Source organism: Peromyscus eremicus, chromosome 15 (assembly GCF_949786415.1).
Source record: "Peromyscus eremicus chromosome 15, PerEre_H2_v1, whole genome shotgun sequence".
NCBI classification, from domain to species: domain Eukaryota; kingdom Metazoa; phylum Chordata; class Mammalia; order Rodentia; family Cricetidae; genus Peromyscus; species Peromyscus eremicus.
This window is the reverse complement of record NC_081431.1, coordinates 10,602,206-10,746,384: the sequence shown is the minus strand read 5'-3', so window position 1 is coordinate 10,746,384 and position 144,179 is coordinate 10,602,206. Positions and strand designations below refer to the sequence as shown.

At 44.0% G+C, this 144,179-nt stretch overlaps 2 protein-coding genes and 2 long non-coding RNA genes across 7 annotated transcripts; 2 read left to right on the top strand and 2 right to left on the bottom strand.

Moving 5' to 3' along the window:
• Nucleotides 1-6,171: 6,171 nt before the first annotated feature.
• Nucleotides 6,172-15,806, bottom strand: C15H1orf115 (chromosome 15 C1orf115 homolog). The gene is made up of 2 exons (XM_059280337.1): nucleotides 15,468-15,806; nucleotides 6,172-7,170 (listed from the first exon to the last, which is right to left on the bottom strand). Exons 1-2 carry the CDS (start codon nucleotides 15,771-15,773, stop codon nucleotides 7,051-7,053), a joined length of 426 nt encoding a protein of 141 aa, XP_059136320.1. The 5' UTR covers nucleotides 15,774-15,806; the 3' UTR covers nucleotides 6,172-7,050.
• A 13,833-nt stretch (nucleotides 15,807-29,639) lies between these two features.
• On the bottom strand, nucleotides 29,640-142,269 carry Mark1 (microtubule affinity regulating kinase 1). 4 transcript variants are annotated; one of them, XM_059281002.1, is made up of 18 exons: nucleotides 142,142-142,269; nucleotides 89,986-90,189; nucleotides 88,595-88,648; nucleotides 73,809-73,857; nucleotides 71,704-71,769; nucleotides 67,204-67,274; nucleotides 61,999-62,055; nucleotides 58,426-58,662; nucleotides 58,222-58,341; nucleotides 52,942-53,041; nucleotides 51,764-51,876; nucleotides 49,428-49,581; nucleotides 48,938-49,131; nucleotides 43,640-43,740; nucleotides 42,018-42,182; nucleotides 38,889-39,155; nucleotides 33,728-33,772; nucleotides 29,640-31,692 (listed from the first exon to the last, which is right to left on the bottom strand). In XM_059281002.1, exons 1-18 carry the CDS (start codon nucleotides 142,190-142,192, stop codon nucleotides 31,338-31,340), a joined length of 2,403 nt encoding a protein of 800 aa, XP_059136985.1. In that variant the 5' UTR covers nucleotides 142,193-142,269; the 3' UTR covers nucleotides 29,640-31,337. The 4 variants fall into 4 exon arrangements, with proteins under 4 accessions (XP_059136985.1, XP_059136986.1, XP_059136987.1 ...); XM_059281003.1 differs by having other exon boundaries at nucleotides 38,889-39,152; XM_059281004.1 differs by having other exon boundaries at nucleotides 58,465-58,662.
• Nucleotides 57,349-67,867, top strand: LOC131925621 (uncharacterized). Its single transcript, XR_009383308.1, has 3 exons — nucleotides 57,349-57,563; nucleotides 63,817-63,985; nucleotides 67,683-67,867. It is a non-coding gene; the product is annotated as an uncharacterized LOC131925621 (long non-coding RNA).
• LOC131925622 (uncharacterized) lies at nucleotides 75,635-77,599 on the top strand. The gene is made up of 2 exons (XR_009383309.1): nucleotides 75,635-76,130; nucleotides 77,351-77,599. It is a non-coding gene; the product is annotated as an uncharacterized LOC131925622 (long non-coding RNA).
• Nucleotides 142,270-144,179: the final 1,910 nt, after the last annotated feature.

Below are 144,179 nucleotides of genomic sequence, written 5' to 3'. Positions count from 1 at the left end.
TGACCAACACACACACACACACACACACACACACACACACACACACACACACACACACAGTCCACCTACTGCTGCTCCAGCCTGCATGCTCTCAAGCAGAGTCAGTCGGCTCTCTCATCCAGATCACGACCCTGCATCAGGCAGGCAGTTTGTCTCACTCCGTTCTCTTTCCTCCCCCAGCTCAGCTGCACCTGAGCTCACAGCCCCATTCCTCCTCTCCCACAGGAAGGGGCTAGTGGAGAGAGAACGTGGCTTGGGGCTACTGAAGGAAAATACAGTGCAGTGACTGTATGCCGTATCCTATATGCTGGGTTGTTTTTGTACATGTGTTTGTGCCTCTGTGTGTGTGTGTGTGTGTGTGTGTGTGTGCGTGTGCGTGTGCGTGTGCGTGTGCGTGTGCGTGTGCGTGTGCGTGTGTGTGTGTGTGTGTGTGTGTGTATGTGTGTGTGTGTGTGTTATGTGGAGGCAGGTGCGGATGTTAGAGGAGGCTATCCCATGTCCTTGTTCTACCCTGCTCCATCTTATTCATTTGAGACAGGGTCTTTCCCTGAGGCTGGAGCTGGGCTGGTAGCCAACATGCTGTAACAATCCTCCTGTCTCAGCCCGCCACAGTGCTGGGTTTCAGGCTCTTGTGCAGCAATGCCCAGCCTTTCAAATAGGTGCAGGATCTGAACTCAGGGCCTCCTGCTTACACAGCAAACTCTTACCCACTGAGCCTCCTCGCCAGCTCCCGGAGTTGTCGGTTTGGTTTGGCTTGCAGCAGTGAGGAAGGGACCCAGGGTCCTGAGCAGGCAAGACAATTCTCCTACTGTTGAGCTCTCCCTCCAGTGCCAGCACCAGATTCTTAATACCCTTCATGTTTATCTCTCCCAATAAACCTTGCAAGTAGACGCTGTTTACTCTTTGCAAATAAGACAAAACAAACCTTGAAAGTCGAGGAAGTTGAAGAGTGTACAGGGTCACTGGCCTAGAAGACTGGAAGCCAAGTTGTCTGATACCAGCACCGTCCAGTCACACAGGTGGCTTCCTGCAGTCCTGGGGGCTTTGATTTGTGGCCCCTGGGATGCACAAAAGGAGCAAAATGACCAGTCACAGAGCTTCAGTGAAGCCAATTGAACTCCACGGACTTGGGGGTCACACATCTCTTCTCTGGCCTAGATGCGTATCTTGCTCTATGCCTTGGTTGTGGCGAATCAGCAAATAAACACATGCAGGCTCCCAGACAACAGTGTGAGAGACTGGTTAGCATGTCGAGTCTCTCCGAGAGCCATCCTAACGGCTTGAATAACAGTAATGTGACCAGGGATTTGTGGTGGGTGTGGCTGCCTCTGAAGCTCCCCTCCAGCTGGGTGTGCCGACTCACACCTGCAATCTCAGCTCCAGGAAGAGAAGGCAAGGGCATCGCCACAAGTTCGAGGCCCACGTGGCCTCCACAGTGAGTTCTAGACCAGCCTGGGCTGCAGTGTGAGACCCCATCTCAGAAAAAGAAACGAACACTACAAAGAAACCTCTCTTCCACCAGGTCTCTGGAGGCATCTGGAGCCTCAGAAGAAATGGAGACAAGAGGCTGCCGCCCCTGGGTCCTGGCTTCAGCCTCGGCAGGTGTTTGTATATTTGTCGTCCTAAAAGGGACAGCTCCGAGTGCAGAAGTGTTCAGAGCGGGGACTCTGGGGAAAGATGGATCATGGGGGCGGACACATTGGTGGGTCTAACCACAATGGATACAGTTGATGGGATCACTGGGGATGCTGGAGAGCAGTGTGGAGGGTCCTGGGAGGGTGTAACTTGACCCTGCCCTGTGTCTTCTCTCAGCTCTTTGGCTACCTTTGAGTAAGTGGCTTTTTTCTGCCATGGCCTTCCATGTTTCTGTCTTGCCACAGACATAAAACTCCCAGAGACCCGGACTGAGAACTCTGAAGCCAGGAGTCAAAACCAATTTTTACTCCTGTACCTTGTTTTCTTGGATATTTTGCTACAACAACAACAACGAACAAAAACTGAGCAAGACACCTGGATGCAGCATCGGGGCTGCCTTCCATTACGTCTCTGAGTTTCTTGTTTTCATCTACAAACCCCATATGTGGTTATTGAGGGTGAAACTGAGAGCCAAGTGAATGATTAAACACCCACATAGTCACAGCATCTCATTCCTGAACTTGGGGTTGTACAGAAAGCTTACCTCTCTCCTCTGATCCCTATACCCAGATCTGTGACCAGTACAGCAGATGGTAGACAGGGCTCCGTGAACGGCTTGCAGACCCAGTTAAATGAACATACTGGAAGCCACATTCAAGCCTGATTTTGTCTAAAAGAATAAGAATTATGGAGAAAGTTACTAATTAACTGATATGTCACTTTCACCTCACCTAAGCAGTTAAAGATAAATTTATAAACATGTTTCTTTAATAGATAAGTTTCTGCTTAAAATAAATAGTTAGTAAATGAGGTAATCTTACCACTGGTTTCTTTTTTTCATTTTTTAAATTAAGTTTGACAATTTCATACATGAACGTAGTGGTTTCTTTCTTCTTTTTCAGGCAGGGTCTCTCTGCATGGCCCTGGTTCTCCCTATATAGTCCAGGCTGGCCTCGAACTTACAGAGATCCGCTTGCCTCTGTCTTCCAAGTGCTGGGATGAAAGCCATGCTTCACCAAGCCAGGCTCATAAAGCTCCCTGATTTCTATCGCCCTGGCCTCTATTAATTTCCCTCCCACCCGGTTACCTCCCCACATCCTCTGACCACATTTTGCCTTTGCAACAACTCTGAATGTCTCTTGGAGCAAGCCAAAACCAAAAATAAGTTGTTTATCTCAATTAGGGGTAAAGAGAGTAAGTCCCAGGTGGACACTATTTACCCTGCTTTGAAGAGCCAGTGAAAGAAGTGATTCAATTTCCGCCCAGTCCATTGGCTCTGCTGTTTAATTAATAATCCACTTCTCTCTTTATTTACTTATATACTCATTGCAGTCCTGGGGACAGAACCTGAGGCCTTGCACACACTAGGCAAGCATTCCACCACTGATCAACACCCCAGTCCTGGCTCAGACTTCTGTCTGCTTTCAACAAGATGCATCTATTCTGAGCCTTGTCACCAGGGATAGAAGAGGAAATCACCTGAGAGAGAAAAACCTTTTGAAAAAGCCAAGTCAGTCCTCAAGGTGCTGGAGATGAAGGTCGGAGCTAGAAGCCCCCAGGGGCACAGGTTTGGCACAGGTGCTCCCAACAGGCCTTTGTTCCCTTGCCCTGCACCCTGCTCTCTGCCCAGCTGGTGTTCCTGCCAGGTTTTGGCACTGGGCCCCGTGGGAGATCTTAAGATCTGCTTTCCCTTTGGCTGTGATGAGCAGGAGTGATTTGGCTCAAAACAACTTCACCTCCAAATTTAAAAACAAAACCCAGTATTTTACTTCCCCACATGTTTCTAAAAATGATCAGAGGAGCTCGTGACTTTTTTCTTTCTCATTAGGCTTTTGGGCAAAGCATGGAGCCCCTGAAATACAGTCTTCGCAGAGATACCGAGGGTGTCCTGCCTACCCCCGTGCCTTGGATCTGACCTGTATCTACACTTTCTCACAAACTAAGTTTACCAGGAAGCTCCAGACACTGTGAGCCTTCTTCATTTCTGTTCTGCAGAGGCAGAACCAGGAATGATAATCAGAATACCAGCTCTGAACTAGGACTGAATAATGCAGTAGTTCTCAACTTGTGGGTCATGACCCCTCCGGGGGAATCAAATGGCCCTTTCACAGGGGTCACCTAAAACCATTGGAAAACACACATATTTACATTATGATTCGTAACAGTAGTGGAATTATGGCTATGAAGTAGCAACAAAATAATTTTATGGTTGGGGGTCACCACAACATGAGGACCTGTGTTAAAGGGTCACAACATTAGGAAGGTTGAAAACCACTGCTCTATTAAAACATCGTTCCATGGCCAGTGATCCCTGAAAGCCACCAAGGTCTGAATTCAAGTCCTGCTTCTTGGTCACAGATGTCATTTGGTACATCTCTGACCAGACACAGGTGCTGGGCAGAGAAACAGCTGGGGGTGGGGGTGGGGATGGGATGGCATTCCAAGGTGGTAGAAGACCCACACCATCACCTCACCTGTTCAGTGCTGAGATAATGTGTGCTGCCGTGTCCAACTCCAATGGTAGGTAGCATTTCCACTCTCCTGCGTGAGTTGAGAGTCATGATCTACCCCCACCCAACCCCCCACCCCCGCCTGCCCGCTGGAGATGGAACCTAGGGGTCCCATGGTAAGAAAGAACTTTGCTATAGGTCTATGTCATTCCCAACAGTAGGGACTTATTACCACGAACCTGCCTCACCGGGTAATCTGATGGCTGCCCAGGACCACTTGCCTACTGGCCTATTATTTGCTTAACTTCTACCATTGCTTCTGTGCGAATTCAGTGAGCAGGCATTCATGCCAACATGCCAGCATGGACTGACACTCAGGGCCTGCTCTGCTGGCCCAGCCTCCCTCCCTGGAGCCCCATTAGCAGAGGCATTTCCCAACCAAGGCAGAGATCAGAAGCATCTTGCTTGTGGAGAATGCAGCCTCCTGGCTCCACACTTCAGTCAAAGGTTCTGGAAAATTTTCATTTGTAACAGATGGTGGGGCTGTGGCTTCCCCACCCTAGAGCCTGTCCTGAGGGATTCCAGAAAATGAAGCTTTTATCACCGTGGGTGTGTGGGGTCCCAGGCACCGTCACCCACCATCCCACATTCCCAGGTCCTGCTGGGCCCCAGCCACCTTCCTTGAGAGAGAGATAGCCCGTGACACATAGGAAAACCAAGATGAGCTGGGACTTTTATTTACACAAGGCAAGAGAGGGATACAGAAAAAAAAAAGGTTGGAAGCCAGTAATGGGAAAGTCAAGCTCTTCAATTCAGTTGCAGTAGGGTGTGGGCCCTGCTGCTGAACACAGAATACAGAGAAAAGCAACAGAGCGGTCTGCAACATGAACCAAGAGTCCCACACAGGGGATGTGATCACACAGTCTGCTCCAGGGGCTGAAGTCACCTTCCAGCGAGCCTGGCTGAGTCCCAGGACAGCCCCTGCAAGCTTTTGACTTTGGACATTTCTGAGTTAATTCTTAGCCAGATTTGGAGGCACAGGGCCAGATGTGCTTGGCTTTGCTGATTTTGGGAGGTGGAGAGGAAGAGATTCCCGGGGAAGGAAGCGCCCTTGACTGTTCATCCATTCCTGGGTCACAGGTCTTCCTAACTAGCAGGATGTCATGGGCTCCCTGGGGCTCGGTGGTGGGAGGAGGTGGCAAGGGAGGCATCATCCCATCACATTTGTGAACCTGCATATAACCAGCTTGTGCTACTAGGGATAAAGCAAAACCACTTATTTCCCAGCTCCAGGGACTAGGGAACTTCAACAGGGAGTTTTTCCAGAGGGGAGGCTGGGTCTAAGTGAGCAACTGCTACTGTCTCCTCTACCTGCCCCTCTTCTGTCCATCTGTCTGTCTCCCTCCGCCCCTATCAGTGCCTGATGAGTGGGCCCAACGGGTGAGGTATGAGCATCTTGGCTTTCTTTGTGTGCTCCAGGAAGGCTTCCAGGCCAACAAGCTGATACTGATCCTGCAGAGTGGTCCCAAGAACCGCTCTGGATCTTGAATACTCTAGAAGCAAAGTTGGGATCCTGGCCTGCTGTGGGGTGGGCCAAGGGTCATGGTGAGAGGAACCTCCGTGAATGACTAAAAACAGTTGTGAAACACACCAGTACAGTTTCCCAAACATCCTAGCCTTTAAAGGGCTTCTTCCCTCCTTCTCTGAGCACTCAATGGTAGTCTACGAACCATCCTTGGGGAGTGTCAAGCCTGGGACTCGTGCCTAATCTTTGAATCCAAGTGAGATGCTGGCCTAAGAAGTGTTAACTCAACCACCATGGTGGCTATGGTCCCCCAGCTTCCTCTGGCCTTACATGCAAGGAGAGATCCCCATCACAAGCATGCATCCCCGGGTCCCCAGCTGTCATTGCTTCTCCAACGTTGTTCTTGGTTCCTTTTCTTCTTCTCTTACTTGCTGGTTGCTCCTCTAAATATACAAATACACCTGTCAATTCTCTCTCTCTCTCTCTCTCTCTCTCTCTCTCTCTCTCTCTTCCTATTTCTCTCTCTCTCTCCCCCCCTCCTTTCTCTCTCTCTCTCCCTCTCCCCCCTCCTTTCTCTCTCTCTCCCTCCCCACCCTGTCCCTTTCTCTTTCTCCTCAATCAAATGGGGGAGTTAGGCACCAGTCAGCAGTGGACCGGTACGGACAACCACCACATCTGCAGGAGTTCTGCCTGCTCCAGACACAATCACTGGACCAGGTTCAGACTCTAAGCGCCTGCAGCAGCCTCCAAGCTTGCATCTGAACTTGCCCTCACTCCCTCATTGCTGGCTGCATAGTTATGAAATACTTAGGAAAATGACACACTCTAATCTGCTTTCAACAGTCCGCACACAGCTGTGAACACGGGTTTCAAAGCATCGTGGTCTTCAAAGACGGTTTCCTTCCTTCTTTCTTCCCAAACCTGTAATTAAACTCCCGATGACAGCTCAGTAAACCAAACTGAGGAGGTTGAGAGAGAGAGAGAGACGTCAGAAACAAACAGCTCGCTCCCTGTTCTCAAGGAGAGGATCAAGGAAGGCCAAGGCTAGTGCCCATCAGCCCCCTCGACCTTTCCAGAACCTAGCAACTATCCCATTAGAGCTCTGCATCCTCCTCACTCAAAACTCACCGACTGCCCTCATGGCTCAGACCCCAGACCTGCCATGAGTCTGCCTGGCTGTGCCCCAGGAAGCCTAGCCTAACCCTAACCCCAACTTGACCTTGGCCTAATTCTCTGCAGGGCTGACCCCTGAATCCACGCACGTCTAAGAGAATCCAGTGGCTCAGCGGATGCCTGCCTAACACTCAACCAGTTCAACAACGGAGCACGAAGCAGGGTTCCTCCTCAGAGTTCCCGTGAGTCCAAGTCTGAAGTGCTGGTGGATTCACACCGTCCCTTGGGGCAGAAGCATTCTGGTGATGCCTGCCCCTGCAGCTCTGGTTAGCGCACGAAGGACACCACGCTGGTGGCCACTCCAAATGGGGCGGAGTAGGCCGCAGCAAATCCCTGCAGGCCAATGACGATGTACCGGCATCCTTTGCTGATGGCCTTCCCGAAATTCTGTTTTTAAGGAAGAGAAAAGCAAAGGTTAGGTGAGGCAACCTGTTGATTCTTCCACGAGTCACCGAGACATGCACAGAGGAGAATCGTTCGCTTTCATGTATCCAGGGCAATCTATGGAGGCCCCGTGTCTTCACATCTGTAGTGCCCTGGGTCCCCATCCCTGCTCACAACAGACATTCTCCTTGCAAAGTGCATGCAAGCACAGCACATTTCCAGATAACTCGCAAGCCTTCTTAGAAACAGCATGGAGGGCGGCCAGCTCTAGAACTAAAACGCCTTTGTTGTTTTAAGCTGAGACTCACCCCACTTCCCCAGTTGAAAGTGTCAGCGCCATCATAGGCGGGGTCAAGTTTTCCTTCAGGCAGCTTGTTAGACAGCTCAGCTGGTCCTTCCTATGCACCTAGTGCCTACTCTGGTCTGACCCGTGTGTAACCCGGAAGTTTTCACCACTCTCCAAGGCCTTTTATGTTTCCAGAACAGTCTTATATTTGTTGAGGGTAAGGACGAGGCAATGTTTTTTGGATGCTGCCTTCCTCCTCCTCCTCCTCCTCCTCCTCCTCCTCCTCCTCCTCCTCCTCCTCCTCCTCCTCCTCCTCCTCCATGAGGGTGGGTGCTGGAACAGGGGACATCCAATGCCAGGGACTCAGATGGAATTACATCAAAACTTTGAGACCACTAACGGCTAACATCTACTGCATTGTGCTCCGGTATTCCTCTTCCCACCTCCACATTCTCTTGTCATTCTTGACATCCACGTAACCGACCCGAACCTTCTCTGCACCTCTTGGCTTTCAGCCCTGAGATTTTTTTTCGGACTACAAAATACACCTCCCGGTTCCACTGAAGATCCCCGATCCCAATCACAAGGCTCACCGCGACAGCCAGTGCTGACCGGTGAAGCCACCCCACCTGCCCAGATACGGCCCAACCTTTTCCTCTCCCGACCCCAGCCATCTCTACACACTAGCGGAGCTCATGTCCTCATTGTTTAGGGAACCTGTTTGTCTTCCCCTATTGGCCCTAAGCCCAGTGCTCTGGCTCCTGGCTTTTCCCACCTGCCAGTGTAACCCCGGGGAACTGGCCCGTTTTCTCACGTCTTCCCCACACTGTTCTTGGTTCTTTCCCATCATTCCTTGGTTTCTCTTCTCCAGTAGCATTCTTATCTTCCTGTCAGCCCATTCCTTAGCTTATACGATGCAAAGTCACGTTGGCATCTCCTGCCCCGTGTCTCTGCGCTCCAAGTGAAAAAGCCTTCAGACACGGACTCCATACCTCTTCCTTGTCATACTGGCTGCTGCCCGCAACTGTTCAGGGACTGCCTGGTCAAGGATGCCAACAACCTCCATGCTGTGTGGTCCATGGAGGGTTCTGTTTTTCCCTCCCTGAGCTTTATGATCACCTGACCCCATCTCCTCCTGGTTCTCTCCTGCTCCACAGGACACTCCTTCTAAACACTCTCCGGTGATTCTATCTTCTTGCAGAGTTTGAACCACTGAGGTTCCTCAGTGCTGGGTCCTCCTCTGTGCTCTGCTTAGAATCCCTGGACTTTGAATGCTTCTTAAATGCTGGTAACTCCAGCTCAGATTCATGCATTCAACTCTCTGCTTGGGGCGTCCACCTCCTGATATCCCATAATTCCTCTGGCATTGTCTCTTGTAGCACGAAGCAAGTTGGCTTAACAGGTGACTGGTATGTCCTCGATGGATTTCGCTTAAGGGATCAGCAAGAAGAAATCACAGGGAAGTTACATGCCCTTGAGACCACGCAGCTGGTAAGAGGCAGAGCTGAATCCTCCCCCAAAGAAATCTCACTGCAGAGCCAAAAGCCTTCACCCCATGTTACACCTCTCTCTAATGAAGGCGGTCTATAAGTGTCCTTGTGCTCACGGCCAGGAGTTGCAATCCCATCCTTTCCTTAACATTGCTTGGCCTCAGTTTCCTTGTCTGTGTAATGGGAATATGTACTGGCCCTTTTTTTGTGTGGTAAAGAGGACTGAGGAGTTTATTCAAGGGGAGCACAGGGAGCAGTGGCCAGCACGTGCTGCAGGGAGGGTCAGTGCCCACAGTGTCAGCTTCTGAAAGAACAGTGACTTCTTTCTGTTACAGAGTAGCTTAGGTCTGTGGCGCAATATATCAGTCTGAGGTGTTTGCTATTTCTCAGCAAAGTTCTCTCTCTCTCTCTCTCTCTCTCTCTCTCTCTCTCTCTCTCTCTCTGTCTCTCTCTCTCTCATTTTGTGAAAGGATCTCACTCAGTAGCTGAGCCGGCATGGAACATACCATGTAACCCAGGCTGGCCTTCAACTCATGTTGATCCTCCTGTCTCAGCTCTCTCAGTACTGGGATTATAGGTATGAGCCACAATGCCTCGATAGGAAATTTTCTAAAGAGCATATGGAGTTACCTATGAGTACTGCCTTGAGTTGTCCATGGTGTGGATGTAAGAGTCCCTACACTGCAGTATGGACCCATTCAGATACTCCCAGCCTGTAGAGAAAGCTGAAGTCTTTCTCTCAATCCCTTATTAGGTCATGACAAGCTTTGGGATAAACTGGTACATTTATGTCTCAAGACACCGCCTTATCCATTTCTCAAAGAGACGTGTGTGTGTGTGTGTGTGTGTGTGTGTGTGTGTGTGTGAGAGAGAGAGAGAGAGAGAGAGAGAGAGAGAGAGAGAGAGAGAGAGAGAGAGAGAATTCTATAAATGTGTTGAAAAGAGTCCATGGGAGAATTTTACATGTTTGAAACAACAAATACCACGTACCCCTGGAGCAATTGTAACCATCAACACTGGTCCTTTATGAACAATGACACCAGAATCAAATTGCTTACCTGAGACCTGACGCTAGTGGTATTTGTACATTCTCTTTCCCATAGCTGGTTACAAAAAAAAAAAAAAAAGAAAAAGAAAAAAGAAAAAAAACACAAAACAAAAACAAACAAACAAAACCAACTACTTATCACTTCATCTTTACAATTTTGGGGAAATCTTTACAATTTTTGGGAAAAGTCATCTGTGCTAGCTCATTAACTGGAACACTGTCAAAACAGCTTTGAGAAGCACAAAGCAGAGACACCAAAGAAGCTATTGACTTCCACATCAGTGCTATTCGAAGGAAAGGACTTGGAGTAAAATAAATCTCTCACAGGGATGCTGAAGATGGGAAAGTGAGGGAGAAGAGGGTGCCAGGCTAGCCCTCAGGTTCACACCTTACTTCTCAGAACTCGTGACTCTATTACCTGAAATGGCAAGAGGGACTTTGCCAGTATGAGTCAGCTAAGACGTCTCCAGATGGGAGGTTCCCCGGGGCCTCCAGCACACCAGGCAAAGAGTGGCTCTCCTCCATTTGAGTATCCTAATGCAGAGGGTCGTACAAGGCCAGGCAGAAGATGGAGGGGAGGGGGCAAGAAGGAAGATGGGGGCAGAGTATATTACTGGCCTTGAAAGGGAGGAAGATGGCCTCTGGAAGCTGCAAAGAGCCAGGAAGGAGCAGCCCTGATGATTTTAGCTCTGAGTTCCAGAGCTGTAGAGAACATCGCAGCCAACCCCCAGTGGGGGCTAGGTACTCCATGTCCCTCTGATTTAGAAGAGGAAATCACCTCTCCACAGACGTCACTGTCTGATCCCAAAGGTCAAGTCCTCTGTTGAGCTGCCCACAGGCCTGGCGCCAACCTGAGGTGGGTGATCAGCTACAGAACCCGAAAGAAGAGAACCCACTCCTGACAGGGTAGCAGCATACAGCTCCAGTCAGGCACCCTGGCATCTAGAACTTCCACATGGATTCATTTATTGACTCTCGATATGCCCTGGTATGTGTGTTGGTAGGGTGGTGTGTGTGTGTGTGTGTGTGTGTGTGTGTGTGTGTGAGATCCATACTCAGTGTCTTCCTAAATTGCTCTCCACCTTGTTTATTTATTTAGAGACAAGCTCTCCCACCGAACCTGAGTTCACAGATTCGTCTACACTGGCTCGTCTCCTGTCTTCACCTTCCCAGAGCTGGGTTTATAAGTATGTGCCCCCGTGCCAAGCTTTTCACTCGGTTCTCATGCTTTCTTGGCATGCACCCTCCCCCCAACCCAGCCCTCATATTATCCAATGGTATAGAGGAAGAAGCAGGCAGTGACAGGAAGCCAAGCCCAAGGTCATACAGCCACTGGATAGCCATGCAGCTCTCACATCTGGTAGACTGGCTCCTGACCCCTACTTTAAATATGAGAACATGTCTTCTTCTACTCTCCCCTTCTTTTTGTAGTGTGGCCAAAGCTAGGTCTTGGTACACGCTAAGCAAGTGGTCTACCAGTGAGCTCTATCACCAAGTCTCACTTTTTTTTTTAGACAGGGTCCCACTCACTATGTAGCCCAGGTTGGCCCTGAACTCCTGATCCTCCTACCTCAGTTTCCAGAATGCTGGGCTTACAAGCCTGGGACACCATACCTGCCTTACCCCACACTTTCTATTTTACCCTTCAACCCTCTCCTAGCTTCCTGATTAACATAACTGAATTCTCTTTCTTACTGCACTCCTCTCCACGCCTCTCAAGGGTGCCTGCAAGGGCAGCCGCCTATTATTTTCAGCTAAGTCTGAGTGAGGCATGTTCCATCCTTCCCGCCCACAGATCTGCAGAGGAAGGGGCCAGGCCAGGCTCCCTCCCAGCTCTTCAGCTGTCTGGCTCTGCAGCTTCATTCTCTTCCACGCCAGCTTCCTAGGGTTGCTGAGGGAACTGAGGCATGGAACATACAGAAAGAAGGTAGCAGATAGCCAGCCTCCTGGCGGAACACCGCCGACTCAGGTCCCTTCCTTTTTCCAGCGCCCAGCAGATAGCATTTTAACAGTAATATGTGCACCAGAGGAATGCAATTATTTCTTTTAAATCAGCTGGGAACATTGATCTCTACAAGAGGCCCAGGCACAAAGGCTTCCAGAAGGCTGGACCAGCACAGTGTGAGGGTTGGCTCCTGGGTAGGACCATGATGCTGGTGGGGGTGGGTGGGGCAGCGGGGGAGTGAGCCTGCTCTTTCATGTTGTACAAAAGCCAACAACTTTCCTTAAATAGAAGCAGGAAGGGGCTTGGGTGAAGGATCTGAGGAGTTAACAGGAATGAGAACTCAAAGAAAACACAGTCCGTAATAACCAATGATTGGAGCTATTCATTTCTAACAGAAAGCCTCCCCTGGCAACTGAGGCAAGTACAGATCCACCCCACCCCCATCTTCTGCAGGACCGTGGCTGTTCTTATGGCTTTGCAGAAAGCGGGGGGTGGGGGGGGTGGGGGGGTGTCTTTTTCCTTCTTGTGGGAGCCTGGAACACTCTCAGCTAGTCTGAGGAGGGGGAAGCCAGGATGACTCTTGTGACCCCTCACGTGGGGCTGAAATCTCATCTGGGCTTCTTGGGACTACTGAGCTAGTGTGTAACGTTCCAGAGCTTTCCCACATCTCTCTTCTCTCCATTTTGGTCAAAAACTCCCTTTTCATGTCAAAATATCTCTCTCTCTCTCTCTCTCTCTCTCTCTCTCTCTCTCTCTCTCTCTCTCTCTCACACACACACACACACACACACACACACACACACACACACACACACAGAGCCGGAGAGCTGGCTCAGCAGTTAAGTGCACTGGCTACTCTTCTAGAGGACCTGGGTTCAGTTTCCAGCTCCCACATGGCGGCTCACAACCGTCTGTGACTCCAGTTCCAGGGGAATCAATGTCCTCTTCTGGCCTCTGTGGGCATGAGGCAAGTGGCACAGACATACATGTAGGGAAAAACCCTCCCATCCTTATAAAATAAAAGATTGTATAAAGTGAAAAAGTTAGTGGCATAATGCGGAACTACCAGTTCTGTCCACTTCCAAAACATTCTCATCCCAGAAGGGAACACACATAAAGTGGGTATCTCTATGCCTCTGTCCAGTCCCTAAACCCACCATCGCCATTCTGTTTGGATTTACCTATCTGGATGTTTCCTATAAAGGGAATCATGGCTTTTTCCACTTAACATCATGTTGCGCCACATGGCAGCTAATATTAGTTCTTCTTATGGTTATTAAATAATAATCCATAGTGTGTCTAGCCCACATGTTGTTCATCTACTCACATATATTTGGATTTTTTTTCACTTTTTGTCCGTTGGTAAATGAGACTTCTGTGAACAAGTGTGTAAAATTATTTGCTTCACAAACATTTATGAAGGCAAAACACCCATACACATGAAAAATTAAAGTAAAAAAATATTTGCTTGAGTAGCTCTTTTCTTTTTTTTTTCTTTTTTTTTTTTGTTTTTTGTTTTTTGTTTTTCGAGACAGGGTTTCTCTGTGTAGCTTTGCGCCTTTCCTGGAACTCGCTCTGTAGACCAGGCTGGCCTCGAACTCACAGAGATCCACCTGGCTCTGCCTCCCGAGTGCTGGGATTAAAGGCGTGCACCACCACCGCCCGGCGAGTAGCTCTTTTCAATCCTTATTTTTTAAAAAGCTAGAATGTCATGTAGCCCAGGAACTCTCTAAGGTAACCAACAATTACTTTGGACTATTTTTCCAAAAATTTTTAATTACATGTATTTAGTATATGTAGTGTGCATCCACACATGTGCACGTGTGCCACAGTGTGTACGTGGTCAGGTGACAGCTGTGGGAGTCAGTTTTCCAAGGTTCTGGGGATTGAGCTTGGATTGTTAGGTTTGGCAGTGAGCACCCTTACCCACAAAGCCAGATCCTGATCTCCTTGCCTGTGCTTCCCGAGTACTGGGATTATAGATATGGCCCACCACGCCGAGTTAAAATAGCACCAGGGATCCAGCCAGGTCTTCGTGAATGCCAGGCCAGCACTCAACCACCTGAGCTACATACACCCCCAGCCCAGCCTTCGATTCTTCCATCATAGCTCCTGGAGTGGAACCCTGGGATCATAGAGGAGCTCTGTGTTCAGCTTGCTGAGGTTCTTCCAAGTTGCCTTCCACAGCAGTTACACCATTTGACACATCCCAACACCCGTGTACAAGGCTCAAAATTTCTCCACATCCTCACAAACATTATTATTTTATGTTTGGACTTTTTTTTTTTTTTTTTTTTTTTTTTTTTTTTTTTTTTTTAGAAGAGCTATCCTAATTAGTGTGGTCTGGTACCTCAGTGTTAGCCGTGGTGATAGGCTTTATTGATAGGATCTTGTCGTATCTGGGCTCAGGCTGGCCTTGAGCTTTCAATCAATCATCTGGTCCCGCCCTCCAGAGTACCTGGGATACAGGTGTGGGATTCCTTGTCTTGTCTTCATGAGGTGAACCCTTATCTTTTCTTCTGCCAGGCGTCCTTGTCAGGGCGATTTGAAAGCGTCCCTGATTTTACTAGCCTCACTGAGATGAGTCATCGCTAGGTTCTCTGCTATGCGGTGAGGGAGCCCGCAACCCAGCTCTGCCACATCTCCCTGGTGGGCCTTGGACTCTCCCCACCCGCTGTTAGTGTATGCACAATGCCTGGCACAGAATGGCTACCCCCAAAACCTCTCCAAATGCTAGCGTCCAACTGAGGAATTCACTTTCAGACCATTGCCTGCTTGTGACCGAGCACTGCCATATCTTTCAGGAGAATGATAAAACTCCTGACAAGGGACTGAATGCCTCAGGTATGATAAAGGTCACCCACTGCAGGCCACTGAGTAAAACCAGGAGAGGCCAGAGGACTTTGGCCGGAGCACAATCAATGAGTTTTGTGATTTCCCCTACCCCCCACCTCCACCTCCACACACAAACACCCTCCTGTAGCCTCGTCCAGGCCAAGAGAGCAATTCTACTTTCAGGCAAGGGCACCTAGGAACCAGAACCATAGACCCTGGAAATGAAACTCATTCCGTTCCTCGTTCATCCCTCCTCTCGCTCTCCTACCCCCTCCCACCAAAGCAAAAGGCAGACAGAACATCTCAAGTTCAAAGTGCAGAGATCACTGCTGGAGAGAGGGAGATTCCACAGGTGCTAGGCGTGTACTGGCTGAGTCAGGACGCCCCGCGGATAACTTCGGCGTCTACGACAGAATCGCCTAAGGTTCTCAGATGGCCGGGTGGCCAGGGGGGCGGGGGGGATGCACCTGGGCTGCAACTTCCCAATCGGGTCACGATCTCCAAGTCACTTAACCGCACCACGGCTTCAACATTCCCTTCCCACCAGCGACAACCGGGCGAGAGTCCTGCCCGCCTAAGCCTGCGCGCTCAGCGCCACCCTCCAAGTGACTGTCCTGGCGGCGACTCGGGCACAACTCCACCCAGCGCAACTCCCAGTTCTGTCAGGATCAGGGCGGCCGGGCCCTGGGGACCTACCTTGCCGTACTTCTTCAGTTTTCGCCGGTACCTCTTCTTGGGCTTGTCACCTGGCGCGGGCTCCTCCAGGGGCTCGTAGCGCTCGGGCAGCGCCGCGAGGTGCACTCTGCGCGCGCCTGGGGTCCCCGCGCGCCGTCCGCTCTCCTCGCGCGCACCGTCCTGGCTCGCCGGGTCCTCGTCCTCACCCTCCAGGTGCTCCACGATGGCATCGGTCTCCTCGTCAACGGCGCCGCGCGATCGCCCCAGGGGCCCTCGGCGCGCGAAGGTGCTGGCCGCTTTGCTTCGGAGCCGGGCGCCCACCGTCATGATGCTGCGGAGCTGCGGAGAAGGTCCCGGGCTAAGAGGCCAACCTTTGCTCGGTGCCCCGCCCCGCTCCTGCCCCGGCGGACCGCCCCGGCTGGGTGCTCGAGGGGGACCTGAGGTCGTAGCGCACCCTCGCGGTGGGGCCCAGGATTGCGGCCGCTGAGACCCGAGCGCGCTTAGCCAGACGCGTGGGCTACATGATGCTGTGTTTCAAACATATATAAGAAATGCAGTTTTTTAAAAATATTAAAATACTGAGTTTATTTCACACATACATCTTTGTCTCTCCACCATTTTCATGTCTGACCACCAGTATTACTATGTCTTATCACAACATTCCACACATACAGCTAAATAAAGGGTGGAGCTCCACCGTTGAAAACTGAACAGCGTTTAGACAGCGCATTCTTGGCGATGGAATCTGGACATCTGTCAAACACAGCAGGGGAGTTCTCACTCTCCATGATAGGAAGGAAAGCTAGATATCAGCTGTTGCAGGAATAAAGCAAGACTTGTTTTCCAACTCAAACCTTCTCACATCAAATTGCTTCCTTAACATTTTAGAGACATGACAATGTTTTGTTTTGCTTTTTTTTCCCAAGAAGGTTTCTCTGTATAATAGCCATGGCTGTCCTGGAATTTGCTTTGTAGATCAGTCTGGCCTCGGACTCAGAAATTTGCCTGTCTCTGCCTCCTGAGTACTGGGATTAAAGGCATGGGCCATCATGACCGCCTGGGGCAAGTTTTTTTGGGGAAGAAAAAAAATATATCTATATATCTCCAGGTGTGGTGGCACATGCCTTTAATCCCAGTACTGGGGAAGAAGAGGCAGGTGGATCCACACAGGGAAAGCTTCTCCTGGAAAGCTAGGGGTACGTAGTGAAATGCTGTCATATGTGTGTGTGTGTGTGTGTGTGTGTGTGTGTGTGTGTGTATGCAGCTAATAAAACTCATCCATATTTGTCTAGGAATCTTCCAAAAGCACGAGGCCACGTATTCACAGAGTTTGTCACAGTGACACACTGAGAAAGAGAAGCAACCTCGCAGGGACAGGAGAGCTGATTTCTGGAGCGCACATATGACGTCATGCAGTGCAATCCTAAGCACACATATGACGTCATGCAGTGTAATCCTAAGCGCACATATGACGTCATGCAGTGCAATCCTAAAAGCCAGGATCTACATACCGGCATCACCAGAGCCGTGGCTCTCCACCTGCCTGGAATGCCTTGCTTGCTTGTTCATGGGGGTTTGTTTTTGTTGTTGTTAGTTTTTGACACAGGGTCTTACTGTCTCTGGTGTGACTCCATGGTGCTGTTGCTTTTCTGGATCCCTGAGGCTGGAGCAGTAAGCTGCCCCTGGAGCTACTGGCTGGAAGGACACACACCATCTTAACTGCTTTCTGGGAATCCACCCAACACCCCTAGCAGCTATAGCCCTGATGATGCCCACATGATTTGCTAGAACTGCTATAACAAGACATCACAGTTGTGGTAACTTAAACACCAGAAATGTATAACCAATAGTTTAGGAAGCCAGAAAAGGAGAAATTTGGGTCCCCTCTTTGGATTCTTAGTCTCATTAATAAAATAATTTTGCCAGGTGTAGTAGCATACACCAAGACTCTGTAGTCAGAGGCAGGCAGATCTCTGTGAGTTTAAGGCCAGCCAGGGCTACAAAGTGAGACCATGTCCAGAAGAGGAGGAGGAGGAGGAGGAGTTTTGGCCGTTGTCAGGTGGAGAGAGGTAAAGAAGAGAGAAATCCATGCCTGTTTGAGTTAACCCATGGCCAGTCAGCAGGTAGCCACATAGCAGAAGGAAAAGCATCCAAAAGTCCAAAGTACCAGAGAAAACATTTAGCCTCTGGCCAATGTCTGAAAGAAAGACACAGAAAGAAGAAAAGTAAAAGAACTCTGAAAGGCAGGGAGACTTCACAGAGTCACTCGGGCAGCTCACCAAGACTTTATAGTAGGTGAGGTTTCTGGGGAAGAAAGTACATGATCTGACTACGGGGTAATTATTCCTCCCAGCTCTTTAGTCAGGCAGCCATCTTGAGGGATTATCCCCTGGCCAGATGATTGACAGGTGCAGTTGGATTAACTCTTACATTGTGGGTTGCTTGGAAGGTTAGATCTCCATCCAAGGTCAGAGTTTTGAAAAAAAAAGTTCCATTCTTTTGATCAGGAGGAAACAGCTTTCCCGTAATGTGGCTCACAGGGCCTCGGTCAAGGCTACTGCAACATTCCCCACTTTGAGGAGATAACACTAACATCATTTGGGAGATGGGCTGAAATTGAGAAATAGATACCAACTTCTGGCCACCGTGAAAACCCATTTCCAAAGCTGTTTACCAGAAGGGGTTAGTGCCTGACCTGGAGTTTCATCCCACCCTCCCTCCGCCTTCAGGCAGGGCTGATGTTTAGGAGATAAGAAACCAGAGCTCCTCTGACTTTCCTGGCCGGAAACCCACAGGCATTCCTGGAATCACTGCCCTCAGAGCCCTCGCCAGCCTCTGTCAGAGTCAGCAGTTTGGGCTCCCTCAAGCCTCTTGCCCTTGGCTGGCAGATGCCTGGTTTCTTCCCGTGTTCACATGTGGCCCGTCCCTAGTGTCTCTTCCTCTTCTAGGGACACTCACCCTGTTTCTTCAGGGCCCTGACCTTGTCTTGTCGTCTACTCTTGACTACATCTTTTCAGTTTCTGCCTCTGAACATAATTGTATTCTTGTTTCTGAGGGTTCTGGCTTTTGGATATGAATCTGGAGGGGGACACAGTTGAGTTCATGACAACCTTGGGCCTGCACTGGCAAATCCTGGACACATCTGCCCTGTCTTGATAGCCTTGATACTGGAGACCAGAGACCACTAACATTCCTGCGCAGAAGAGACGTACCAGCTAGCAGAGGCTAGCCTGTTCTGCTTTCTACCTTTTAGGAGGAGCTCCAGGTTTGTTTAAACTAACTTGCTCCGGGGGCCTGGTACATGCTGTTCATCCTTTTTAGCCTCTCACATTAGACAGGCAACAAGGTAGCTTAGAGTAATTCACATTGTCCACTACCCTAGGAATATCTCTCTACTGCTTATATGGAAACTATCCTCCCAAAAAGCTAGGACATTGCACAGCTAAGATTCATGAAATGATTTTATGCCTGAACAAAAGAGAATATCTGAGACCTCAGAGGCTTAAGAATAACTGCCTATTTGAAACAATTTACATAGAAACAAATTTTCTATTTGTAGACATATAAAAACTTTATGTTTTAATATTTGTTTTATAATAAAAGTGTAGATTTAGAAGAAGAAATATAATCAATACAGACTTGAAGTTACATTAATATTGTTTATTAGTTCATTTTTATAGGATAGACTCAAGAAGAAACACATCTATGGAGCTGATAAAAGGAAGTTATAAACCATGTAAGGCACAGGTAATGGATTTGATTTTGCAAAGACTGGCACTAAAAGCATTTTCCCATGCTTGCTGTGTGTACACATGCACACACGCACACACACACACACACACACACACACAGAGTCAATTATGAATCTTAGCTAAGCTTCAATTGTTCTTACATTTATGTGTGTGTATGTGCGCACGTGCATGCACTTGTGCGTGCCCATGAACACTCACATGGGGGTCCGAGGACCAGTCAGTTCTCTCCTGTCATTGTGCGGGTTCTAGGAATCCAATCCAGGCCATCGGGCTTGATGGTAGGTGCCTTTACTCAGCTGCTGTCTCTCCAGACTCATTTTGTTTTTCGTTTTTTGAAAGCAGGTTTCAGTCTTCTCTGGCCTGGAACTCATGGAGATCCTCCTTTCTCTGCCTCCCCAGTGCTGTGATTAAAGGCGTGCGCCGCCACTTCTGGTCCATTAAAATAATTGTGTGTGTGTGTGTGTGTGTGTGTGTGTGTGTGTGTGTGTGTGTGTAGTTGGGGGAGGGGATAATGACTGGAATCTCAGGGCTCCGTGTTAGTTATTCTCTTGACCGACTGCCTTTCCAGAGTGTAGTCTGTCCTGCTGGTGCACACTGTAACTAAAGCTTGGCTGCCTTCTCCTCATCCGGAAGAAGCACTAGGTTCTAGTGAGGCCTGCTCTACACACCTTACCCCCTGGTCAGCAGGCGTGGGAACTTCCCAGGCTCCTTTGCAAGGCCCCTTCATAGCTGGAGTCTTCTCTCAAGCCTTCCTCGCTGCCGTCACCCCGACACCATAGTAGACTTGAGTTTTACATGGATGCGGATTTACTTCTGCATTGCTCCTAAATTGATAAGCCCTCAATCCAAACATTCCACACCAGAAACAGACTCTAGAGCAGTGGTTCTCAACCTTCCTAATGCTGAGACCTTTTGATATATAGTTCATGTTGTGGTGACCCACAGCTATAAAATTACTTTTGTTACTACTTCATAACTGAAATTTTGCTACTGTTATTGAACAAATGTAGTGTAAACATAGTGTAAATGGAAATATCTGATAGGCAGGGTGGTCTTAGGCAACCCCTGTGAAAAGGTCATTTGACTTCCAAAGGGGTCACGACCCACAGGTTGAGAACCACTACTCTTGAGTCTCTGGGGGATAAAGTTGTAAAGCATAGTATCCAACACTCAAAATAACTCCGTAGCAACTGAACCAGTTACTTTTTTCTTCTTTACTGTAACCAAATACCTGACAAACAGCTTAAAGAAGGAAGGATGTTGGACAGATGGTACAGTGGTTAAGAGCACTGCCTGCTTGTCCGGAGGACCTGGGTTCAGTTCCCAGCACTCACATGGCAGCTTACCTATGTCTGTAACTCCAGTTGCATGGGATCCGGCTCCCTCTCCTGGCCTCTGAGGGACCAGCTGTGCATGCAGTGTGCATATATACATTCAGGCAAAAAACTCATGCACAAGAAGAAAGGGTTTGTTTTGGCAGTTCAAGGGCAGACAGGCACACAGCAGAGAAGGCAGGGAGGCAGGAGTGTGAGGCGGCTGCTCATATTGCGTCTGCAGTCAGGAAACAGGGGGAGTTGAATGCTGGTGCTCGGCTCACTTTCTCCTTTTCATTCAGTCTGGGGCCCCAGGCCATGGAATGGTACTGGCCACATTTTGGGTGGGTGAGTGGGTCTTCCTACCTCAAATAATCAAACCTAGAGACTCCCTCAGAGATGGTCCCTGACGTTTGTCTCCTAAGAAGTTAAAAAATATAACTTTCTTACTTTGTAATCTGATAATAATAATAATAATAATAATAATAATAATAATAATAATGTGTATGCATGATGGGAATGTGTGCATGCCACAGTACATGTTTGGAGGTCAGAGGACAAAAAATAAAGTTGATGATTTTGGAAGAATTACACTCAGGGCTGACCTCTGGCTTCCACATACGTGTGTTCACACACCTGCACACATGTGTACCCACCTACATGTGATCACACACACACACACACACACACACACACACACACAAATAATAAAAAGAAAGTATAAGTATAGAAGATAAGTTTTTTGGATGTCTTTTTAAAATACCCAGGTTTTTCTGTCCTCCTAGACTCACAGAATACAAAAAAAAATGTAGAATTCTAAGTTTCAAAGAATTTATGAAAATATTAAATTTGAATTTAAGGGATCCGTGGAATGGATTAAAGTGCTTTGATGTCCAAATGGGAAGATGTTTAAACCACAAGAGTGAATTTAGAAGAAAGGATGGACTTCAGCCTCAAAGTTAGGATGAGGAGAAATATTTTCTTTGGAGGAAGTGTGGGCTCCAAGACCAAGTGGCTTTTCGAGGCCTAGGGTGTTAGTTGAGAAGGCAGATTCATGGGGTTTCAGCTGCTGTGGGTGGCAGGACTCAGGCTGCATCCCAGGCAAGGCCTTCTTTGACCTCCCAGGAAGAACAGGAAATGAGGATGTCAGTTGTGTTCACAGACCGTAAGAAGTGGGTGCTGGAGAGATGGTTCCATCAGTGAAGGCACTGAGAAAGCCCGATGACCGGAGTCCAGTCCTCAAAACTTGAGGCCTCAAACTCACAGAGATCCACCTGCCTCTGCCTCTCGAGTGCTGGGATTAAAGGTGTGCACCACTGCCCAGCTGACATATCGTCTTCTGATAACCCTTGATGAACTGTTTATTCTGTCTGCTCTGGAGTGAAGAATGGTTGGTTTTTCCTGAGGAAGGACAGATCCGTGGTTCCCCTTCTAAAGTGCTCTGGATGTTCCTGGCATGTCCCCAGAGGGCCTGAGAGGACAATGCCTCTCAGCAGTGTACCAGGGCTCTTGAGTTCAAGGACTAGCTGTAGTCCAGAGTTAGGGGAAAGGGACTTCTGTTTCTGATGTTCTGATCTACTGACTCCAGACCCCACGTCTGGAAAGACTGGGAGGACTAGGTGTTCTGTGCAATGTGTACTATGACCTGGAGGTTCCAGGTGAGTCCCACAAAATGGCACAGCCGGCAGGTGAGCGGGAATAGTTGCCCTGAAGTGAGATGTGCCAAGGTGCCAGTTCTCTCCAGGTAGAGAATCCTGCCCAGAGAAGCAATCTCTTGGTCTCTATAAAAGCACAGTTCAGATAAAGCACACACACACACACACACACACACACACACACACACACACACGTGTCTGAGAAACTGCTTGGGTGGGATAACATGGGAGAGGCTAGCACAGAGGGGCCCAGGTTTAGCTTGTGTGTGTGGTCACCCGGGCCAGCCCAGTCTCCTGCCCACGGTCTTGCTCTTACCACACGCCAGGAGGTTGACAGCAGAGGACCTCCCACCCCAGGAGGCTGACAGCAGAGGACCTCCCACCCCAGGAGGCTGACAGCACAGGACCTCCCACCCCAGGAGGTTGGCAGTAGAGGACCTCCCACCCCAGGAGGTTGGCAGCACAGGTCCTCCCACCCCAGGAGGTTGGCAGCAGAGGATCTCTCTTGTCCTTAGGTTTGGCTGGGATGTTTATTTTCAAGGTCCTGCTTGCCGCTCCTAGAAAGCAGTCTTGTCTCCCTGTTTTCACATATTATGGCTGCCACAATAATAGTGGGTGAGGATAAAAGAGTGCATTTTATAGCCGGGCAGTGGTAGCACACGCCTTCAATCTCAGCACTCAGGAGGCAAAGGCAGGTGGATCTCTGTAGATGTAACCAACCGTCTTATTAAATAAGAAACACAGAGCCAATACAGAGATGAAAGCCAAGAGGTCAGAGTAATAGCTAAGAGCTAAAAACCTTACCCTTCACTGTCACTGTACCTCTCCGAAAGAGAGCTACTTCCTGTGTCTGTCTTTTTTTTTAAATAGAGTTTCTGTTCTGCCTTCTCATTGGTTGTAAACCCAACCACACGACCTCCTAGTCACTGCCTGTCTATACAAACCTTCAGGTCTTCTATGGTTGGTATTGAGATTAAAGGCATGTGTCTCCAATGCTGGCTGTATCCTTGAACACACAGAGATCTACCTAGTTCTGCCTACCAAGTGCTGGGATTAAAGGCATGCACCACCACAGCTCAGCTTTCTGCTATGGCTTTCTAATAGCTCTGACCCCCGGGCAACTTCATTTATTAATATACAAGTCACATTTCAGTACAAATAAAATATCACTATAGATCTCTGTGGGTTCAAGGCCAGCCTGGTCTACAGGGTGAGTTTCAGGACAGCCAGAACTGCTATACAGAGAAATCCTGCCTCAAAAAACAAAACAACAAAACCCTATCTTGAAAAACAAAAACAAAACAAACAAAAAAAAAATCAGGTTAAATTTTTAGAAATTGTGTGTATGATTGCTTTGTCTGCATGTATGTATGTTGTTTGTTTTTTACTCTTTTTTTATCTCTTGGCTCTTTGGGGGCTCCACCATCCAGCTCCCAAATAAGTCATACATGGAGGTTTATTTATTTTTTTTTTGAGACAGGGTTTCTCAGTGTAGTTTTGGTTGGTGCCTATTCTGGATCTCACTCTGTAGACCAGGCTGGCCTTGAACTCACAAAGATCTATCTGCCTGACTCTGCTTCCTGAGTCTGGGATTAAAGGTATTCACCACCAGCGCCAGGTGGAAGTTCATTCTTAATTATAAATGTCCGGCCTTAGCTTGACTTGTTTCTAGCCAGCTTTTCTTAACTTATCCTATCTATCTTTTGCCTCTGGACTTTTTCCTTTCTCTATTTCTGTATACCTCTTGTCTCCTCCTTACTCTGGCTGGCTGGGTGGCTGGGTAGCTGGCCCCTGAAGTCCTCCTCTCCTTGTTCTCTTGCTCCTTCTTTTCTCCTCTCCCAGATTTCTCCTTCTATTCTCTCTGCCTGCCAGCCCTGCCTATCCTTTCTCCTGCCTTGCTATAGGTTGTTCAATTCTTTATTAGTCCATCAGATGTTTTAGACAGGCAAAGTAACACAGCTTCACAGAGGTAAACAAATGCAAAATAAACAAAAGTAGCATACATTAAAATAATAGTCTCCAACATATGTACATGTGCTGTATGTGTACCTGGTGCCCTGGGAGGGCAGAAGAGGATGTCAGACACCTTGGAATTGGAATTACAGGTGATTGTGAGCTGCCACGTGGGTGCTGGTAAGAGAACCTGGGTCCCCTACAAGAACAGCCAGTGCTCTTAACCACTGAGCCATCTCTCCAGCCCCCAACTTCTTTCTTCCATTCTCTTCCTCTCTGTTTTGGGAGGTGGTGGTGGCAGGGTCTCATTATGCTGCCCTAACTGGCCTCAAATTTACAGAAATTCAACTGCCTCTGCCTCTCAAGTGCTCCGGTTAAGGCTGTGCATCCTCATGCCCATGCCCATGCCAATATTTTTATTTAGTGAAAGACTATCATTTAATAGAGAGAAGGATCGCAAGATTGTGCAGAAAAGGTGGGGGAAAGGGGGGCGGTGCCCTCTTTAGGCAGAACAGACACTGTTGACACAGACGACACAGGAGTGCCACCCAAGAATCTCTGGTGGTGTCTTCCTGAGTTTGTCAGGCATTTCTCCCAAATCAGCAAAATCTAAAGCAGGACAGGAGACAGTAGGATGTAAAGTTACACAGAAGTGTGGGTGCAGGTTCCAGGACAACGTGTGGGGGGTTAGTTCTCCCACCACGTGGTTCCCTGGGATTGAACTAAAGTCGTCAGCCTTGGCAGTAAGCACTTTTATCGGCTGAGCCATCTTGCTGGCCCCATTTTCATGTTATAAATGATTGTTTACGGGGTAAAGGTAGCCCCTGTGTTGTTTTCTGCCGTGCCATAGCCTAGGACTCTTAGTTTAGGGTTGCTGGAGGCCAACTCAGCATCCTTATGCACCCAGCTGCTTTCAGTATCACCCAAGCAAGCACATCTATAGGTGCATACTTCATATTTCAGAGTCTGGTTGCTTTGCATAATTTGTAAAACTTCCCAACTTCTTCTAGCCATAGATAAGACAAATCCTGGGGCTCTGAAAAGACCCCACAGAGAGCTGCCCTTTGGAGCTCTAATTCAGTCTCTCCACTGAAGGCCCTTCTCCCATTCTCTGTAGGCAGAGAAATCTCCTTTCTCCCTGCAGCTGGGGGTCTTGGACATTCTGGGGAGGCCTTCCACTGTGAGGGTTCTCTCTGGAAGCACTCCAGACTGCATCCGGTACTTTCCCCATGCCATTCTACTGCCACCTCATGGCCATGCCTTTGTTCTGATCAGTCCCCAACCTTCAGACTCAGTACTGACACACACAGCCTTCCACAGAAAAATGTGCATGGTGAGATGCTGGCCTTTTATGTTTTTTTTTTTAATCACCATTTATTTATATATTTGTTTGTCTGTGTGGAGCATGCATGTGGAGGTCAGAGGACAACCTGTAGGAGTCAGTTCTCTCCTACCATGTGGGATCTGGAGAGAGGACTCTGGCCATCAAGTCTGGCAAGTGCCCTTACTCATCACGCCCTCTCGCCAGCCCTGAGATGCTTCGGCTTTGTTTTCACATTTGATGTGGAGAGGCTTTCCTTCATTCTGCAGGGCAGAACTGTCCTCCATTCTGCATACACACTGCCTTTTCTGCATCTATTTATGCTGAGGGATGCTTAGGTTGGTTGGCTATTGTGAATAATACTTCAACAAATGCAGAATGCAGGTTTCATTTTAACATATTGATTTCCTGTCACTGGGACACACTCTTGAGTAGTGGGATCACTTGATTGATGGCAGTTCTTCTAACGTCTAAAGACCATTCACACTGTTTTCCACAATAGCTGCATTACTTTACAGACCACACTAACAGCGTGCAAGAGTTCTCTTTCCCTACATCCTTGCCCATTCTCACTATCTTTTGTCTTTTTGGCAATGCTCAGTTATGATCTTCTTGCTTTCATTTCCCTGGTACTGGGATGACAGGCATGCTCCACTATTCCTGGCTCAATATGGTGGTTTTTAAAGTACATTTCTGACTGGTGATTTTGAGCATTTTTTCCATATACTCATTGGCCATTTGGCTATCTTTTGAGAAATATTTGCTTAGGTCCCTCACATATTGGTAAGCTGAGTTTTCTTGCTATCAAGTTGTCTAAATTCTTGTAAATTTTGGATACTTACTCTATCGGATAAGTAATTTACAAACGTTTTCTCCCATGCTGTAAGCCACCTCTTGATTCTGTTCACTGCTGCTTATCGGCCTATGAGCTTCTTATATTAATACAATACTTGGGAGCATTATTTTTAAAACATTCCATTCTACCCCTTGCTGGCTCACTAGCTGTAAGTGCTGTGTTTAGTGGTTGTGTTCAAGTGTACACTATACCTCTGTTTATGTAATCCATCGTCAAGGGACAGCAAGCCACACATGCAGTGGAAGCACTCTTCGAAGACCCTCTAGGCTTGTGTACTGTGTCACCACTACACTTTGCTTTCACGTGTCATAGGTTGCGATGGCTGGCTGATCTTGGTTGTCAGCTTGACGCAGCTGGGAAGAGGGAACCTCAACTGAGGAATTGCTTCCATCAGGCTAGCCTATGGCCATGTCTACCAGGCATTCTTTCCCGTTGTTAATTGACGTAGGAGGGGCCAGACAACTGTGGGTGGTGCCATCCCTCGGCTGAAGGTTTGGGTTGTGTAAGAAAGGTAACAGAACATTGGAAGCAAGCCAGCAGGGCAGTGTTCCTCTGTGGTTTCCCCTTTAGTTCCTGCCTCGGTTTCTCTTCGATGGTGGACTGTAACTTGTAAGCCAAATAAACCTGTTCCCTCCCCAGGCTGCTTTTGGTTAATGTTTTGTCATAGCAACAGAGTGAACTAGAGCAGTGGTCTTTATTCAGCAGTTACCGGCTTTACTCCAGACATAGCACTATTTTTTTTTTCCTCTCGATTCCTCTGGGTAGATGCAGAGTCCCCATCTTGTACCTGTTCCCTTTGCTCCGAGATTTCCTTGCACATTGCTTGTGGCTCTGTAACTGTCACAACCACTGTCTTCAGCTTTTCTGTGTCAATCATCTTTGCTTCATCTTTGTTTTGGAAGCTATTTTATCTAGATATAAAATCCTTGCCGGGCGGTGGTGGCGCACGCCTTTAATCCCAGCACTCGGGAGGCAGAGCCAGGCGGATCTCTGTGAGTTCGAGGCCAGCCTGGACTACCAAGTGAGTCCCAGGAAAGGCGCAAAGCTACACAGAGAAACCCTGCCTCGAAAAACCAAAAAAAAAAAAAAAAAAAAAATCCTTGTTTGATGCTGGGTGGTGGTGGCGTACGCCTTTAATCCCAGCACTCGGGAGGCAGAGGTAGGAGGATCTCTGTGAGTCTGAGGCCAGCCTGGTCAAAAAAGCAAGTTTCAGGACAGCCAGAGCTATTACACAGAGAAACCCTGTCTTGAAAAACCAAAAGAGAATCCTTGTTTGACAGTTTTATTTTTTCCCCAGTATTTCTTACAAGAAAACTGGTCATTAATTTTCCTTCTATTTCTATAACATCTTTTCCCTCCTATGGCTGGTTTTATTTTAAATACTGTTTAGAAGTAACTTGTGGGGAAAAAAAAAGTAACTTGTGGCATGAAAATTAATGTAGTTTTCTTTGGTATCTGTTAACCATTTGGGGTCCGTTAGCTTATAATTTTAAGCAAATTTTTGAAAACCTCTGGCCATTCTGTCTTCAAATGGCTTTTACTTCCTGCCTTCTTTCCCAAGGGGCTCCTCCTGGGTTAGACTGAGTGGCCCTATAGCTCCTGAGGCACTATACATCGTCTATTTAAGTTAGTTTTTTTAATTCAGATTATTTGGAATAGTTTCTACTGCCATCTTCAACTCCACTGACTTCCCTGGTGTCTCATCGACCAAGTCCTTCCGGCATGTTCTTCTTCCCCAGAAATGATAAACCACAGGACACTCGCAGGCGCGTGCAGCATCCTGCATTAGTCATCTCCTCACCTCGCACTCTTTCCTCTTGTGGAACACAGAACTGTTTTAATGCCCTCATCTAATAATCTGACCAGTGCCGACGTTCTGAGTCAGTACCGATCCATTTCCCCCTACTTTTGCTATGAACTGTTTCTGTGCACGGAAGCAATGCAACATTAAGTCCAGGGCTAAGGGGACAAACCCTTCCACGGCTGCTCATACCAACGTCTGCAAAAAGAGTTTGCATTTATGCCAACATCGTACACACCCCTCTCACAGCAGCATCTTGCTACATTTGTTGCAATGTCTGTGGCATATGCCCTCTTCATCCCCCAGAAAAGACTTCCTGGTTCCATCCTCTAACCCTTTCTATATGTCCTAACTATATATTTCTATTATAGATATTTTACTGCTGTTTCTCTAGAACCCAGAACCTGATGCACATTCACACTCAATATATTTGCTGAATCAATGATGAAGCCCAAGTTGAGGTTGCCAGTACATTCTGTATTTAATTTCGTTTGTGTGCTGGGACAGACCATCCCATGTGGTGCCTGACACTTGCAGCAATCCCCTCCCTGTTTCCTCACAGCTCTGCCTAGCTTCACTCTCTCTCACAGGCTCCTTCCCATTCTGACTTTCCTTGCTAGTATTCCTCGGAACTCACTCTTCCCTGCATTTCCAGGTCAGATCATTTACTCTTTTTGGGGAGGGTGGGGGTCCTTTCAATGATACCCCTTACGCCTTTTTGACTCTGTACATGTTTCTGTTAGCTCCCCAAATGGACTGCAGTGTGGAGAGGTGGAGTCGTCCATACAGTCACTTTATACATCTTAAGAGGGATCATTCTCTCCACTGGTATTACTAAAAACAAGGCAGAGAGCATCATGTTAACTTCAACAGGCCAAGCACATCATTTACTCACAGGAAGCTGGGTGTGGAAGGTCCCTTTCAGTGACAATCACCCATAACAACAACACCCATGACAATCTTTGTGCTTAAAATCAAATTTGACCCCACAGAATATTACTGGGTCATGGTTCTGAAGTAGATTTCATCTTTATCTTGCTTTTTTTTATTTTTTGCTATTAAAAAAAATGTCCTATTTTCTAAGAAACAATACAAGGGATATCCTATTAAATAGTACTTTCACAGAACCAAGGAAATCCTGCTATCATATAGCCAGATGTTTATTTATGCAAACATATTAAAATTACTCTGAGTCTTCAAAATAATGTTATCATGAACACATAAAACAGATAATAAAACGAATGTCAAAATTTCATTTTTAGTTCATAAGAAAAATACAGAAATAAAATTCCCTTCCATAAAACACAGGGGTTGGCTGGAGTGAGAAAATGTAAGCACCCTAGCCTCTGCCTGGGAAGATGCCTGGGGCCTCTGTTCTAAAAAGCATTTCAGCAACCAGAATTCCTGTAAAAAAATGAAGGTTTCTTGCCAAAATGAGATCTTGAGGACCCACATAGCCTCACCTATTGCTTGCCGAGTGAACTAGCACAGAAAAGAACACACTCAGAGGTTCCTCCAAGCAGAAAACAGGTGATTCACAAGTCGACAAAGAGCAAAAGACAAATGCTTTATTATGAGATCTGTTCAAGTAAGAGTTCAGTGTGCACCAGTGAGTGAATGAGGGTCTGCATTGAATGTTGTGAATGAACACCGGGTTAAAAAGGGGCCACACGCTTTTGTTTTGTTGCCCCCTACCCTTCCCTAAGGCAAAAAACACATCAGTTAGAACAGAATGTTAAGAAGAAAGCTACATCAATCACAGTACAGTACAGAAGATAAAACCACCTTTGTCTGGAAGCCATTGTGGAACAGCCCATCACCTACACTGGCAGCAGCCAGGTAGTTTCCAAGGACAGCACTGATCACAGCAATAATTTTCTCTCAACTGGTAAGCTTTGGGAGCATTTTCTATTCCTCAGGAGTATGCAGATGGGGCCATATGCTGATATTACAGTGAATCACAACATTAAATAAAACCGCACAGTCAACCTCCAAGGCTTTTCAGTACAAAGTTAGCGTTAAGAAGGTACCATTACTAGTGGCTTTACGTTGCATACGTCACTAATTATCAAAGAAGAGAAGGCAAATGACCAGTCACAAAGCTGCACATTACAGGCATAATGTTGTGGAAGAAACATAATTTGAGCAAAAAATCAAAAACAAACGGGTTCTGAGGGAGCCAAGTGAACCACCAGGCAAGCATAAATCTGTAATGAATGGGTGTGGAGAGCACGTCTTGCTCGTGGGTCACTACAGTGGTACGAGTGGATGGAGCTGGGGAGGACACTGGGGCAGATGCTCCCAATGCCTGTCAGTTCCTGAGGCGGCATCACATCTTAGCCAACGCAGTCATCAACATCATACAGATGAGCTTGTGCTATGAGACATCCCGACACTCTTGCATTCCCAGATACCCTGCGTGTTCCGAAGGCAGCAAACCTAAGTGCTGGTTTATTTCTCAACAGCCATGTGAACTATGGATTCTTTCACTCTCTGCTGCTAATTAGCAGGTCAGAAAACAAAGGGCAAAATAAACTCATTTCTTACCTTGGTACTTCTGAGTTAGCTCAAGGCAAAGCTATGGTTTCTTTTCACTTGGTTTAGAAAAGTCTAGGTGCTGACACTGTAAACACTTTGTGTCCCCCAACTACACCTTGTCTGGACACAGGCTGACAGCAAGAAAAGCAGGAGAAACTGAGTGACACCAACCACTGTCAACTTCTGGTTTAAATTAAATATGATTTCAAAATAATTTTATAAAGTTCATGCTACAATTTTAAAGACTATTTCTGTGCGCTTTTAATCCTGGACACAATATTCAAAATAGCATGATGGAGGTAAGAATTAAAAAAAAAAAAACCAAAATGTAAATAACAAGGAAAACCATTTTCAAATTTCAAATTTCAAAGCATTAACCATACATTTCTGTGTGGAGATCTAGACAAGTATACAGGTTTTAAAGCAATCATATTTTATTATACAACTCTATGAACAGAAAATGAACAGAAATACACAATATACTTACCTGTACATGTGAACCTACTTTTTAAGCTACAGATTCTTATTATAGCTCATACTGACTTTAGTTTTACAGTTCATAACTATGTATAACCTTATTGCATTAAGGACAAATTCTACATGGGAGATTCACAGGTGGACCACAGTAGGCATCACCAGTACATTCAAAACCTGTAGCTCAGATGTGGGTGCATCTTCCCTGTTCCTGGAGCTCACACATCATTACAGCTTAAGCTCATTTGCTATTTTGGATGCAATGTTCTTAAAGGCAATAGATGTCCCAGATATTCGCTTGAAGCGGACCCCATTCAGTGAGAGCCGAGGTAACTTGCAGACTTCCATCTCCCACTGCACAAGGCTGTCCTGCCTAGCATCTCCGTGGACACAGAAGAGCAAGAACCTTTCTTTCTGTTCGTAGTCACAGTTGTTGGCATCTAACACTTTTCTGATCTCTCTCATCATGTCATTGGGGTCCATCGAGCTAGTGGTCTTCATGCTCCATGTGAACCGCAAAGAACGCGGCTTGGAGTCCTTGCCCTCTTCCTTGTCTCTTTCTTTTGGCTCCCCTGATGTACTTCTAGAAGAAGAGGGAAAAGGGAAACACTTAAAACCAAAGTTCTATTCAGCAAAGAAATTACAACCATAAAATGTGAGTGATAACTCCATGCCTAACTGAACTATGGGACCAGAGATGCATGCTACGATGCTGCGTATAAACAGGCCCAGAGGCACATGGGCTTCGGCATTGAGCATCTTCAGTCTAAAGCTGCAAACTGTCTTAAGTGCATTTGTTCCTGGGAAGGAATTTCTAGCTGAAAGTGAAAACTTATTGTTTTTTCTATATTCTTCATTTTCTGCACATACACATACCACAAACACACAGACATGCTTTCCTCCACATGCATGCGTGGGTGCGTGCATGCGTGTGCACACACCCACACACACCCTTACAAAGACACACACAGACACACATAGGATTCTCCTGATAGAACACAGTATTAGAATATAAATACTTCCCCCTCTTCTGTCCTCTTTGTGTAGGAGCAATGTAACGACTACAGAGGGAAGGAGGATTCAATCTGACAGTCGGGAGGTGGACCGCAATTATGGCAGGACATCTCAGCAGCACCCTTGCTCTGCTCTTTCCCATTTCTCTACAGGCATATGCAAACTGGCTTAGAAGGCAGCCCGTGGCCTCTACCCCTTGTCTATCACTTCCCTCTCTGCTCTCTCCAATGGGACACGCTGGCTTCCATGCTGTCCCTGACCACAGGCCTGTGCGCTCTCTCCAAGCCCTGCACAGGCAAAGCTGACCCACCTGGCTACAGGATAACTTCCTTTCCTTTTCCCAGTCTTTGCTTGTTTTCTCCACCAGAGTCCATAATGGCCCGGACTCCTGCCCTGACATGGGTCCTTCTTATTCTAACTCTTCCATACTCAAGCCGTTCGAATCCACGAACGGATCACTTCTTAGTCTTCTTGTTCCTCACCCGGCCTCTCCTGTATCTTAAACTCCAGGCAGGCCATCTGCCTGCTTCACTTCTGATACAGCCTAGGCTCCCAGAACTATGCTGGACACAAGAGATGGTTGACACACTGGATCTTTTTAAATTTTTTTTTTTTGTTTTTTTGAGACAGGGTTTCTCTATGCAGTTTTGGTGCCTATCCTAGATCTCACTCTGTAGACCAGGCTGGCCTCAAACTCTCAGAAATCTGCCTGGCTCTGCCTCCCGAGTGCTGGGATTAAAGGCATGTGCCACCATGCCCAACCTGACACACTGAATTTTGCTGTGTAGGTATTGCACAAATAACAGAATCAGAAAACCATCTCAAGTAACCATAGGAGGGTGAACTTAATGGATTTCCATGATTCAGAGTTCCTTGTATTAAATATATTAAATGGTTGTCCAAATACAGATATGTTGCAATTTTTGCCTATAAACATTTCTCACTCATTTGTGAAATTATATCTTTGAAGGACATTTGTCTCTTCTATAAATCCATACATATACATTTATATATATGTAAGATATAAAATATAAAAAGGAACATAACAAGGTAGTTCCTTTCATTCCAAGATACCTGAACCTCCAAAGTGCTAAAAACTGCAATCTTAAGAAAATAGAGAGTAAGTTACAGAAATACAGGCCAAAGACCATTAAACAGACAGAAAGTATTTACTTCATTGTCTTTTCTATTTTTCTCTGGGGAAAACCCAGAAAGCATGTCAGTGTAGGGTTTTAGAACGTGGTCCAAGACTGGACACTCACCTCAATATATTACTATCATCAAAACTTCTGCATATTTAATGACCTCAGTGCTCTGCACCCTTCCATGGAGGCTCATCTCAGTGACCACATCACAGAGAGAGAAAAGTGCATTTTCACCTAGAAATCCCTCTGCTCTGACTCACTCATCTAACAGAACAAGACACCCAAGTATGCAACTCAAAGTCTGCTGAACTGGAAGCTGATGAACTTGAACTCCATTACGTGCTAGGTGAAATTAGGAAAACCTACTACACTTGGAACGGAAAGAGTCAAAGTGCAGACGCTATCTATCAAGCATCACCGGGGTCACAGGTGTGAATGCACCCAGCTGCTGTAGCTCACCTGGCTGTGTCGGTTCTGCCACTGGCTTCGCCTTCACTTGGATCCCTCAAAAACAAAGAGAAGGTTGAGATTGAACAATTTGCAAAGCAAAAGGAGATCAAGAAAACCCACAGTTAAAATGACACTGAAGTAAGCTTCCTCATTAACGCTGTGTGTGAATCCTCCTTCACACTTTTACCGTAACAAGCGTGACTGCCATTTCTTGAGCGTCTATGAGACATGGTTGACAGAAAGTATCAGGTGAAAAGTTAGCTGTTTTTTAAACACAATCTTCCAATTCCAAGCTACAATTATAATTTAATAATTTATCTTTTGGCTTAGTTTAGTATAATCTAAGGATAAGTAAGGTTTAATGACTTATAAATTAAGCTTGATATAATTACATTCATGTCTAGAAGTTGTGGCTCAGTTGAGCAAATGTGCTAACCTTGCAGTTGAACATTAAGCTTGGGGGCTGAGCAGCTAAGGCTATGGCTAGGGAACAGGGGCTAAGAAGACAGAGCAGTGGGTTAAGTCCTTGCTGTACCAGCATGAGGACCTGACTCACCCACTGGGGGCATCCCGAGGGCCTGTGGCTGGCCTGGCCCAAAGGTCCAGCCTCAGGTTTAGAAAGAGAACTTGTCTCAAGAAATAAGGTAGAGAGTGACAAGAGACACAATACCATCTTCTGGGACACACACACACGCTCACTCACTCACACACTCACAGGTCGGGGTGGGGAGAGAGATTGATTGAATGATTGATTGATCAAGAAAGTGAGCCTGGGCTTGAAAAGATGGCTCAGTGGTTAAGAGCACTGCCTGTTCTTCCAGAGGACATGTGTTCAATTCTTGAAAACTGTAGTCCCATGGGATCTGATGCCCCCTTCTGGTATGTATACATACAGACGAAACACCCATATACATAAACAAATCTTTAAAAAAAAGAAAAAAAGTGAGCCCAACATGGTTTTCTAAAAGTAAATACTAATTCTTAAATAGACAACGAATTTATTTGAGAAGTTATACTAAGAATCCACACACAATAAATCAGCAGTCTATCCACACAGATGAGTCTAAAACACAGACTGAATTATTAAAAAGAACAATAATCTCACCTAGATATCCATCTGTAAAATAAAACCAGAAAAAATGCTAATTGTCTTTGCATTGAAGGTGATTAATATTTTTAAGATCTTCCAAAATTCTAACTATTGATATTTCAAAGGTAATTGAAACTGAGTCAAGTTACAACCTGATAAGCAAATCTAAGAGGTAGTTTATGATAGAACAAAAACTTTGAGAAGCTACAAAAAGCACCATGTGGAACACTTAAGATTTAAAAAAATGTTTTAGCCTTTCCACATTTATATTTTTATGTAAAATGTGCACCTAGTGGTTAAAGTCAGCAGCGCCCTCCTCCCCTTCCCCCTCAGTGCAGAGCCACTGCACAGCAAGCTCAATCTGAGCACTACACATTACAAGTCTCCCAAGCCTGCAGGGCTAACTATAAGGCCCTTTCCATAGATACACTGTGCAAAAAACATTTTTTTTTTGGAACTGAAAAGGATAATAAAATGTATTTGCATTCTCAAATATTTTTTTTTAATTTCTGTTTTTATAATAATTGCTATTTTTACCAGGCAGGATATTAAATACTCAATGCCACCTGTAAAAATTACTTGATTATAACAAACTGAAGTAAACACATTTCTGAGCCAGTTCACTCCATGCTCCGATCCACTGCATAGACGGGCAGTGCTCTCTCTACCTTAGCAGCAAGCCTAGTCACACTGTTGATCCCCTCTGCGAAGACAAAACACCGGTGCCCGGAAGGGACAAGTCTCCTTGGACTTTTCTGTCCTATTCACGGAGAGTACACTGCCAGCAGGCTCTCAGCATCCAGAATGGATCCCCCTTACTCCCCACTTCCTTCCCTCTATGGAGCTGAAGTAACTCCAGCCACAGGTTGGTCCCGCTTTCCTGGGAGGGGCAATTGTGTCAAACAGCCCAAAGAGTTGGCTCTGAGTGACCTTGGTGGGAGGCAGGCAGGGACACAGAAGCACAGCTAGCAGCAACAGCTGGAGCAGCTTAGCAAGGCTCTGTGATACAAAAGCAAAGACTGTATGCACAGCAGTTCACACTTAAAGGAGCACAAAGGCCATTCCTTTTCACTGAGGAGACACCAAGCCTGGTGGAGAAGCAGCAGCAAACAAGGCGGGATTGCATGGGGGACGCACAGAAGTGCAAACACTAGAGGTGTGCGGAGATACCCGAGGGGGGAAGAACAGGAGAAGGTCAGCCGGGAGGAGTAGGCACACTACAGAAGTGTGTGCGCCCCACACTCTCAGCAAGATGAAAGCTAATTAGCCCCTCCCTGTTTCTTGGTATTCTTTGCAGTCTGTAGATCAAACTGAAGGCTTTGTGCATGCTAGGCAAGCTCCCCCTTAGCCCTAAGGAGTGACTCATCAGGCTTACACTGCATACATACTGTATGTACGTGTGAGGAGGAAGGGGACCCGCAGGAGGTGACAAATTGACTTTGAGGAGTGGCAGCAGACAGAAGTGGCCACTCTGAGTGGACTGAGACGCACCATTTGCAAGAGGCAACTGGAGGGCAGTGCTACCACTTCTACAAAGTAAGAATGAGGAGAGTGGGGGTCAGAGGCTGAAACTGAGGATGTGGAGATGGAGCTTTGGGCAACAGGATGCATGGGGATGAAGCTCTGGGAGATCTGGGATCAAGATGGAGGCTGTTAACCTGAGAGGCCATCTACTGCCACCTCTCGAGGTGGACGGAAAACTGGCAGAGGCAGTCCAGAGTCTGTGCACTCTGATGTTTGGAGGTCATGGGAAAGCCAAGGAGCCTGGGAAGGGGCAGCTGGTTTGTGAGGCAGGAAAAACCAGCCAAGAGAGGAAAGTGGCTCAACTTTGAAAGACACTACAAGAGCCGGGCGGTGGTGGCGCACGCCTTTAATCCCAGCACTCGGGAGGCAGAGGCAGGTGGATCTCTGTGAGTTCAAGGCCAGCCTGGTCTACAGAGCGAGTTCCAGGACAGGCACCAAAACTACACAGAGAAACCCTGTCTCGAAAAACAAAAAACCAAAAAAACAAACAAACAAAAAAAAGAAAAGAAAAGAAAGAAAGACACTACAAGAACCAGGGCCCACAGTCACCTCACGGCTCTATTTACACCAGTGACTAACAGTCTCACTAGCACCCTGCAAACAGCTGCCAACACACCCTGACTCCGTTACAGACTGCGGGTGGACTTTAGGCCTTTCTCTCACAAGGTGTCACTCTGCATACCTGTCCAAACAGCCCAAGGTCACTGATGGTCTGCTGAGACACTTGCATTTGAGGATTTAAGGTTTGAAACTCAACTGTGGGGTCCTACACAGAGGCTCACAGGCTGGAGGGAGGAGGATGCTGCTCTTCTCTACCCATGCTTTCTGTTTGCTTGTGGCGGGTGCTATTTTGTAATAGCAATCCACCTTCCTTCTGAGTGCTGGGCTTAAAGACATGAACCACCATGCCCAGCTTCTCCAAGAAATACTAGGAACATTAATTAGAGACACTGCAGGTATCACAGTTTCTTCTTCATTTATGATTTAAGGTTTAACTCATGAGAATACATGATATGGACCCTTAGACAATCATGCCTTTCCATAAACTCATCCTAATATTTCCCTTGTTAGCTCCATAGCCCTTGCCTAGCAGTGTTTTGTATGTAGCAGGGTTCCCATTACATGTAGTGATATAATTTACTATTTACACCAGTCTGCATTTGTTTGGCAACCCATGTAATCAATGTGCATTGTGCACTGTATAAGCATGACTACTTTGTACCAAGCACAGTTGTACTATTTCCCTGGATTATAAGTCTATCAAACACATATTCATCTAGTGTGGATAACAGCACTTGCTGCCAAGCCTGATGCTCTGAGCTCCATCCACCCCAGACACCACACGGTGGCAGGGGAGAACTATGGTGATATTTTATTTGTACTGAAATGTGATTTTAATTTATGTTAATAAATAAAGTTGCCCGGGGGTCAGAGCTATTAGAGCCATAGCAAAAGCTGGGCGTTGGTGGTACACGCCTTTAATCCCAGGACTTGGTAGGCAGAGCTAGGTAGATCTCTGTGTGTAAAAGGATACAGCCAGCATTGGAGACACACGCCTTTACTCTCAATACCAACCATAGAAGACCTGGAGGTCTGTACAGACAGGCAGTGACGAGGCAGTCATGTGGTTGGGTTTACAACCAATGAGAAGGCAGAACAGAAAGTCTATATAAAGACAAACAGACAGGAAGTAGGTCTCTTTCAGAAAGGTCTCTTGGCTGAAGAGGCTAGCTGCAGCAGGCGGGTAAGGCTCTGAGCTCTGATCTCTTGGCTCTCTTCTTTGCATTGGTTCTGTGTTTCTTATTTAATAAAACGGTTGGTTACATCTACAGAGAACTGACTCTTGCAAGTGTCCTTTCATTCCTTCCTCTCCATATGCTATGGTACGTGCTCCCCTGCCCATCTCAATAAATAGTGTAAAAAATTAAGCTAATTATTTTTGAATGATACATGAGCTTATATTTAATTTTTTTTCCTAAATAAAAACATTTTAAATCTTAGGCAATTTTTTAAAACTTTTTTTTTTTTTTTTTAAACAGGGTCTCTCTCCATAGCCCTGGCTGTTCTGAAACTTGCTATATAGATCTGACTGTCCTTGAACTCACAGAGCTCTGCCTGCTTCTACTTCCCAAGTGCTGGGATTATAGGTGTGTGTGCACCATGCCTAGCAAAACGATTTTCAGGTTAAGTTTTTGCTCTATTCTACAAAAGCTTTACATTCTTTTTGTGAAGAGCCTTGTGTGTCCCAGGCTGAGCTCTGATGCATTCTCTAGCCAAGGGTGATCTTGAACTTCTTGCTGCACTTCCTGAGTGATGGATTACGAAGTGCCAGGCACTGACCGTGGCTTCGTGGGGGTTCAGCAATACTCCATCAACTGAGCCCCATCTCCAGCCCTCAAGTTCTCATTTTGCCCATTTGTAATTGCTCTCTTAAGGAAAGAGACTATTTGTTCCTGGTGTTTCACACTCAGTTCCTGTAAAAGGGCAGCTTCAGTGAGAAGCCATGACTCTAGAGAAAAGAAGCAGAGAAAACCACCACAGCCCGAGGGTACTGACCTGCGCACGAACTTGGAAGTGATTTTGCTTATTATACCAGTTGACGTCCCCCTCCTGGCGTGTGCCAAGGCGCCGGTCTCATGGGACGGGGAGGCAGGAGGCCCATTGTAAGCGGCGGTGGCGCTGCGGCGCTCTCGGAGCTGCTCCCCATGGAAAGTGCTTCGGCTGGAGCTCCCTCGGGGAAACCGGGTCCTGTCTGGAGTGGAGGCGGCAGCACTAATACTGTGAGCAGACGGAGAAGCAGCAGGCGCCCTCTGAGCTGCACTGCTGGGAGAGAGGAAGACAGTTTTCAGAATGATGACAGGAGCAGCTTTCACTCAGGCTGAAAACTGGGGAGGGAAGAAGTGGGGCTACTTCTGTTGCTCCCATGATTTTGTTCACATTAGAAATGAGGTGCATGGGATAATAAATTTACTGTCTCATTATACAAGGACGGGAGGTCAGTTTAAAAATATACACTTCTTGTAAAATTTGGTGATTAAACATTAAAAAATTACTGACATGAAGACAAATATGTCAGAATCCAGAATGCCCAACCTGGGTGCTGCCTATGTGTTTTTACTATGTAATCTGTATTATCTGAGATTCCAAATGCTTCAAAACCCCCAAATTTTTTGAGCATTGATATGACACTACACATAAAAATTCCACGTGTGATCTCATGTGAAGTGCACTGAAAACACTATGAAATATCTTTAGGCTGTGCATGTAAGGTACGCCAAAAACCTAAGTGAGTTCCATGTCTAAATCCATGTCCTATCCCAACTCTCCCATTATACACATGCAAATATTGCAGAGCTGGAAATGTCCAAAATTCAAAAGGCTCCTGGGCCTAGGAATTTTAATAAGGGGTACCCAATCTGAATACTACTAATGTACATTGCTCAGCAACATACAGAATGAACTTTATTGTTTGTCAAAAAGCCTTTTTATAACACCACCCCATGTTTCTACTTTAGACCCCAGGGAATTCAATGCTACATGGTGCTGTCAACATGACTGACGAATGCAATTACTGAAGTGAGAACATGTTCAGATGTTCTGAGCTTCAGAAATCCTACAAGACGTAAAACTCAAAAATGTGAATTGAATTATACCCAAGCAGTTGCCTGACTGATAACACAGCTGCTAGGACCCAAGGCCACAGTGCTTAGCCGGGTTCGTTTTTATGTGTCTTTTCTTTGGGGGGCAGGTTTCCAGATAGAGTTTCTCTGTGTAACAGCCCCGGCTGTCCTGGACCTTGCTTTATAGATGAGGCTGGCCTCAAACTCACAAAGATCCACCTACTTCTCCTGAGTGCTGGGATTAAAGGTGTGCGCCATCATATCTGGCTTTTTGTGCCGTCTTATTTTACTCCCCCTCCCCCATGTAACCCTGGCTGTCCTGCAACTCACTCTGCAGACCAGGCTGGCCTCGAACCCACAGAGATCCACCTGCCTTTGCCTCCCAAGTACTGGGATTAAAGGTGTATGCACCACTGCCTGATCTTTTATTTTTAAATTTATTTTTATTTTATGTGCATTGGTGTTTTGCCTGCATATATGTCTGTGTGAGGGTGTTGGATCCCCTGGAACTGGAGCTATAGACAGTTGGGAGCTGCCATGTGGGTGCTAGGAACTGAACCCAGGTCCTCTGGAAGAGCAGCAAGTACTCTTAACCGCTGAGCCATCTCTCCAGCCTCCTGATCATTTTTTTAAAGCTTCATTTATTTGTGTGCATGTTCACATGTGTGCTCCTGCCACAGTGCATGTGTGGAGGTCAGAAGACAACTCCCAGCTGGTTCTCCTTTCACCACGTGGATTCCAGGGATAGACCCGAGGTCACTGGGCTTGGCAGTAGGCACCTCTACCACCCATTGATCTGCCCACTAGCACTCAGTTTACCTGACTGACACACCAGCAGTAATGCTTTGTGGATGGATTAAAACTACACTCCTGTAAGAACTTTCTTCTCAGCTGGGCAGTGGTGGCACACGCCTTCAATCCCAGCACTCGGGAGGCAGAGGCAGGCGGATCTCTGTGAGTTCGAGGCCAGCCTGGGCTACAGAGTGAGTTCCAGGAAAGGCGCAAAGCTACACAGAGAAACCCTGTCTGGAAAAACAAAAACAAAGAACATTCTTCTTGAAAATGATTTCAAGTAGTTTTAGATGACCGCTGAAGCACACAACAGGTGTGAACTCCAATCAACACTTGGCTGAAGCACACAACAGGTGTGAACCCCAATCAACACTTTGCTGAAGCACACAACAGGTGTGAACCCCAATCAACACTTTGCTGAAGCACACAACAGGTGTGAACCCCAATCAACACTTCGCTGAAGCACACAACAAGTGTGAACCCCAATCAACACTTTGCTGAAGCACACAACAAGTGTGAACCCCAATCAACACTTTGCTGAAGTGCACAACAGGTGTGAACCCCAATCAACACTTCACTGAAGCACACAAGTGTGAACCCCAATCCACACTTGGCTGAAGCACACAAGTGTGAACCCCAATCAACACTTGGCTGAAGCACACAACAGGTGTGAACCCCAATCCACACTTTGCTGAAGCACACGAGTGAACCCCAATCCACACTTGGCTGAAGCACACAACAGGTGTGAACCCCAATCAACACTTGGCTGAAGCACACAACAGGTGTGAACCCCAATCCACACTTTGCTGAAGCACATGAGTGAACCCCAATCCACACTTGGCTGAAGCACACAACAGGTGTGAACCCCAATCAACACTTGGCTGAAGCACACACAGGTGTGAACCCCAATCAACACTTGGCTGAAGCACACAACAAGTGTGAACCCCAATCAACACTTTGCTGAAGCACACAACAGGTGTGAACCCCAATCAACACTTTGCTGAAGCACACAACAGGTGTGAACCCCAATCAACACTTGGCTGAAGCACACAACAGGTGTGAACCCCAATCAACACTTTGCTGAAGCACACAACAGGTGTGAACCCCAATCAACACTTTGCTGAAGCACACAACAGGTGTGAACCCCAATCCACACTTTGCTGAAGCACACAACAGGTGTGTACCACAATCAGCACTTTCCTGTTGCTGTGTCTTTTCCGAGCACTCTTGAGGAGACAGTGACTGCAGAGAACGCAGAGTAAGCAGGACTCACCCAGGCCGGTAGGCTTCAGAGCCATCTTTAATGGTTGGCAGTGTGACTTTAATAGGGTGGCCAGAGGTTGACATAGACTTCTGGTGGCGGGGCCGTGCTGAGGGGCCAGCAGAAGCTGCTGTGGAACCTGCAGAGGACATGCTGCTGGCAGACATCTCTGTAAGGCTTGACACACAAGGAAAAGTCCAGTTACTAAAACCCAAGGAAGAGATTTCCTAAATCTCAATCGACACTTTCATGACCGAAACACTTGAAAGAAACGAACACATATTCTTACTCCCCATTTTAGGTGTGTCCACTGAAAAGCTCTTAGACTTTTGTTCGGTGTCTGGGAAGGCAGGGCTTATTTATGGATGTGTGACAGCTACAGAGAGATGATTACTGCGGAGACATTTTTCACTTATTCTAAGATTAGTTTTGTGTGATGTGTTGCTGTGATCTTCCTGCATCATTTAAGCACTGAGAACTTACAGCTATATGAAAACCGCCATTTCTACAGACAGCACCTTTTAGCTTACATCAGTTCATGCTATGAAGAACAGGCTAGCCACTATGGGTATAAGGAGCCACAGATTAGCTTTGGTATAGGAGACACAGTAAATAATTGGAAATCAACTTCTAACCACTAAGCCTAAAGAATGTCACCCCTCAGGAGGCCACAGTTTCCTTGTGTGCCTACAACTGAAAGGAACTGATGTGAGGGTGGCCTGTCCCCTGCTAAATGGGTGGAGCTGAGAACAGAACTTTACACAGCAGGTGTGCTGGGGGATGGCCTTTCTGTAGGCTGTGAATATGTGTTGCTACCACTGCTTAATAAACAAGCTGCTTTGGCCTATGGCAAGGCAGCTTAGAGGCAGGTGGGAGATCCAAGCAGAGATACAGGGAGGAGAAAGGCAGGGTCGGAGGAGATGTGGAGAGTCACCTGGGGAAGCTAGATGTAATACAACACAGGAAAATCCACAAGACATGTGTCGATACACAGACTAGTAGAAATGGGTTAATTTAAGATGTAAGGGCTAGCTAGTAAGAAGTCTGAGCCCTAGATCAAACAGTCTGTAATTAATATTATGCCTCTGAGTAATTATTTTATAAGCAGCTATGGGACTGCTGGTAGGAGAGACTTGTCCAGACCGTGGGCCCAGGCAAGACCGAGAAACTGACTGCTATACATGTGCCTCATCCTCTTTGAGCTACAATGAGTAGTTTTTCCAACTACAATAAAACCCAGTAAGGAATCTGTGGTTCTTCATTCAGTTGAGGTGGGCACACTTCTCTAGAGGATGGGAAGGAAGCCTTATTATTAGGGTATACTATGAGTTGGTTGAAGTGTAAGAGACAAACAGATGATGGAGGCAGGGTACATGTGGAGAGAAAGACTCGGTCTCCTCAGATTGGGATTGTACATGCTACTTTGGAACTGAGGAATATTTACTTCCATATTTTGTTCAGAAACTTGGAAGTTATTCCCTAAACACCCTTCCACTCTTTCATCCTGGTACCAAGGGAAAAACCCCAGTGAGATGGCTATTGTAGTCTTACGGCTCTGAATTTCCTTTCCTGTGACCCCCACCCTACAGACATCTCAGCAAAGCTAGTCTGCAGCAGTGACAGAGACCCTTCACCTGCTGTCTCTTCCATTCTGCAGTGCTGTGTACCGGTCCGTGGTCCTTTCACACACGTACGTATTCCTCCTCGCCATGCTTCCTCCAGAATATACATTGTTCTTTATGAAGAAGAATAAAAAAAAATTATATTAGTGTGAAATCAAATAAGTATTTAAAACTGTTAATTATTAGAAAAACTTCACAGCATAATTTTAATTTATTAGAATCTCACATAAGCAAGATCCACTTTTTACACTTTCTCATATTTAGATTTTAGAAATAAAAAGTGAAGCGAAAGAAAACCAAAACAACAAAAAACAAAAACGCCACCAAACCACACCGACTACTGTCTTAGTTTACAGTTCCACAGGAGCAACCATCTAGCACGGGGAAGCAATAGGAAAGCGGGATTCACTCCTCAGCGAGTGGCTGGTTGAGCAGGGCAGAGAAGCGAGCAGGTCAGTATGAACAGGGCAGTGAAGACTGGGGCATGCCCTCCAGAAGCCTGTGGTCTTCTGCACCTACTGGGGAATTTCACCTCTGCTCCAGGTCAGTGCATGCCTGCTGAGGGCTCATGGAGGGCAGAGCAGTGCAATCTAAGACACTGCCCATAACCCTCTGTTTGAGTTAGGAGTCAGGCCACATGTAAACAAGAGAAAGAGTAGCAAAGAAGGGATAGACAGACAGACAGGCTATTCTCCTGACCACTCAGAAGACCCTTGACTGTCACCTATTCCATCAGGCCTGTCAAACACTATCTGTTACCAGTAATAGAATGGACAGGGGTGGTTTCTGTCTTTTGTGTTTTCATTTTGTTGCTGTTTGCAGTGCTGGGACTCCAACCCCAGGCCTTGCCCATGCTAAGCCAACACTTTACCACGGGGCTGCACCCCAAGCCCAGGAGGAGTGACCTCAAAAGAGATAAAACACACTGTTTCATCCTTGCTCCAGTGAAAATATCGTCCTACCTAATCTAGTTTTTACAATTCTTTAAAATACACAGTTAATCTAACATTTGTTTAGTATGAGCATTAGAAAGTTAATAGGTATTTCCTCAAATTCAGATGCAGAAGGGGAAAAAAATCATACAAGCAAATTTGTACAAGTGCAGTTTTTAAAATCTTTCAGTATGCTGGAGAGATATCTCAGCAGTCCCCTGCCAGAGGACCTGAGCCTGATTCCTAGCATCCATCTCAGGAGCTCTCACAACTTCCTGTAACTCCAGCTCCTGGGAATCCAATGACCTATTCTGGCCTCTGAGGGCATCTGCATACCTGCAGCAACCACTCTCTCTCACACACACACACATGAATAAAGATAATAAATCTTAAAAAAAAGGAACAACAGAATTGTAGAAGGATTCATACTATTCAAAAAGAAAGGTTGAATAAATCATGACACGTGTCAATTGATACTGATTAAAACCATGCAGCTTTTACAAAAATCTGCATGCTCCCATCTAGAAGGACCCTGCACCAGTGTGAAAACAAAATACAATTGCTGTAGGATATTTGCACACGGTGAATATGTATTGCTGTGACTGGTGTAATAAAGAGATGAATAGTCAACAGCTAGGCAAGAAGAGGTCAGGCAGGACTTCTGAGGACAGAGAGGACTCTGGGAAGAAGAAAGGAGGAGTTGCCAGCCAGACACGGAGGAAGCAGGATGGGCAGTACCAAGAAAGGTAATGCTGCGCGGCAGAGTGTAGATTAATATAAGGGTTAATTTAAGTTATAAGAGCTGGTTGAGAACAAGCCTAAGCTAAAGGCCAAGCTTTCATAATTAATAATAAATTTCCATGTCGTTACTTGTGAACTGGTGGCCAACAAAAAAGCTCGCTACATACAGTATTGACCTAACTACCATGGAAAGAAAGAAACAGCTGTTACGTTCATATGGATGAGCCTCCACAGGAGACTCCACCGGGGACACAGGACACAGCTATGGGCACTGCTGAGACGTGGACTAGCCTCCACAGGAGACTCCAGTGGGGACACAGGACTTGCACAGTCTGTAGCAATGGGATTAAAATGCAGCAGCGAATAAGGACAGACATGGAAGGGACAAAGCTGGGCTGGCCATGCAAAGAAGGTCCAATCCGAGTAGACGACAGACTAATGTGGAGAGAGGTAGAAGACACGGGAATAGTTTGTTTTTACACGGGGTGCTGACCTTTGAAACAGTCTTCCAGCTCACAGGGAAATACTGAAAAAAGTGAAGTCTTTATCCTTTCAAGCAGATCAGGTAGAGGAGGGAAGCAGCTATACCAGCATTCTTTACTTTTATGTGTAAGAGTGTTTTGCCTGCACGTGTGTGAGTGTATCACATGGAGGCCAGGGGAGGGTGTTGGATCACCAGGAGTTGGGTTACCGATGGTTGTGAGCTACCACATGGGTGTGGGAACCAAGCCTGGTCTTCTGCAAGAGCAAATGATCTTGATCACTGAGCCATCCCTCCAGACTTAATATACCACCCATTCTTACAGTGGCATGTACATCCACTTCTTAGACTAGGAAGTGCTAAGATAATTATATATTAAAAAAAGCATGGTCTCAATAACCATACAGAACACTGGCATCAGACAACTTAACCCACTTGTGATGAAGGTGTGCTGGCTTTGCTTTTGGTACATCATTGCATATTTTCTATTTAAAGTACCCCCCCCCACACACACACACGCACACCCCATACACTAGATAAAGGGTTTGTCTCTTTCTGTTGATTTAAGTTATGATTCTATTTCACTCTTATACTGTTCATCCTTCTTTATATTCCTGAATTCACGTCTGCTCACCAACATCAATTTCTTCACCTTATTCAGATCATCTGCCTAGCAAGGCATGTGTTGATGATCTACTCTGCCCTGTCCTTACTCCTGTGTTGATGATCTAGTCTGCCCTGTCCTTACTCCTGTGTTGATGATCTACTCTGCCCTGTTTACTCCTGTGCTGATGATCTACTCTGTCCTGTCCTTACTCCTGTGTTGATGATCTACTCTGTCCTGTTTACTCCTGTGTTGATGATCTACTCTGCCCTGTCCTTACTCCTGTGTTGATGATCTACTCTGTCCTGTTTACTCCTGTGTTGATGATCTACTCTGCCCTGTCCTTACTCCTGTGTTGATGATCTACTCTGTCCTGTTTACTCCTGTGTTGATGATCTAGTCTGTCCTGTCCTTACTCCTGTGTTGATGATCTACTCTGCCCTGTCCTTACTCCTGTGTTGATGATCTAGTCTGTCCTGTCCTTACTCCTGTGTTGATGATCTACTCTGTCCTGTTTACTCCTGTGTTGATGATCTACTCTGCCCTGTCCTTACTCCTGTGCTGATGATCTAGTCTGTCCTGTCCTTACTCCTGTGTTGATGATCTACTCTGTCCTGTCCTTACTCCTGTGTTGATGATCTACTCTGTCCTGTCCTTACTCCTGTGTTGATGATCTACTCTGTCCTGTTTACTCCTGTGTTGATGATCTACTCTGTCCTGTTTACTCCTGTGTTGATGATCTACTCTGCCCTGTCCTTACTCCTGTGTTGATGATCTAGTCTGTCCTGTCCTTACTCTTGTGTTGATGATCTACTCTGCCCTGTCCTTACTCCTGTGTTGATGATCTACTCTGCCCTGTCCTTACTCCTGAGTTGATGATCTACTCTGTCCTGTCCTTACTCCTGTGTTGATGATCTACTCTGTCCTGTTTACTCCTGTGTTGATGATCTACTCTGTCCTGTTTACTCCTGTGTTGATGATCTACTCTGCCCTGTCCTTACTCCTGTGTTGATGATCTAGTCTGTCCTGTCCTTACTCCTGTGTTGATGATCTACTCTGCCCTGTCCTTACTCCTGTGTTGATGATCTACTCTGCCCTGTCCTTACTCCTGTGCTGATGATCTACTCTGTCCTGTCCTTACTCCTGTGTTGATGATCTACTCTGCCCTGTCCTTACTCCTGTGTTGATGATCTACTCTGCCCTGTCCTTACTTCTCAGATATTGCTCAGATTTTCAGTGTGTGTGTTCGTATGTGTGCACATGTGTGCATGTGTGTCTGTGCAAGTACATGTGGAAGTCAGAGGACAATTTTCTCTCTTCCCACTCTGGGGTCCTGGATGAAGTTCAGGCTTGTTAGACATGGTGACAAGCGCCCTTACCCACTGAGCCATCTAACTGGCCCTTACTAAGTGATTTGATTACTTTTGACCCTCTTAATATTTTACAGCAACATGTTATGTTCTGTCTCTTTCTGTAAGAATACTTTCTTAAGTAGCACAGTGTTTTAAACAGTCACTATACAGTCAAATAGCTGACACATTTTATGCCTAAGAATATTGTATTTTATATCTGAGTAACAGTTTGGCCAGATAGAAAATTCTAGGCCTAAAATGCTTCTCTCCTACCCTTCTGGAAGTTTACAAACACCACTGCACCTTCAGGCATCTGCACTACTGATGGACAGTCTGAAGACAACCTAACTTTGTTCCTTTTCTGGACAGGCTGAAGTTAACCTAACTTGGTTCCTTTTCTGGTCATCAGCTCTCACACTGAAATCTCTAAACATTTCTCACCTTGCTTTCTGTGTATCTACACAGTCTGCTTTAACACGTCCAGGAGCACAGTTTCTTCTGGCATCTGTCTGTCATTCTGGGTCTTCTCTTTTTCATTTTTGTCATTCCTTCAAACCCCTACCCCCCCACTGACTAAAACACTACTATCTAGACCTCACCCACCCTATTCTCGCCAACCGTCTCTGTTTTCTTTCTATCTCTGTTCTTTCCTGCTGTCTTCCAGGACAGTACTCTGGTCTTTCTTCTAGCACCCAAAGTAATTTCTAGAGTGTGGCATTTTAAGAGACTTTGTGGGAGGTAAGTTGACAAATTATTAGTGAGTCTGCCCTCAGAGAGCAGTTCCCCTGTAAATGTAAGATTAAATGCACCAATGTAACACCAAAGAAACACCACAAAAGCAGGTCAAACAGCAGGGGTCTAACGTCCACTCTGAAGTGAGGCTATGGATTCAAGAATTTCAGCTGCTTCCAGGGCCTCTTGCCTATGATCCCAACACTGAAGAGGCTGAGGTGGGAGGACTACTGTTGCCGTGAGTTCCAGGTCAGCCTGGGCTAACAAGTGAGACATGTTGAAACCATGATAATGACAATAACAACGAATTCTCTGCACCGCTTGCTTCAACTATATTTGTGAGAAGCTTGGGTCCTTTTCCATGGTCTTTAAATGATGACTCATTTTGAAACATTTAAAAAGACAAAGATTTTACAAAATCCTCGTGACACATAAGAGCAAAGTTTCGATACAGGAGCTCTGACTCACACTTGGGCCAGCCGAAGACTTTTTCCTGTCGGGACCCACCAGGGGGCTGGCTGTCACTTCGCTCTTGGAGCCCACCATCGCGCTGCCGAGTCTCCGGGCCGTGTCTCTGTCCCACTCCTCCTTCTGTTCGCTTTCCACACTGTTGGCCTGGGGCCTCTTGGTGTAGGATACAGCAGGGGGAATGGAGGGACCCGCTGCAATGGGGAAGACCACAGGGTTAGCTGCAAACAACTGACCGGCTTCCCACAAACAAAGGCCTCTCCGTTAAAGTATCTGCGTTTGCGTGCTTCACACTCTTAACGAAGAGGAAACTGACTACACAATCAGTTCAGGTCTCCACAGAAGAGATCCTACTGATCATCTGATGATGCACGGCTGCTGGAAGTGTGTGTTGGGCAACACACACACACACACACACACACACACACACACACACACACACTCTGGGGCAGAGCTAGCCTGTCTCTCATTCTTAGATTTGCTCCCCCACCATGGTCACTGAAGCGACGCTGCTTCTGGTTGGCTGAGATGCTCCGCTGGACCTTCAAGTGGGCAGGGGACTGAAGAGTGCTGTTGTTCAGGTCACTGCTGGGCCGGGATCGCTGACACAAGTTTCCACTGGACAGTGACTCACCACCTTCAAACTGTGAGAAGAGAGATCGTCCGGATTTTAAAACGGTAAAGTGTTTGTATAAATAGACTGATTTGAAGCTATGTAAGGATCAATCAAAACTAAAAAACAGACTTCAAACTGGCAAGAAGGAGGGAGGGAGCTGGGTATGAGAATGCTCGCACTAGTACTTGTAATCTACTGTTGTGCACAACTCCTCACGTTAGTCAAAACAGCAGGTGACAGTCACAAAGCACTGCATGGTAACTACAGAGCAGACACAATCCTTAGGTGTTTTACTCATTACTTTGTTTAATCATTGCTACAAACCTGTGATGCATTAACCCGTACTTTCCATGGAAAAACCAAGGTCAAGGACATCATTGGAATTCAAACATGATACCATCTAAAATCGTACACACACACACACACACACACACACACACACACACACACACTCTCTCTGATGAGGAGATGACTTCCCTCAGCACTGACCACGCTGAGCTGGGGTGAAACACAACCTCTTTCTGCACTTTGAAAGCCGTGTTGATAAGGTTCTGTGTCAACCCCTGGCACTGCAGTGGGAAGTCAGGACGCTCCTGTCAAGCTGTAGCAATGCTGCTGATTACAGCAGCAGAGCTGTGGAGCAGTGACCCTTCCGCAACTACTCTAAACCTTCTCAATGGCCTTCAGAGCGAAGCATTAGTGTCCATATTTCACAGATTAAGAAACTGAGGCACAGACAATGAGGTGCAGAGTTGGTGGCTCTGGTGGAGGACAGTGGACCTGACTCTTTCCCTTCACAGTAGCTTCAATAGTTTACTTCCAATTCAATTCACATTTGATTTAATATATGCCTGGACTTTGTACTTGAATTAATAAGAAAATTCAAGTGCCTGGAGGTCATTTGAAATCCAAATAGGACCAGTCAGAAGAGGCTAGAAATAACTATTTGGGTCATTCCCACCTAGCTCTCTTGATACTGTGCACAGCCCCTGCTGCGGGCGCCCTTTGGAGACCCGTCTCCTCCCAACAGTTATTCTTCCTCCTCAGTTGGCTCACTGAGAGGTCAGATGAGTTAATACTTGTGACAGTTCCTAGCATGTACATGCTTTATAATCCTCTGATAACAACTCCCATACTGTAATCAAACCCTTGCTCCAAATCCAGATCTTTGCACCCCATCTTTACTATGAGTGCCACCCGACAAGACTCTCCTCCCGCTGCCCTGCACTGAGCAAGCTTCTCAGTGCACCCACCTTCCCGACAAGCAAGCCACCTTACACAGCAGGCACCTGTGGGAAATCAGGGCTCCTCCCACCTTCCCACGGTCACCAAGTGCCATTAGCTTTATGTGCTACATGCCCCATGGAGCACCGTGGTGGACTTCACCTAGCTTACGGGTGCCAGCTCTCCCACACTCCCCGAGTATCTGCAGCATGCCCCACAGTGAACTATGCTGCTGGCTGCTTAGCTCTACGCTGAGGCTCCTGGACTGCAGAACTTCCTGGCTTTACCCTCATGGTGTCAGCAAAATTTCTGACAGAGGCAGGCTCAATAAACTTCAGTTGGAATGCATGATTTTGCTCACAGTTGTATTTAATTATGAATAATTATAGCCTTTTTAACAGAATGCCTCCCATAGATGTCTAGTTTTCAACTTTCAATGCTCTGGCCTCTGTTCCTATTTCACTTTATCCCTCTACAGCTGCTTTTCCAAAGGATCATTTACTTATGTGGCCCACCACTCACATACAGTTATTGCCTGCTTCTGTCTCCTTGCCATGGACCTCTGCTGGCCATCAAAGAGTCACTTGACACAAGGCCAGCACCACAAAGCACCTTCTTCTGGGGTCTTAGGTATCTATGTGGTTGCAGACACACATGCTTCTCTTTGCTTTAGTCCCTGTCACTTCTGTACACTCATAATCACACTGCCTTGGGCTACACAGTGTGCACCATGTAACTAACTCTGGGGACACATGCTCAAAATCAAGGCTGTGGACAGAGCTGCTGGGGCCCAGCAGGGCAGTGGGCCTGTTCGTTCTAATGAGGTCAGTCTAGAGTATAGCACCCTGATTTGTGATCTCTAATTAGACTGTCAGGATCTTTGTGCTAGTTTTGGTTCCACAGAGAAGGAATACATTTGCTAACATATCTTTATCCATTTACCTCAAGAATTCATTTATATTAATTTAAAAAGACAGAACACTTACTTCAGGTGGTTTTCTTCCTAGAAGAATATAAGTAGCCATAACTTCATCGTATTTCTGACTTACTAAGGCATCATTGATTTCATCTCGTGCAAAACCCATGGTGACCATAATGTCTAGGAAAAAAAAAACCACAAAATTTTCTGAAAGTATATCTATTTAGTAAATAATTAGCAAAACATATAGATCTGCCAATAATGTTAGGAAAAACTAGTCCTTCAAACATTCAAAGTGAGCTTTAACTACAAAATCTTTTGGATTATAAACTTACAGATAATATATATTCAGATACTACACATTTATAATTTTTAAGATTTATTTTAATTGTTTTTGCCTACATGTATCTATGTGCACTACATGCCTTCCTGGTATAAATGGATGGCAGAAAAGGGTATCAGTTTACCTGGGACTGGAGTTACAGATGGTTGTAAGCCACAGTCTGGGTGCAGGGAATTAAACCTGGCTCTTCTACAGGAGCCAGTGCTCTTAACTGGTGAGCCATCTCTCAGCCCCATTTCTCACTTTCTGTCTGTGCAGAATGATTTATAATATGGACTTAATATGTTCACCCAGTTCTCACTTCCTGGGGCATTTCTGAGCTGACTTCCTTTGTCCAGGTCTGCATTGTCTGAGCCCCACAGACCCCACTCTCCTGTCTCTCTGCTGTCTCTCAGCTCATTCTCAGCTATTCACGAAGAGGAGACCAGTTCAATTCAAGACCTCTGCTTCCTTTCTCATCTGCAGCTCAGAGTTCCCCTATTAAGGCCTGACTTACACAATGTTTCCATCAAGTTCTGAAGGAGGACTGGGGTCAGGGAGGGTGGAGAGCAGAAAGGGAGAGGCAATGTGCCCACAGCTTAGACGTCAGTGTCCTGGACTGTGCTACACTTCAGTCTGCTCAGCGCTAAGTTAGAGTGGGCATTCTTCCAGTCAGGGAGTGCAGAAAGAAAAAAATATGTTTGTCTAATTTATTTTAATTCTTGTTATGGTTGCCAATAATTGAACAGGACCAGAGATACACATGAAAACTAACCAAGGAACTTGAATATTTTAGTGTTTGTCATTAGGTGATAATGAAGTACTCTAAAATAAAAAGTCCCATATGAACACTCCCGTGCCAGGCCACCAGAGCCTCCCTTGTACTCTGCTGGCAGTGCTGTTTACAGTGCTGAAATACTTACCTATTCTTTTTGCATCATTGAGATCGAGCTCAGGCTCAGAATATGGTTTTAGTTCTTCTTCTTCATGACCAACATTCATCCATCGGTCTTTCATTATTTGCTAGGAAATAAATTCTAAGTCATGTCTAGTGAATTATAACATTCAACCCACTCCTCAATGTGAAATTCATCGGTTCACTCAACAAGAGTCATGTGACACTTTCAGATAAAGTTACTCTATGTACTTTAATTAATAGTCCACCAGAAGGTGTGGATCTCTAGGACACCCAGAATCTTATCACAACTAGACTGGCCAGTACTCACCAAAGGCAATGCACAAACAACCCTCCTTTCATATTCCTTTAAAAGGAATATTTTCAAACTGCCAAGTTTTAACATGAGAACCTGATTTTAACTTTTGCTTCATATTTTTATATATAAGATTAATAAAAAGATTTATTTTTCTGGTCTTTTATCAAATTCATGCATCTATTTTAAAATCCCATTCCGCAGAAAGAGGATATCTTGGGGATGGAAATCTAGGTTAGTCAGTTCAGTTAACTCCAAGAATATGGAAAGGGAAGGTGATAAAAATTAAAGTCCAGAATCAGAAATTAAGTAATAATCAAGGTTAAAACAGGTACTGGTGTGAATTATCAGGATGAAATACCCTGATGCTGTGAACATCAGCCCTGGGCTGTTAAAGACAACCCAGTGGGGACTAACCATAAGTGGGAGGAAACATCTACAGCTGGGGAGGGTGGGCACCCAGAATATGTGAAGAAGACCTACAAACTGTAAGCAGCAAGCCACACCCGAACTTCTACTGCTGGCGGAAAAGCTACGCTTACGCAGAGGAAAGTTTTGAAAATAGCTATTTTAGAAAAGTTCACAGACCTCTACCCACAACACACGGCCAATGTTGAAGCTTATTAACTATAACTGGTACAAAGGGCTGGAGAGACGGCTCAGTGGTTAAGAGCCCTAGCTGCTCTTCCAGAGGCATTGGTTTGATTCCCAATATCTACAGGTGACTAACAACCATCTGTCACTCCAGTCCCAGGAGATCCAATGCTGCTCCCTGTGGCACCAGGCATGCACATGATGCATAGACACCCATGCAGGCAAAACGTCCACACATATAAAAATAAACAACATTTTAAAAAAACTAGAAAAAATAAAAATGAATGTGTGGCCATGTTAGCCACCACTGGGGCTCCCGTGAGGGCAGATGGGCATGCACAGCAGGACTCAGCCAGTCTCACGTCCCTCCCAACCTCCGCTGTCCACGGCCATGGCCCTGGGCTACTCCATAGCCGTGGGCCTCAACAAGGGCCACACAGTGACAAGAGTGGGAGGAGCCGAGCAACTCACTGGTGGCCACGAGGAAGGCCTGGCCAAGAGGACTAATGTCCTCCCCCATAAATGTTGACGCTGCATCATCATCATCATCATCATCATCATCATCATCATCCTAACAATAACAATGATCATGTAAGACCATTCTTGAAGTCACTGCTACTTCAAGGTTTTTGTTTGTTTGTTTGTTTGTTTTAAGGTTTGCTGTAAGAAATCCTTCCTCTAAAAAACGTGTAAGACACATTAGTGCAACAGTGGTGCAAGGGTTATGGGAGTCACCAACCACCTTCTGACTGGATTTAAGCCTCATTCCTTGAGAGGACACTCAAACCCGACACTTCTAAAGTGGCCAAGAACCTGAGACTAGGTAAGTCATGGGCCTAGGGAAAAACCTACTACTATTATTCTGCTAAAGAAATATAGCAATAAAATGACTCCTAAAGGTATACTGCTATAGGTCAGTACACCACTCAGCCCTCACCAGAAAAGCTTCTTCTTGCAGTAGATAGCAATTACCACAACTGGACAGTGTGCAGAGTGAGAGACTTTGGAACACTCAGTCCTAAAAGGGGTGTCTTTACCAAACCCCTCCCCTCAAGGCTCAGGGATTTTTGCAGAAGAGGAGGTGGAAAGATTGTAAGAGCCAGAGGTGGTGGATGACTCCAAGGACACAACAGGGTTGATACACATGAACTCACAAAGACCGTGACAGCATGCACAAGACCTGCACAGGTTCAAACCCAACCAAGTCCAGCATGGAGAAGGCAAGTAGACATGAAGTACACACCTAACCAGGGAGCTATTTGCAGTTGATAGCTGCTGGGAAAGGGAAAACTAGTTTTCTCCAGTGGAGTATCACTGGGCTCATCAAACACACTCCAGGGCAGGCCCCATGCCCAGGACTAGTTGGCCAACATAAAATGGACTCTGTGTTTTTTGTGTGCTGTTTGTTTTGTTTTGGTCTTGCTGTTTTTGTTTTGACTTTTTTATTTCTTATGTTTTTTTGAGAGACAAGGAACACCAAGTTAGGTGGGTGGGGAGGTGGAAGGAGTTCCAGGTAGAAAAGAATATGACCAAAATATAGTGTATGAGAAGAAGTTTAAATAAAAAAATCCTAAAAAAATGGTATCCAATTTCTCTGGGTCATTATTTCAGGGAACTGTGATCAGCCTGTGTGTAGTCTAGTGTGCAGTATTATATTTCTAACATGAACTCACAGTTCTGTGGCAGAAAAAGTTTTGAGACAGATCATGCTTAAGTATATCAACTAGAACTTCTGAAAATGAAGCATTTTAAAAAGCATAATCATCAGGCTGTAGAAAAGGCTTAGCAGTTAGGAGCACTACCTGCTCTTCTAGAGGACCCAGGTTCAAGTCCCAGTGCCCACGTGGCAGCCCACAACTCTCTGTAACTCTAGTTCCAAGGGATCCATGGCACCAGGCATGTACATGGTACACATATATATGAATGTAGGCAAAATACCCATACACATAAAATCAAATAAATAATAAATAAACCTTAAAAGAGTCTAAGCATCATCATTAGCAACAGAAAATATTAAATTATACAAGATAATGGGACTCATTGTGCTAAGATCAAATTTTTGGAAGATAATTTGGCTCTTCAATCAACTCTATGCAGTCTTGTGTTTTAATACTCCAGGTCTCACTGGAGTGTGTACTATGGCCCTGTGTGTGCAGGCAAAGGCTCCACCACTGGGCTGCAGCTCAGCTGCTGAGATTAGCCTTGATCTTCAACTATTCCCATTCCTGGGCTTATAATCCTATACCATGAGGTCTGGATAATTTTCAGCCTCTTCATGTTAAGGATGAAAGAGTAAAACATTTGGATAACTATTCTGGCCAAAATTTAAATGAGTAAATTAGTCGTCTTTGAGCGAAGCACACTTATTTTTATGAGCAGCCCACAGAGGTTTGTAAGCACTGTCTCCCCAGGTGACTTTCTATGTTCTTTCTCCTCTGCCTTTATGTGGCCTGCTGCCTCAGCTCTGGGGAGCTGGTACTCACACGTAGGTGAGAGAAGTTCCTGAGTAAAAGTGGATCCCAGTGATACCTCTAGCCTCCGCCAGCACTGGCACTCATGTACACATCCACACACATATACATGACTTAAGTAAATCTTAAAAAAACAAAAGTGGACTCCAGAGCTGGAACAGCAGAGGCTGATGTTCTCTGAAGTTCCAGACCCTCAGAACCGACAAGTCAATGGTTTTCCATTCTGAGGAATCACACACTTTCTATGAATGGGTGTAAGTGAGCTGAGAAAAACAGTAATACACAAATTCACTACAGACATCAGCATTAACATGTCTTTTCACCCCCAAAGGAAAGACACAAAAACCGGAGCTAAGAGCTAACCACACTTACACAAACAAGCAGTAAAATTACCAACTGATCACTCCTCAAAGCCCTTAGTCCCCCACGTCCTCAACTTCCACTGAAACATACTGTGTCTTTCAGAAAGTTTGTGTGGAAAGAGAATGAGGGAGGGAGCCCACACTGAGCTGAGCACTGTGAGCAGGGCTGGCCTCCCAGGGCTGCACCTCACACTGCACCTCAAGGTGTGCGCATGCTCCAGAAAGCCCCTAGAGAAACATGTACTGCACAGGAGCTTCACGAGTTCCCCGTCCTTCCAACGCAGGTAGGAAGACTTTAAAAGTCTAAAGTGAGGAGTGGGTACCAAGTCTCTGAAATTTTCTTAGTAGAGACCAAAATATTCCTAAAGACAGATGTGAAGGCGCTAAAGGGATGGCTGGGAGATTAAAAGCATTTTCCCAGATTGGGTTCCCAGACCCACATGGCAGCTCACAATCACCTGTAACTCTAGTTCCAGGGGATTTACCACCCTCTTCTGGCCTCTCAGGGCATTACATGTATGTAATTCACATATATGGAAACACGCAGATACATAATCAATCAATCAATCTTTAAAAACTAAAGAAGGCCAGGTGGGAAAAATGTTTAAGATTATCAGTTATCCTAATTATGGCATAAGAAAGATTGGTCACCTTGGTTACTAGAATCTCTGCTCGTTCTCTAACACAGTTAGGACATGCAAAACAGTATGAACGGAATGTGTGTGGGCAACAGCAGTGTGCTGAATGAAAAGTGCCTGTCCCAGTATACTCTGCTCATATGTCTGTAAATTTTCTGTACTGATGAGAAGTTTCTGTTACAGATTTTGACTTCACATGATTTCAGATGACGTGAAGAATTAACTGGATTAGAATTTCACAATCATTTTCAACAACCTTCAAATATCTGGTCAGTCTTAACTAACATAAAGGTTTTTGTTTTGGATCAGGTAGTTTCTGACACAGGATAGGTTTATCCCCTTCAAAAGTCAACTTTGGTGGAGGCGCAAAGGTGGTTAATCCCAACACTCAGAAGGCAGAGGCAGGCAGATCGCTGAGTTGGGGGCCAGCCTGGTCTACAGAGTGAGTCCACAGCCAGGACTATATACAGAGAAACCCTGTCTTGGGGCGGGGGTGGGGTGGGGTGTCAACTTTGTCTTCATTGTGTCAGGTTTTTTTTTTGTTTTTTTTTTTTTTTTTGGTTTTTCGAGACAGGGTTTCTCTGTGTAGCTTTGCGCCTTTCCTGGAACTCACTTGGTAGCCCAGGCTGGCCTTGAACTCACAGAGATCCGCCTGCCTCTGCCTCCCAAGTGCTGGGATTAAAGGCATGCGCCGCCACCACCATCCGGCCCATTGTGTCAGTTTTAATAAGTCACCAAAGAACCAAGAAGAAACATGCCTTTGGAGAGACCTACTATGTTTTGTGACTAAAGAACGGTCACTTCCTGATGCTGAAAAAGGAAGTTACACACTGGGAACTGTGCTCTGCAACAACCTGGGGAACCACCGGCACCTGCGGAATCCAGGCTGTGTGCTGAGCATGCACCCGGAACACACAGCACACTCACCTCTAAGCTGCCCCTCTTTATGGGATTGAGTACTAACAGTTTCTTCAGGAGATTCTCACAGTCCGTGGACATGTAGAAGGGAATGCGGTATTTCCCCCGGAGGACTCGCTCCCGCAGTTCCTTTGACAAAGAAGGAAAGTATTTGTAAGTAGCAGTTGACATTACAGCTCTTGGATAAGGGCTTCAGCACCAAATGGCAGGTACCTTTAGATTCTGGCCATCAAAAGGCAGGGAGCCACTGACCAGCGTGTAGAGAATGACGCCCAGACTCCACACATCCACTTCCGGCCCATCGTACTTCTTGCCTTGGAAAAGCTCCGGGGCAGCGTAAGGCGGGCTTCCACAGAATGTGTCCAGTTTGTTCCCCACTGTGAATTCATTGCTAAAACCAAAGTCAGCAATTTTAATATTCATATCAGCATCAAGGAGAAGGTTTTCAGCCTAAGAAGAAAATAATAAAAAGGACAATGTAAAAAGCATACATGAAATAAAAATGTCTGCTGTACTTCTTTCAGATTCTAAGCTTGCTAGTGCATGCCTCTCATTTAAAAACGTAACATCAAATTCTGTAGTGCATAGCTATCCAAATGACATCTGTGGAAGACTGAATTTTAACACTTGAAAAGGAAAGCTCATAGGAACTATTTAAGAAAGGTTATTTTAAACACATTTCCTCCACAGTTTATTTTAAATGTTTTTAACTTAATGGGAAGAGGCGTCTTGGAACTGTACCTTAACAGAACCTATTCTAAAGATTACACATGGAAATCACCACTTTGCCTTCAACTGAAGCCAAGACTAGCCAGATGAGGACCATCGTAACAGGTAGTTGATGGCAGGCTCCAGGGCATGTCTAAATGACGGCCTGCCAGGGCTCTGTGGTCTCTTTACTCAGTCCTCTGACTTGTCTTACAGAACACTCCCCAACAAAGCACTGTTCAGTGAAAGGGAACAAGCGGACACTTTGGCTACGGCAGGGTTCCTTTTCAGCAGTGGTTGCTGTTCTAAGAGTAGACTCCTGTCTAGTCACGCTCTATAGGAAACAAGGACTCTGCTCCCATGTTTGAGAGGCTTTTCCTAAAATTCTAAAACAATCACCCAAAGATAAACATGGAAATGTCTTCTATAAATGCAAGCAATTTAATGAAGACTTGCTTCTTGGTGCATGCTTCATTTCAAATTCCATTTTCAATTGATGAACAGACTCATGAAGTTATGGGCTGGTTTGTAGATTGCTTGGTCAGAGTGCAAACAGGAGTAGAATTTGACCAAGATGAAAATGAGAGACCCTTGTGCTTCACTGGAGGGCCCATCACATGTCTCTTCCTTCTCCAGGTCCTCCCTCCATTTTTCCCCCTTTAGGGTTCTAGCTTACCTCAGATGGTGTGAAAAGTATGACTACAATAGTGGCTAGTATAACTGTCAACTTGATAGTCTAGAGTCACACCTGTGAGGACACTGGCCAGGGCCATGCACATGCCTATAATCTCAGCCTGGGGAAACTGAGGCAGGAGATTGCAAGTTCCAGGTCAGCCTGGGCTAGCTACATGGTGGGACCCTGTTTCAAAACCCCTCACCCTCCCCTCAAGAAAACAAAACAAAAACCAACCAACTAGTCAACAAATAAAAGTGGACACAGAAACTATGAAAATGAATGAATCTGGGAGAGTTACATTAAATCAACATTTATGGACAGAGCAACAACAACAGAAAAAAGTCTAAGTCTCCTTGGTCATCTGTAGTAAGGTAGACTTTCCCACTTCCTCCACAACAGTCTAAATGGGAACCTAAGTAACCACACTGCCTTCGAAGACACCAGCATACAGTGCTGAGGTCTCAGTCCAGGGATATATGGGAACCTTCTCTCCACTGGACTGGACTGAACACATATTGCTGAACAAACAAAGAAATAGGGTAAGCACCCACTCTTTTTCTTTGTAGAAATGTTTTTCCCCTAAAACTCCCGAGAAAGGAATAGATACAGAAATATTTGGAGCAGTAAACAGGTCAGAAGAATGGAACCAAACACAATTAGATTGCTGACCACCATGTAAAGCAATAATATATTTACACAGAATCCAGGTTTGATGCCAGGAATGGATAAAGGCAAAGGGAAATGTTAAAAAGAAAAACAGAAGTAAGATGTGGGAGAATGAAGGAGCGGAGGAGAAAGAGGAGGAGGAGAAGGAGGAGGAAGAGAAGGAGAAGGAAGAGGAGGGAGAAGAGGAGGAGAAGGAGGAGGGAGATGAGAAGAAGGAGGAGGGAGAGGAGGAAAAGGAGGAGGAGGGAGATGAGAAGAAGGAGGAGGAGAAGGAGGAGGGAGAGAAGCAGGAGGAGAAGGAGGAGGGGGGGGAGGAGGATGAGAAGGAGGAGGAAGGGGGGAGAAGGAGGAGGGAGGGGGGAAGAAGAAGAGAAGGAGGGAGGGAGGGGGAGGAGGAGGAGGAAGGGGGAGGAGGAGGAGGGAGGGGGAGGAGGAGGAGGAAGGGGGAGGAGGAGAAGGGGAGGGAGGGGGGAGGGGGGAGGAGGAGAAGGGGAGGGAGGGGGGGAGGAGGAGGAGGAGAAGGAGGAGGAGGAGGAGGAGACAGAGACAGAAACACAACTGAAGCCTATGCTTTTGAGGCTTGTTAGACTGTAACCATTTCTACCACACACTTTATTCCAGAGTAGACTAGTTTATCTGCATCTCAAACATTTACTTCTATTGCTGTGATAAACACCACGAAAGGAAAGGGTTTATTTGGCTTCCATGTCCCCAGTCACAGTCCACTGAGGGAAGTCAGGGTGGGAGCTCAAATCAGGAACCTGGAGACAGGACTAAGCAGAGGCCATGGAGGGCCATGCTCACTGGCTTGCTCCTCATGGCTCAGCCTGCTTTTTTATACAACCCAGGACCACCTGGCCAGTAGTGGCACCACCCACAGTGGGCTGGGCCCTCCCACATCGACCATTCCTCAAGAAAATGCCCCCAGGCTTGCCTACAATCCAGTCTCATGGAGACATTTCTCAACTGAGGATCCCTCTTCCCAAAAGACTCTAGTTTGTGTCAGGCTGACAGAAAGCTAACCGACACATGAAAACATTAAAAACTTTTCTCATTTTGAACTTCGGTGCTGAGAAAAGACCCTGGTTCTTATGTGGAGCAAACATATATTTGTGACTTGTGCTTTGACATTACTTCTGTCTAGATGAGCCCTTGGGACATTTTCAGGTGAGGACAGAATTCCAAATTTATCTATTTAAAGTATGCTAGTTAACAATCAAGTCTTCTAACTTTGGCGTTAGACAATGCCATGTCCACATTTTCATGTGCTGGGTGAACACAGTGCCTTTCATAAGCTATGGTGACAATTCTATAAAACCACCACATTCTGTGCCTGAAATGCTGGGTAACTGAAGAGGTGGCCCTAATTGACTATGACAAATTTTAAGGGTGTGCATGGCGCTATGGGTGGAGTCCAGAGGAGGATGTCTAGTGTCCTCTGTATCACCCTCTGCTTCATTCTCTTAAGACAGAATCACTCACTGAACCTGACACTGGTGTTTTCAGCTAGGCTGGCTGGCCAGTGAGCTCCCAGGGTCTACCAGTTTCTGCCTCCAAATGCTGGCGTTATAGGCATGCACAGCCCTAGCACGTTGTATTAAGTATGTGTTGGGAATTTACAATCGGATCCTCATGCTTGCCAAGAAAGTATTCTTATTCATCATGCCATCTCCCTAGCTCCCTTATTATTACATACTTTCATAACTAAGATTTTAATTTTCAAAGTAGCAGCTTACCTTAAGATCACGGTGAACAATGCATTTCTGATGACAATACTGTACAGCAGATACAATCTGAAATAAATATTTGGATAAAAGTAAAAATTATTTTACAGTTAAATATTTGATTTTCATAATTATCATTTTCAATTTGATAAAGTACTAACTTTGATTTAAAAATAATAGCAATTTCATGATTAGTTTAGAAAACTATGCTTATTAAAGAGATGGAAGTTTTAAATATGGGAAGTAATATTTTCTTGGGAACACATACTTTGATTTTTCTTTTGGTCAACATCCACGGAAATCCTCTATACTCATTAAATTTCTCTGTTTACATGAGTCAAAGTATGTAATTTGTGGTTGACAACAAGGGTTTACTTCAGTGTTGAAAGAGGGCTTTGGCACATGTAAACCAGCATTCAAGATAGCTGGCTGGAGCTAAAACACAATGTATTTGGGAATTACATCACATTTGTTCAAGGCACATTTCCTTAGTTTATCAAGAACTAATCAGTGAAGTATTTAACAACATCTCATATTTTCTGCTCAAATATAAAGAAATAGGAAAAATCTAACCCTCAAGAGAAAACAAATAATCAATAAATGAGATACAAGTTAATCTTACATTTGCCCTTAATTCAGCTGGACAAATTACTGTGCACTGCATATACATTTTGCAGCCAGAGCCAGTGTGTAGGACTCTGGGGATAAGGGCCAGAGAGGGAAGTGTCCAACAATGGAAAGGCCTTGAATACAAACAAGAAATAGATTATAAGCTTTTCTGTGATAATCTTTAAAAGAAAGTGTTAGTGATAAAGAGCTACCTTGTACATGTAATTATATCTGGTGCCTAAAAGGATGGTCATTTTAGTGCAGGGCAGTGGGGTCAGTTAAATGTGGATCCAATATGGATGTGGGTTAGCTATTCACAAGTGCAGACAGGAAGGAGATTTCCCAAAGTCTAAAGGTGGTATGAAGTATGGTGGTGTTAACAGGAATGAGGGGAAAGGAATTCAAAGTAGAGTGAAAGTTGCATTTCAGTGCTAGAAAAATATTAAATGTATGTTAAAATGGTTCAAAGACAAGACATAAATTTGAAAAAAAACAAAACCATCAATACACAATGAGTAAATAATTAATTAAATTCCTTTGATTCCGGTCAGTTTATTGAGTACCTGCCATGTGCTTGTTCCTAGGGAGTACAGAAACGAACATCACATGAGTATTTCCCTTCGGAGCTCACACGTCCATTAAGAAGGGAAAGTCTTACAGTAACTGTAACACAAGGGAGACTCACAGAAGCAGAGGGACAAAGAAGTCAGAGATCATGGAAACATGTGATTTTCACCAGAAATGCTTCTTGGACATGTGCCCTTTGCTTGAGGGTGTCCTTGAAGGACAGGAACAATTGAGGATTTTGGCAAGGGAGAGTGAGGGTAAAGGATGAGATACACTATTTGATTAGGGTACATGATATATTCATAAAGCCGAAGGAATGAAGCTTTGAGAGACAGCTTGGTGAAAGTCCCTGGATTCCATACTGAGCAAATACTGCAGTCACTAAATGTTGGGGCCAGATGTCAATGCCATGAGCATCTTCAGTATGAGTCCCTACGCACAGCAGAACAGAACAATAAACATTTGTAAGATTCTGGAGCATCGTGCTTCAAAGTTCTAACACTTGATTTTCACTAATTTATGCCTGCTAGTCACAGGATCTATTTGCATGCATATTTTACTAGATATACTATGTTGGTAACAGTGTTCAGGGTGCCAGGCTACTTCTCTATGCTGTCTGACAGAAATTTGCTGGTAACATGGCTGTCTTTATAGGTCACATACTGTACAACACAGTGAAGGTGTGCTATGGTGATATGGCTACCAAGTGTGACCAGAGGCCATGAGTTCACACCTGACGGGATGGTCTCTAGGCAAACAGTTCATCGACATTTATGGAATAAGAATCCTCCTAAGCTCCAAAGCTCTAACAACGAAAGCTAAGGTAAGAGAATGCCGCACGAAGCACACATTCTTCCCACAGAAGTGACCTCTGAGCTAGTGTTTCAACAGGACATCTACGGTGTTACCACACGCACCTAGCAAGGAACCATGTCTGACATAAAAGAAGTTTGGCTTCTAATTCACCATATGAACCCATAAGCCCATGTTTCATCAGACTGGCCTACAGTAGACTCTGCCACCTGAGAACATCCCATGGGCAGGATGCAGGGACTTCTCTACAACCCTTCCATTGTGGACCTCGAGAACAGGATTTACAAGCAGACCTCAGGCTCCACAACTGTTGTTGGGGGTAGTGTTGCAATGACATACATGGGTCAGGAATTCCTATTCTCTAAGAAGTAGCCTTGACCTTGGAATCAATACCATAATTTTGAAAATAAGCGTTATTTTCATTTCATATAAATAGGTGTTTTGCTGCATTTATGTCTGTGTGCCACATATGTGCAAGGCTCACAGAGGTCAGAAAGGGCATGCTACCCCCTGGAACTGGAGATTCAGATGATTGTGAGCTACCATATGGGTGCTGGGAACTGAACCAGGTCCCCCAGAAGAGCAGGAAGCACGCTTAACTGCTAAGCCCTAACACCATGGTGTGTGTGTGTGCATTTGCATACCCTCACAGCTTATGGAATACAGAGATACTGTACTGGCAATGGTTGCTAAAATGGTCTTAAACTGTGTATTGTTTTTAGCATACCAATAGCAGAGTCAAAGGCATGAATCTATATATCCTTGTTAATGTAGTTCATTCTTTCACTGTTAATATAAAAATCATAAATACAAGTAAATACACATCTTTTTTGGCTAGGGCTAAAGATCTTAACCTACCCCCTGCCCTGCTCCCATTCAGCACAATGGTTGACTGCACACTTGGACAACACAAAGCCTTTCACCAGGTACAACTTCCTATACTCGCCATGCTTTAGCAAGTAAGTAAAACCAGCAGGCTAAAAAGAAAAAGGGTAAATGGAAATCATCTTTTAAAATATACACGAAGATCCCAAAGGGAACATGCGTCACCAACTGGAATTTTCTTTCTCATCTGCTACTAGCAACGACTGACAAGGAGGGAGATAATTGGACTGCCCGACCTGATAGCAAGGAATTCCACTCCAGGCTAGGGAGGAATTTAATGGGAAGGGGCCCAGCACAGGCCAGGCTTCATGTTGTTTCCCTCATTACCAGTTGTTTCCACAGCCACTGTTTATTTTGTTTTTAAAGGGAAGGAACCAAATTTATTCCGTAGAGTAGTTAGCTCCCTGCAGCAGGAGGATCTTGAAAATTAACTGTCCTAGACCCACTGTTCTTTGGATTCATTTCTCCCGTGACATGTGCACTGAGGTTAGAGGACACCTTTCAGGAGTCAGTTCCGCCCTCCTGCATATGGTTCCTGAGGACTAAACTCAGGTTGTCCTGGTTGGTGGCAAGTGCCTTTGTTCCCTCAGCCATCTCACAGGCCCATCCACTATTATGAGTAACTATAGGAATCTACCTGAATAACAGAAACTTATAAGACAAAGTTACTACACAATCACTTTGGAAGGTCAGGTCAAAAAGTGAAGCAGGTTCACTCTTGATGAGGGTCACTCTGTTTAATGAATTAGCCTCCATGGAAAGCTATCACAGAGGAAGACCTTATGGAAACTTTCATTGCTCAAACAGACTGATTACAGAGTAGTTTGTTTGTTTTCTCAAGACAGGGTTCTCTGTGTAGCCCTGGCTGTTCTGGATCTCAATCCATAGACCAGGCTGGCCTTGAACTCACAGAGATCCTTCACACTCTGCCTGCTGAGGGCTCAGATTATAGGCATGTGTCACTACTGCCCAGCTTACAGAATGTTTTTAAGTGCAGAATCAGTGTAATGTTCATGATGAGGAGCTAAATTACTTTAAAATAAAAATTCCTAATTCACTAAGGGCAAGTCTAGGATATATCGCTGAAGCTTTACTTCAGTACATTTTATGGATAATTCACAATTCACTAGTCATTTCTATAGTAATTTATAAAGTTTATTTTTTTCAGCCTAGTTGTCCAACAACAGATGAATAGTTAATGAAAGTTTGGTTTATAAAAAATGGAATACTATCAAAATGTAAAAAAATAACAATTCACAGTAAAATGGATGGACCTAGAATGCATAAAATTAAGTGAGGTCACACAATCTAAGAAAACCCCCTTGTTCTTTCTTCACATTCAGAATCTAACCAGTAATAGATACACACACATATGCATGCAAACAAATAGTGTTTATCTTTATACAAAGAACAAGAAAGCTAAATATCAGGGACGGGGAAGAGCTGAATGCAGGTGTTGGACATGAGTTTGAAAGGGAAAATAAAGATAATTGTTTTTCTAGCTCTAACTCTGTCATGGCATTTTCATTTTTGGTGGTGGGTAAGTACATAAAATATATCCAACAGGGAAAGTCTAGAAATCCAATGTGAAGCGCCCCGGCTTCTGTTCTGAACAGCTCCTCTAACTGTATAGAAGTTCACTGAGATGTACGAATTTCGGGTCTAGTCGATTTTAGTGTGCAATTTTTTTATATACAAATGTTTTTCAAATAAATTATGTAAAAAAAGTACACTTAATGCAGTTGCAAAAATTAAAAGTAAAATTCTAAATGTGTTTTTTAAAGAAATCACCCTCCCTCACTGCATCCTTTCTCCAGTAAGTTACATGGATGCTGAACTGGAAAATATCTCACGACCACCTCCCACCACACTTGCACTTCCCTTCCATGTGTGGCTAGATAAAACTGACCATATTCTTTAAGCCTGAAATGAATTTTAAAACCAACATATATTTAATATCAAAGAAAATAATAACTTCTTTAACAAACATGTAATGCACACATAAAGCGAACAGGGCTTGATAGCAATCTCTGGCCACATCAAAGGATTGGGCATTAATTTCTTCTCTGTCTCAGTCTGGTCTGAGTTTTCCAGATTCAAAGGTAAACACTGAGTCTAACTTATAAAATGTTACCGCTCATGGCCATCTCAAAATAACCACCTGCAACTATTTGAAAGTGAAATTCAAAGAAAATGGGTTTTTCAGGAATTTTCCATTCTTAAAAAGTGTAAGAAAGGAGAATTTTCTTTGAAAATCCCATGTACTCTCAAAGTTGTGTGACTCTGTCCATTGCACATCACTAAAACCATCAGCAGAACAAAGGTGAAAACCACTTTCCATACCTGCCTAAATTTTGCACGGGCCTCTTTCTCTTTCATTCTTCCGTGGGCAACTAAGTAATCAAATACTTCACCTGAATCAGAAAGGTAGAGCAGGCAATAAATACACATTGATTTTGGTTAGCAATATATGCAATGCCAAGTTTTGGCCTTACCTTTCAAGAACCACTTGGTCTACCATTTTCTGCTATTTAGACAAGTCACAAACTAACACAGGAATAGAAAAAAATTACATGTGGAATTGAGAATCTGTAGCAATTTATGATTTAGAAAAACTCTTAAAAATAACCAAGAAGATGTGTTCTCCACAAGTTACATGAAATACAGTCAACTCTTTATTATCCATTCCAATAATGAGAAACCACAGGGCAGTCACATGCTTTCTCTTAAATTCCATGACATAGTCTGGTCCAACTCCATCATTCTCCTCTGTACTGTATGCTGACCATGCTTATTCACATGTCCTCATATTATCTTGACAGTGAACCACAAACGACAGCCTGGTCTGCATTCTGCCACCCCATATGACCTGCGGGCTGTCTCAACCCCATCGCAGCCACATCATATATGCACCTTTATCTCCACGACAGAACACAGAGTGGACATGCAGCAAATATGTGCTGAACTCATTAACAGTAAATAGATGGTGCTGAAATTTTCTATTGAACCTATGTATCTATATCTCTATATAAGTTTTAAAATTTTTCTCTAGTCTGTAATAGTTTAGAAAAATTAATATTAAGTTAAAATCTTGAACTGTTTCTTTAGTATAAGGGAGAAACTTATTTTCTGTGTCCTTATCAGCTGCACAATGCAGACATATATGTAGAGTAACAACTTATTGGATGGCTTAAAAGCTTACACAGTACTATGTACTGTACTATACCATACTATACTATATACTATACTACACTATACTATACTATAGCCAAACTACAGTCTCAGGGTATGTATCCTGTGTAGCCTATACTTAGTGGGTACTTAATGCTAGGGGACATTTAGCAGGACTTTTTAACCCCATGAAGATTCTGTGTCTAATCAGAATCTACTTAGGCTGCTGTGAGGACTACATGAAACAAAGCATGTGCTTGGCACAGTGGCATAGAGTACTCAATAAATAACACTTGTATTTAAGTACACAGATATATGACATATATGCAAATTATCCTTAGGATATAAGTAAAATATTAAAAATCAAATATGTAATGGATGCATGTTGATGAAACTAACACATCTACAATGCCAAACACGGTTATTTTGTGAAGTGAGTGACAGATGGGATGATGAGAACAAGAAATGAATGGATGCTCTAGTTGGCTCATCAGAGTAGGTGCTTCTGGATATGTGTCAATGGTTGTTAACTCTAGTTAGCCCATCACAGCATTAACTCTAGACACCTGAGTTTAGGCTGGAAAGATGAACAGAAGAGTTCAAATATCAAACATCTGGTTCTCCTCTTGGACTGTGCCAGGAAATTCACACCCTGATACTGCACACCTCAGTCTTTCCCCTATCAGCACCTGCCGATGCTGTGCTTCACCAATTACAACGTAATCTTGAGGGCTGACTCTGTGTATGTATTCTCAGTACCTAGAAAATCACCCTGTAGGCATTTCTAAGTATTATTTACATAACCAAAGGGAAGAATAAATACTGTGTTAGAGGAGCCCCAACACCTACTTTAACAGGCTTCTTTCAATTAACCATGATTCAGAAAAACCATAGAGGACCCCCCTGGCTTTTTAATCCTCACTCCATCATTAGTCAATCAGTCTCCTGACCAATACCTGGCAAAGTGGCAGCAGTCTGACTCAGGTGTTCATTAGTGTGCAGATCATATTCTATCTGAAACTACATGGAGATTTCAGAGGGAAAATTCAATGTTTTATTTCCCTGACTTGCCTTGCCACTAATAGATTTAAAATGCCAAAAAAAGATTTTAGATGCACTGCCAAAGAACCACGGTTATTCTTATTAACAGAGTCATTGCTTTGTATGACTCAAAGAAAGCAGGTCTGAGTTGGGTTTCATTTTCTCTCTGTGTGGTGGTTTGAATAGGCATGGCCCCCATCGACTCAAGTGTTTGAATGCTTGGCCCATAGGGAGTGGCACTCTTAGGAGGTGTGGCCTTGGTGGAGGAAGTGTGTCACTGTGGAGGTGGGCTCTGAGGTCTCAGATATGATCAAGCCGTGTCCAGTATGTCAGTCTTCACTTCTGCTGCCTGTAGATCAGGATGTAGAACCCTCAGCTCCTTCTCCAGCACCACGTCTGCCTGCACACTGCCATGTCTCACCATGATGTTAATGGACTAAACCTCTGAAACTGTAAGCAAGCCCCAATTTAACGTTTTTCCTTTATAAGCATTGCTGTGGTCATGGTGTCTCTTCACAGCAATAGAAACCCTAACTAATACACTCTGTTTCTGCCCCGCCTCCAATACATCAATCTATTTCTCTACACTACTCCTCACTGCCCCTCCAGATGTCCTACCCTGCCCTCAGCACCAACAGAGAGTCGACTGTACTTGTTATCAACAGTTGAATCAGCTCATACATGCAGAGCCTTGTGGTGAATCTGTATAAAGCAGAAAGGTAGCCACTGGCCTTTAGAGGCCTATCATTTCTTATATCAAAGCATGTCTAACTCTTTTCCCTAAATTTTATTACTGCAATGTAGAAAAAAAAAAACCAAAATAAATGAATTTTACTGAACTAAAAGTAATAATCAGGGCTCCTATCCTGACAGGATAGAATTGTATGGAAATATAACTAAAGGAGAGAAAAACAATTCACTATGTAGCACTTACAAGTTTTATTCTAGATCTGCATTTTATGCACATTTTACACAGTTCCCTGGTATGTCAAAGATCTACACTGATGGGCTGATGCAGTTCTGCGGCAGAGCACTTGCCCAGCATGAGGGTCCCATGCTCAGTCCCCAGCACCACCAAAGACAAAGGAACAAATCAGGAAACAAACGAAAAACTACACTGAAATATTTTCAGGGCAGAAAAACGTTCTGAAAAAAGCAAATTTACTAAAATATTTAATCTGCAAAACAACTTAAAAGCAATTACACATGCTCAGTATTTAAAATAAAAAGCTTGGAAATACGAGAAGCCTTATTAAAATGTGTTTTCTAGATGCCACAGACAAAACAAATCTTTACTCCAGTTTATGGAAGACCTGCATTGCCACACAGACCCTCAGCCTTCACAATGGAGAGGCTCTATATAAGTTCAATGCAACGTTTTCCTGTCAATGAGTAAAAACCTAGTCAATCCGCAAAGTAATTCCAGTCTTCTTATTTTTCAATTGCTTAAGTTCTTTATACTTTTTTTTTTTTTTTTGAGACAGGGTTTCTCTGTGTAGTTTTGGAGCCTTTCCTGGAACTCACTCTGTAGTCCAGGCTGACCTCAAACTCATAGAGATCCACCTGCTTCTGCCTTCCAAGTGCTGGGATTAAAGGCGTGTGTCACCACTGCCCAGCAGTTCTTTGTACTTTTAAAGCATGTCCTTTAAATATTTTGTTTCTACTTTTTCAATGATGTAACTCCTTGAGATGTAATCTAAGAAGTCCTAATGGAATAATAATTTGAATCAAGTATCTCTTATTTAAGGGAAAGTGCAGGAGAGAAAAGTGATTTTCTATTATTTAATCAACACTAAATAAAAAAATCAGCCCTCTTGGGACCCTGCAATAGTCAAAGTACATGCTGTATTCTCTATTATATGCTGTATTCTCTATTATATGCTGTATTCTCTATTATATGCTGTATTCTCTATTATATGCTATATTCTCTATTATATGCTGTATTCTCTATTATATGCTATATTCTCTATTATATGCTGTATTCTCTATTATATGCTGTATTCTCTATTATATGCTGTATTCTCTATTATATGCTGTATTCTCTATTATATACTGTATTCTCTATTATATGCTGTATTCTCTATTATATGCTGTATTCTCTATTATACGCTGTATTCTCTATCACACATGGGCTCTGCCACTTCCCACCAACTCAACCCAATTTACAGAACTTACAGACAACAGTTACTTAAATCCAAACATTCATGGATTATCTTGGCAATGCATATATATTGAAGATCTGTTATATGTGAGCAGTCAGTTAAATAAATATCTGATGAAGAGTAAGCTTTCACTATATACTTTATTAAATATACTCTGTACTCCTGCACTACAAATCAAGTATGTTATTTTAATATTTAAATCAGCAAATTAAAACATTCAAAAGATGACAAATTTTAAAAAGTCCCTAGGTAATGTATTTAAATAAGCCAAAAGTTTTATTTATACTGTAGGCTCAGCAGGTCTTGGAAAGCAAACATTGAATTTTCATTAAGAGGTAATTAAAGATATGTTAATAAAACTATAGATTACAATAATGATGAAGGTATAAATGTTATAATGAACTGCCAAGCACCATCAATTCTATGTCCTATCAAACATGACATGTTTTCTGAGCCCATTTATTCTTACCCCCACTTGCGTATTCCATGACTAAGTAGAGTGTCTTCTCTGTTTCAATCACTTCAAACAGTTTCACTGAAAAAAGAAGAAATATAACTGTTGTGGAATATTTGTTTACACTGCAAAGGTGTGTTTTTGCCAAGGTGTCTTCTGATTGGTTTAATAAAGAGCTAAATGCCAATAGCTAGGCAGGAAGAGGTTAGGCGGGACTTCTGGGGACAGAGAAGGACCCTGGCAAGAAAGGAGGAGACTTGAGGAGTCACAGAGAGGAAACAGGAGGTACACGATAGAAGACAAGTAACGCCACATGCTAGAATGTAGATTAAGCCGGGCAGTAGTGGCGCACGCCTTTAATCCAGCACTCGGGAGGTAGAGGCAGGTGGATCTCTGTGAGTTCGAGGCCAGCCTGGGCTACCGAGTGAGTTCCAGGAAAGGTGCAAAGCTACAAAGAGAAACCCCCATCTCAAAAAAAAAAAAAAAAAAAAAAAAAAAAAAAAAAAGAAAAAGAATGTAGATTAATATAAATGGGTTAATGTAGGTTATAAGAGCTGGTTAGGAACAAGCCTAAGCTACAGGCTGAGTTTTCATAATTTATAAGAAGACTCTGTGTCATTATTTGGGAGCTGGCTGGCAGGACAGAGGAAGACTTACTACATATAACTCTATAACTGACAGCATAAAATGGGTGTTCTTTCTGCAGACCTTAGGCAACAGTGAGAATATTAGAACACTTGCTAAACTGAGTAATTCTAACTTCAAAATAAATAAAATAAAAAAAATCATTCAAGAGTCATTACTTCTATGCAAGGAAACTACTTACACCTTATCATAAAGTGATCTGGAGTCAACTTATGAGTTGAAGCAGTCAGTTTTTGAGAAGAAAAAGCCATAACCTTTTCTAGTTAGAATAAGATAATAGAAAGAGAAATCTTGCCAGGTGATGGTGGTGCACACCTTTAATCCCAGCACTTGGGAGGCAGAGGCAGAGGCAGAGGCAGGTGAAGTTCTGTGAACCAGGTCTGTCAGAGTTACAGAGTTACAAAGATATTGTCTCAAAAACCAAAACCAAAACGAGAGAGAGAGAGAGAGAGAGAGAGAGAGAGACAGAGACAGAGACAGAGACAGAGACACAGAGAGAGAGAGACACAGAGAGAAAGCGAGAGAGACACAGAGAGAGAGCGACAGAGACAGAAAACGCTTAAAATCAGAAAGAGTTTTCATGAGTGCTTAGAAAGAGGGGGCAACATTAAGTTCTCATGAAGTGTTAATGTTTGGTATTAAACAAAACCTACATTTATGTAATATTAAAAAAAGTCTAGTAAAAATAGTACTAGACTTACACAGGGGAAATTATTCACCAAGAAGGATCACAGGCTAGGTGTCGGTGGCACACACCTTTAATCCCAGCACTTGGGAGGCAGAGCCAGGCAGATCTCTGTGAGTTCAAGGCCAGCCTGGGCTACAGAGCGAGATCCAGGACAGGCACCAAAAATACACAGGGAAACTCTGTCTCAAAAAAACAAAACAATACAAACAAAACAAAAGATCACATTAACGGCTACATACAGAGAAAATCTTTAAAGATGCAAGATACAATCTTTTTAAAGAGGTAGATTAAAAATAATTCTTTTACTCCTTAGAATCAAGTGATTTTATATAACATATATCTGATCAATAAGTTTATTTGTAAAGGGGGGTAAAGTCAAAACTTACTAAAACAAATCAGTAAAATTGAAATTAACGCCTTATTTTCTTCAAAATACAAAACTATCTTGCCTGCCAACACTACATTAAACTCAAATGTTAATAGTACAATATATGTAATTCTTCTCTATTAAGAGCTGATGACATGTAAGCTCTGATGTAACAAGGAGCTAGAAATCGCTGTGTGTGCATGAACCCCAGCTGTACTCAGTGTGGTGTCACAGGAGAGGCACCAGCAGCAGAGGGCAGCCCAGGACCTCCAGGACTGTGTTACCCCACCAAGTGTCCCCTCCCCGAGTGCTCACTTTTCTCTTTTTATAGAGAGAGTGCAACAGTAAAACCATACACATCCAAATGCCCTTCCATGAGGGGAAACACGCTGTCACTAACCACACATAGAGATTTCATACCTATGTTAGGATGGTTCAGTATCTTCATTATTCGTACTTCTCGAAACAACTGTTAAAAAAAGATAAGACATATTCCTGTTTAAAGAACAGAAAATTCAAGCAGAAGCCAACTGAAATCCATCTAAAGACTACCTTGCGTACAAGGTTGCCTGCCGACTCAGGCAGAGAACTAAGCACAGACCTTCCCCTCGGTTCCACCCCTGCAAAATGAACCATGGCACTCAGCCTCTGTATTAGTTTCATGGAGACCTGGCTTCTCACAGAACTTGGATGAGATGAATAGAGTGGTCTGTCTCTCTTTGGTGACATGAAGCTATACATAAGGGAACATACATTTTCTTCAACAACTCTGAATGGCCAGAAACAGGAAAAGACTATGGAAGTGACACTAATGATACTTCACGAGGTCTGGTCACTAGAAACAAGCATCCGGGGAGTGGGGAGGGGGGGGGTGTCAGGGTCTGATTCCTTAAAGTTATCTCTTTTGGCTGACCCAACACTTTGTGAAAGATTCAGAAGCACTTTTAAATAGACTTGTAGAATAATATAAAATAATAAAAATAGTTAGGCACAGTGGCACATGCCCATAATCCAAGAACTTAAAGGCTAAGGCAAGAAGACAATGAGTTCAAGATAAGATACACAGTGAGACTCTGTCTTGAGATATGGAAAAGGAGAAAAAGGAGAAGAAAGGGGAAGACTATTATTTAGGATTTATTTATTTATTTATTTTTGAGTTCAAGGCCAGCCTGGTCTACAGAGTGAGTTCAAGGACAACCAGAGCTACACAGAGAAACCCTCCTATCTTGAAAAACAAAAACAAAAAAAGATTCATTTGTTTTTATTTATGTGTTTTGCCTGCATGCATGCATGTGCACAGCATTGTACAGGGCCCACGAAGGCCAGAAGAGGGCATCAGATCCCTGGAACTGGAGTGACAGATGGTTGTGAACACCAGGTGGGTGCTGATGCTCTTAACCACTGAACCATCATCTCTCTAGCCCCAAAGGACTATTAAACATGTTAAATAAAACAAAATACCACGAACGTTAAATTTTTCTTTCTCCTTCACTTTAAAAATCTATATGGGCCATTTTTTCAAAGTATGATTTGTCAGGTAGTAACATGGCTACCGTGGATAAGAGTGCCTGCTGTCAATTTTGATGACCTGAGTTCAATCTTTAGTCCCCACATGGTAGAAGGAAAGAACTTCCTCCTACAAATTGTCCTCTGACTTCCATATACACACCATGACACACATGCACACATATACAAATAAATAAAATGTTTAAAAAAATCATGACATATAAAAAAAGAGCACAATTTGGTATCTTCTCCTTTACATTGGCTACATAAATGTTAGAGCCAAAACCAAAATCAAACATTTGTTTAAGAAAACAGGAGGACCAAGAATTGGCAACATTAAAAAAAAATCTGGCCGGGCGGTGGTGGCGCACGCCTTTAATCCCAGCACTTGGGAGACAGAGCCAGGCGGATCTTTGTGAGTTCGAGGCCAGCCTGGTCTACAGAGCGAGATCCAGGAAAGGCGCAAAGCTACACAGAGAAACCCTGTCTCGAAAAACAAAAAAAATAAATAAAAAACAAAAAAACAAACAAACAAACAAAAAATCTGTTAAGACATGTTTTGTAAGAATAAAATCTAAAATTAGTGTAACCACAAGTGATGTTTCTCTAATGATCTATTAACAGCCTAAGAGAGCATGAAAAGATACTCAACATAATTAGTCATTAGGGGAATAAAACTCGAATCTACGGTGAGAACACCTGACACTCATTAGGATGACCAATGTTGTATAGCACAGGACAAGACAGAACAAACCTGAAGATAGCGTTAGATGGAGAGAGCTTAGAACTCTTTGGTATTGCTGACGGCTGTGTCAGATGAGAGGATACTACGGAAAATGACAGTCCCATGGAAAACAGTATTCCCAAAGGAGCTTAAAAAGAGTCACCATATAATCTGTAGACTGTACACCTGAGAGAATTGAAAGCGAAGGTTCAAACAGATGAGTGGATAAACACAATGTGATAACACAGAAAGCAAGTACAACACACAACATGGAGGAGCCTTGAAGGTATATCGAATGAAACAAACTAGTTACAGAAGACCAAATACTACATGACTATGACTCACAAGAGGTAGTTCAATTCATGAATACATCATGCAGCGCAGTGCTGCCAAGGGCCAGTAGGATGGCTGTGGTTAGGCTTCAGTTGGGGACTATGTCAATTTCTCTGGAGGTGGACACAATGTAATGACAGTTGGTGCCACCCAACTGTAGATCAACAGTGAGTGAAACAGTAAATGTTAGTTTGTTTTGTTTTTTGTTTTTTTGAGACAGGGTCTCTGTTGTGGAATCTTATTTTAAGATATGTTACAATTCATTCCATTTATGCTGTGGAATATTTGTATAATGATGCAAAATGTGTTGCATTCTTTTATGTTGCATTTGTTTAACTCTGTGAAGCTGTGTTACTTTGCCTGTCTAAAATACCTGATTGGTCTAATAAAGAACTGAATGACCAATAGCAAGGCAGGAGAAAGGGCTGGCAGGCAGAGAGAATAAACAAAAGGAGAAAAAGAGAGAAGAAGAGATCAAGGAGTAAGACAAGGAGGAGAGAAGGAGGCTGGGGCCAGCCACCCAGCCACCCAGTCAGCTACGGAATAAGATACACAGAAGTAAGAAAAGTACAAGCCCAGAGGCAAAAGATAGATGGGGTAATTTAAGAAAAGCTGGCTAGAAACAAGCTTAGCTAAGGCTGGGCATTCATGAGAAAGAATAAGCCTCCATGATGATTTATTTGAGAGCTGGGTGGTGGGCCCCCCAAAAGAGCACAAAGCCAAAAGGGTAAAGAGACAACCAACAACAGGTCTCACTGTGTAGCTGACTGTCCTGGAATTCACTGTGTACACCAGTCTGGCCTCGAACTCACAGTGATCCACCTGCCTCTGTCTCCCAAGTGCTGGGATTAAAGGCATGCACTACCACACCTAGCTTTAAATTTTAGTTTGTGGTCATATCACATATTAACAAAATGAAATACAATAAAAATACATCCCAACTGAACAACCACTGATGTTTAGATGGCAACAAAAAAGTTTACCCTAGATATCTTTAATAATTCCTATACATGATCAAAGAAGCATATAAGCCTTGTGTTGTGTGTGTGACGTCTATAATACTTAACATTTAATAATTAAAAATTACAAGTAAGTAAATAGATAAAATGCAAGTTCACTATGTTCAAGACTGCCTTGCCTGACTAAAGAGTGTTTTTGAAGCCTGACCTCTCGGTGATGTTCAACACACTTGAGATCCTACAGCACAGGCTCCTGTCCAGCCAACTCTTTGTTCCTGTCTCTCTGACTGCTCAGTTTTCTGCGAAGTCCTCTTCCTGGGTTTTAACCCCTAACCCCCCCCCCCCCATTCAATGTGCTCTTCCCAAGGGCTTCATGATGCTTCAAATACCATCAGTTTGCTGCTGACTCTGAACTCATTCAGAATTTGGTTGTCCCACAGGAACTCAAACCCAACACACAGCAGTGCACATCACAAGTATTTCCCAATGCCTTCAGCCACCTCTCAGGACAGCCTTGTCAGGACACCCTTGCTTCAAGCTAGACTTCCCTCCAGTGTCCAGCATTCTTCTGCTTCCTGGAACTGCCGGGTGCTGTCATGATCAGCACCAGAACAAGCTTTCTGAATGGAATCAACATTTTCCTACCTTTTTGTTACTGAAGGGCACATAGTAAACTTACTGAAGTAAAATTTTAAGCTACATTTTTTTTTTCAAGCCAGCACTCATGGTCTCCAGAGTACCTGCTAGCATGACAGCTCATACCATATAACATGATCATGGGACCAAGATCCCTTTACCTCCCCACATGCTACTATCTGAAAAGTCTGAGGTCTTGCCCATCATCTGGGAAAGGAATAACAGAAGTGAATGCTGACTGACAGGCAGGCACTGCTGGGGAGTGCCTTGGAGTCTGTCCAACACAATTACATTTTATATAAACCAATGAGTCATGTATTTGTAATAAAATAAAGTGGATAATTTGAAAATACCAGATATAAGTTGCTAATGAAACTGCAAGGTGTGGGTTAAGTAAGTGTAAATGACTAAAATTAAATATAGGATTTTATTGGCAGATTGTTTCCTGACTGTCATTATAATTTCCTTTCATGAAATGGAACACAACTAGGAACAGTAACAAATCTATTTTGACTTTATGAATGTAATTCATGTTAGATAATGTACAGTTCTAACCACAAAACTTAAGCTACAGAAAAAAATGTTCATCCTACATTGGACAAAGAATGTACATTTATGCATTTAATTTAAATGTTAAATCCCCTCCCCCTCTAAGACAGGGTTTCACTGTGTAGCCCTGGCTGTCCTGGAACTCATTCTGTAGATCAGGCTGGCCTTGAACTCAGAGATCTGCCTCCCTCTGCCTCCTGAGTGCTAAGATTAAAGGCATGTAACACCACTACTCAGCCTAAATTTTGTATCATTTTAAAGTTGTTCTTCTCTCTAACCTACTCTTCTACACCACAGGGGAGTTGCTGCCCTGCTCTAACTGGCACAGGCCCTGCCTGTGTCCTGAGGGACAGGTTCATGAGCTATGGCATAAGCAGGATCCCTGGGCTCCTTGACTTTATCTCCTCTTCATTCTTGAGACAGTGTGCCAAGTCACAAAACAGAACAACACTGCCACACAGAGAACACTTGTTACTCTTAATAAACCATTGCCAAGTCAGTTTCCTTAGAAGTAAACTGGCTATGATGTATGTCAAAGTGAGGGAAGCAGATTAATTATTTTATGTGTTGAATATGTTTTTATGTGCAGCATGTGTGTGCAGGGTCCCATGGGAGCCAGAAGAGGGCGTCTGACTCCTTGAGATTGCAGTTACAGGGAGTTGCGAGTGGCCCACTAGGAGCGGTGCTGGGAACCAAACGCTAGTGCTCTGCAAGGGCCGCAGGGGCTTTCCTCGAGCCCTTCAAGAGATTCCTCTACAGCAAGGAGTTTTGTTTGTTTGTTTTAAGCTGGTTTTGCTTTTTTAAAGCTGGGCTTTTATATAACAATTTGGGTTCATGAGTTTTTAGTCTCTGGTTGGAACTTGGAATGTAGCCATTCTATCAAAAGCAGATTAATGTGAGATAGTAATCTTGTAAAAAGTGAGACATTTAACAAAAATAGTACTTTAAAGGGACACTCCACTTCCACCTGGAGATGATGCATAGAAGATATTTACAGGCAGAGCCAAAGTTCTGATCAGAAAGTAATTTTCAAAAATTAAAACGATAAGATACAGCTATTAGGGCTCCTCCATCTCAAAGATGCCTTAAACACTGTTTTAACCTTTGATTTGGACAAAGAATGAGAAAAAAATTTAACAACTAAGAACATGGAGGTGTGTAGAGGCTGGAAGCATGTTGGCTAATGTCTTAGTCATTGTCCTATTACTGTGAAGAGGTAACATGACCAAGGTAACTCTTATAAAAGAAAGCATTTAATTGGTAGAGAGGTTTGCTTACAGTTCAGAGGCTTAGTCCATTATCATCATGGCGGGGAGCGTGGCAGCATGCAGGCAGACATGGGGCTGGAAAAGCAGCTGGGAGTTCTATATTCTGATCACAGCAACAGGGAGAGAGGGAGAGAGACTGGGCATGGTATGGGCTTTTGAAATCTCAAAGCCTGCCCCGAGTGACACACTTCCTCCAACAAAGTCATACCTCCTAGTCCTTCTAATTCTTTAAAAGAGTTTCCTGGTGACTAAGCATTCAAATATATGAGCCTATGGGAGCCATTCTTATTCAAACCACCAAAGTTAAAATGATGGCACTCATAGAAGGAAGCAGTTGCTGCTAACAGTCTTGTGATATTTTGTATGTTGTGTTAATTATGGAAAATGAACTGCCAGAATCCTGCACCATCAACCACCCTCCACCCAAAGAAACACACACTGCTGTGTATGATCCATTATCTGATATGAACTAGAGTGTGTTCCTGGCTCCCAACATGACTGTTCTTGGAGAAAGGACTCAAGAAGAGAGTTCAGGCTATATGACGTCACAAGGGCAGGACCTTAGGCCAATATGATCAGTATCCGTATAGGAGGAAGACTTACCAAGGATGAGCTGGGGTACAGAAGATGTTACGGATGGGCACTGAGAAGATAGCTATCTGAATGCCAAGGAGGAAAGTCTCAGAAGAAACCAACCCTGAAAACACCTTCTTTTCGGACTTTTAGCCTTCAGAATAGTGATAAAACTTTCTATTGTTTAAGCCACCTATAAGTGGTATGTAGTTATGATGGCAGCCCTAACAGACTTAATAGTCTACCTTGAACCTAGAGAATTCTGGCCAAATGAACACATGGTATCTGCAAAGATCTAAAAAATGTTCTTAGTATCTGCTTAAACCTCTTTGTTTCCTAGGTGGACACAGGAGAGAGAAAACTGAGAATGAGAGAGACAGAAGCTAATAGCAGAGTCTTCTGCAGAAACCCTCTGAGTCAGAGGGAGCAGGAAGGAAAGCCAGGGAGCTGGGCATCTTTATCAGAGGGCATCTCACTAGCAAGATGTCAAGCTTACCAGTCCTTGCCTTTTCTTAGGAAGGTGGGAAGAGGAGCAGAGTCTTTAGATTGCAGTTAGACGTCACCCTGGTGGACACTTATTGCTAACAACATCCCTTCTGCACACATCATTTGTCTGGAGACAAGTAAGGAAAGCTGTGTGTTCAGAAGGATAGTGTTCAGGTCCACATTATTCGAGTTTCTGATTTTCACTTCTTCCTTTCTCATTTTCAAGCCATGATGTTGTGATGTTTCCAGCACATATAAATTAGCAAGAGCGCTCAGAGTATGCCAGCTCCCTCCCGGCTTTGTGTTTCAGGTCTGCTGTGAACTGGATGGTAAAGTCAGTATTTGTTACAACTGTGTTAGGAGAACTACAGGAAGCCTTGGCTATAACTCAGGGCCTTTACTTTGTGGACCCAGACAGACAGCTACTCTAATTGTGCAGGGCCTTTATTGCTTCCTTCTAGATTCCTGGCTTTGCTCCAGGGAGCTGAAGTCACCAAACAATCTTCCATTTTGTGGAGGGTTACTGCTCTGTTCAATCCTTCCTAGTCAGGGCTGAGGTCAGGACTAGCCAAGCTCCATGGCATCAATCAGTACTCGCCTCAGTGAGGAGAATTTTCTTTTTCTCTTCTCAACTAATTTCTGTTCCTTCCAATCTTTCATTTCTTCTGCCTATTATTCTTTTGTGTGGCGTGGAAAAGAATCTGTTGTATTTAAACTAGTGGACGGGACATGGCCTGGTCACCTGTCATCCTAATTCTATGAAAAGCCTCCATCTAGTCCAGGGTCAACCTGTGTGTCTGGTGTCTATCAGACCTGCTGTCATGCTGCCTGTGACCTCCTCCTGTCAGAGGACTTCTCTGCTGCTTGCCTGTCTTGAAGACAGAGGATGATTCTGCAGTCCCAGGTAACTTCACTTTTCCGGGCTGACTTCAGTGACAGTAAACAGGGCCTGGAGAAGGAGGGGGCGTGTACATCCAGTGTCTTTCAGCACACCCTTCTTAGCTTTGCAAGTGCTTTGTTCTGATGTGGCTTTAAGAGAACAGGAAACTTTCTCTGCCATCGTGTCCCATTGTTGGAAGTATTTGGCAGATTAGTGAATTAGTGCAGATCTGCTTTACCCTGCAGGAGACGTTCAGTTCCTGGACTCACCTGAAAGCCTCACTCACTGAGAAATTATACATATGATGTGCCTACATTAACAGATCCCTGTTGATCAAATGCTCAGCTTTATAATTTATGGGATCATTACGAATCTCATTTTTTTTAGCCCTCAGACATCTTACTGGGACATCAATTTAACCAGATATTTTAGAAAACTACTACTAGTAGCACTATAAAATTTAAGTTAACTTCTTTTTGTTTGCTTGTTTTCTGCTTTGCTTTGGTGTTTAGAGAAGGGTCTCATGTCGTCCACGGTAGCCTACAGCTCACTATGTAGCCCAGGCTAGTCTACTACTCACAGGCAGAGCAATGGCCTGTCCAGCAGCTCAGAGAAGCCAGATTACAAAGGAGATGGACTGCTTACAAGGTGGTAAGAAGCAGTGCCTACATCATGGGTAGGGGAGAGGTCCTGGAGGAGGATAGGACCCTATCTAGCAGAGTCTACTTGGGGACACAGGGACAGAAAGACCCAAGATGCTGGGCAGGCCTATGAGATGAAAAAAGGGGACCTAGCTGGAGGCAGGGGAAGGTGAGTCCCTCAAGAGCCTAGCAGGCCTCTGGGGTGGGAAGGAAGAAGCAGACCTAGCTAGTCACATGGGGGAGGATGGAAGACTCTTACAGTAACTAAGGGCTAAAAGTTTTGAAACAGCCAAGCTGAAGTTTATAGATGACGTCAACATTCCTAGCCTCTTTCACATCCCCTGAGAGGGGATTCTTCCACAGTACAAGTGGATATGTATTTCAGTTAATACAGGCCCAACAATCACAAGTTTTAGGGTTCACAGAATGCTGGCATATAAACAAAGAAACTACTGCCCCAAACCAAATAACTCCTTAGTTATGAATGTCGGATTCCAGTATGGAAAGGAGAGTCAAAACTGCCATGGAGAACAGGAGTGATTTATTTCTCTGAGGAAGTGAGAAACGTCTAATAAGTAAGTGAGGAGGGGAGTTAGTATCAGGCAAAGGGAGGAAGAGAAAGCTGCAAAGGCCAGGTGGCTAGAATAAAGAGCATGAAGAGGATCCATGGAAACTGAAGCTGGAGGAATGGGGCGGGAGGGGGAGGGGGTGAGAGCTGTGCAAGTTGATGGTCCTTGAGGCAGAGAGGCCGTCATGAGTTCAAGAGATCACAGGACGATGAGGTGAGTTGGGCACTAGGTAGGTAGGTCGAGGTCATGAGTTCAACTCTGCAGTTGGGAGTCTTAGAGAGACGATTCCAAGGAGATCTAAGAGTAGTCTGAGGTGAAGAGATAAACTCAGAGTTCACCAACAGGTAAAGATTTATAGCTGGTTACCTTTGATCAGCCTAAGAAGACAGTAGAGAGAAGTCCTATAGATAAGCCTTACAGAGCTTCCCATGTAACAGCTAGCAGCAGGACAATGATCTCATTAAAAGAAACAGGAAGGGGGAAGCTGAAAAGAACAGAAGAAAACACATGGATGTAGTGGGTAGCTGTTCTAGCTTTGACCTGGAAGTACTTCTACCCTCATTGAGGCTTCCGGTAACTGTCTGTCATGCCTACAAGTCGGGGCTGAGAGAGGAGCCCTTAAGAACCGAGATCCGGATGTGCCAGCTCTCTTGGTTCCTGGACCCTGGACACTGGAGGTAGACCGAGCAGAGTTTTCCAGAGAACACCACTGGACTGCACTCCACCTTTCCTGGACCCTGTAACCTATCCCTTTACTTGTAAGTTACCCCACAAAATAAACCTCCCTTTTAACTGCGTAGAGTTGTCTTAATACTTCCACCAATACATGGAGAAATTGAATCTTTGGATAAGTATCTGTTGAATGAAGAATTAATTAGTGAGCATGTGTATCTGGCTCGGTGACATCTAGTTTGAACTGTAGGACAGTTTTACTTCTAATCACTGCCTTTCTTCTCACTGTATCTTACTTCTTAGTTCTGTCAAGTGGAAATCCGTAACTGTAGATCACCAGGGGACAGAAGAAGCATCAGGTGATATGCCAGATAACCCTGGAGACCTGGAGGGCCAAAGCCAATCTTATGGAACAATTTCTCCGAGGGCTGTGTGTAGCTACCAGGCAAATCCTACCACACTGAGCTCATCAAACTCCGACAGTCAGACATGGAATGACTGGAGTCTTTTTTTTTTTTTTAAATATATTTTATTCTGCTGGGCAATGGTGGCACATGCCTTTAATCCCAACACTTGGGAGGCAGAGGCAGGCAGATCTCTGAGTTCAAGGCCAGCCTGGTCTACAGAATGAGTTCCAGGACAGCCAGAGCTCCACAGAGAAACCCTGTTTTGGAAAAACAAACAAAACAAAAACTCGTTTTTTAAAGGCAGGGTCTCTCTGCCTGTCCTGGAGCTCACTATATATAGCAGGCAGGCCTGGAACTCACAGAGCTCTGCCTGCCTCTCCATTCTGAGTGCTGGGATAAAGGTGTGCACGCCACTATGCCCGTCTGAGAGACTGGAGTCTTAATCTCAGGGTCATGAACAGATTCTCAGTGTCCACTCCTTAGACATACTCGCTCTGGAAGTATTTTCTCATCTGGATGCAGCACGCATTCTGTTAGACATGTCAAACATGTCACTGCACACTTTCCCTGACATCTAGAGGGCATGCTGAACCGGAAACACAGCTGGGGCTCAGAAAGTTCAGCCTTACGGTGACCGCACAGTTCACACTTGGGCCACATGCTGTAATTTTACTGGTGTCATTTTCTGAAACACCTGGACACTTTCCCCCTCAAAATCCATCACACTTCAGTGTGAAACACTCTTCCTACCAATCTTCATACTGTGTGTGAAAGAGATACAACTTTCAGTTATCACCTCATGATCATCTGTATTTTCAGTATTTTGTCCAAAACCAAATCAAGCTAAGGGCATGTTGCTGATTGCTAGTTTTATGGAGAATGGAGTGGTGAGTAAGTGAGCATCAGATCTCATCTCACTAACTGACATGGCAGCATCACACTTGCAGAATGCCAAAAGAAAGAAAAGAGAGTAGAAGATGGAAGGATAGAGGGAGAGAGACGGAGGGAGGAGAGAGGGAAAGACATAGTTAATCACTTCTGATTAAAAAACAGCTTTTGCAGTCTACAACCCAGCTCACAAAACAAACAAACAAACAAACAAACCAAAAAACCCTAATACTCTCTAGCTGTATGGTGGTGGTGCCATGCCATATATCCCAGCACTTGGGAGGCAGAGACAGGCAGATCTGTGTGAGTTCGAGGTCTCCTGGTCTACAAAGTTGAGTTCCAGGACAGCTAGGACTGTTACATAGAGAAACTCTGTCTCAAAAATCCAAACAAGAACAAACTAACAACAACAATAAAAACAAAAACAAAAAACCTCAATACTCTCATCACTTTGGTTTCATTGACCCAAACCAGACTTGAACAACACATTTCCTTCAGTCTACACACATGTAACAAGAGCTGAATGGGTGAAGAACACTCAGTCCATGCGTGAATCTACTCAGCTAAGAAGTGAAAGATGTCAGCAGGCATAACCCACCAGGAACTGACATTTCAACACGTCTGCAGGCAGTCCTGCTAAGAAACACTGTTGAAGAACTTCTGGTTTTGTCTTGATTGAATTGCTTGCCAATTACTCTGTGGTTTGTTTTACACACTTGGTTTCTACTGAATACTGCCTGGTTATGTCTTATAGAGGTGACATTCTTCAACATGATAGTGATTGTTTTACAGAAGTTCTGGGACACTGACTCAGCCTACGAGAAGAGGTGGGCACTACTGGAAAACCATCAATTCAAGTGGCTCAAATCACCAGACACTGGCAGCAAATGGATGAGCTATTCAATAAAGTATGTTTTTAAGATTGCAGTTATTGAAATTTCTACACCTCTGCTTCTACAAAACCTCATGTGTCCTAGCACCAAGAGTCACATTCCATGCAGTTTTAATTCGATCTGTTGTTGTACAACATAATTCTGAGTTGTGGTAGTCTTTCTTTCTTTTATTTATTAATTAACTTCATTATGTGGTCTCACTGTTGCTCCATTAGTGGTTACCATGCCTGACTCTTGCATTGTGTTTTCTTTTTTCTTCTTTAGAATTTTGCCAGTCAGGAGATGATCACAAAGAGCCACTTTTGTGATGTGTGATACAATTAAAATACAATAAAAATTAAAATGGGGGCTAAAGAGATGGCTTGGTGGTTAAAAGCACTGGCTGCTCTTCTAGAAGATCAGGGTTTGACTCCTGGCATCCAAATGTTGGCTCACAACCATTTGTAAGTTCCAGGGGATCCAGTGCCCTCTTCAGGCCCCTGTGGGCATTGCATGCATGTGGTGCACAGACATACATACAGGCAAAATACATAACACAATTAAAAAAATAAAATGTAAGTTCATAAGAAATACACAGGAAATATAACAATGTCAGAAGAGATGAAGTATGCTGGTGACTCAGAGTGAAGAAATCTTCATCTGATGAACTACTGTGCCCACGTTTCAGAAAGGGCATTTCTGAGAAATGATAATTTTACAGTTGAAACCTATCAGTTATAAACAAAATTGTCCCACTGATTTGCTTTTCACATGGCATTACATATAGCTTAAAAGAACCTCAGAGATCACTAATGTGGGTAACAGAACATTCTCCAAAAAAACATGACTATATGAGGTGATCCTTGTGCTACAAAGAGGGAGTCAATTCAGACACTTTTTAAACTACCAGCTCTCATTGGATTAGACTCCACTGATTTACAACAAATGATACAGGCATAGTATGTAAACAACATTGAAGACACATTTCCAAAGGCCAAACTGTTTTTAAAGACTTCATACTTTAAAAAAAAAAAAAAACTTCATATTTGAGAGGTTTTAAACAGCCAGTACCTCATACTTAGATTCTTTTCTCTATCAGGGATGTTGGAAAAGGAAAGGCATATTTCCTACAAACACAGAAGAGAATGAAGGGGGAAATCAGCTTACACTCAGACCAAACCAGGGTAAGTTTAGTCACGTGCTTCCAAAATGAGGCCAAGAAGAACCTGAGTCCTGTCTTCACCTTCTGTGCCATAGGCATGCCTACCCCATGACTATTGTGGCCTGCAGGACTTAACTGACGATGCAGGGGAAGCAGATGGCTTGCTCTTTGCACTCGGATTTTGAGATATGACTGACTGGGAGATGCTGCTGATGTGACGGGGAAAGACAAGTTTAAATGTTCTGTGAACAGAATGAGTCAAACCATGAGCTGGGGTTGGCTCCCTGCCCCCACCCACCCCACTAAATAGTGTTTTTCCCAGAAAGTAAATCTATGAACAGGCTTAGAACACACAGATGGCATCATCTTTGTGTGTTTGGAAAGGCAACACTTCAGGAAAGATTTCCAGGCTCTCCATAGACATTTTCATCAGCAAGCATACCTTCAGTTATTCATAAAAAGGCGGTAATGATCAGCTCCATGGTCACATGTTCCAACTAGCAAAATGAATAGTATATGACCTTTGCTTGGCTCTGCTGGGAAAGACCAAATGGGGTGTCCCATTACCGGATATCCTGGCAGAAGTTTCAAACGTCACTTGAAATCACTGAACTTCCCAGAGTGACCCAGGAAAAGTACAAACTATGGGTGGGAGGTGGGCAAGGCCAGAGTGCAGTTCAGCAACTAGTGTGTTTTAGAGTCCTGGGCACACAGGTGAGTTAAACTTCCATACCACAGTAGCTTCAGCCCAGAGTGGCCTGAGCATCTTCAGATAGTTTATCAGTCCAGAGAGGGAACCGTTTGTTACCCCCACAGCGGCATCCAGGTAGGATGGACTCTGGTGTTATGAGAAGAGATGTTCCCCAGGACTATCTCCCATTAGCACTACACTAACTCAAGTTCTCAGAAGAGCCCAGCAAACACGAGTCCTCACTAAGCAGACTTCAGTGTGCTGGAGTTTTACTGGCTGTCAGACATAAAAGGAACCCATGAAAGTACAGAGACAGATCTCTGTGCAGAAATGCATAAAAATGCAGAGCTACTTGCCTGAGAAGTGGGAAGAAGGCTCTGATTCATTAGCATCATGGAAGTTGTAGGTAAACATGGCAAACTAAGAATTTCTTGTAAGATCTCTCTTGGGAATCCAAAGTCACTTATGTAACTTTGACATTTGTAAATCTGACACTATTATAGGCTACTGAAATCACAATGGGTATTCTATAGCTCATACAGTAAATTAGTTGCTTTGTTTTTAAAATACTAAATGTTTGTATCTAAGGAGGTTTCCCATTGAAGTACTTAATGAAGTAAACAGCTCTGGCTACTAAAAGATCCTTGTCCTAACTGATTTCTCTTCCCCATTCCTGGTTTTTTTTTTGTTTTTTTTTTCATCCTTTGATGGAGCACTGTCTACTGTAACCCAATGTCCAAGATGAACTTGCATGAAAGAAGAATCCAAGGAAGCAATGAACGAAGACACACCTACGGAAACTAAGACTCAGAACTAGGTTTTCACTAAGAAGAACTCTCCATACTTCAAAACTTCGGGCTGGAGAGATGGCTCAGAGGCTAACAGCACTTGCTGCTAACAGTGCAATCCTGCTGGTCAGTTTGGACCCCAGCACACACACACGACATCCTGCCAACAGTTCTAACTCCAGCACAGAGGAATTTGCCATCTCAGAAGGGTTCCATACTCACACACAGGTATGTGCAATCCACATACACATGTGCATACACATATAAATAAAATATTCCACAATATTCGACACAAAATCTAATCCTATGAATTAATTCATATGACACACACATCTTGCTAAAGTCTATGCAAATATTCTCAAATCCAAGAATCAACAAAGTCCAAAATAGTTCTGTCCATGTATTTTGAGTACATGATGCTCCATTTGCATGACACATTTGAAACCTCTTTATAACCAGTCATAATCATTACATTTTAGATCCTTTCTTTTCATCATATACTGGTAAAATATAGTGTTGTACCTAACAAAAAAGTTCATGCTTGACTTTATAGAATTATATATTCACAAAAACTCACATTATTTATTAAATTAATTAAATACCTTTTGTAGACTGGTAGGGTTTAGCTGAGTTTTGTCTATTATTTTCACAGCTACCTAAAAAAGAGAATCATTAAACTTCATTTGAGACATGTCATTTAATGAATAAAACCCTGAAAAGAAAACAGTTTTGTTTCAGTCTTAATTATACACCATTTACTTCTATGTGGATGCTCACATAATCAGAAGGCATGGTCTTGATAACCTATCAGCCTTAGAACACAGATTATTGACTTGTCATTAACCTCCTGATTCCAAATCAATGGAATTAAGCCTTCGCTATTTCTTCCACATTTTTCCTTTTAAAACTGTAAAAATCATCCTCTATTTTAGTAATCTTTTTCTCAAAATCTTGACAGGTAACATTATAGGGGAAAGTGGCTTTTAAACATGTGTTTTTGGCAAATGACACTATTGAGCATGTAGAGAAGCTGGATACACCGACTTTCTAGCAGGAAACTAACAAAAGGGAGTTTTAAATCTTCGAAGGCTCTGCCTAGGGCATCATGTGTCTGGAAGGCTCCTGGGGTGGAACAGACAAGAAGGAAGATACTCATCATACTCCTTGATGGGATTACAACATCAGTATGTATACAGCAAAGTGAAAGCTTACTAACATTCCTTGGTTGAATTAAAAAAAAGTAATCCAATCCTAATACAGAATTTTAGATTTTTATTGAAATAGTCTTTAACCCTGCTGTACACACTATAGATTTATGGTGGACATATATACAAATATATACATTTTTATTGTGCAACAATAATTTCAAATCCATTAAGATTAGTGGGATGTGTTTGTGCAAGCCAACAATCTCAGCACTTGGAAAGTGAACAAGAAGACCCAGATTTGAAGGTCAGCCTCAGCTGGGCAGCAAGTTCAAAGCCAGTCTGGGTTACAAGAGATCCTGTCTTGACAACCCTCACTAAACAAACAAATGAAATTTTAGAAGTAAATTCTCTTGTCATCTGAAAAAAATCATCTGTATAGTAGTAATATTAGCTTGATGTTACCTTCAAATAGATAAAAATTAGTGAGCAAGTTTCTACACATTTACATCTAACTTAGCCTAGGTAGTAATTCACAGAACCTTATCCCAGACTCCTTTCAAATGTAGAGTAGCAACAGTACCCAGGAGCATTCATATAACAGAGAAGCTTCAGCTAATCTGTAACACACCTGGTCTATAAGAGATACTGTAAGGTAGAGGTGAGTCTTTCCTTAGTGTTAAATGGGCAGGAGTTCTGTCATGAAACCGACCTGTCTGCAAACTCTCTATGTGCATATATCCCAGTGTGCACCAGGTCACAGGTACCACAACATCAACTATGAGAAAGGTTTTTAATAAGACTCTGGGGCAAGGTACAGGCAAATATCAAAAGGCATGAATACTTACCTCTCTACCTGTTAGAACATGTCTTGCCAATTTCACTTTGGCAAAATTTCCCTTCCCTATTGTTTTCTGTAAGCGGTAATTTCCGATGTGAGGCTGTTCATCTGTTGCTGACGTAATGGAGTTTCTACACCGAGGAATGTTCTGTCTGCTACTTGATTTGGTAGGCTGGATGTGTGCTTCAGTATATCCATCTACAGAGGTATGCTAGGAGAAAGCACAAGAGCTCATGGTCACTTCAATTATTATAAAAGGACAATTAAAAGACTACAAATAATGTTCATTAACAGTTCATCTTCAGTGAAAGTGCATCATACCACACAATTTTAAAATGTGAACACACTGTTTATCATTGCTTCCCACCTTAAGGACCCTTACCAGTGGTTCAACATTTAAAATAAAATTTTCTACACATCTTTAAGTCTGTATTTTGATTTTCAAAATCAATAGGTAGATAGATTACTGGGAACCTCACAGACCATTGTTCCTATAAAGGCTGGCACCATTTTAGGTTGAGTGACATCGTCCATTACTGCCTCACTAGAAGGGCAGCATCTTTACCACCATGACAAACATTCTCAGAATATGGCTGTTCCCCTGACCCAGGGCTCCTTGATTTCTTCTACTTCTTGACCTTGCCTCCTTTTCCCTCCCCCTCCCCCCTCTCTTTCCATGTATACTAGGCTGGCATCAAACTATGTGGGGTAAAAATGACCTTCAACTTTTGATCCTTTTGCCCCATCTCCTGAATGCTGAGACCACAGGAGTGCCTCACCGTATGTGGTTTATGCACTGCTGGAATTAATTTGACAGGATCTAGGAGACAAGCCTCTTGGTATAGCTTTGAGGAATTATCTGAATGAGATTAATAAGGGTGGGAAATCCACCTGAACTTGAGGTCCTGAATTGAATAACAAGCAGGAAGTGAGCTGACCACCAGCACTCATCACTCTGCTTCATGACTTTGGATGCTGCCTCCTGCTCTTGTCAACATGCCTTCCCTCCATGATGGGCTGTATTCCCTTCAACTGTGAGCCAGAATAAACCCTTCTCTCCTGTGTAGGCATCTTGTCCAAGCAACAAGAGTAACTAATGTACACTCTAACCAAGGACATTCCAAAAATACACCTATGTGCATATGTGCTGAGAAACGGTGGCAGGAAAAATGTTCAAGTCTTTACTTTCCATAGTTAAACCATGTTTCTGTAAGAGAAGAAAATCTCATGTGTACAGTAGAACACCGTAATTCCTAACATACAAGTTTCAACTCTGAGCCACAGTGTTTCAAGGCAGCATTTTTTGGCACTGTGTGAAGTGATGGTGTGCACAGTGCAAAGTGTGGGTGTTGTGTGTTCAAAAACCAGAGCTGCAGTGAAGTCACACATTGTGAAATATGTGAGTGCTGCCAGAGACACCTTGGATTCATTATGTGTTTGATTTTTAAACTAATACTAGGGCATTGCACTATAATATAAATTCTATTGGTAAATCATTATACGCTGTTTGTACTTGATGACAGTGGACTCTAGGACCAAGGTGGGCTCCTTTGTCTCTGTCTCGGATTCAAGCACGTTTATCTCAAGAGTCCTCTGAGACTCACTGACCTGGGGCAGGTTGGATCCCTGCCCTGTCATAGGGAGGGAGGAGAATAGTAAACAGCTAAGGTATTAAAAATGCCATGCACAGGCTGGAGAGACAACTCAGTGCTTTTGAAGAGGACCCAGGTTTGGTTACCAGGACCCTCACCCAGTGCCTTACAACCGCCTGTAACTCTAGCTCCAGGGGATCTGATGCTCTTCTGACTTTCACAGGTACTGTACTTGCATGCACAAACCCATATACGGAAACACACATATAGTATGGAAGTAAGAATAAACTCTTTAAAACAAAAACACTATGTCCTTGAGAACAGCTAGAAGGTGAACCATTTCCAACAGAGGTTAGTACTGATTATTCCATGGTCTAAAAATGCCTGTGGTGGGAACAAGAAGCCCAGAAGTCCACTCACAGAGAGACACCCAATTGGAAACTCCAGCATGACTGTTCAGCAGGGTTTCTCAGTCATTTCTCCAGGAGCTTGTAAGTGCTTGGCTCATGTTGCTTTGCCATCTACCTGCTGCTGGCTGGTTGTTGTTCTGTGTGGAAGCCTCACCCTCACCAGAGGGCAGCACTCTGCTCTGCCTCAATGGGGCACCCTCAGGCCTTTCTGCTGGGAGCTGTGAAGACCTGATACCATGTAGCTGTGGCTGCTGCTTGCTCTCTCACTGTCCCTCGTCCTCTCATTGGACTACACAGTCGTTTCTGCCCGATCTCTAAGTGCCCAGTTGGATGGTTTGCTATCTGCTACTTGCTATTTGCTCTTTGACTTTTGTTTGATAAACTTACTCGTATGAAACCAAAAGTACAGTTACTGTAGACCATTCCCTGGACAGAACATGCGCACTCTGAAACGGTACTGTTGTCAGCGTTGGCGAACCTCACGTTTTGTTATGTAACCTTACATGGGTCATGACTCACAGTTTAGAAGCTGGGTTCTAAACTAACCAGGTGCTTGGGCTAGTCACTCTCTACTCTTCCTTGTATTTGCTAGGCATATAAAACAACTGCCAAATTAGTTGCCTGTTCCAACTATACCCCTAATCAATCCCTGTCCCACCTCCTCACACAGCTCACTGCGTCCGAGACAGGGAGTGATATCCCTGCCTGAGCCTGCGATCCAATATCCACTGCATTCCTCCTGAGTGCTCTTCTTCAGGCAAAGATATTGGTTTTCCCTGCTCATAACTCTAGTAGGTAGCTGGTCCTGCTCAGTGGGGCTCAGAGCTGCAGTCTCAGGCTGGCTGGCTAGTCCTGTTCATCCGGCTCTGACCACTGTTCTCTCCCATCTGTTTGTGTCTGCATTCTCATACATCAAATTTCTGTCAATTTCCTGAGGAGAAATCTCTGATTGTAAATAAACTGCATTTGGGCAGATGCCTTGGATATTTTGTGTCTAATTGTACATGACGGAGGGGTCAGCAGATACTGGAGAAAGCGGTAACCATGGGCCCACAGTAATCCCTGATACAGCATTATCACACTTGAGGACACAAGTGACTTTTTTTCTTTCAAAAGGTCTAGCTCTCAACATTAAACACAGTCACATGCACAGTAGTCTTAAGTAAGGAATCACAATATAGTTCTGAATGTGAGGCATTCATCAAGAACAACTTTTTAGCTGGGCAGTAGTGGCACACACCTTTTAATCCCAGCACTCAGGAAGCAGAGGCAGGCGGCAGATCTCTATGAGTTTGAGGCCAGCCTGGTCTACAAAGGGAGTTACAGGACAGCCAGGGATGTTACACAGAGAAACCCTGTCTCAAACAACAACAACAACAAAAATCAAAACACCACTATTTTAAAAAACACACATCTTTTCTTAGGCTTGTCAGCATTACTCAGGAGCACATCTTCCCTTATGGTCTCTGAAGCACTGTTTGGACAGTTTATCTCACTCCATCCTGATCAATTCTCATAGGAAACCTGGCAAGAATATGGATTCAGTTTAGAACTCAGGCCTATGGCTGTTAGAGACAAAATATAATCATAGCCTAATTACAGCATTTCTTTGGGTTTTAGTTCACACTTTTATCATAAAATAACAAATTCTAATGCGATTTTTCTTTCTCATTGTCCACTCAACCCAGCAAACCCCAACTTCTTTGGTCTTTCTGCAGCAGGAGCAGTATGGCCCTGAAGTTGCCCAAGAGTCTAGCAGAGTCTAGAGGACTGAGATGAAGATCTTAGCAGCTTTCACACCCACATCCCAAGGGTCCCGAGACTCCAACAGCCAGCTACTAAGATTCCCCGCCTGTAGCACAAGCTAGAAAAAAGGCTCTGACTTGGGAGCCGCTCATACATGGACACACTTATTGTTCTGTGTCCTTCACTGGGCAATGGAGCTAATAATAAAGGGGTTCTTTACCTCAGAACTATCTCAGGACCTTCTGAGGGTTAGATAGCAATTTATGTGAAGGTGCTTAGCACAGTACACAATGAGTACTGTGCATTTGTTAATGAAAATGATACAGACAAACAAAGGGACAAAAACAGTCCACTTTAGGCCCCAAATGACCAAGCCCATTTTCCTGAGTCTTTGGGACCTGCAGCCAGCTTCTGGAAAAGTCACCTTTCTTTTCTGTGAGCAACCGAAACTGTCACAGGCTGTTCTTCCAGAGGTCCTGAGTTCAATTCCCAGCAACCACATGGTGGCTCACAACCATCTGTAATGAGATCTGGTGCCCTCTTCTGGCCTGCAGGCACACATGCAGACAGAACACTACATAATAAATAAAAATCTTTAAAAAAAAGAAAAGGAATTGTAAAGTCTGAAATTAGCTGAAAAAATTCCCCAAAGATGAAGCTTGTATTCAATGAAAGAAGACAAGAATGGGCAAATCGGCAAAACAAAGTAATTATATATAGTTCTAACGTCTGAAAATGAAATAAAACAAAGTGAGTGGAAGGAGAGCACAGAGCACTACCTCAGACAGGACAGACAGAACAGATGGCTGTCCACGTTCCACCTGGAAGACGACAAGGAACAGAGACAGTGGAAGAACATTCAGGCAGTGAAACCCTCCAGTCAGGTGTGCTTGGTGAGTTCATGGAAGGAAGGCCCAGAGACAAACACAGAGGCAAAAACTGGGCATCTTTGTCTAAGGCCCACATCTTGAAAATTCAGTGGTCCAAAGGAAAAACTGTAAATTTCTCCTACAGCCTCCAGATGGTTTCTAGTCACAGATATGAATCCCTGCACAACTGGCCACACTAAGCCAGTTAAAGGAAGGTGCAAGACTCTAACAAATAGGTAAAGAATAAGCAAGTGAAGACATGAACAAGCCAGTCAGCAAACAAATGATAAAGTAATTAAAGACACACATCTCTGTCCCACAATTATAATAAAACTGCACGTTATGGCTCAAGGTGTGGTGATTGCTTAATGGGCATTACCTCTTCTGTTCTTCACAGCAACTCTATAGAGAAGCACACCCACATTTCAGAGGAGGAAGACGTGGTTTAGAGAACTCTGACTCTTCTGGGTTCATCCAAGTTGTGTGTGAATATCAGCAGAGGATCTAGAGATATGGCTCAGCAGTTTAGAGCAGTTACTGCTCTTGTAGAGAACCTGGGTTTGATTCCCAGCACCCACATGGTAGCTCACAACCAATCAGAACTCCATTTCCAGGAGATCCAATGTCCTCTTCTGGCTTCCACAGACATAATCACACACGTGAGGCACATACACGCATGCAGGCAAAACACACACATAAAACAGAGTAACTACATTAAGATTTTTAAGGTAGGATTATTTACCCTGTCAATCCTAGAAAAAGGAAAACTGCATTGGACGTTTTACTTGGGCAAGAGCTCTTTCACTGCTTGAAATATTTCTGACTTGATGTTGAAGTCAGAAGGTTACTGGTAAGTTCTGAACAAGTAAGTGCAGTTTATAAATGCCAGGGAAAAATCAGAAATCTTGAAAGTCAATAGAGAATTATGCTTTCACAATTTTGCTCAGTCACACCAGACATAAATATATTTCAAAATTAGACCCCAATTTCAATTGCTAAATTCAAATCCTCCCACAGGGTATGTCGTGCTTGTTTTTGTTCTAGGCAAGGAATATTTTCTTCTACATGGTACCTCACTTTACTAGCTTGGCTATGATTTCTTTTCATTATTTTCATTGCTCAGCTGTTGTCAAGCCTGATATTAAAGGAAGAAGCACCCCATCTTCCCACATGCATGAAAGGAAACAGGTAAGGGGGAAGAGCTCTTCCATTTGGCTCTCACGATGGAGTCAAAGACTTGAGTTAGTAGCAAGTTATTCCAAGTCACTGCAGAGCGCCAGCTTCAGCTTCAAGCCCACCTCTCCACCTCACTCTTCACTGACTCTTTTTCTCAGTCAGGAGAACTGTTTTCTATCATGTCCACAGTACTGTCCTACAGGAGAGGAGAAGAGAAAGCCAAATAGACAAAATATCTGTCCTCAAACAATTCCTCCTTCAGCAGAGGGAAACAGAGAGAGGGACAATGAATATGTGAGCCGACAAAGCACCGAGCAGCAGCTCCTGGTATGAAAAGCAATGAGGCATGTTAGGGACTATAAGACAAGGGCTGTCCCAGAAGGGCTGGCATTTGAGGAGAGCCTGGAGTGAGGTGAAGGGCTAGAGTTAGACAGAGAGATGGGGGAGACATCAACTTGTAAGGAATTTCTTGATGAAACAAGCACTCTTTTTCCTCTTGAAACACGGAAGTTGCGAAAGTAAAATCCCCCTTCTCATGGCCTCTGCTCATGTGTATTCACACGTGCCCACACCTACAAGCTTCCTTCTCAAGCCATGTCAAGTTGAAGGTGCTCAACATCTAACCAAGAAGACCACCAAACACATCTCAGAGGACAAGGGGCCTCCTTACTCTTCAAGGAGACTGTGACTTTCTCCTTTGTGAAATCTTGGCTGTGGCCGAGAAAACGAGGCTGCAAGAGATGCTATGGTAATAAAGAACACAGCCTCCTAATTGCCCAAAGTGACGGAGGCTCAGCACTAGGCTCAGCACTAGGCTCAGCACTCTACTGTGCTGCAGTGACACCTAAGACTGCCCAAAGCCGCACCAACTTATTAACCCCAGTCTAATAGCAAATGAGCACTGTGTGTTCTTATAGACACAAATCTGCTTGATGACTGAATCTTCACACTTCCTGCAAAGTGAGACCACACAGTATTAGACTGCAAGGCAGGGCTGCCACAGCTCTGCCCCAGACTTGGTAATATGCTACTTTCTAAATAAATTACAGCAGCACAAATACAGGCCCTGGCTACTTAAAACTAACAGCAACACTTGCACTTTACCAAGTCATGTTAGCAGAAGAATCTAGAAATTATGCTTTCATAACAGAAGAATAGCTTGTATTGGACAAGCCTGTCAGTAAAATAGAATATATAGTTTTCTAGATAAAACATTAAAGGCAATTCTTAGGCAGCTTAGAAAAGCTAAATGCAGAAAGCACGCAAAATTGGGAAAGAAGCTTAGGATGCAAAAAAAGAATCTTCACTAAGCAAAATTGTCCTCCCCCACTTAAAAAGGTCTCTCAGGACCAGGTATGGTAGGTAGCACACATCTTTAATCCCAGCACTCTGGAGACAGGTGGGTGAGTCTCTTGAGTTTGAGGCCAGCTTGGTCTGCATAGTGAGTTCCAGGACAGCCAGAGCTATGTAATAGAGACCATCATGAAAAACCAAAAAGAAAAAAAAAACGGGAGAAGATCTCTCTACACTCTCTATCAAACTGAGGCTGGTGTGGACTCATGATCTTCTTGCTTCAGTTTCCTGAGCACTGGGATTACAGGAGTGTGCCACCAGGCCAGCAGAAATACACACACACACAGTTTCCATCTGGAGACAAACCCTAGTCCACTTAGTACCACACAACTTAAATTCAAGTAGGAAACAAGTTCTACTAGTTAAAGGAATCTGCGGATGCAGCTGGAGCTAACAATGATGGCTAGAAAGTAAGAGAAAATGAAATCACAGAGGACTGTGGAATTTTTATATGAATTACAAGAGCTTGTCTAAGTATGAGCAAAAGAATCTCCAAGAAGCACATTAGCGGTTACAGGTAGAAGCTGAGAGGAAGTAGTGGAGATTTGGGGGAGCTGCGTACTGCCTGGAATTTGCAGTTTGAGAAAAAAGCTTGAAAAAAACAAGTGCACTCTGAAGTCTTCATCCAGTGAAAATGTTCTTTGCAGGCAAGACAGAGTCATTTTAGAGGAGTAAGAGCTGAGAGATTTTGTTAATGCAGACACAACACTGTATGGGCAGTGATCACAGAGAGCAAGTGGAATAAAGAACTCAGAAGCAGTAAATATGTGCGTAAATATAGGTGAGTACATGTTTTCCCACCTCTCGATCTCTTTAAAAGATATATGACCACTTAAAGTAAAATAATATAATGCTATATGTTGAACATAAGACGTGGAAGTATGTGTGAATGCATGCAGAGGTTGGGGGACTGGTCTGTGCAGGCTGCAATAAACTATGCATGCATTAGGCAACTCTACAGAAGTGTACCTCAAAACACAATACAGTAGTAAGAAGCCAAGGAAGAAATAAAAACGGGATACTAGGAAAAGTTTTTATTAGCTTAGAAGTAGATGAGAAAGGAAGAAGAGAATACAAATAATAACATCAAAGAAGATATGCAAATCAAATCAAAAGAGCAGCATCTCAACTTACAACCAAACCAATCATAATCATAATTAATGAAAAAAGCGTACTGTCAAATGAATTTTTAACAACCTAGATGCATGATACTTTCAGTATCAGGACAGAGATGGGCTGAAAGTAAAATGATGGAAAAGACGGGCAATGCAATCTTTGAGCATAAGACAGCGGGAAACACCAGGAGCACATCAGACAAAACAGACTCCAACACAGCGTCATGCAAAAGTAGGAGTTATTTCACAACAGACCAAGGTCACCAGGAAGCATAAAGATCCTAAACATGTGCCTAATTACTGACAGAGTGAACGTTCACCAAAGGCAAACCCACGATAACCATGACTGAAGAGTCTGGTACCTCTGGGCAGCTGAAGAGAATACTACTTGAGAGCTGGCTACAAAGAGAGGAAGAGAGGCCATAGCTTACCAGAATGCATGCATCCAAGGCTCACTGTCAAGGGCCCACCCCCAGCAGATACCATGTCCATTCTTTTCAGCACGCCACTTTGGCTTGTTATCATAGACACAGAGGAGCTCCACCCTGTTCAGAGCGTGGCTGAGGATCTTCCTTGTGGTACTCAGGACATAGTGCATAAGGAAGGATCAAGCAATCAATCTGCCCCATCCGAATCTCTCCCTCATTTGGTGTGCTTCCTTTGTTACACAATGAGATCACACAAGAATGTGTCCACTATCCTTCATTACAGTGTTTCAAGTGGAAGCGGTACAATGGTATATGGTGTCTCTGAAAAAGTAGTTTCATGAACGTAAAAGTATTGAAACCACTGGAAGAGAGGAATGTTCATTGAGAATGGAAGACCGGGGACTTTCCTGTGTCCCCACAGCATTCAGCACATCTTTCAAATGACACCTAAAACCTTCCCATGCAAGTGCCATCTACAAACGTAAGTTTTTAAGGTGTTGAGCATTGTATCTTTTACCCACCTCTGTCATTCACTATAGTGACTCTCACAAAGCATGTCACTATTTATTTTAAGTATCCTACCTAAGTCTTTTAGAAAGTAACCAATAATTACTTTATTTAACTCTTTAAAATCAGCAAAACTGGGCTAGGCATGCAGCTCAGTGGATAGCACTTGCCTAGCATGAATGAGACTGCAGAGTCAATCCTCAGCACCACATAACAAAACAACACAACTTGTAAAACAATCAACACAACTAAACATCTCCAACACAATACACCAAACAGGAAAATGACTTTATTTTATACTTCATAGATTTGATGACATTCACATATGCATTTGTAGAAGCATAAGACATAAACACTTAAGTTTAGCAATTTTAAAAAGCTGGCTCTTAAATTGCCACTCAACCCTCCTGACAGCTCCAATGCTAAGCATGCAGAATCTAAGAAACCATGTAAGTGGTGATCTGCTTGTCCTTTCACATGAGAGGCAGTCTTTCCTGGATCTGCTCTGAGGGACCAGAAGTGATCTGTTCTGAGAACCTACAATGTTGAATTTTAAAAAGTGGCTAATATGGTTCATTAACAGATTCCACGAACCTAGATTTGTTCATGAACCGAAGATTTCTTACTAAAGAAATCTTAGCCAATGATATTTAACAGCATGTTAATGAATTGTCATTATAATTGGGTAAATGTTTAGAAGGTAAAGTTAACTCTGTGTAGGAGTTAACATTACAATTTCTTATCTCTGTTTGGAAACCAGGATGTAACAGTGAGTGGAAACTCCTCAGCATGTCCCATCAACTATCCTACTCAACACAGCAGGAGCACTGACAATCTGCGATGCTTTTAATAAGAAAAGATATGTTTGGGGAAAATTCTTTTTGTATCTATGTAACTATAAAACCAGAAAATATATGGAAATCAGTAAAATATTTTATGGAAATACTAGTTGGGTTCAATAAAGTTACAGGAGAGAGGAAACATCTTCAATTACATTCTGAGAAAGTCACTAAGTCAACTAAGATACCTCATGTTCAGCACAGGCTTAACCTCAGGAGAGCCGCCATCCTGTCAGAGCACCCGCCCTCCCTTCACCCAAGCCAGGGCCCAGTGAACAATTCTGGTCTTCCTACTGTTCTTTTTAACAAGGCATGGCCCTGACTTCAAACTCATCTTTGTGGCAACAGTCAAAACTGTAAATTAACTCTTACTCATAGACTTAACAACAACAGAATCATCGATCTTCAATTTTCAAGCCCAGACTGCAGAAACTTCTCCCTTATGTTGTTCTTGCAATATTTTCTTAGATACTTCTGAATAAAATGCGTCCACACCCAGCTCACCAGGCTTGCGCTTTCTCTGAATGCTCTACTATGTCTGGAGACTTGAAGCAGCTACAGCAGGTCACCAATCTAAGCAGCTGGCTTTGAAGAGGCTATGACAAGGTAGCCAGGGAGAGGGGAAGGGGTGCTTAGGTGAGGTGACGGCAGTGACTGCTCCTTTGCAGTTCTGTTTTAAGGAGGGAGAGAACCGACTGTATTTAATGCCAATGAAAGGATGAAGTGGGGAAAGGGGCTGAAGAGAACAGAAGTGAGAAGGAAGCTGAGGTCCTAGGGAGCTGGAAAGGAGAAGAACCAGAGCCCTCATGGAGAGACTGTCCAGCAGCTAGGAGAAAGACATCTCTTCTCCTGTGACAAACAGAAAGGAAGAGAAACCAGGTCAAGATGTAGAAGATGCGGACACTGGACAGTGGGAAGCTGGAGGCATTCTAATCTGATGGTTCTTGAGTTCCCTGGATGGAGGTTAACAGTGAAGATGGCACAGAGAGGATTTCAGGGAGCGGGAAATTCTTGAAATAACCTCTTTAGACAGGAAAGGTGAGTTCACTAAAGACGACAGTCCAGCTGAGTTTGGAGTTATAGACTCAGTGTGTCTATGATAGGTCTGGTGGTAGTAATACCTTCAGCAATGCTCAGATGTCCAGAGGCAGGTTATTAAGAAAGCATATTGATCTCAACATGGAGTCTGTCAAACAGGTACCAACACAATATCAAGGTAAAAGTTATTAGAATGATGGATAACGAAGTCTACTGGTTAGGGGATTATCTGCCAACAACCCGAATTTGATCACCAGGACCCACATGGTAGAAGGTGAGACCCAACTGCTACGAGTTATCCTCTGATCTCCACATGTGCACCAGGCTGCATGCACATGCAAACATAAACAGATAAATAAAATCTACTGGTCAGGAAAGGAAGACAAGAAAGAAAAAGATAAGGACCAACATACTAAAACATCTAGAAAAATCCAAGAATGCTTTTAACAAGACTAGCTGAGAAAGCAGCTAAAAGACCAAGTAACTGAGGCAGGGGTGGTCCATGAATGGACTTGGTGACAATGGACATATAGCACATAAGGAGTCCACCAGTATAAAACATAAACTATTCTACTAATGTCGCCAAGAATTAATTGTTCTGGACTTCTGAAGATTTCTAAACGATGTCCATTTCCTTTTATAAATATTTGAAAGGACTGAATAAAATTCAGTCATTTTACCAGAACTGTTCCTAAGCATGCCTGGTTGTCACCAGTTATGTTATTACTATGGTCCTGCATCCCTGCTTCCTTTCTTAGATTCAAGTTTTCATTCATTTTCAGATAGTCGGTGAGCAGATGACATATTTCCTCGATCTCTGCAGCTTCTCATTTTCTTCACTTTAATGGCAAAGAGAAACAACTCAGTTAGACACAGACCACATACAAAGGAACCACTTCCTGGATTCATTCTAGAGAGCTGAACTTCACTTTTTTTGTTTGTTTGTTTGTTTGTTTTTTTTTTTTTTTCGAGACAGGGTTTCTCTGTGTAATAGCTCTGGCTCTCCTGGAACTCTCTCTGTAGACCAGACTGGCCCTGAACTCACAGCGATCCACCTGCCTCTGCCTCCTGAGTACTGAGATTAAAGGCCTGCACCACCACTGCCTAGTTAGAACTTTGCTTTTAAAAATATTTGTGTGTGTGTGTGTGTGTGTGTGTGTGTGTGTGTGTGTGTGTGAGCACATGCATACTTATATGGACATGTATGTAAGTGTTTACAGAGCCCAGAACAGGGCATCAGATATTCTGGAGCTGGAGTTACAGGTGGTTGTGAGCAGCCTGTCATAAGCGTCAGGAATCAAAATCAGGTCCTTAGCAAGAGTAGTAAATATTATTAAACACCGAGTCATCTCTCCAGCCCAGTGACTTTTCCTAGAACCAGAAAATCCACACAATTAAATGTGTCCATGATAACAAAGCAAGGGGAGAAGCTACAAGGAGAGAACTACAGTCTGTCTGAGTAACAGACTCCAACACACAGGACAGCTCAGGACACTGAAATGTCAACACTTGTACTTCATATCAATGGAGACATAATATTACAGCAACTAGAAAAAATAAACTTAGATCTCTCCGTGGAGAGTATCACTCCTTACTCCAAGATAAATCTTCAGTAGGCTAAGGACACACACACACACACACACACACACACACACACACACACACAGGGTGGGGGGAGGAACAAGAGGGACTTGAGGAAACGGCAGCAGGCACATAACTGGTCTGTGTGTGTATTTTGTCTCATGTTTGCAATGTCTAAGGATGACAGAAAGCAGCAGCCATAAAAATGATAAAGTTTCACACCACATGTGGTGATATATTGTGTACCCTAATAAAGCTTGCCTGAGGATCAGAGGACAGAGCCAGCCACTAGATTAGACACAGAGGCCAGACAGTGGTGACACACACCCGTGTGGATGGTACATCCTTGTAAAGGTGTGTATAAGCATGAGCATGAGCAAACAGCATTGCTTATGCTTCTGTAAGCACAGGTCCCTCCAGACAGTTCCACAGAGACAAAACGTGAGTCATACCCTCTAGGGAGGGAAGCTAGGAGTCATGGAGACGCTGGAGTGCACAAATACTTTATTTTTCTGTTGTCTATTTCAAATGTATACAATGTTATTCTAACTGAAAATACATTAATCAGTATAATTAAAAATGATTATCAAAATGTAAGAGAATGGGCAAAGGAAAGAGGAGCCAGCATCCACTGAGGCTCACTATGTACCATGCATGTGTCCGGTTGAATAACTTACCCTAATTCAGTCACTAGTTACATTATTTTGCACACTCAATGTGTACTGCTGGATAGCTCTCTTTACAAATTAAATGGGAAACAGAGTGCTGGGAGCAGAAGGCAACACAACAGCACGTTTGCATCTCTTCTTCAAGACCCGAGATTAACAGTCAGGGAACAAGCTACAGCATCATAAAAGATACAGCTACATCCACTCCTAACACTCCACATTAAATAGAAACAGTAAGTGAAGGGTTCAGAGGACAGATGCACAGGTCAAACAGGAAGACAGACAGACTACTGGGCTCCTGAGAGAACACGTGGTAAGATTACCTCACATTTCCCTGACTCCTCAGGCTGCCAACTACAAAGGGATGCAAATGTTCTAGAAAAAAAAATAAAGGCCTGAACCTAAGGAACTCATGGACTAGGTGAAGACACACGTTGACTGGGGTTACCTGAGGCACTCTTCTCCACACCAGTTTCTAGCTCCTTATCACTCACCACTTCTCACAAGCTGTCAAAGAACAGCAGAGACCCTACTCTGACACTCCACCGAGCTGTCATTTACTGGAGAGGTAAACCAAGGAGAATCCTCCCACACTGCTCCTGAGCAAACATAATATCGACATGAACACTTCCCACTCGAAAGGTGAACTCTATGGGCATGATGACAGCAGCTCCCATGATTATTGGTGAAATTATTAAGGCCACTCCACGTAGTTAAAAGGAGATTTATTTAATGGCGTAACTTACAAATTAAGGGATAGGTAGGTCGCGGGGTCTGGGGAAGATGTATCACAGTCCAGCGGTGTTCTCTGGAGCTCTGCTTTGTCCACCTCCACCATCCAGGGTCCTGGAACCAAGAGAGTGTTCGCCGATCCAGATCTCAGGTCCCCAGGCGCCTCCCTTGGCCCCGCCTTGTAGGCGTGACAGTTGCCGAAGTCTCAATGGGGGTTGGAACTTCCAGAACAAAGCTGGAATGGCTACCCACTACATCTCCCCCTTTTTGTCTAAATAAGAAAGTTCTAACCTAATACAAGACTATATATAAAGGAATGGTTATCAAATATTGTCCAGGAATAATGAGGGATAATGACCTAGATAAGATGGAACTACAACCAATGCAAACAATATCAAGCAAGAAACACATATTAAAATCCAGAGAAGTATAGAGCATAGGTAAATGGCATGTTACAAAGATCATTCCAAAAGGTGTCCTATCCTAAAGAACCTGAATCTAATACTTAATATGTTCTATCTACTAAGTTGTAACTATAACTGCTAGTCTTCAATCCCATCAAAGACCTGAGAAGGAATATAATGGTACCTGAGAAATGGTAGATGGATGCAAGCAACTTTTGGGAATCTTGTGAGAGTAGACCGAGACAGCTGGCAGCCTGGACAGTCACCTAATGTTTCTCAGCATTGTTGGTGCATTCAAATTGGCTACAGGCCTAAAGTATCTGACAGACCATTTTCAGAAGCAGGAATTCTGAAAGACCATCTTACCCTGTCTTGGCAGAGTACAGTGGTCGCTTTCCTTGTGTCCCGCTTGTCCAGAAAGGACAGCATTGCATTTGTACTGTCAGCCATTGAGGCAAGGGCAGTTCTTTGCCCAGTAGGCCATTTTGTGCCAAGAAGACAAACTTCCAAATGGAAATGTCTAGAAGCCCAACATTCTCTCGGGATCAAATTGGTGCAGCCAGGAGCAATTGTGTCTCACATCGACAGAATTCTAAGTTATTTAAATGCCATATTCTCTAGGTCTATGAAGTGTTTGAAGATTACCTGTCCATCTGACCTATGTATCTGTAAATCTGGATAACCTAACTAATGTAACTATAGAGATGACAAGCATAGGTGACTATAAATCTATAAGTCTTATCTACCGAAATAACCTAAGGACTAAGGCTTCACGTAAACAAGGTAGACAGTCTATAAGCAAGTGTATGGTAAAGAACGATGACTTCAAAATTGTGACAATACACAAGATGTTATAACAGAGGTAGGAGTGTATAGTGTGATATACAATATGACAATAATCTTAAATATATATCAATATTTATAACAGAGGTAGGAGTATGTAGTGGGATATGCAATATGACAATAATCTTAAATATATATCAATATACCGAATATCCTAAACAGAAGTAGAACATACATAAAGTATGACAGATATAAATTTACATTTGTATCAATATACAAATATTTCAAATAAGAGTAGAAATATATGTACATTATAACAAGTATAGTTCTGTATTTGTATCAATATACAAATTATCTTAAACAGGAATATAAAAATAGTTTACATTTGTATCAACATATAAGAATCCATAACAGTGCAAATTACAGTGCAAATTATTTTATTTATTTTTTTTTTTTTTGGTTTTTCGAGACAGGGTTTCTCTGTGTAGCTTTGCGCCTTTCCTGGAACTCACTTGGTAGCCCAGGCTGGCCTCGAACTCACGGAGATCCACCTGGCTCTGCCTCCCGAGTGCTGGGATTAAAGGCGTGCGCCACCACCGCCCGGCCAGTGCAAATTATTTAAGGCTGCTATTTTACTAAATTTGTTTACTAGTATACATAATAATCTACCATAATGTCTTATACCTATCCATTAGCTCAGTCGGTAGAGCACGGGACTCTTAATCCCAGGGTCGTGGGTTCGTGCCCCACGTTGGGCGCCAGATATTGGTGAAATTATTAAGGCCACTCCACGTAGTTAAAAGGAGATTTATTTAATGGCGTAACTTACAAATTAAGGGATAGGTAGGTCGCGGGGTCTGGGGAAGATGTATCACAGTCCAGCGGTGTTCTCTGGAGCTCTGCTTTGTCCACCTCCACCATCCAGGGTCCTGGAACCAAGAGAGTGTTCGCCGATCCAGATCTCAGGTCCCCAGGTGCCTCCCTTGGCCCCGCCTTGTAGGCGTGACAGTTGCCGAAGTCTCAATGGGGGTTGGAACTTCCAGAACAAAGCTGGAATGGCTACCCACTACACATGATGGACACTGGGTGCTCGAGAGAAGGAAAAGACAGACAGGAAAACATCATGGAAGAAGAATTACCAGGAAACAAAACACAAGTGCTTTAGATGAGCCTTCTCTACAGCGCGCGCGCGCGCGCGCGCGCGCGCACACACACACTTGCTTGTATTTGTTGAAACAAACCCTAGAAGGGTAAACTAAAGGTTACCAATGGAGGAGCAAGGAAATTACTTAAAACCATGTAAATTCTTTACACATTTTTAAAAAATCAAAACTAAAGAAAAAAACTAATCTTGAAATATTTAAAGCAAAGTGAAACAAGTTTACTAGATGCTAAACTGATATAAACAAAAAGAAAAAATATTTCAAGAGACCATAGAACCGTATTTTAAATTTATATCCTTACTAGAACATATTTTTTAAAAAAAGAAAACTAAATCCTCAGTAAGTCTTGTGAATGGTATTATCTTGAGACTATCACACATGAATAATTGTATATTATAATTATATATGTATATTAACATATATATATATATATATATCAGCCTAAACTTAAGTTTTAACAAAATTTCCTATTTCTTTCCTTTTTTTAGGTTTTTTTTTTTTTTTTGGTTTTTCAAGACAAGGTTTCTCTGTGTAGCCCTGGCTGTCCTGGAATTCACTCTGTAGACCAAGCTGGCCTCAAATTCACAGAAATCCACCTGTTTCTGCTTATTGAGTGCTGGGATTAAAGATGTGTGCCACCACTGCTGTGGGGCGTTTTCCCACCAATCCCACAGCTCCCCAGAGTTTTCTTGAGTGCGAGCAGCAGGAAATATTAGATAGAAGGATTTATTGCAGAGAATCTTGCAGAGATAAACAGATAGAAAATAAAGGATAGCCTCGAGAGGGCCTGGAACCTTTTCCAACGGGCCCCGACTGTCTCTGCCCCAGGATTTTTATAGAGACGTCAAGGGGTGGAGCAAATGACCTCCTCCCCCAGCACAGCCAAGTGCAGATCATCTCAGACACCTGCACTCAGGCCTGTGGTCCTGATCATCCTCCATGCGGACCTGCTGGGTAAAGCCACGAGGAGCCCGAGAACGGGCTCCCACACACTGCCCAGCAAAATTTCCTGTTTCTAATATCCTATAACACAGTACAATAATTTACAATTAATTATATATTTCAAAATAGCTAGCTAATGGAAATGTTTTTAAATGCTCTTAACACAAAAAAATGATAAATGTTTGAGATATTGGATATCAATTGGAGATCAATTACGAGGATATGATCATTACATACATGTATCAAAATATCCCAACTAGACATCACAGGCTCCCAAATACCTCCCCCAGTATCAAGAATGGATTATATCCTTTGTGTTGTTGGCCAATTCGGTCCTATAGACCCCCCCCCCCCCCCAAACATTACAGGCTATTGTCAATAGTACCGGTCACCCTCTACAACTTGATGATAAGACCCTATTCCTGAGGATACTACACACTTATGACACAGAACATGTAGAAATCATATGGAAGCTTTGCTTCTCCTGAACTGCACTCATAGTGCTGGAAGATGCAATACATTTACTGGAGGAGAAAAGTAATCATCAGTTTTACCCAGTTATGAACTCTGCAAGCTACAATAATGACCTGGCTGCAAGGTAAGCACTGGCGAAATAGTGACGCAGATGTTATGCGAGCAACCAGCAGATTTTCTTTAAAGATGGATTTAAGGCCAGCTCCACAAGACAGAACCCATACCTGACACTGCTAAAGTGGCCAAGGAATTGACTCTAGAAAGGCCATGAGTCCAGAAGGAAAAATCTACGACTATTATTCTGCTAAAATGACTTACAATAACATTCTGCTACACCCACAGATCAGTGCATCAGGAGAGAGGTGACTTCAAACCATTTTCCCAGATGTAACAGGGTAGATGCATGTATGAACTCACAGACACTGCGACAACATGCACAAGACCTGCATGAGCTCAAGCCAGACATCTCCCAGCACTGAGGAGGGAGACAAGCACCAAGTTTCACCCCTACCCAAGGAACTATTGGCAACTGATAGCTGCTGGAAAGGGGAAAGCAGTGTTCTTCAATGGAATAATTAATATTGTATAATAATTAATAATATATAGCACCCACACTCCACAGCAGGCTCCAAGCTCAGGAGTGGTTAGCCAACATGAACTCCACAGCTTTTTTTTCCCTTTAAAGAGATAAAGAAGACATGAAGTTGTGTGGGTGGAGAGGTGGGGGAAGACCTGGCAGAAGTTGGGGAGGAGAAGGAATATGATCAAAATATATTGTAAGAAATTCTCAAAGAATAAATAAAAGCATTATCTTAAACTTTTTTTCACTTGAGAAGATGAAATAAAATTTTATAATTTCCTCAAAATATCAAACCATAGTAAACAAATAAGAATTTATTAAGCAAGTTAAAAAGTTAATGTTTTTTTTTTTTAATGTAATTTCCAGACTCACCCATGAAAAATGCCTAGTTGCTATGGAATAATCCTTCTGTACACTGTGTGAATATATGTAACTATGACTGGTTTAATAAACAAGCTGACTGCCCAATAGCTGAATAGGATAAAGTTAGGTGAGAAAGCCAAACTGAGAATGATGGGAGGAGGAAGGGCAGAATCTGAGGAGTCGTCAGACCACACAGGGACCAGGAGATGAACGTGCCATGCTAATAAAGGCACTGCGACACGGCAGAGGGTAAATAAAGAATCTGGGCTTACTTAAAATGTAAGGGCTAGTTAGTAATAAGCCTGAGCTATTGGCCGAACATTTGTAATTAATATTAAGCCTTTGTGTGGTCATTTGGAAGCAGGTCCCAGGATGAGAAAACTCCACCTACACAAAGTGGTACTTTCTTTAGAGAAATGTTTGATTCCAAGACTGGGGGCTGGGTGACCAGATTTACAATCTCAGAAGCCACAAGCACAAGAGCCAGGCTAAAGGGACTCCCACTGTCACTCTGCTGGCTACACATTAGCAAAGAGGATTAAAGTTACTTTTGAATTCCTGCTTTCAACCACTACACTGGACAGCATCTCAAGAGGAAAGGAGGCAAAACCCAGAGACAAATGCATCTTCTTGGCTTGCAAGCATCTTTCAGCAGCAGTGAATGCTGAGACTCACAACTGCTCCAAGTACACAGAGAATCTGTGGAGTGCTCAAGCCACAGACAGGACACCTGTGTCATACTTCCTAGTCCCCAGGGAAGAGAAGACAGAAAGCTTATTAGGGCCAGAGGTCTCGAGGACAGGGTGAAAGAGTGTCTTCCTGGCAGGACAGGACTGCTGCCCTGAACCTCAGCAGCTTGGTTGCTTGCACCAGATCAAGATAGTCCACATTCCACCACGGGGAGGAGAAGAGGCTCAAGAGCACCCCCTCCCAACTGAGACTCTACAGTCAGTTGAGGACTGCTTGGGGAGGAAGTGCCAGCTTTCTTTAAGGGTGTGGCCCCTGGTCGGTCAGCCTCACTCCAGCGGATGAACCCATACTCATGAGCACAAATGGGACTTGGTGTGTTTTAAAAAATAAATAGTGAGTGGTGGGAGTAGATCTGGGAGGAGTTAGAGGGCAAGAGTAGGGCCAAACATTATCAAAATACATTGTATGTATGAAATTCTCAAAGAATTAACAAAGTGTTTTTCTGTTTTTGTTTGTTTTTGTTTTTTGAGACAGGGTTTCTTTGTGTAGCCTTGGCTGTCCTGGAACTAGTTCTGTAGATCATGCTGGCCTTGAACTCACAGATGTCCACCTGCCTCTGCCTCCTGAGTGCTGGGATTGAAGGCATGAACCACCACCATCTGGCAAGAATTAACAAAATATTTTATTAAAATAAGAAAGGATACATCATGATTTTCTTCTGTTAAAAGTCCTGCATTAAAAAACAAACAAACAAACAAACAACAACAACAACAACAACAAAAAAAAAAAACAAACCTCTTTTAGTGTCATGCTGCTGAGGTCGGGAACATGTGAGATGCTGCCTCTCCACATCCTGGCTTACTCATTTTCAAAATGATGGCAATTACCTACACATTAAAGGCCTTTAATGAGAATTATGTGAAAGAAAGCACTCAACAGTAACCGGCCACAGACCCACTATCAGAACCAATGTGACTGTCCTGTCCCATGCAAAACTGAAGCCAGTGTCTTTTAATACTCTGCTATCAGAGCAATAGTGTGATCAGAGTTCTTTAAAAGTAAGGCAGCGGTCCCAGTTTCCAGAACTATAACCAGACATCTAAGGACACTGGAGGCCTGTGATGCTCAGGTCTACCACACAGCTGGCAGTTGTATCAACTACAGTTTTCCTTCCCTCAGAGGCAAAACAAATACTGGGTCCCATCAGTGGCTTCCTAAGTGTTTGCTCTATGAGCCTCATCTAAGAATTTTGTGTATAATAAAACTCCAATCCCTAAAAGTGTGAAGTGACTTATATACAAGCCAGGTTTGTTCACTGTAACACAATATTTAAAATCCCAGACAGTGGGCCAGAGGAGATAGATAACTCAGTGCTTAAGAGCACTGGTTGCTCTTTCAGAGGACATGAGTTCAATTCCCAGCACCCACATGGTGGCTCGCAACCACCTGTAACTCCAGTTCTTCTTTTGACTTCCCTGGGCATGTGGCACACATACATACATACAGGCAAAGCATTTATACACATAAAATAAATTAATCTTGCCAGGAGGTGGTGGCACATGCCTTTAATCCCAGCAGTAAGGAGGCAGAGGCAGGCAGATCTCTGAGTTTATGGCCAGTCTGGTCTACAGAGTAAGTTCCACGACAGCCAGGGCTACACAGAGAAACCCTGCCTCAAAAAACGAACAAAAAAAACAAAAACAATAAATAAATAAATAAATAAATCTTTTAAAAAATAAATTATAATTATGAAAGGTGAAAAACAACCTAAACAGTCATCAGGAGGAAGCTTGGTTAAATAGACCCATAAAACAAAATACTAAGCAAACAAACAAACAAAAAAAGATATTCACATATGTATTGGTGGGGCATACTCTCTAAGATATACTCAGAAAAGGAAAAAACAAAATATGAAGAATCATATGCTACCATTTGTCTCAGGAAGCTCTACATCTGCTTATACCATCACCCTTTGGTTTCTATGGAGAAACATTCCAGGACCACCCCCACCCATCATCAAGGACACAAAAAAACTCCAGATTCCCAAGTTCCTAATATATGGTGTCCTGTTTGCACATAACTTACCCCCATTTGCCTACATCCTTCCAATCACTTCTAGGTTGCTTATAATTCCTAACAATGCAAATGCCGTGTAAACAGTTCCTATACTAGACTGTTTAGGGAACAGGAAGAAGGGGAAAGTCTACCTGTATTCAGTACACATGCAATTACTGATTATAAAGATTATTTTCAGCACACTCATGGTTTAATCCAAGGATCCAGGACCCATAGATCCAGATGGCCAACTGTGTGTGGACAGAGCATCTCTTCAACAACTCCAGGTAGGAAAGAAGAGTTGTTACTGGGAACCCTCTGGACATTAAAACTTCTTAGCTGTCTGAATCTATCACCTGTCATCAATAATACTAAACTATTACAAGCAGCTGGTCTCTAACTACTAATCTCTGATTTCTTGGCAAATTAGCAAATTGTGCCTGAATTCATTCACCAGATGCTAAAGGAGCACTTCCATGTGCTGACATCTGTCATTTTCAGTTTTATGATTTGTTAGGGAACTACAAACCCATTCAAATCACATTCACTGGGCTTGGCATCTCTCACATTACTTCCTTTAAAAAAAAATACCCGCTCCCCTGCCAATGGTTCCTTTCACCTGCTTGACCAACAACAGTGACTTCCAGCACAATAACTGTCTTCCAGCCTGCAGATGGAGAAAACCTGTGGTTAGAGGTACAGTAAAGCAGTATGACTCACTATCAGCCACTGCTGGACCACTAGAGATGAAAAACAAATGCATGTGTTCAACAGTGGTTCCCTCATCTTGCTGCTTCTCCCCCATTCTCTCTGAACTCCCACTACAAGCAGATTATGCTTACAACTAGGCCTAATCCCTCAGAACAGGAATGCTTCTGCTAGTCCAAGAATAACAGCAAGAATGATCACTTACAAAAACTGACAATGTCTTTTGTGTTGAGTGCCCGGGTAAACATAGTTGTACTTAATCCTCGTATACTTGAGAAATCGATAACATTATCCAACTTAAACAGGAGAGAGCAAAAACTTAGCAAATAAATCACCAGCAGGCTCATGGCTAGTAGACAGCAGTTTCAGCAGACAAATTCAGATGTCTTACCACAAAGACCTTCACTAACAGACTACACTATTCCTCAAACCTTGCTCCTGCCTCAACATTAGCTGTCTCCATGCATTCGAAAGGTAGTCTCAGGACTCCTTCAGAGCTGAACGTCTACAGAGAGCTCTCCTTGTCAGCCCTCACCCATGTGGTAAGTTTCACAGGGCTGGCCAGAGGCCTTGCCAATAACCAAAAACAACATGGTAAGAGGAGAGGAAGAGACCAAAGACATGACCAGAGTTCTTCAGAATGTGACAGCTGGTCTGAGATGCCCTCTAAAGGCTGGGGTGTTGAGGGGTCTGTCCCCTGCAGATGGCACCACTGGAAGGTCAGAGAAACTTGGAGGTAAGAACCTAGTGGTAGGAGAAAGGACACTGAGGCAAGCCCTGAAAGGTACTGAGGGCCTGGCCATGGTGGCAGAGAAAGGTGGATCTCTGAGTTAGGGCCAGCCTGGTGTACATAGTGAGTTCTAGGAAAGCCAGGGCTGCACAAAGAAACCCTGTCTCAGAAGGAAAAGAGAAGAAGAAAGGTATACTGAGACCTGGCCCCTTCCATTTCCTCCCCCGCTGTGTGGAGATAACCAGCTGTGAGGAACTCTGCTCCATTGTGTCCTCTACTGTGGTGCTCTGCCTGCCTCATCAAAGTCCTGGAGACAATGAAGCCAAGTGACTGTAGAGACTGACACTGAACCAAAATAGAATTTTTTCCTTTCGAGTTGACTCCCTTAGGTATTTTGTCACATTGACAAAAGACTAACAGAATACAATGACAAATATTATCTCACACACTGCCACCATGACATGGACAGTTTCTTCTGGCTGACTCTACAGCGAGAACATTGGGCTGGAGAACTTTGCCCCCTCCTCGTTCCAAGTTACAGCATGTTGTCCTAAGCGGCCCCCTTTGGGGTAGATCCACCATCAGGGATGTACCACACCTCAACATACCAACGCCTCAAAAGCCAGGGTGACAGGGCCAGTGAGCTGCTCAGTGGATAGGGTTTACCACCAATCCTGACGACCTGAATTCAATTCCCAGGAAACACACAGAAGAGAGAACCAACTCCTACCCGTTGTCCTTTGACCTCCACACAGGTGCCATGTGTGTATACACACATGTGTACACACACACACACACACACACACACACAATAAGTGTAATTAAAAATTTTAATAATCATTGGGAGTACAATCACACAGCTACATGTAAGCATTTTGTCTGCTCCTCTAAACTTATGAACAAATGGAAGTTGCGAATCTCACTGCCAAACATCTAAAGGAGCTCCGTGAAAATGACCATAGGGATGTGGTGACCCTCAGGACTCAGTACTGAGTTCTTTCTAAAGCAGGCCGTTACCTGACCAAAGATATCAAAGGGCTCCAAGTGACAGTCAAGGCTGAGAAACCTTAATCACACATGGTACAGCTTAAATTTATGCTGTGAGAAAGAACCAGAGAAACATCACAGGTAGAGTTAACATGGAATTATTTTCCCCTTAAGTTCCACTCATTTTTCACATTCAATATTCTATTTTTACTGAAAAAGTTCTGGCAAACAACGCCTTACCAAAGCAAAAACTGAGAATGCTGCCCTGGATTTTAAACCCTTTCACATAAAATAGGTAGCTTTGTGCTGTCTGCAATTACCAGTTGATGACATTGCTCTTCTCAGAGAAACAGGATGGGGAAGGAGGAAAGCAAAGTTCTGATGAAGAGAACAAGTATGAAAAGAGTAAGCGGGATCTATACTGCAGCTTTTGCTCTTCTGTATTTGAATAAATGTCCTGAAGGAGGAAAAAAATAGTATTAGAGTATTATTTCAAGAATAACATTTGCTGGGCAGTGGTGGCACACGCCTTTAATTCCAGCAATCGGGAAGCAGAGCCAGGTGGATCTCTCTGAGTGCAAGGCCAGCCTGGTCTACAGAGCGAGATCCAGGACAGGCAAACCTTGCCTCTAAATACAAAACAAAACAAAAGAATAACATAAAGTTTATAAACTTCAAAACCACATTAATTTATTAATTTAAGAAATACTTGCTTAGTGGTAGCGGTGCACGCCTTTAATCCCAGCACTTGGGAGGCAGAGACAGGTGGATCTCTGTGAATCTACAGAGTGAGTTCCAGGACAGCCAGAGCACTTACAAAGAGAAACCCTGTCTTTAAAAACAAAAACAAAAACAAACAGGAAAGAAAAAGAAACATTCATTGAGAGCCAAAGCTTCTGAAGAGATAAACACGGTTACATGAAATGGTCTGAAATGCTGGCGATCAATGGAATAACCCTAGTGTGTTTCTCCATGACTTGGTAAGGATCCAAGTGTATACATGGTACGACCGTCTTTGCAGCTCGCACTGCTTCCTGATATAAAACAGCTGTGCTAGGCCACCTGGCCTGCAATTCAGTAGACCTTACACCTACCTAACCACGAGGGACCTGTTCAGAAGGTACACTCAGAAAACAGTGTGTATATATATACATATGGATTGGCCCCTTTTTTGAGTATTGTCACTACAGTTAGATTACTAACCATGTATGACTACTCCTGACTAGTTTGTCTCGCACCAAGAAAATGCTGTGAAATAAGACTGCCTGACACAGGTTGTCTGTTTTTCTTTAGATTTATTTTTATTCTTTTAAAAATTGAGTGTGCGCGCACACACACACACACACACACACACACACACACACACACACACACGGAGGACAAAGGTGTCAAATGCTCAGGAGCTGGAGTTACAGGTTGTTGTGAATTGCCCAGCGTTGAGTTGGAATTGAACTAACTCACTCTCTCTCTCTCTCTATCTCTCTATCTCTCTCTCTCTCTCTCTCTCTCTCTCTCTCTCTCTCTCTCTCTCCCCCCCCCCCACTATGTATCCCTGGCTGTCTTAGAACTAAGTGGGTCAGGCTGGTCTTGAACTCACAAAGACCTCTCTACTTCTGTCTTTCGAATGCTAGGCTTAAAGGTCTATGCTAGCACAGTCGGCCACTATGCACCTGTAACCACTGAATCATTCTGCAGCCTCTCCCACAAGTTCTTAGGTAGGGAATGAATAACAGAATACTGGAAAGTCAGAGCTATGACTGAGTATTCCCAGCTCCTGTAACCACTAACACTCACACAGCAAATAAACTTAAAACACTCTCAATTATTTGTATTAAATGAAAGCACAGAGAACAGAGAAAAATTAAATCCACGGGCTATTTAAAAGCCATTTAATGCAATGGCTTCTGCTTCAACTCTTATCAACTAACGTTTCAATGAATAAGCACGCACACTTCAGCTTGGCAAGCATCTGGTTTTCCACTGCTCTCTAACAGAAGTGTTGATTTACAAGAAAATGCAACAAATGGAGAAAACATGTGGCGAGGAGGCACACTGTATATAAATAAAGTTACCAGTTTGTTTTTTTTTAAGGAAAAATGGGGCAGGGGGCTAGCTCCAAATAAAATATTTCTGTAAAAAATGTTTTAATTGTTCACTTCCACTCACAATTACACAGTGGTTAAGAGAAGGGGCCTGAAGTTTTGGCCACCTGGTTTGGATTTTGGAACTTCAACAGTCCAGCATGTTCTTTGAGCTAGGTTACCACAGTGGGAACATGCACATTAAATAATACCAACTTCACCTGCAAGGCAGAGGCAGGGCTGCAGGAGTGCAAGGCCAGCCTGTTCGACACAGCAAGCTCCAAGAACACCAGGGTTGACTCTCGCATGTGCACAGATTTCAGGACTTCCGCTAAACTGTCACCCACTGCAAATGTCTTCTCTGACCATCATTCCAAAAGCTTCCCCAGGGGCTTCGTGCATCTTTTGACTATTCTCCTAACTCACCACTACCGACTTCTCTGTGTGCTGCTGTATGTGCTTGCTTCTCTCAGACTTCCCCCGAAGGAACAGGAATCTTGATTTATTATGTACTCCTGATGCCTAGGGACAATGTCCAGCTAGGCCCCAATGTCTGCTGAGCACACAGGTAATAGAGTAGGGCAGTTTTAAACATCTGATGGCTGTTGGATGGCATTACTTAGTACCCATGGCTTTTCCTTTATGTCTAGCAGCTTCCTTCACCACCTTTGCAGGCTTCCTTACGTCACCCAGGCACTGTGCTGATCTACTTGAAGGGATTCTTTGGTTTCAGTGTTAGCAGTTGCCACGGATATAGATGATTTCATTGAAAAGTCCATCACAGACATATCATTTTTCCTTTTTGAGACAGGATCTCATGTCCTATGGAGACCAGGCTGGCCTCAAATTCACAGCAATCTGCCTCAGCCTCTCCAGTGCTGGGATCCCAGGGGGGTGCCACCCCACAGCTACTTGCTGAAGGCTGTGCTAGGAACCCCATTCTGCTGATGTGGCAATGAGGCAGTATCCACCAGCCAGGGCTGTCTCACCCCAGGGTTTGTGTCTGGCCAAGCCGGGTGGGGAAGGAAGGTCTTGAGTGCTTGTTGGAAACCTCAGTAATTACACAGTTCATTGGGGACCTTTAAATTCCTTATTTAATTATGACTGAAGTTCTACCTTAGCTACTATTTTTTCTGGTAGTAATAATATCCCACAGGCAAACCAGAAAACTATGGAAGTTCTCACAAAAGCAAGCCAGATGTAGCCAATACAGTCCCAGTGCAATGAAGGTTTACATAGATCCTCAGCAAAACAGATATGTGTGCATATAAACACACACAAACACATGTGTCCACACATATACAATGTTAGTACAAGATGGCGGAATGCTCTCTCTTAAAAGCATCATTCTTTATTTTGAGACCATGGCCTCCTATCAGTTGCTGTCAGGTAAGTTCATTGATAGATCATGGTGAGTTTCCCCCACTTACCAATACTTGAGAAACCATTGGCAGTGCTGCTATTCCACAGCCAAAAGGCTGTTGTTCTTATTTTTGGCAAGTCATGTCTGTCCATGAGATTCTGAAATCTAGGACATACAGACATATATTGACATGGTGGTCACCTGGCCAAACTCCATATGCAGAGGAGCTGTTCTATATTCATTAACAACTGACACTTCATTTAATAAAGCCCATTTCTTTAAACTACTGGACCAACAGTTATAAAGCAAACAATATTAATAAAATTTTCTGCGTGTTTGAAAAATGGCACAGGCCTTTCTCAGGAAGTACTTAAATCTTGTCATATTCGCTATTATGAAACTACTTGACTGTGTTGGGATTTTTTTTAGTTTCACCTGTCATAGATAAACTGAGAGCATCCAGAACATGTATTTGATGTGTTTAACTCTTGCCCACAAGATATTCAAAGCTGTCTTCGATCCCCAAGCCTCTAATCACGGAGTCTTCCCCATCTCACCGGCATTCGCCCCGTCATGGCCTCGCCTATGTACCTCCTTACCAAAGTCAGATGCACACAGAATCCTAACCCATCAAACCATTCCCTCCAGCCCTTGCTTTGTGCTCTCTTGTCCATATCTGTTTGGCCGCCCCCACCATCCTGAAGCCCAGCCTTCCCACGACTGTCCCACACAGATGCACATGGACTGTGTGCCTCTGCTTTGCTTCAGATGGCAAATCCCAAATGAGACTTACTATCACCCGACAACCCTGTACTTGGAATACACTTGCTTCACCCATCTCCAAAACTCCCGTCCCATGCTCTCTCATGCTTCTCCAATGCCAGCTGATGCCTTTGCTTTACATAGGTCACTAACAACACAGAAGACACCAGAGAACCACTCAGTCATCAATCTGCAGTGCAGCAGCAGCACCCTACTCATAACTCCTGTAGTCTAACTCTGCTGTTATCAAAGTCTAGAAAGTACGATGCAGAAACAAAAGGAATAGAGAAAAAGCCACCCACATCAGACAGACTGCTGGATTTGTTGGCATTTTTTAGCTGGTGATGTTGATAGGCCTAATGCCAGTGTAACAGTGCAGATGGACTTGGTGGGAGTAGGTTGAATCAGACTGGGGAGTAACGACAGGAACGGACTAGCAGCTACAAGAACGTCTTTTAAACCACTGTAGATTAGGCAGCTGAGAACTCTGAGCACAGGTGAAAGGGAGCAGGTGTCTTAGGAGAGCTGTCTCTCTAACACTAGATACAGAAGCATGTGCTCCTACTTCCTGAACTAGAAAAGTTCTCCTCCACACGTTTGTGTATGTGAATCTTTGTTGTTTGGGACAATTGTGGAATCTTGAGGAGGTGAAGCCTCTCCAGAAGAAGTAGGTCACCAAAAGTGAGCCTGGGGTTTCCTGTCATTTTGTTTCCTGACTGTGGATACAATGTGACCCGCCAGTCTCCTTCCCTGGCCAGCCAGCATTCCTTCCCTGTCTGTCTCCATGTTTCCCTTGCCATGATGCACTGAATCCCTCTGCAACTATATGCCAAAATGAACCCTTTCTCCCCTTAGGTTGCTTTTGCTAGGCTACTTTGTCACAGCAAAAGAAAGCAACTGCCGGGCGGTGGTGGCGCACGCCTTTAATCCCAGCACTCAGGAGGCAGAGCCAGGCGGATCTCTGTGAGTTCGAGGCCAGCCTGGACTACCAAGTGAGTTCCAGGAAAGGTGCAAAGCTACACAGAGAAACCCTGTCTCAAAAAACCAAAAAGAAAGAAAGAAAGAAAGAAAGAAAGAAAGAAAGAAAGAAAGAAAGAAAGAAAGAAAGAAAGAAAGAAAGAAAGAAACTAAGATAATGTTTCTGTATGACATCCTGGGAGGGTGCAGTTGATGATGCAGTTGAGACGGAATGGGTTCCGCAGCATAGGCTGTGCTAACAAAGCAGACACCGAAAAATACATCCAGTGATTCTTAATATGCATAGAATATAAAGATCCATATAGACAGTCTGAACTTCTTTTGTTGGTTTTTAAAGTTTTATGTGTATGGGTGTTTTGCCTGTACTCATGTCTGTGCATCACATATGTGCCTGCCTGGTGCCCACAAAGGCCAGAAATGGGTGTCAGATCCCCCAGGACTGGATTACACATGGTTGTTATCAACAAACCTGGGTCCTCTGGAAGAGCAGGCAGTGCTATTCACTGCTGAGCCCTCTCCAGCCCCAGTCTGATATGTTCTTAAGAGGAGAAGGAGTAATACTATGTTTACATGCATTTCGTTTGCCAAAATTATTTTGAATATTGTATAATGTTACAGAGAATAAATCCCTATGTGATTTCTTTGGGGAGGGGGTTGAGATAGGGTTATCTGTATAACAGAGACTTGGCTGTCCTAGAACTTGCTTTGTAGACCAGAATAGCTTCGAACTCACAGAGATACGCCTGCCTTTGCCTCCCACCATGCCCAGTCCCCATGTGCTTTCTAAACAATGAAGACTGAATGGTGTAACTTTCAGTACGAGTAGTTAAATAAAAGCAGAGCCTCGGTCAAACAACTCTCAAACCTGAATTACCTCAAAGTCCTTCAAATAAGGAGAGTCAAAGAATGATACTGCTGCACACCCCAAAATGAACTGTAACTTCTTCCTAGCTCTCCCCAGAGGGACGAGTGACAATTTACTGGGGAAATTGTGCATAGGGACATGGTCTCCAAATGAACAACTGCCAGAGAACCTAAACTGCACTGCACTCTCCCAGTTGGATCAGAAGCTTCTGCAAGGCAGGTGCTCGGAGGGCTTGTAGCCAGGTCTGGGTCATAGTGAAACCAGCTGGTCCCCAAACCCAGCCTGTGGTTACTTCTCCAGATCTTGACTACATAGACTCAGAGCCTGCCAGACCCAAATAACCATTCTCTAACTTATGAATTAAGGGTTATTATACTCAGAAAGAGCAGGCAGAAGTGATCAGAACAAGTGTAGCTTACTCAAACAGGAAAGCTAAAGAAATACTGCTCTCTGGGCAGGGTTGCAGATTAGTGTCACTGTAAAGAATTTAGAGTTGGAGATTTAGCTCAGTGGAAAAATAATTCTCTAGCAAGCTCAAGGTCCTGGGTTTAGTCCTCAGCACTGGGGATGGGAGACGGGGAGATGGAAGGATGGTAAATCCATCTCCATTCAGTCTCCTCTCTGGCCCATGTAGAAGACAGGTGAACCTGAGATAATAGATTATCAAGACATAAGCTGCTGTTAATTCTACTCACAGCTGCTTTTCTGCATGTGGTTTTCCTCCTGGATCAAATCAGCATACCCTGGCACCTTGCATGTAGCTGCTGACCTATGCTTATGTTCTCTTCTGTGCTTGTTTAGTAAAGAATACGTGAAGCTCTTGCTTCATTTAGTGTCTCCCTCACCACTATTGCACAGTTCCAGCCTTTACGTCACCACCATCTAGTTCAGGGTTATTCAACCTCAACACTGCAGAAGCTTCAAAGCAGAACATCCTTACAGGAAACTGCCCTGTGCCCTTTAGGACAGGAGTTTTACAGGACATCTGGCTACTACCCACTAGATGCCAGTAGTTCCCCACTCCTACTTGTAATGGCCAAAAATGTCTCCAAACATTAGCAAATATTCCTTAGGAGGCAAAATTTCCTCCAACTGAGAACCACTGATTCCCTTTCCTAAGACATCACACTGGCCATTTGCCATGCCAGTATGCTGACTGGGTCTGGTAAACAGGATATAACAACTCTAGATGCATTGGTAAGAAACATGCCCCAGGGTGGAAGGGCACCCCACAGAAACCCAGGGGCCTGTCTCCAGTCCCTAGAGTCTGGAAGCTGGGCACATGTAGAAGCATTTCTGCACAGGATGAAGAAGGAAGCGCTGTATCTGCACTTGGGCTGTCTGCTCCAAGCAGGGATTATACGTGCTGTGTGAAGATGATGCACAATCACGCTGCAGGGAACCCAAAGCCCGCCAGTCTCGAAAAGGGCCAGAAGAGCAGCACTCTGTAACAGGCCTGGGCTGTCATCAAGAAGCCCTGGTCCTGATCTTGAAGGCTGGATGGGGCTTCCAGCAAATGTTGGTAGCAGACAGAAGGCCTCTGTGAGCCTCTGCAGGCTCCTCCAGTGAAGGGAAGCACAGACCTGCAGGCTTTGGAGCAAAGGGTCACTCTCTTTGGTTCTCGTTGGCAAACAAGCACTGAGGTGTGAGCCACAACCCTCCCAAATGCAACCCCGAATGCCACAGTCCAGAATGTTTCAATCCTAAAAGATCAATATTATCTTTTAATTCAAAATCCTGAAATATAATTCTGGAAAAGAGTATTTTTTTTTCCTTTGAAAGACATTTATTTACAATGAAAGGTGACCTATCTGAGAAGCATTTTTAAAAGACTACACTGGGCTGGGGAGAGAGCTCAGTGCATAAGATGTTAGCAGTCAAGTACTGGAGCCTTGAGTTCAGATCCCTGGGCAGCCATAAGAGAAAGCCAAGCGTGACTATATGCACCTATAATCCCAGTACCAGGAAGTGGAGACAGGCAGATCCCAAGGGCTCGCTGGCCAGCCAGTCTAAGTCACTGGTGAGTGCCAGTTTCCGTGAGAAACTGTCTCAAAAGATTTGGTGGGGAACAATAGAGGAGGATAGCAACTTCAACCTCTGACCTCCACATGCATAACCATGCAAGGGCATGGAAACGTGTGAGTGCATGAATGTGTGCATAAACACACACAGTGTTCATAGACCACTCTGCACAATCAAAAGGCAATAAATATTAGCACACATATTTTGAGTGCATAAATACTCTAGTATAGTAGTGACAGTTACATGAGCATAACAGTTGTGAGTAGATGAATATTATTCATAAAATAGTGTATAAACATACCATACCACTGGTAACTGTGTGGATGAGTTTTATAACTAGATCTATTTGAAACACTGTGACAAACAGACTGTCTTTTGATGAGAACCAATAAAACCTGCAATGGGTCCAAGGCGTCTAGATCTCAAGATATTTCTCTTTCACAAAAGCACTTGTACAAAAAGGACACCTTTCATTTGCTGAGGAAGTTTCCATACTTTTAGTACACACAATGCTTGCACACAAAGTCAACATTATAAAAATGTACTTTCAAGATGTTAAATTTGCAAAACAAAAGTATTAGAAAAAAGGCCAATTAGAATTCTACAAACAACTTCACAGGATTTACACGTCCAGCACTGGAAATGATGTAAGATGAAATATACACCACTGCAAACTGTAAAAACACCATGCCAACAACTTAGGACAATGGGGCAAAAGTACCCACGAGAAAGTCAAAGCCAAAGAAACCCTGAGACACAAAGCATGTGACAGCTGACTACACACTGCGTAGCCGACGACGACGACAGCCAAGCCACAGCCGATGCTCACCATCATTAACTGCACCCTCAAGTTCTGCATTTGATGGACAGCAGCTCCGTTCAGGAGCCTGGCCTTCCTACACAGCACAGCTCTTTTGAAACAGTTCTGTTACTCTATAGATGATGGCCTCAGCACTGCCAACGAAACTTCCTACCTTCTACGTCACACTTATAGCTTGAATATTGGAAAATGTATCCCATGTGGACTCAGTTGGGTACAGATCACAAATTTGATGGAAACAATACTGGTCACCAAACAGTACTGCTGTGTGTATTCTTATCCTATCTGCCTGAAATCATTTTCTAATCAGTAAAAAACGGTTAGCCCCTTCAAAGTACATGTAGCTTTAATTCATTTAATTCATTAAGAGCTCTTACAGACTATATATAAACTGAGCCAGGTTCATTCAGCCCACAACACTGCACCTTTCTTGCGTATACCAAAATCACAAAATAAAAAAAAAAAAAAAAAACACCTCTTCCCTAGAATTTTTATTTCTACTCATTTTATTGATAGGACTCCCCAATAGGAAATGCAGTTTGGGGGATTTCAGCTTTTAGAATTTCAACACTCAGCATTTTAGTCTTTGAGGACCATACTTTGGGGGTTTTAGACTGTAGAAATGTCATTGTCTCAATGATGGCAATCTGGAATGTGTCCTTCAGGATTATGACTGGCAGTTCCTGGTTGCTACTAGAGAACAGTAGAGGCTGATCAGCTGACCACAGACCACCCAGGCACTACTCACTGCAGGTTTCCCATTCAGCCCCTGGGCTCCTGTGATTATCCAGACAAAGATGCTGGGCATCTACAGCAACGTTTCGTGTCAAATGGACATGGTATGTATTAGGGCTTGAGCAGGTTCTGAAGGCACAGATGCCCTGACCCCCTGCTATTTTGTATTGTTCCTTATTGGGTCAAAATTCACACCTACAGCTCCATAGGGAAGTTCTCAATGAGCAAATGATAACATAAGAAGAAATTTAAGCCTTGTTTATAGCTGGTTTCAGGCACTATATTAATACCTCCCCCCAAAAACACAGACAGGTGGGGCATTGCAGTCACACACTAAGGAGGAACCATGGAGGCAAAATTACCCAGGGAGCCTTACACTTGCTCGGTTGTTTTTCCTACAAACAAACAGAATGTGAAGGATAAATCCACAGGGATTCAAAGAGTGGTACTAACGGCTTTGCTGAACAACCTCAGACTTAGAAGTAAAATGATTTTAAATTTATGAAGAGCAAGTAAATGAATAAATGTCCACAAATGAGCACAGCATGTGGACATAACTCTCCCATCTGCATCAGTCTTCAAAAATAATTCACACCCAGTATATCAGCCACCCTCTTTCCCTAGCCAGCCATTCTTAATCAATGGTTCATAAACAAAGCAGCCCAGTTAACAGAGACGAAGGTTGTGTGGGCCTAGCAACACAGACTAACATTCACCAAAGCCGATCTGTCGACTGCAGAGAACAATCCTGGGCTCCCCATTCAGCACCGTACATGGGGTGGGGCTGGGGATATAGTGTTAGTGAGTTACCTGTTGGCACTCTAATCATTATTGGGCAGACTTTTATCTGTTCTCACCATTCTTACAGAATAGACATTTTCTATAGATAAGGACTTGTCTTCTCTTTCTACAGCATTATTACAAATCCTCCGCTGGAAGACACAGTGTAAAGTAAGCTTTCACTACTACAGCACTGCTGTTAAGCATGAAATGTGTTTTGCAGCAGACGAAGCATGAAAATGAGCTCATGTTTGGAGAAATCACCAGTCTCACCACATTCCCCAATCTGTAACTCTGATGCAGTTGGCTTGATAGAATACTGGAATGGCCTCCTGAAGATTCCGTTACAACGCCAGCTTGGTGACAAAACCTTGCCGAGCTGCAATAACATCTCCAGGATGCAAAATGTACTCCAAATCTGTAACCGAAACAGGATACCATGTGTCCTGTAGCCAGTATCCACAGACAAGAACTAAGGCACAGCATCAGGGGCCGCTCCTCTAATGATTACCTCACAGATCACTACAGCTTTGGGCTGTTACGGCTGGGACAAGGAGGGATGCTTCTATCAGGTGTCAGAGTAATAGTCCATTGACTTACAGCTGAGATTTCTCTGCGAAGGGAATTAACAGGCCAAGAAGGTTACTGCACTAGCTGGAGTGACTGTTCCTGACTGTCAAGGGGAAACTGCTATCGTGGAAGGCTTACTGTAGGGTGGAGAACATCTGACATTAAGGAGCTCCTCCAGGGCCCTCTTCCTACTCTCAAGTCCTGAGCTAAGTGAATGGAAAATGATAACAAGCCAAGACAAGCCTGACTTCTGAAGGCGCAGACCCCTGAGGAATGAGTTTACTCACTTTCCCAGGCATGCAGCTATAATCAGTTGTATATCTGCTGAGGCCAAAGGAAATACAGTCTTAGGAGAAGGTCTGCAAATATATCTATAACCATATGACTGACAAAGAAACAAGGACCCTTAGACTTAAGAGTATTTCTTCCTTATTTTTCTATAAATGTATCTGGATATTATTAGCTAATTCTTTTCTTTATTTTTTAAATTCTCCTTCCCATTTCCCTATCATCTAAAATAAAGTGCTCGCATTAGCACAAAAAGGACAGAGTGATTGAAGAACAAACTGAACATCACCCAAAGATGGATGAAGGATTTCTTATCTTCTTTTGAGGGAAGAATTAGAATGTCTTTTGTTATTTAGGATTGCAACATCATGGCAGGTAAAAGAATAATCTTGCTGTTGTCTTTATTTGCAAGTTAAAACCAGTTTAGAGCAATGTAGAGACATTCCGTACTTTCAAAGAATGGCCAAATTGACAAGGGATAGGCTGTTGTAGTTTCTAGCGTGTTGACTGAGCAAAGCCAGAACTCTGTTTCCCAGAATTCCCTCTTCCCTGGGTCCTGGGTTAGAATTGGCCACAGGAGAAACTTGCACAAGATTTGGAAGGCAGAAATGAAAACAGTGGCATTTGTATGTGCTAAAGGTCAGTACAGAGGCAGACACAGCTGACTGCAGGCTTGCCATACAGGCATGGAGCAAATGGCCCCCGGTATGTGCCCCCAGCTCCCTCTCATCACCTACCTCAGTGTTAGGATACAAAAAGCACTGGGCAGACCCGTGCTCCCCTGTGTCCCTGCAGATCCCATTTGTACTTACTCTTCCTCACATCATTCATATCTCCTTTCTGACCCATGGCCCTGTGGACATTAGCCATCTAATTCCTGACTGGGAAGCAGCAACTATATATAGAATGTTTAACTACCTTCCACAGCAATGGATGTACAATCCCACAGTGAAAACCTTACTCTATATTACTCATAAGACACTCCCACTTCCCTAAATTCTGAATTCTAATGCATTAATATATGTTAAACTCCCATGTGTTCACTTTGAGAAGATAGCTGAATATGGGAGATATATATCTATATTATATATAAACATATATAATATATATATATATATATGTTTTGTTTTTGAGACAGTCTTTCTACATAGCCCTGGCTGTCCTGGAATTCACTATGTTGACCAGGTGGGATTATATTTCTAATTTAAGTCACTAGTATGCTATTATACAAGCTTGACTAAGATGAAATGAATCTTTCCTAGTTAAAAAAATTCTTTAGGCATTATTTTTAGAAAATAGAGGAGAAATACCTTGCCTTAAGAAGCAAGACACATACGAAATGCAAATAAACAGTTTCTTAAAACAGCCCCCAAGCCTTGCTCACCAAGCTATTACCAATAATTCCTAAGGGGTAAAAATGTAAACATGATGATTCAGAGGGCATAGCAGGAGAAAAACATCAGACTCTAGTACACACGTGACAGACACTATCCAAATCAGCTTCAACCTGTAGGTTCCCTGTCTTTCTTTACATCAGGATCCAGTGAAATGAATGAAGTCTCAGGAGGGATTCTACAAACATGTTTGAAGCAGTAATCAATCCAACTACATTCGCACACAGCCCCAAGAACATGATCTACATGAAGAACATGGAAAGAACAGCAAGTGTGGAGAACACGGATCTGGGGCAGAGGGAAGGTATTCTCATCAGCAACTGTGAATTTCGTCACCTTGGTTCTGGTTCTTTGGTTCCTGTATTGAGTATTTACTATTGCAAAGTATGTTACATGGGCCTAATGAGCCACATCCAGGCGGATGTGTCTTGTCCTCAGAAGTCACACACCTTATAGATGGATCCGATGGTAATAAACAGAGGTGTTTGCTCTATAGAGTGTGGGCTCTTAAACATCACATAACACCACAGGCAAACCCATTCTCACCCAAGACATCCTTGTCACTTGACAACTCTCCCCCTCTGTGGAGGGAGAGCTTGAATTCCCTGTTCCAGCCACCTGCGGACAGCTGAACTTCCACTTTGGCTCTCTTATATTCAAATGGAAGCACCAGCAAACCAGAAAGTTACAGTTCACATTATAAATTCAATGCTTTTTTGGTATAAAAAGTAATATAAACTCAAGATGCAAAACATGAAGTTAAAAAACACAGACGAAGATCATGTATAACCCAGTAACCCAGAGAGAAGAACAGTGAAATGCGGACACAGTCCCATTCTCCAGCCTTCATCTCAGTGGAGGAACTGTAATGCAGTCAGCAGCAGCTAGTAGCTTACAGTTTCATAAGGTGCCAAACACTGTCCAAAGAACAGTGTATGTGCTCAGTCACAGTTCACAACACCCCAGCAGGCAGGCTCTCTGGTTCCCTGTAAGCCTGTGGCATAAAAAGTGGCTTCACCATGTTACAGCTCACAAAAGGCAGAGCTGGGATCCAAACCCGGGTTTGGCTTTTACAGACCAAGCCAACTCCAGAAAGCCATTCACTCTGGTCCTTCTCACACACCCGCCTACAGGCAGACAGACACCAGGGATCACAGAGAGTAGCTAAGGTGAGTTTCCACTGTAGAGGCTCTCCTCTCCCAGCTACTCCCCTACTCACCAAACCGCTCCTCTGGGAGGCCTTCACTCACCACAGCCTGCCAGGAGAAGTGGAGTTTATACAACTGAGTCTCCAGAGGATAAATGAACACATCTGCCTAAATTAATTCTAAAAATATGGTGTCAAATTCCTTTGCAAACTTCCTAGTGCTTTTATTCCCACAAGCAACAAAGTGTTACAGTAGATTCACATCAGAAACTGTAAGGTGTTTTTTCTTTAAATTATTACATTTGATTAACACTATGGCAGTCCAACTTTATTCTATGACCTTTAATTCAGTTACATTAATTAAATCTAGCAAATCCAGTAATTATTCTCTAAGTTACTAGTTACGTCAACTTAAATATGAACATCATGTTTTTAATGACCGGGAATTTTAGTTGGTGACTTGAACTACGTACATGAACACAGTGAGAGAGGTCTCTATCGAGCATGCCTTGAGAGTTCACAAAAATGACCAGCACTTTAAGAGTAAGTATTGTGTCTAGGACTGTTGAGATGGTACAGCAGGTGAAGGCACCTGCTGCCAAGCCTGACACCTGAGTGTAACCTTGCCAGGACCCAAATGGTGGAAAGAATCAACTCCCACAAATTGTTCTCTGACCTCCATGTATGTGCTGGAACACATGTAGTGCTGCAATGCCTCCCTTTTATTAAAATTTAAAAAAATTATCTACCCAACACTACTTCAGATTTTTAAATCCTTTGTTATTTCCAGAAAACGACTATATATTAATTGCACGCATTTCCTAAGCATTTCCAGCACAGCTATGCTGTACACAGCACACATGCATGTGTGAAGAGAAAAGGGTATTCTCTTGGTGTATCTTGGCTGTTTCTACAAGGCAGCAAGGGCAGTTCTGCAAACTGTGATCTCCACTGCTTGACTGATGTGGCAATCAGAGGTCTTGATCTCAAAGAGTAATAGTATTGTAAGAAGAAGAGACCTACAGAAACTATAGTTCAGTTTGAAAGCCTGCCACAGATTACATCCACAGCAGAATCAGGAAGGCAAGTAAGACTGGATTCTGGAGAGAGTAACCTCCTCCTTGACAGGTTTTTCCCCATCTTGATTTTAGGGAAGAGAGGCCATGCTCAACAGGCACTTGAGGGGTTGAGGGGATGAAGATGACTAAGAGGAGACAGCAAAGGAGAGGATGCACTAATCCATCAGACATGAGCACAGTATGTCACTAATGTCCCAGTGAGACCCTTGGCCGAGACTGGCCAACAGGCAGAGGACAGACACAGAAGGCCTGGCTAAGGCGGCTTGGAGAAGCCCACCTACAGTGGTCAAGGCTCTGTCACAGACACTGGCACTTCCCCAAGCCTGCTTCCTAGTATGTCAAAATTCCCAGTATGTCAAGGGTGTCTGTAAACATGATGCTAAAAGCTCTCCATGGACCATGACAAAGCAGCCTGCTGGGCTGAAGTCTGGGGTGTTCGTAAAGCACAGAGGTTCCAAGTCTGCAAGTCTACTCAAGCTAACCTTCGACTTAACCTCTCCCAGGGTTCTGGTGGCCCCTGGACTAGTTCTTGCTAAGGTATATGAGGCCCCTCTACTCTGGCCCAGTCCCCTCCTTCCCTCCAGTGTCCATCTCCAGCAGCCTTTGTTTCCTGCTCCCCTCAGTCAGATGACAGGGCACTGGAACTTTCTGCTGCACTTGTTTGCCTCTGGGTCCTGCTCCCTCTGGGCTCTGTGTCTCTCCAGAACAGGGTTCCGGTTGCACTGCTTTTGTCTCCCAACTGCTTTCACTTATGATGAGGCAAACAGAAAAGGAAAGAAAAGAAAACCTCTTTCAGGCAGTGAAAGCTGCCCCTCTGACCCCAGGAAGAAGGCAGCCATGCTAACCCTGTCACCATACTCTTTACCAGCAGGACATGAAGATTTTGGACAGTGCCTAGGCTTGTTTACTCCTTAAACTAAATTGATAAGATGGCTGGAACAGCATCAGCCTAGAACCAAGGGCACTGTGTGGCCTCTCACATTGTTCAGGGTGTTTCTGGTTTTTAGTTCCCTGTCATGTCTAGTCTCATAATGGCTCAGCACTTCACGCTGGGAAAAGGGAGGGAAGAACAGGATTCTTCCTTAGCCACTTCCACCTCACAGCTCCAGGTGCCTCATCCACCTCCCACCTGCCTCCGAAGCAGACAGTCCCTGCTATTTTCCACTGCTGTCACTGCTCTTGAAAACAGAGTCGTCATTTTTGCCACTCTCTGAAGCCACTAACTGTAAGCCTCCAATGAAAGAAGGTGCTTGTGTAATCACTGTCACATACATCAGTAGACACCCGCAGCAGGAGGTTTGGGGAAAAGCATTCCTTAAGCTAAAAACTCTTGAGAGCACCTGATGGTGTTGAGAGAGATTAGGGAATGTGAGTTATAAAATCTGCCCCTTATAAACTCATTCTATTGATAATAAATGAAAGTAGACTTTGGTTCATTAAATCATTAATAGAAGAATATAGAAAATACTAATTTAGGAAATATACAGAAGCAACGTTTGTGTGAAGTCCCACTTTAATTAGAAAGAAAGCATTTTGACCACAGGCAAGTCTAGAGCAAGGCTAAACTCTGATAAGTCACAGCCTCACCTCTAAACCAGAGCCCCAGGATCACTGTCCAGAGAAACCAACAGTCTTACAGATTATGCACACTAGAAAACAGAGCCATCAAATGAAGAGTCGAAAACTAGAAAGGTACTGATCTCTAATAGTGCGAGCTTTGCTGTGGTTAGCAAACAACAGTGATAGTACCCAATGAAAACGGTTCTCGGTGTGAAATGTGGCTTAGGAACATGATACAGAAAACTGAAGGACAGAAAGCTGTAAGCACACTTTACAGCAATACCTGATTTCAACGAGAAAACACCTCACAGACGTGGGTTTAATTACATTAATTTTATTATGCTATTCAGATTTTAATCCATCTGTGAGTTTGAGAAAATGTCTATGAAAGTTCTGCTAGCACACTTCTCTCCTCCTTGATGATAAGTGGCAATTTTTGAAAGCCAGTCATTTAATAACTACAATAAATGACATACCACCCACTCCAAGGTTCCAGGAAGATCGAGGATGAGGAAACAGAAAGACTCTAAGAACCAGAAGATGTGGAGAAGGACTGTGCAATTCCATGTTCTAGACACAGCCACTGCAATCATTGCAACTGGGGTTACCTGTGCTGGGCCTATACAAGGCTGGCCCTGTCAACGGTCTGTTACGGGCAGAGGATGGGCTCACCAGGCCCTCCCCTTCTCTGCTGAACTACTGGCAGATTCTGGAAGAGGGGGAAGTCACTGTCCTCAGTTGTGTATCCACTGCGGAGCCCAGAAGCTCTGGTGTATAGCTCTAAAGCTAGGGTTCATACGCAGTCCTACTTAAGACTCAGTGAGTCGCCACAGAAAGACATGAGTGTGGGAACGTGTTCTGTAGGGAGAGGATGAGTTGACAGGGGTGGGAGGGACTAGAGAGAGCAGGAAGAGAGAGTAATTCGAATGCATTATATACATGTAGGAGACTGTCAAAGAGCAAATTTAATTAATCTAAAAACTTTGAAGTGAAAGACTTGAAAACAAAAATTGCAGACCTTTTTAAGTCTGCAGGTAGAAGAGTCTCACACATGACACATTTTTAGGTTCATAAAATTACATAAAGCTTTTCCAAAAACTTCATTTCAGGCTTCTTTCTCCTGGGGGGACAGGAAACATATACTTTTAAGGCATTGTGAAACTGGAAGAGAAACACCCAAAGGCAAAACAGAAAACAAACAAACATTTCAAAAAGAAAGATAGACAGACAGACCAGCAGAAAATGACCACAAAGACAGAATTGCCCTGGGGTCAAATTCTAAGCCTTGGACCCACCGCAAAGTTTCGAGCTGAAGCCCCAGCTCCCTGCCTCCCTGACTGGACAAGTGTCCCAGGTCAACAGGATCTCACCGGAGCAGAAACCCCCTCTCCCTCCCACCTGCCCCCTCCGTAGGAAGTCATTCTCTAACGCCAAGTTTCACACAGATAAAACTAGGTAAACAGAAATTTGCTATCAAAAGAGAAGAAAAAACACCAACAAACCAGAAATGAAAACACCACATGACAGATATTCACAGGAACAAACAGTAAATTAAACATCCAGGAGCATCAGATGGCAGAATTTCCAGAAACAGAACGTAAATGCCTACATATTAAATGCTAAAGAAAATGAAATCACAAAGAAGCAAGGACGAGGAGGCTAGTCACAGACAGAGGACTGCAAGGAGAGTCCAGACCTTCAGAAGTGACAACCAGAAAAATGAAACTCAGAGTGGACAGATGTGGAAAGGGAAGACTGGGATGTGGGTCAATGTTCCAACCAGACTAGGGACTGCTGCTGGGCTGGGCTGAGACACTGACAGTGGTACACTATAAATGTCACTGTGGAAACCAATGAAACACACAGGAAGAGAGCAACATCGAGCAAGACAGACAGATAAGCCTGACAGAACATTTAAAGCAGCATCAGGACCAAACACTTCAATAAAAGACAAAGCTCCAACTAGATGCTGTCAATGAGCCCTGCTTTACATTTAAGGACACCTGCAGGCTGAAAGTCAAAGGATAGAAAAAGATACTCCATTTAAGCAGTAACCGAAAGAGAGCAGGGGTGGCCATATTTATATCAGATAAGATAGAATCTTAAAAATTGCCATAAAAGACAAAGAAGGACATCACATAACGACAGAACAATAAAATAAAGACGATACAACAATTACAAAAATATATGTGTTCAACATCAGAAGATCTGGATGTATAAAATCAACACTGACAGCAATGCAACAGTAATGGATTTCAATACTCCACATGCAGTAATTGATACGACATCAATAAAGAAATGAGGACTTGAACAACAACATAGACCAAATGGACACATCAAAAGCATCCCATGCTGATATGGTGGGACACATCTATAATCCTAACACTTGGGAGGCTAAGGCTGGAGGCTTGCAAGTTTGAGAGCATCCTGGGCTACATGGTGAGACACTGTTTCAAAAACCAACAAGGAAAAAAAAAAAAAAGGAAAACATTCCATATACCCAATAGCAGCACAATATACACTCTTCTCAAGTACACACACAACAGTTTCCATGATAAGTTACATTACACACAAACACACACACACACACACACACACACACGCATAAAAAATAAAGCACAAATTTAAGATTAATATGATACCATGTATTTTTTCCAACTCTAATGGTGTGAAACTAAAAAAAAGGACAGAACTAGAAAATAGACAAATTTGTTGAAATTAAATATATTCCTCTGAAGAACTCTAATAAACCTACAAATACTCTACTATGAAGATACAGAAAACCTAAGCAGATCTATAACCAGTAAAAGGAGTGAATCTACGATCAGAAACCTTCTACTAAAGAAAGGCCAGGAGCAGATGGCTTCACTGATGAAGTTGGCAAACATTTAAAGAAGAACTGACATCCATCCTTCCAAGCTCTCCCCAAAACTGAACAGGAGAAAATGCCATCTAACTCATTTGTGAATCCAGTGTTACACTGATACCAATGACTAAGACAGTATCCTAAGAAAAGAAAGCCGCAGGTCAACATGCCCAGTGACTATAAACAGGCACAAACATTCCCAAAACAAGCAATGAAGAACGAGTATATCCAAGTCAATAGCATGTTACAAGGATCATATACTAGAGTTCACACCTGAAATACAAAGATGGCTCAATGTACAAAAATCAGTGTGATATACAACCTATCAAGACAAGAAAAATTAAAATTCTATAATAATCTCCACAGATACAGATTTTATATGTAAGCATTTACATTAGACAAGATCCACTGCAACACTCAGCAAACGGGATGAAAGGGAACTACCTCAGTGTAATGAAGATCACTTAGGAAAAGCCCACAGCCCACCTAACAGTGAATGGTAGGACAAAACAAACAAAAGTGTCTTCTAAGATCAGGAACAATGGCAAATGACCATCCTCACCACTTCCATTCAACATAGTTCTGGAACTCTTAGCCCAAACAATTCAACAAGAAAAAGAAAAGGTATTCAAATTAGGAAGGAAGGAAGGAAAATACCTGTGTGTAGTTGAGACAATGTTATATGCAACCCCATTTACATCCTACAATAACCTGCTCAACTTAATATACAAATCCAAACACCTTCAAGATCCAAAATCAACACACACACATACACACACACACACACACACACACACACACACACACTCAGATGTGTGTCTATCACTAACAAGGAACTATCTGGAAAAAAAATTCAGAAAACAAGCCAATTTTTAAAAATGAATAAAATATTTTGGAATAAACTTAACCAAAGAAGTAAAATATTGCTGAAAGAAATTAAAGACAAAAAAATGGAAAGATAGCCCATGTTCATAGATTAGAAAAATTAATACTGTCAAAACGTGATACTATGGCTGGGTGGTGGTGGCACACACCTTTAATCCCAGCACTCTGGGAGGCAGAGGAAGGTGGATCTCTGTGAGTTCAAGGCTAGCCGGGTCTACAAAGCGAGTTCCAGGACAGGCTCTAAAACTACACAGAAAACATTGTCTCGGAAAAAAAAAACAAAAACAAAACAAAACAAAAATGCCCATACCACCTAAACCAATCTATAGGCCCACTGTAATCTCTATCAAAGTTCAACCTCATGTTTTTGTAAAAACAGTAAAACATCTGTGGTAATTTGAATATAATTGGCCCCCATAATCTCACAGGGAGTGGCACTATTAGGAGGTGTGGCCTTATTGGAGTAGGTATGGTCTTGTTGGAGGAAGTATGTCACTGTGGAGGCGGGCTTTGAGGTCTCATATATGCTTAAGCCCCACCCAGTGAGACAGACCACTTCCTGTTGCCTGTGACTCAAGATATAAGGACTCTCAGCTCCAGCTCCAGCACCACATCTGACTATATGCTACCATTCACACCATGATGATAATGAACTACACCTCTGAAAATGTAAACCACCCCAATTAAATGTTTTTCTTTTATAAGAGTTGCAGTGGTCATGGTGTCTCTTCACAGCAATAACAACCCTGACTAAGACAACATCCTAGGATTCATAAAGAACCACGAAGGACTCTGAATATCCTAAACAACAACAAAAGAATGAAACTGGACCCTCACCCTACAACATTAAAACTAGGCTCAAAACAGATTAAAGATTTAACTGTAACACTTGAGCTATAGAACTCCTAGAAGAAAATGTCAGAAAAAAGCTTCATGATGTAAATGTTGGCAATGATTTACTGGATGTGACAGCAGCCCAGGCTGTCACAGTGAAGGCAGATGACAACAACTAGAGCAAAGACCACAGGGAAAACCAGGGGAAGAAGACCTCCAGAATGGGAGAGAATAGCTGCAAGGTATGCATTTCATGTGGAGCTACTATCCAAAATTGATCAGGAATTCCTTACACTCCAATGGCAAATAGGTAAATATCCGGATTTTAGAACACGCACAGGACCTGAATAGACGTTTTCCCAAAGAGGATTAACAAGTGGCCAACAGGTAAAAGAAAACAGCCTCAATGGTGCTAATCACGAAAAAACACCAGGACCAGAGCAGAGCACCACTTATCAGGGTGGCTGTTATCAAGCAGGGGTTGGTTTTGTCTATGGTTCTGAGAACTGAACCCAGGGCCCTGCACATGCTAATCAAGTGCACTGAGCTACATCCCTACCCAGGATTGTTATCGTCAAAACTGAAATCACAAGAGTTGTCAGAATTCTGAGTTCAAGAAGAGAAACTAGAACCTGTACACTGTTGTTAAAGATGTCAAATGTTGGAGTATCTTTAAAAAACAATATGGAAGTTCCTTTGCAAATTAAGAATATAACAACATGTAACCAACCAGTCAACTCCACTTCTTGGTATTTATGCAGAAGAAATGAAATCAGGATCTCCAAGAGATATTTTCATTCCAATGTTTCTTGAAACACTTACCCTAGAAGGAGAAACAAACTAATATACATCAACAGATGACTGGATAAATAAAATACACTATATACTCACAACAGAATATTATTCATTCATAAAAAGAAAGACATTTTGCCATATATTGAAACACAGATGAACCTTATGGACACTGTGGAAAACGAAATACACCAACCACGAAAAGATAAATACTATGTGACTTCATTTTATGAGGTAAGTAACTGAAATCACCAAAGCAATGTCAGTGTTTGCCAGGGGCCAGAGGAAAGAAAGAGAGAGTCACTGTCCAGGAGGTGCAAAGTTTCAGTCCTGCAACATAAAATTACTAGATACTTGGCTAACACACTGTTTACAGGTAATAATACTATACTGCATACCCAAAGACTCACAAAAGTAGAGCCCGTGAAAGGTGTTTTTAAACACAATTAGAAAAAAACATCAACAGACGGGTTGGGAGACATTTAAATACAACTGAAAACAGACACAGAAACATTGCACAGAGTAACAGCACTACAGACTACAGAGAAGCAATGAGGTGGGAAGGCCTGAGTCAGGGTGAAGACTCAGGAGGACAGAAGGGAAGTGCAGCAGAGCTAGTACATCAGCAACACCAGAGAGAACAGACCCAAGCCAAGGCACAAAGAAACCACGGCGGACACATTTCTAAACTGAGGAAAGTCAGGAATCTACAGAAGGCAGAGCTGAACTACACAGCTCGTCATTTAGAAAAACAATGAACTAGTAAGAAAAAGGAAGATGTTTACGTGTTGGGGAGCCAGTCTGGGTATAAAAGGAAGACATGAGGGGTGCCAGAAGAAAACAAAACAGTTGAGAGGCACCAGAAGCTATGAAGACATGAATGCACAGATACAAAAAGCAAACAGGATGGAAATAAACCTACATCTAAACACACTACAGTTAAAACTCCAACACCAAAGAAAGAGAACCTTAAAGAGACACACCAACAGACATGGCAACATGGCAACATGGCAGGGAAAGACCCTAACCCTAAACCAAAGATGAAGACAAGGAAGGGATGCTGAGAGGGGGAAATAACCTTCCCCAGGGAAGAGTGCCCCAACTAATATTCAACACCAAGAGGCTGGCCCTCAAGTCACACACATGCAAATTATACAAAATGGACCGAGCATGTTGTATTTCTATATTTGGGCACACACATACATACATACACACACACAGACACACACATACACACATGTGTATGTATTATATAACAATAGGCATATGTATAATATGTGTATATAACAATCAAAAGGATACCATGAATGGGAGGGGTTGGAGGGAGGAAAGGGAAGGGAGAAACGATCTAATTATATTTTAGTTTAAAAAAAGAAAGAAAAGAAAAGGAGACAGCTTGCCAGTTATCAGACACATTCTACCAGAAACAGCATGATCAGTAGACAATGGGACAATTTTCTGACCCTTAAAGAAATTAAACCAACAATCTAGAGTTATAGACTGAGCAAAGCTGTCCTCCAATAATAAAGGCAAACTATTTTCAGATTTTAAAAAATTTACAAGCTGAGCAAAGTGGCACACACCTTTATTCCCAGCACTCAGGAGACAGAGGCAGGCGGATCTCTGTGAGTTAGAGGCCAGCCTGGGCTACAGAGCGAGTTCCAAGACAGTTAGGATAATGAGACTCTGTCTCGATAAAACAAAACAAAATTACAAATGGCTATCCTTAACCAAACCAACTTTTTTCTCCATTTGAGACAGGGTCTTACTCTATAGCTCAGGCTGATCTCAAACTTTGGATTCTCCTGCCTCAGCCTCCTGAGTGCTGAATTTACAAGCATATGCCACCATGCCCAGGTTCACCAAAAGAACTTGCAAGAATGTTCACCAGGAAAAAGAAAAGGAAAGCCTTAGATAGACACAAATAATGAGGACTGTTATTTAAAAAATCAAGCAAAATAGCTAATTGTGCACAATGTAGGCTTTCAGAAAACACAGAAGGCGAACGGCACGGCTAGGGGGCAGTAGTAGCGCCTGCCACCAACATGACAACCTAATCCTGCGCTTCACACAGTGGAAGGAGAGGAGGGATTCCTCAAAGCTATCCTCTGACCTCCACTCTCATGCCATGATACCTGCTTACAAACACACACACCAAACAAGAAGACCGAATAAGAGCATCAAGATGGAGAAATGACAATGTTCAAGGTCTTTCCTTCCCAGGTGACTGTCTGGACGCCCACTCTGGAGATCATGAGCCTGGACTTCATACATCTCACCAGTGGTAGCTACAAAAGAGAACGAGGGTGGTTGCCGTGATCTCAGCAGTCCTGCCGAACCCTGCGAGCCAAGCCACAAAGGGTTTGGGAGTGTGTGGTAAGGGGAAGGGCAGGGCACTGCAGGCGACTGAGCACTAAGGACCAGAAGTGGTTAAGAAAAGCATATCCTGTTCTTCTTCCCATGTGGGACATTTGTGCTCTTGTTAAATCTCTAAGCCAAAACCAAACAAACCACCTCCCAGAAGCAATAGCCAGAGGAGAGCAACAATTTAAGAGGTCAGAAATCTAGTATGACCTTGGGCAGGTCACTTGACTCTCTGGAGCCTTGGGCTGTGTACTGTAATGTCTACCCTTCGTTTTGGTGATAAACAAACTGATTCAAAAGGGAATGTGACAGCACTGATCTCTCACACACATTAGTCACCGAGCCAGGCAAGGACAACAGAGAGAAGACAACCAGGCAGCAAGTGAGCCGCGCAGGGCAGGTACTGGGACGCACGCAGGGAGTCCTGAGCACAGCCACCAGCAGTGAATGTGCGTGCCATCCACTTGTCTTCCCATCTCTACATAATGGTGGCCACCGGTCATCTACATAATGATGGCTGCTGGTCACATTAGCTACTGCAACAGCTTGTTACAGTTGCCACATGAATTTCCAGTCTATTGAAAGATCCACCAGTAAAAGGATTAGTCACTGACTTTTGTCACCCTGATATCTAGTTAGGAACACAGCACTGTTGTCAACACAGACAGACAGCCAGGGAGGGCACTGCTGACCCACCAACAGAGGCTTTCCAAAACACTTACAGAAGTCTTTCATTGAAAGAGGGAGAGAGATTTATTAATGTATTTTAAAATAGTTCCTAAATCCATACTGGAATTCTCCAAAAATGACCTGACAGCAAAAAAAAAGAAGATAAGCAAGTTTTTCAAACATGGTTCTGTTTTCCTAGACTCGCTCTTTACAACCTAAAATCAAACACAGTTTGCAGAGATTCCATGCTTTGCAACGTGTCTTTTCTGCTTCACTACAAAGTGTTCACTGCCTTAAAAGCTAATCACTGTTTCCTGTCGTAATTAGCCAGGTGAGGCCTACCACAAGGCCATCATCTAAGAAGACTGCACACTGAATGTCCTCAAGAACAATTCTTTCTCTGCTGTACACAGTAGGAAGTTAGACAGCCGGGCCACACAGTCCCTCCTGGAATTTTAAATCTTGAACATGCATCCATGATATGGGAAAAGATTAGATATTGTATATTCCCAAGGACACAAAATATGGCATAAGTAGCCGGGTGGTGGTGGTGGTGGTGGCGGCGGCGGCGGCGGCGGCGCATGCCTTTAATCCCAGCACTCGGGAGGCAGAAGCAGTCGGATCTCTGTGAGTTTGAGGCCAGCCTGGTCTACAGAGTGAGTTCCAGGGCAGGCTCCAAGGCTACAGAAAGAAACTGTCTCAGAAAAACCAAAAAAAAAAAAAAAAAAAAAGGCATATGCATGCTGTATATGTTTAAGAAATGTTTATGTTACCTGCAATATAATATTAATTTTTAAAAATTACTGGATTTGTTTATTTTAATTTCTAAGAACAATAGTGTCTTGGCTACTGTCTTTAATATTCAAAGACCTAAAAAGCTTTAATAAGTCATATAAACATTTTATAGATATTTTTAAAAATGTCATGTATGGATATACTTAAAAATATGTATGAGTACAAACAAATGCATATTTTGGCCACCATGCTGGCATTAATACATGCACTGACAAGCAAGTTTGCTACTTTGTTACTCTATTCCATTGATGGGAGGTAAGGAGCATGGATAGTGCCACTTATGACTTCAGTGGTCATTCAACAGCCTCCAGTGGTGGCCTCTTCGATACACACCTGGAACACTTATAAGCCAGTGCAGCCCTAGCTACACACAATCCTCTGCTGTGCACTATTGGGGATTGCATTTATCTCTTCTGTCAGCTCTTAGTGGGGAGAGGCCTTGTCTCCAGCCCTTCTGAATTCCCTTCCAGTTCAAAACCAGAGTTAAGTGCACACTCATTGATTAATTAACAGCCATAGCAGAGTAGATATTTTCCACAGCAATCAGGAGATAATTAGGATGTGGATAAAGTAAGCTACACGGGGAGGCAGTGATGTACCAGAGGAGAAACAAGACTATTCGGAGTCTCCAGAAGAACATGTGCAGAAACAAAGCGGATGAGTTTACCCAGCACAACCGTGCTCAGAAGGCACAACAAAACTCATAATGCTATCACCGCTTAGCTCTGGAGTGCCCTTGCTCTTCTTTTGTTCTTCCGTGGGCAGCCGTGTGTAGTGCAGTTCCTTGCTGCCTGGTTCTACAATGCCATCTCATGTCTGTATAAAGACGTCTAGCCTACAAGCCTGAAAAGAGGTGTAGGAGTCAAAAACCCAAGACAAAAATCAAACAATGTGCTTTCTCCCCTCACAGGTTAGCACACACAGAATTCTGTTCATAAAAGCAAAGGTCATCATCTGTTTGACTTTTCATTCTCACTCTTGAATGACAGGATTTTTTTTTTAATTAATTCTTTGGCTTTTAAAAAAAATCTATTCCACCAAATTCTTTACCTTTTTCTTCAACCTCCATTAGCCTCCCAATGGAAACTATGCATCAATTCCATTTCTAAAACAACAGTTATAATGCAAATTAAGCTATAATGTATGACGGAGACAGCCTGGGTGTCTCTATCGCTGTAAATGTGTAACACTAGAGAGGACAAAGCGTACCACACATCTTCCTAGCTCTTCTAACAATGGTCTTGGTAGAATTCATTCTCCCTTCAAATAATTAGATTGCATTTCTGTGATCCCGGACTCTCGATGAAACACCGTGCTTCTGTCTCATTCAACTCTTGAAGAAGTGAGCTTGCCTGCCTCTCCTCGCTATCTTTTGTCTCAGAACACGCCAGCACTTCAGGATGATTACTTTCCCACCCCTGTGAAGTCCCTGGTACATTAAGCACTGATGAGGTAAACAGACAACCAGGCAACTCTGGTCGGCCAACCAAAACCTAGAACCCCTCCAGCGCCTTACAACTTGAGCAATCAGACCAGACCCTCTGGAGCCTCGGGGCCCCTGTACAGGTCCTGAGGATTTTAAAACAACAGTGACAGAAAGCCACCTTTCCTGCAAAGGAACTTGCACACACTCGAACACAGACAATTGGACTTTTCAGAAGGTGAAGATACAATCGGCCTCGTTCCCTTGGTTTTTAAGAGTTCAAATACCAAGAACATCTCAGTCTTGATTTTTAAAAATTAAAAACAAAAAAAACCAAACAACTCTTGAGTGCAATTAGACCAGACACAGGGAAATCCTCCCTTCAAAGAAATGCACCTGGTGACCCTCCCGAGCAGGAGAGGTGCTTAAAAACCTGTCCCTGAGTCATGAACACTGGATTGAGGAAAAGAAGCCAGTTGGCTTCCTCGGGCTTTTAAAACATTTTCTCTCTCACCCTGGGGCTACAGAAGCTGTAAGTGAAATTCTTCTACTCATCACTCCTGAGAGGAGTATCACAGTGACATAAAGTCACACACACACACACACACACACACACACACACACACACGCACACCCCTCTACTCCATTGCCTTCTTTATTCCCTAAGGTGCCCATGCCCCCCCCCCCCAACGTGAACCTGATTTTACAAAAAGCAAAGTCATGGGGCAGTGCGGGGTGCGTGCGTGGTGTGTGTGTGTGTGTGTGTGTGTGTGTGTGTGTGTGTGTGTGTGCAGTGCGGGGTGCGGGTGTGTGTGTGTGTGTGTGTATGTGTGTGTTTGCCAAGGACTCAAAGATCCAGAAAAAGCAAAGGGCTGAAAGATCCCAGGACAGCCACGGTGTTAAGAGGTCCGGCTGGCTGGCTCGTGGGCTGTCGCCAAGCATCCATTCACTCGGGGGTGTGTGGGGGTCGTCACGAAGCCACCCTGGGTGCCCACCCTCTGCCCTCCATCACCTTCCCCATCCCCTCAGGCAGGACGTCCTCCTCGGAGCGGAGGGCGGCCCCGGCCTCCCAGTGTGGGGATGGGGAAGGACGGGGTAGGGGTCAGGCCGGGCTCGCCCAGGTGGCCGCGCCGGAGGCTCGGGGGTGGGGGGACTCACGTTCTCTGTGTCCCGCTCGTTCACCGTGGGCAATGGCGTCCGCGCCGACATCTTGCGCGGGCGGCTGGGGTCGAGCCGGGGGGTGGGGGGTGTGTGGGGTCCGGCGGGCCGCGGGCCGCGGAAGGGCTTCGGCGAGGGCGGGCGGGCGGGCGAGCGGGCGCGCGCGGGCCGGCGGGCGGGCGGGCGGGCGAGCAGGCCGCACTGGGGAGCGCGCGGCTCCCGCAGGCCGCCGCGGGGCGGGAAGGCGGGCGAGGACGCCGGGCGGGGGAGAGAGAACGCCGGTCGGTCGGGGCGCGACGGGCCGCGCGGGCTGACTGGAGGGCGGGCGCCCCGGGAGCCGCCTCAGTGCGGCGCCGGGCGAGCGCGGCCCTGACAGCGCCGCCCGCGCGCCGCCTCAGGTGAGCAGCGCCGCCGCCGCCGCCGCCGCCGCCGCCGCCGCTGCCGCTGCCGCATCCGCGCCGGGCCCCCGCGGCCCCGAGCCCGCGCGCCGCGCCGTGCCGTCCCCGCCGCGCTCAACCGGAGCCGCGGCCCGAGCCGGTGCGCGCGGAGCGGCGGGCGCGGCACGCAGCGCCCCGAGGCTCTTGGCGGCCGCCGCCGGGTGGGCGGGCGCCAGCCGAGGGGCCTCTCCATTCATTCCCTCATTAGGGATGCGGGGCCGCCTCCGCCCGCCCGCCCGCTCGCCCGCCCGCCCCCCGGGCCGGATTTCAGGAGGGACTCGCCCCACCCGCGGATCTGGCTGTCCCCCTCAGAACCTCCCGTGTCTTGGGATTTGATTTTGATTCTTGGGTGGTTTTTTGTTTTTTGTTTTTGTTTGTTTTTTTAAAACCAGCACTGGGGACAACGGTGTGTTGAGGCGCATAAATCGCAATCCCCTCCTTTTTTCAAAAAATGCATTTTATTTGTGTCACTGGAGGGAGCGTTGGGTACCACCCTTCAGTTCTCCGCGCCTTCAGTTCCTAGCCAGCCTTCTTTCAGTCCCCTTCTGCCCCGAGGTGGTGTTCAGGGTCAGGACTGGCACAAAAAGCCTCCTGTAAGGAGCTGGCCCAGAAAGCGTGTGGAAGAGGGCTCCCCGCACCCCACAGCATCCCTGGAGTGGGTGAGACTTGGGAATCACGATGCCTACATTGGCTGATCGTCACTTCCTGGGATACAAGGAAGTGTCACTTAGGCCGGTTTATTCAGGGAGAGTAGAAGGCTGTCTGTGATTGTGGCCTGGCACTCTCCTTCCAGATGGCTTTCTTGCCCTTCCATCCACCTGCCTGCCTCTCTTTAGGTCCTGTGCACACCCACACCGTGCGTGTTGTACTTTGTCCCGAGGCAATATACTCCTGTTTTTATTCTGAGGTTTTGCACCCTTGGCCTCTAGGATAAAAATCTTGCCATCTCCCTATTCCTTTTCTTTCCAATTTTTTTTTTTTTTCTAATTCCTTCGTGGATGGGCAGGCAGATGAAAGGAGAGACAGGTAGGACAAGGTTGATGGATTTTGTTGAACAGCTTTCTTCAACCTCAAATGGGAATCTTGGGATGATGGGAAACTCTTCCTCTTTCTTGAGTGCATCCATTTGAAGGAAGAATTCCTGCACCAGATGGTTTTTATCCTGATTCATTAAAAGTTGTTTCTGAAAACTTAACACTTGACCCTTAAAACACAGGCCTAAAAATAGCAAACACATATCTTGAGGGAATATATATATATTTCTCTCTCAGTGTGCAGTCACTTCTAGAACACCAGCTGTGTATTTATTTCTTTAGCATCCTGTGTTGTAAATATTTCCCAGTTCCACAAAGCAAATGAAAATCACAAGACCCCTTCCGTGGTCTCTACTGCTCAAATAGCACTCAGGCTTTGGAACCAATTGCAAGGGCACAGCCTGAATTATGGTGTTTCCCCGGGAATGCCACACTTCAGAGATCTGGGTTCACCAAGATATACTGAGGCATGAGTTTGTACTTTTCTGATCAGCTGAAGGCGCCTCACACAGAAGCCCCACTGAACGCTAACACAGAAGTCCCTTGTGTTATGACTACATCTGAGAA

What these genes read in the sequence shown, in the direction of transcription:
- C15H1orf115 (XM_059280337.1), bottom strand. Translation starts at nt 15,773, where the DNA reads ATGACGGTGGGCGCCCGGCTCCGAAGCAAAGCGGCCAGCACCTTCGCG. An exon ending in AACTGAAGAAGTACGGCAAG is followed by an intron (nt 7,171 to 15,467) that starts GTAGGTCCCCAG and finishes CCTTAAAAACAG; the next exon opens with AATTTCGGGAAGGCCATCAG.
- Mark1 (XM_059281002.1), bottom strand. Translation starts at nt 142,192, where the DNA reads ATGTCGGCGCGGACGCCATTGCCCACGGTGAACGAGCGGGACACAGAG. An exon ending in TTGATGGCCAGAATCTAAAG is followed by an intron (nt 58,342 to 58,425) that starts GTACCTGCCATT and finishes TCTTTGTCAAAG; the next exon opens with GAACTGCGGGAGCGAGTCCT. An exon ending in GCGTCGCTTCAGTGACCATG is followed by an intron (nt 49,132 to 49,427) that starts GTGGGGGAGCAA and finishes TCCCCATTGCAG; the next exon opens with CGGGTCCCTCCATTCCCCCT.